Here is a 144,179-nt window from a genome sequence, read left to right as displayed (position 1 = left end):
GGAGCTGAGCGACAGCAATAGTTCAGGGCTCAGGTCCGTGGCGGTAGCTGAGCACACAGCAATAGTTCAGGGCTCAGGTCCTTGGCGGGAGCTGAGTGACAGCAATAGTTCAGGGCTCAGGTCCTTGGCGGGAGCTGAGCACACAGCAATAGTTCAGGGCTCAGGTCCTTGGCGGGAGCTGAGCACACAGCAATAGTTCAGGGCTCAGGTCCTTGGCTGGAGCTGAGCACACAGCAATAGTTCAGGGCTCAGGTCCTTGGCGGGAGCTGAGCACACAGCAATAGTTCAGGGCTCAGGTCCTTGGCGGGAGCTGAGCACACAGCAATAGTTCAGGTTCAGGTCCTTGGCGGGAGCTGAGCACACAGCAATAGTTCAGGGCTCAGGTCCTTGGCGGAGCTGAGCACACAGCAATAGTTCAGGGCTCAGGTCCTTGGCGGGAGCTGAGCACACAGCAATAGTTCAGGGCTCAGGTCCTTGGCGGGAGCTGAGCACACAGCAATAGTTCAGGGCTGAGGTCCTTGGCAGGAGCTGAGCACACAGCAATAGTTCAGGGCTCAGGTCCTTGGCGGGAGCAGAGCACACAGCAATAGTTCAGGGCTCAGGTCCTTGGGAGCTGAGCACACAGCAATAGTTCAGGGCTCAGGTCCTTGGCGGAGCTGAGCACACAGCAATAGTTCAGGGCTCAGGTCCTTGGCGGGAGCTGAGCACACAGCAATAGTTCAGGGCTTAGGTCCTTGGCGGGAGCTGAGCACACAGCAATAGTTCAGGGCTCAGGTCCTTGGCGGGAGCTGAGCACACAGCAATAGTTCAGGGCTCAGGTCCTTGGCGGGAGCTGAGCGACAGCAATAGTTCAGGGCTCAGGTCCTCGATGGGAGCTGAGCACACAGAAATAGTTCAGGGCTCAGGTCCTCGGCGGGAGCTGAGCACACAGCAATCGTTCAGGGCTCAGGTCCTCGGCGGGAGCTGAGCAGACAGCAATAGCTCAGAGCTCAGGTCCTTGGCGGGAGCTGAGCACACAGCAATAGTTCAAGGCTCAGGTCCTTGGCGGCAGCTGAGCACACAGCAATAGTTCAGGGCACAGGTCCTTGGCGGGAGCTGAGCACACAGCAATAGTTCAGGGCACAGGTCCTTGGCGGGAGCTGAGCACACAGCAATAGTTCAGGGCTCAGGTCCTTGGCGGGAGCTGAGCACACAGCAATAGTTCATGGCTCAGGTCCTTCGTGGGAGCTGAGCACACAGCAATAGTTCAGGGCTCAGGTCCTTGGCGGGAGCTGAGCACACAGCAATAGTTCAGGGCTCAGGTCCTTGGCGGGAGCTGAGCACACAGCAATAGTTCAGGGCTCAGGTGCTTGGCGGGAGCTGAGCACAGAGCAACAGTTCATGGCTCAGGTGCTTGGTGGGAGCTGAGCACACAGCAACAGTTCATGGCTCAGGTGCTTGGTGGGAGCTGAGCGACAGCAATAGTTCAGGGATCATGTCCTTGGTGGGAGCTGAGCACACAGCAATAGTTCAAGGCTCAGGTCCTTGGCGGGAGCTGAGCGACAGCAATAGTTCAGGGATCATGTCCTTGGCGGGAGCTGAGCACACAGCAATAGTTCAGGGCTCAGGTCCTTGGCGGGAGCTGAGCGACAGCAATAGTTCAGGGCTCAGGTCCTTGGCGGGAGCTGAGCGACAGCAATAGTTCAGGGCTCAGGTCCTTGGCGGGAGCTGAGCACACAGCAATAGTTCAGGGCTCAGGTCCTTGGCGGGAGCTGAGCGACAGCAGTAGTTCAGGGCTCAGGTCCTTGGCGGTAACTGAGCACACAGCAATAGTTCAGGTCTCAGGTCCTTGGCGGGAGCTGAGCAACAGCAATAGTTCAGGGCTCAGGTCCTTGGCGGGAGCTGAGCGACAGCAATAGTTCAGGGCACAGGTCCTTGGCGAGAGCTGACCACACAGCAATAGTTCAGGGCTCAGGTCCTTGGCGGGAGCTGAGCACACAGCAATAGTTCAGGGCACAGGTCCTTGGCGAGAGCTGAGCACACAGCAATAGTTCAGGGCTCAGGTCCTTGGCGGGAGCTGAGCACACAGCAATAGTTCAGGGCTCAGGTCCTTGGCGGGAGCTGAGCGACAGCAATAGTTTAGGGCTCAGGTCCTTGGCGGGAGCTGAGCGACAGCAATAGTTCAGGGCTCAGGTCCTTGACGGGAGCTGAGCACACAGCAATAGTTCAGGGCTCAGGTCCTTGGCGGGAGCTGAGCACACAGCAATAGTTCAGGGCTCAGGTCGTTGGCGGAGCTGAGCACAGCAATAGTTCAGGCTCAGGTCCTTGGCGGGAGCTGAGCGACAGCAATAGTTCAGGGCTCAGGTCCTTGGCGGAGCTGAGCACACAGCAATAGTTCAGGGCTCAGGTCCTTGGCGGAGCTGAGCACACAGCAATAGTTCAGGGCTCAGGTCCTTGGCGGAGCTGAGCACACAGCAATAGTACAGGGCTCAGGTCCTTGGCGGGCTGTGCACACAGCAATAGTTCAGGGCTCAGGTCCTTGGCGGGAGCTGAGCACACAGCAATAGTTCAGGGCTCAGGTCCTTGCTGGGAGCTGAGCACACAGCAGTAGTTCACGGTTCAGGTCCTTGGGTGGAGCTGAGCATACAGCAATAGTTCAGGGCTCAGGTCCTTGGCAGGAGTTGAGTGACAGCAATAGTTCAGGGCTCAGGTCCTTGGCGGGAGCTGAGCACACAGCAATAGTTCAGGGCTCAGGTCCTTGGCGGGAGATGAGCACACAGCAATAGTTCAGGGCTCAGGTCCTTGGCAGTAGCTGAGCACACAGCAATAGATCAGGGCTCAGGTCCTTGGCGGGAGCTGAGCACACAGCAATAGTTCAGGGCTCAGGTCCTTGGCGGGAGCTGAGCACACAGCAATAGATCAGGGCTCAGGTCCTTGGCGGGAGCTGAGCACACAGCAATAGTTCAGGGCTCAGGTCCTTGCTGGGAGCTGAGCACACAGCAGTAGTTCACGGTTCAGGTCCTTGGGTGGAGCTGAGCATACAGCAATAGTTCAGGGCTCAGGTCCTTGGCAGGAGTTGAGTGACAGCAATAGTTCAGGGCTCAGGTCCTTGGCGGGAGCTGAGCACACAGCAATAGTTCAGGGCTCAGGTCCTTGGCGGGAGATGAGCACACAGCAATAGTTCAGGGCTCAGGTCCTTGGCGGGAGCTGAGCAGACAGCAATTGTTCAGGGCTCTTGTCCTTGGCGGGAGATGAGCACAAAGCAATAGTTCAGGGCTCATGTCCTTGGAGGGAGCTGAGCACACAGCAATAGTTCAGGGCTCAGGTCCTTGGCAAGAGTTGAGTGACAGCAATAGTTCAGAGCTGAGGTCCTTGGCGGGAGCTGAGCACACAGCAATAGTTCAGGGCTCAGGTCCTTGGCGGGAGCTGAGCACACAGCAATAGTTCAGGGCTCAGGTCCTTGGCGGGAGCTGAGCACACAGCAATAGTTCAGGGCTCAGGTCCTTGGCATGAGCTGAGCACACAGCAATAGTTCAGGGCTCAGGTCCTTGGCGGGAGCTGAGCACACAGCAATAGTTCAGGGCTGAGGTCTTTGGCGGGAGCTGATCACACAGCAATAGTTCAGGGCTCAGGTCCTTGGCAGGAGCTGAGTGACAGCAATAGTTCAGAGCTCAGGTCCTTGGCGGGAGCTGAGCGACAGCAATAGTTCAGGGCTCAGGTCCTTGGCGGGAGCTGAGCACATAGCAATAGTTCAGGGCTCAGGTCCTTGGCGGGAGCTGAGCACACAGCAATAGTTCAGGGCTCAGGTCCTTGGCGGGAGCTGAGCACACAGCAATAGTTCAGGGCTCAGGTCCTTGGCGGGAGCTGAGCACACAGCAATAGTTCAGGGCTCAGGTCCTTGGCGGGAGCTGAGCACACAGCAATAGTTCAGGGCTCAGGTCCTTGCCGGGAGCTGAGCACACAGCAGTAGTTCACGGTTCAGGTCCTTGGGTGGAGCTGAGCATACAGCAATAGTTCAGGGCTCAGGTCCTTGGCGGGAGCTGAGCACACAGCAATAGTTCAGGGCTCAGGTCCTTGGTGGGAGCTGAGCACACAGCAATAGTTCAGGGCTCAGGTCCTTGGCGGGAGCTGAGCACACAGCAATAGTTCAGGGCTCAGGTCCTTGGAAGGAGCTGAGCAGACAGCAATTGTTCAGGGCTCAGGTCCTTGGCGGGAGATGAGCACAAAGCAATAGTTCAGGGCTCAGGTCCTTGGAGGGAGCTGAGCACACAGCAATAGTTCAGGGCTCAGGTCCTTGGCAGGAGTTGAGTGACAGCAATAGTTCAGAGCTGAGGTCCTTGGCGGGAGCTGAGCACACAGCAATAGTTCAGGGCTCAGGTCCTTGGCGGGAGCTGAGCACACAGCAATAGTTCAGGGCTCAGGTCCTTGGCGGGAGCTGAGCACACAGCAATAGTTCAGGGCTCAGGTCCTTGGCATGAGCTGAGCACACAGCAATAGTTCAGGGCTCAGGTCCTTGGCGGGAGCTGAGCACACAGCAATAGTTCAGGGTTCAGGTCCTTGACGGGAGCTGAGCACAAAGCAATAGTTCAGGGCTCAGGTCCTTGGCGGGAGCTGATCACACAGCAATAGTTCGGGGCTCAGGTCCTTGGCGGGAGCTGAGCACACAGCAGTAGTTCAAGGTTCAGGTCCTTGGGTGGAGCTGAGCATACAGCAATAGTTCAGGGCTCAGGTCCTTGGCGGGACCTGAGCACACAGAAATAGTTCAGGGCTTAGGTCCTTGGTGGGAGCTGAGCGACAGCAATAGTTCAGGGCTCAGGTCCTTGGCGGGAGCTGAGCACACAGCAATAGTTCAGGGCTCAGGTCCTTGGCGGGAGCTGAGCACACAGCAATAGTTCAGGGCTCAGGTCCTTGGCAGGAGCTGACCAGACAGCAATTGTTCAGGGCTCAGGTCCTTGGCGGGAGATGAGCACAAAGCAATAGTTCACGGCTCATGTCCTTGGAGGGAGCTGAGCACTCAGCAATAGTTCAGGGCTCAGGTCCTTGGCAGGAGCTGAGTGACAGCAATAGTTCAGAGCTGAGGTCCTTGGCGGGAGCTGAGCACACAGCAATAGTTCAGGGCTCAGGTCCTTGGCGGGAGCTGACCACACAGCAATAGTTCAGGGCTCAGGTCCTTGGCGGGAGCTGACCACACAGCAATAGTTCAGGACTCAGGTCCTTGGCGGGAGCTGAACACACAGCAATAGTTCAGGCCTCAGGTCCTTGGCGGGAGCTGAGCGACAGTAATAGTTCAGGGCTCAGGTCCTTGGCGGGAGCTGACCACACAGCAATAGTTCAGGGCTCAGGTCCTTGGCGGGAGCTGAGCACACAGCAATAGTTCAGAGCACAGGTCCTTGGCGGGAGCTGAGCGACATCAATAGTTCAGGGCTCAGGTCCTTGTCGGGAGCTAAGCACACAGCAATAGCTCAGGGCTTAGGTCCTTGGCGGGAGCTGAGCACACAGCAATAGTTCAGGGCTCAGGTCCTTGGCGGGAGATGAGCACAGAGCAATAGTTCAGGGCTCAGATCCTTGGCGGGAGCTGAGCACAGAGCAATAGTTCAGGGCTCAGGTCCTTGGCGGGAGCTGAGCACACAGCAATAGTTCAGGGCTCAGGTCCTTGGCGGGAGCTGAGCGACAGCAATAGTTTAGGGCTCAGGTCCTTGGCGGGAGCTGAGCACACAGCAATAGTTCAGGGCTCAGGTCCTTGGCGGGAGCTGAGTGACAGCAATAGTTCAGGGCTCAGATCCTTGGCGGGAGCTGAGCACACAGCAATAGTTCAGTGTTCAGGTCCTTGACGGGAGCTGACCACACAGCAATAGTTCAGGACTCAGGTCCTTGGCGGGAGCTGAGCACACAGCAATAGTTCAGGCCTCAGGTCCTTGGCGGGAGCTGAGCACACAGTAATAGTTCAGGGCTGAGGTCCTTGGCGGTAGCTGAGCACACAGCAATAGTTCAGGGCTCAGGTCCTTGGCAGGAGCTGAGCAGACAGCAATTGTTCAGGGCTCAGGTCCTTGGCGGGAGATGAGCACAAAGCAATAGTTCAGGGCTCAGGTCCTTGGAGGGAGCTGAGCACACAGCAATAGTTCAGGGCTCAGGTCCTTGGCAGGAGCTGAGTGACAGCAATAGTTCAGAGCTCAGGTCCTTGGCGGGAGCTGAGCACACAGCAATTGTTCAGGGCTCAGGTCCTTGGCGGTAACTGAGCACACAACAATAGTTCAGAGCTCAGGTCCTTGGCGGGAGCTGAGCACACAGCAATAGTTCGGGGCTCAGGTCCTTGGCGGGAGATGAGCACAAAGCAATAGTTCAGGGCTCAGGTCCTTGGCGGGAGCTGAGCACACAGCAATAGTTCAGGGTTCAGGTCCTTGACGGGAGCTGAGCACAAAGCAATAGTTCAGGGCTCAGGTCCTTGGCGGGAGCTGATCACACAGCAATAGTTCGGGGCTCAGGTCCTTGGCGGGAGCTGAGCACACAGCAGTAGTTCAAGGTTCAGGTCCTTGGGTGGAGCTGAGCATACAGCAATAGTTCAGGGCTCAGGTCCTTGGCGGGACCTGAGCACACAGAAATAGTTCAGGGCTTAGGTCCTTGGTGGGAGCTGAGCGACAGCAATAGTTCAGGGCTCAGGTCCTTGGCGGGAGCTGAGCACACAGCAATAGTTCAGGGCTCAGGTCCTTGGCGGGAGCTGAGCACACAGCAATAGTTCAGGGCTCAGGTCCTTGGCAGGAGCTGACCAGACAGCAATTGTTCAGGGCTCAGGTCCTTGGCGGGAGATGAGCACAAAGCAATAGTTCACGGCTCATGTCCTTGGAGGGAGCTGAGCACTCAGCAATAGTTCAGGGCTCAGGTCCTTGGCAGGAGCTGAGTGACAGCAATAGTTCAGAGCTGAGGTCCTTGGCGGGAGCTAAGCACACAGCAATAGTTCAGGGCTCAGGTCCTTGGCGGGAGCTGACCACACAGCAATAGTTCAGGACTCAGGTCCTTGGCGGGAGCTGAACACACAGCAATAGTTCAGGCCTCAGGTCCTTGGCGGGAGCTGAGCGACAGTAATAGTTCAGGGCTCAGGTCCTTGGCGGGAGCTGACCACACAGCAATAGTTCAGGGCTCAGGTCCTTGGCGGGAGCTGAGCACACAGCAATAGTTCAGAGCACAGGTCCTTGGCGGGAGCTGAGCGACATCAATAATTCAGGGCTCAGGTCCTTGTCGGGAGCTAAGCACACTGCAATAGCTCAGGGCTTAGGTCCTTGGCGTGAGCTGAGCACACAGCAATAGTTCAGGGCTCAGGTCCTTGGCGGGAGCTGAGCACACAGCAATAGTTCAGGGCTCAGGTCCTTGGCGTGAGCTGAGCGACAGCAATAGTTCAGGGCTCAGGTCCTTGGCGGGAGCTGAGCACACAGCAATAGTTCAGGGCACAGGTCCTTGGCGGGAGCTGAGCACACAGCAATAGTTCAGGGCTCAGGTCCTTGGCAGGAGCTGAGCACACAGCAATAGTTCAGGGCACAGGTCCTTGGCGGGAGCTGAGCGACAGCAATAGTTCAGGGCTCAGGTCCTTGGCGGGAGCTGAGCACACAGCAATAGCTCAGGGCTCAGGTCCTTGGCGGGAGCTGAGCATAGAGCAATAGTTCAGTGCTCAGGTCCTTGGTGGGAGCTGAGCACACAGCAATAGTTCAGGGCTCAGGTCCTTGGCGGGAGCTGAGCGACAGCAATAGTTCAGGGCTCAGGTCCTTGGCGGGAACTGAGCACACAGCAATAGTTCAGGGCTCAGGTCCTTGGCGGGAGCTGAGCGACAGCAATAGTTCAGGGCTCAGGTCCTTGGCGGGATCTGAGCACACAGCAATAGTTCAGGGCTCAGGGCCTTGGCGGGAGCTGAGCACACAGCAATAGTTCAGGGCTCAGGTCCTTGGCAGGAGCTGAGCAACCAGCTGGTAGGTCCAGACTTCTCTGTCTGACCGCTGGGGTGAGGGGGAGACTGCCACCCGTGAGTGGGGTGGCAGGGGGGACACAGGCCCACCCACTCCACTGTGTCCCAGCCCGGGGCCCTAACAGCAGCAGTTAGTCTGCTGCTGGGTCGGTGGGGTCCTGACCGCAACACACCGACATCGGCTCAACGTCTGCTGTAGCCAGACTGGGGTCAGCTACCCCCGGGCTACTTTCCATTTCCCCCTGCATGGATACCTGCTCAGTACCGGTGTCTGGCGCTGGGTCCCACACCATGGGCTCCTCCTCGTGCTGAGTGTCGGCTAGCTCGGGCTACTCCTCAGGACGTGGGTCCGGGTTACGCTCAGGTAGCTCCTCGGTGTACCGGGCCCGGGGAAGGCTCGGCCAGTCCTCCTCGGGGTACCTGGCTCAGGGCAGGCTCGGTCCAGCAGGAGCTTAGTCAGGAGCGTCTGTCCTCTCCGGCCGCCGGGCTGCAACTGAGCGCTGGGCCGGGGCTTTTATACTTCCTGTCCCACCCCTTGACTTCCGGGGGGCGGGGACAGGTGGCAATGGCTCCACCCACTGTGGTGGCTGTTCTGGCTCCTCCCTCTCAGGTGCGGCCGGGAGCCAGACCGCCTCACTACAGGCCTCTCTACTGCAGCCAGGTGTTGACTATGTGCAGGCACATCCGGAGCCAGAGTCCATACCTGCGCTGGAGGTCAAAGCTGGGTGGTCGAAATTGCCGGTGTCGGGGAAGATCAGGAGGAGGAGGAGGCAGGGCTGGAGCGGGTGGCTGGAGGGCCTGGAGCGAGGCTAGAGAAAGGCAAGGAGAATACCGAGCCGGGTTTCAGAACCCAAATCTGGAGCCAAGAAGGGTTACGCCAAAGTCATAGCCAGAGACCGGAGTCAAGAGTCCAGCCAGAGTCAATAGTGAGAAACCGGAGGGCAGGGCAGGGCAGGGGGTACATGCGGGCGGGAATGTGGATGACTTCCTGGAGCCTGGAGACCCCTCATCGAGGGACTCCCTTCCTAGCAATAACAGAAAGACAGCGGGATGACAAAGATGTCTCTGAGCCTGGGGTCCAAGCCAAGGGGAGCTCCCATCCAGGCTGTGTGCCAGGACCCCGACACCCTCCCTGTTCATTTCACACTCTCAGACCCCCTAGCCGGAGGGGAGAATAAAGGGGCAGAAGCGAAGGTGCCCCTGGGGGAAAGGCTCTTGGCCGGGACCCAGTCCACTTCCCAGATCTACACCCAGGATTGTGTGACCAGGCCCACAGCCCTTCCTCTGCATCTCAGTTCCCACCTGCCAGACGGGGAGGCTGCTCCCCTGCCCCAGGGTGTTCAGGGGGAGTTTCCTTCCTGCCTGGGAAGGTCTCAGATACCGGGTGGGTGGATTGGGCCCCGGCTGGGGGATGGTCGGATGGGCACAGGGTGTTACTAGTCCCCACCGCCCCAGTCCTCCTCCCTTTCCCCTGGGTCTCCCCTCACCTCCAAAGAGGGAGCCTTGAAACACAGGGCTCCCAGACCCCACGGAGGAGCTGCTGGACCCGCAGGAGAATACAGAGCTGGTGCTGTCACTGAACTCCTGCTCTGGGCTGGGAGGAGGCGCCACAAGTGCGAGGCTGGGGCTGGCGGGAGGCTTCTGAGTCGCCAGGCTGGGGCTGGCAGGAGGCTCCTCCGTGGCCAGGGTGGGGCTGGCGGGAGGCTCCTCCGTGGCCAGGGTGGTGCTGGCAGGAGGCTCTTCCGTGGCCAGGGTGGTGCCGGCGGGAGGCTCTTCTGTGGCCAGGGTGGTACCGGCGGGAGGCTTTTCCGGGGCCAGGGTGGTGCCGGCGGGAGGCTCCTCTGGGGCCAGGGTCGGGCTGGCGCAGGGCCCCTCAGCTGCCACGATGGTTGGCGGCTCCTGCTGGGCCCTGGGGCGCAGGTCCTGGATCCTTGGCTTCCTGAAAAGGAAGCCCCAGGGCTGCCGTCCCTGGCTCCTGCCCTCCCCTGGCTCTCTGCTCCACGGCTGAACCCGGGGCCACCTCCGTTTCGGCCCAGAAGGTGCCTCCGGGTCAGCTAGAGGAGCTGCTGTCTTCCGCCTCCTCCAGCAGGCGAAGCAGCTCCTCCCTTTCCCCTGGCCACGAGCCTCTTCCCCGCCTGCGGGGACAGAGGGGCCGCTCTCCACCTGGGCAGGCTGGCTGATGTCTTCTGGCTGTGGAGCCACCTGCCCGGCCTTCCTCCTGAGCATCTGCCTGATTCGCCTCATCCTGGAAGTGAGTGGGGAGCAGCCATGAGTCTGGCTTCAAAGCAGCCTCTCATTAACGAGCCTGCCTGCTCCTCTGCCCACCTCCCCTCTGCTGAGGCAATTTCTCCACCCGACACATCCCACCACAGGGCACAGGAACCCTTAACCTGGGGAACAAACCCTGACAAGGGACGGGCTGGGAGCCCTAGTGGTGGGATATTCCCACCACACTGGGGATGGCTCTGGAGAACTCCACTTACTTACTCTAGATCAGATGATGCTGAATGGCAGATGCTCGGGGTTGCTCCTCCCTTCACCCTCCTCGCTCTCCGCACCCAGGTGGCCGGCAACGGGTGCCGCTCAATGCCCTGCCAGCAGGGCAAGGGGTAGAAACCAGAGCTCTAAACTGGCTGTGAAAACAATACAATGCCACTAGTGGAACGCTCCTGGGACACTCCATAGCTGTACCGGGGCCACCTCCATTTGGGCCCAGAAGGTGCCTCAGGGTCAGCTAGGGGAGCTGGGGGCTTCCTCCTCCTCCAGAAAGCCAGAGCTGGCAGTGCCAGCAGGACTCGATTCCCAGTCTCCCTGGCTCCGAGTGTGACCTGTTGTTGTGACTGACGGATTTGCTCCTTGTCCCCCATCCAAAGCCAATAACACATCTCTGGGTTGGCAGTCATGAGTTAGACCTTCTCAGCACCCCTCTGTCTCCCGCAGCCCTCAGCTGTTCCTTGGACTGCGGTGGCTTGGACGGTAACAGGAGTGGATATTGTTACTGGCTCACTGGGTGGTTCTAGCCAATGAGCGTCTCAGTCTAGCCTCAGAGGCCCACACCCCCAGACACTACAGGTCAGGGTGGATTGATTTCATTCCAAATGTTTTGTAGTTGTATTTTTGAGTTATTTTCCTAATGAGAGATTGATTTTCATGAAATTCTTAGTGGTGGCCGATGACAGAACACGGAGCAACGGTCTCAAGTTGCACTGTGGAAGGCTTAGCTTGGCTATTAGGAAACACTAGTTCACTAGGAGGGTGGTGAAGCCCTGGAATGGGTTCCCTAGGGAGGTGGTGGAATCTCCATCCTTACAAGTTTTTAAAGGTCAGCTTGACAAAGCCCTGGCTGGGATGATGAAGTTGGGGTTGGTCCTGCCTGCAGCAGGTGGGTTGGACTAGATACCTCCTGAGGTCTGTTCCAGCCCTAGTCTTCTATGATGCTAGGAATAGGGATTCATTGAAACATGCTGACTTGCTGGTTTTGCAGGATACAGAAAAACAAAAAGGTTGACTGAACCATTTGTTTTCATTTCAAACAAACTGAGGTAAAGAAGTATCTCTAGTTCGTGCACTGAACTGATTGTTCCTGCTCATAACATCCTTCAAGATTTTAGAAGTAGTAGCTCACACCTCCTCCTCTCTAGCCTTTATTCATATTTTACAAGGGGAAAAGAAGCCTTCATCCTTTTTTAACTCCCAATCAGTTTCTTACATTTGAATGAAGTAGCTGCATCAACTGGAATGAAGAAAATATTCTTTCTGCACCCGCAGAAGAGGCTAGTGCTGCCAAAATCTGGCTGAGTGTTTCAATAACTTCTGGACCCCCAGGTGCTTAGGCAATGACTTCCAACAGTTCAGTGCTTTGACTTCCCCTGACACTTGGCAGCAAACATGGACTTCTTCATATATGTAGTTATTTAAATTACTTTAATAGGCTGGAGCAACTAGAGTCCTTAACATCACTTGTCATCATTTCAAATTTTATACTGGATAAGTTTAAAAGAAAGCTTTTTCAATATAAATTTAAAAAACCCAGTTTAAATAAAAATAAAATCTCTTTTTGGGGGGCGGGGGTTAGGTTGTGAAAAAGCCACTGACTGGTCTTGCCCTTGATTTTAGAAGAACTACTTCATTTGAGAGAATCAGAAACTGCTTGTATTCTAGTCAAGGAGAGGAGGCAGCAAAATTCATCCTAGCAGTAATTTGTTGGGCCTTATTTGCTCAGTCTCAAACAAACAAGTGTGCAAAACTCTAGGTAGTTTCTTTTATGTAGGCCCAGCTAAGAGGTGGTGGGAGGGGCAGGAATGCTGTCTCCATCCCAGATCCAGTAGCAATTGCACAGGATATTGCCACAAAACCTACATTTTACTGCCAAACTCTCTAAGCCAGTCCTCCCCTGCGCTTCCTGGTTTCTAAGTTTCAAATCCACAAAACCTTCCCCTTGACAGTCACTGCCCAGGTGGTGCAGCAGGCAGAGGAACCTGAGCAGTAACATTGTGACACCAGAGGTAACTCAGCCACCTGTCGCTCCCTGACTCCACTAACCCGGAGCGTAAACCCGAAGCCTGAGCCCTGCCTTAGGCATCGCTCCCACGGAAACCTGCAGGCTCATTTACTGACTTATGCAAATCACCTGTGGAGAGTTAGCACTGACTGGCTGAATTCATTCTCAAGTCACAATGCCCTTCAGCTTACAGCACGAATGGAAGGGGCACAGGGTGGAAATCAGGCTTTTCTGGTGGCCCGTTTTCCAATTGAGAAGAAGGGACAAGAGGGAAGCAAAATGGCCACATTCCAAATGCTCCCAGCGAGTCACAGATTAATTCCAAGCCCAGAGGAAACCACTGTCGTCTGACTTTCTCTTTCACTTAGGTCATAGAATGTGCCTCAAAATAATTCCCATAGGAATTAGAGCAGGTTTTTAGTAAAACACCCAAGCTTGATTTTAAAGGAGGCCAGTTGCGGAAAATCCAGCACAACCCTCAGTGAATTGCTCCAAACTCTAATGTTAAAAATGCTCCTCGCCTTCTTTCCAGTGTGTATTGGTCTAGCTTCAGCTTCCAGCCATTGTCTGCTCATAACCTTTCTCTGGTAAAGGGAAGATGGAGGCTTGCTGCAGCAAGGCTCCAGGGCTCTGCGAGGTTCCCCCTGCCCCTCATCCCTGTCCTGCCTGGCTGTTGGCAAGGGAGCTCTGTGAGGTCACAGACGTCTCACTCATAGAATCATAGACTATCAGGGTTGGAAGGGACCTCAGGAGGTGTCTAGTCCAACCCCCTGCTCAAAGCAGGACCAATTCCCAGCTAATTGTCTTTGCTCAATGGGCTGAGTTCCTGCCAAAAGCTTTTGTGAAGTCACTGCCACACCCACCTTTCCCTGGCAGGCCTGACCTTTGCCCCTGGCCAGCCCCGCTGGATGTTTGAGCTGCACCCCGGATCACCCCACTTGCTCATTATTGATTCTGGGGAGCAAGCAGGCTACCCAGTAAAACAGCAGAGTCTGTTCCGCACCCCACACTGAGTTTTTCATAGAGGCATCAGTTGTGAAACAATTCAGTCTCCTAATCTGGCCTCTATTTCACGGGCTATGAAATTTCACACTCTTAGCACCCTATTGAGCCCAATTGCTTGTAATTCACTAAAAGGCACCTTCCCAACCAGTTATGACGGTAGGACACCAGGAAACAGAGACTCCACCTCTCCCCTGGGTAATTTCTTCCAGTGGCTAGTCTCCCTCACTGTCATAATTATATTGGAAATTGACAACCTCTGATAAGGGCCCAATTTATGACAATCTTTTAAATAATTTAAATAGAAGAGAAAAAATAACATTCAGTAGAACATGTTCACTGCCAAGCTTTTCAGACAGTCGCACCACTGATGTGATAGCTAAGGCCCTGGAAGCAAAGCTAGCTGAAATGCTAACCCAGCTTCGGGCAGCAGTAGCTTCCTTGAAAGGTGCAGAAAATATTGTCTTCCTTTCAGTTTATTCAAATCGTTCATTTCAATCGACTAGTTTGCTGAAATTCAAGAAAGCCATTGGGAATTCACGAAACAGGCAAACTTGTTTTCCTCCCTCAATCTATGGATAAAAACTAAGGGGTAGATCTACTGGTTCATCAGTCTAGAAACATGTGGAGACTAGAATGTATCATTTCAGTTCACGAACCACACATCAAATTGCCTTTGTTTAAGAAATCGGTTAGTTTGAAATGCAAAACATTTTGATACAACTTCTTTCTTATGCTTCTCTTTCTAGCTCTGGCATGGCCTTGCTGTGTGACCAAAGAGAGGTCACTTCTTTTCTCTTTCCCTCGGTATCATGGGGGATGGAGAAAATTCTCTCAGCCCTAGCAGGAGAGAGATTTGAGCAAGTCAGGCGCGTTAGGGCCCTCGTGCTCTAAAGGACAATGGGCGATTATTGTTTGGGGTAAGAATCCCGACAGATTTGTTACTTGTCCCCCAACCAAAGCCAATAACACATCTCTGTATTTTCAGTCATGAGTTAGACATTCTCAGCACCCCTCTGTCTCCCGCAGCTCTCAGGTGTTCCTTGGATTAGGGAGGCTTGGATGCTAAGAGAACTGGAATTATTTTACTGTCTTCTTGGGTGTTACTAGCCCATGAGGGTCTCAGTCTGGCCCCCAAGGCCCGCACCGCAGACACTAAAGATCAGGAGGGGTTGATTTCACTCAAAGTGTTTTGTATTTGCATTTTTGAATTATTTTCCTAATGAAAGATTGATTCTCATGAAATCTTAGAGCTGGCAGATGACAGAACAAGGAGCAATGCTCTCAAGTTGCAGTGTGGAAGGCTCGGATATCAGGAAAAACTTTTCCCTAGGAGGGTGGTGATGCCTTTGAATCTGCTAGGATAGAGTCCCCTATCTTGTATCTATATCTAGAACCTATATTTTTTCTTACCTTCTACACAGATGACAACGTCTTTGAAACAAATGAATGTTTGGAATGAAAAACACATGCACTGAATCTCCTGCACACCAACGTCTCTTGGTCCTGAGTAAGAGACCGTGAGCTGGAGGCTTGCTGCAGCAAGGCTACAGGGCTCTCCGAGGTTCCCCCTGCCCCGCATCCCTGTCCTGCCTGGCTGTTGGCAAGGGAGCTCTGTGAGGTCACAGACGCCTCATCATCTTTGCCCAATAGGCTGAGTTCCTGCCAAAGGCCTTTGTGAAGTCACTGCCACACCCACCTTTCCCTGGCAGGCCTGATGTCTGCCCCTGGCCAGCCCAGCTGGATGTTTGAGCTGCACCCCAGATCACCCCACTTGCTCATTATTGATTCTGGGGAGCAAGCAGGCCACCCAGTAAAACAGCAGAGTCTGTTCCTCACTGAGCTTTTCATAGAGGTTATGAAACAATTTGATCTCCTAATCTGGCCTCTATTTCACAGGCTATGCAATTTCACACACTTTGCACCATATGAAGCCCAATTGCTTGTAAGTCACTAAAAGGCACCTTCCCAACCAGTTATGATGGTAGGACACCAGGAAACAGAGACTCCACCTCTCCCCTGGGTAATTTCTTCCAGTGGCTAGTCTCCCTCACTCTCAGAAATGTGTGCCTACGTCTCATTTGAATTCCTCGGGCTTCAGCTGGCAGCTGTTGGTTCTTGTTGTGCCTTTTTTGGCTAGATCGAATTAGCCCTGCCCCGTAAAATCCGATCTCCCCGTCCTGCTGGACCCCCCAGCCAGGAGAACCCAATAGGGGCCTCCTAGCTGTTTCTCTGCCCGGCTGGGGACAGGACTTCCTCTCCGTGGGGATATCAGACACACCTGCAGAGGAAATGCAGAAGTGAGCGCGCTGCATCAGCCTGGCGTTGGGCTCAGGGCTTTGGCCTTGGCAGCTTCTGCTCCACTCACGTCTCTGGGTGCCCTGACTCAGAGCTTCTGGCCCCCTGTGGCTGCAGCCAGTGCTGGGGCACCGGGCTCAGGACTTTCATTCCCCCCCCACTCCTGCCGGCGCTCTGGGTGCCTGGGCTCGGAGCTTCTGCCCGGCATCTGCAGCGGCGGCTCAGGGCTTCCCTTGCAGGTCCTTCTGGGGCTCAGGGGTCCATTTCTCTGGATGCCCCGAAAATGGTAGGAGCCGAGGTGCTCCCAAGTAGACGGTAGGAGCTGAGGTGCTCCCAACAGCAGGGACCCACCTGCACATCTGGGAACCTCCTCTAGCTTCAGAAAGGTTGCTGGCTGCTGCCCTTGGAGCCAGGTCTGAAGGCAGTACAGAAGTGAGGGTGGCAATGCTGTGACCCCCCCCACAAGAACCTCTGAACTCCCCCGTTCTCCCAGGTTGGTGGGGACCCCCATGGTTACAATACCAGGAAATGTCAGGTGGAAACATCGAAATGATGACGTTGGTCAATTTCAAGGCCAGAGGGTTTGTAAATTAGTCAAAGTGAGCCCTGAATTTGGTAGGGACCTGGCTATTATGGAGGTCCGAGCAGGTTTGCACTCCCAATTCTCTTGAAAGGCCATGGAGAATTACTGCTGCCTGAGAAACTTCCCAGAATAAGCTACCAGGACTGGGGGGAAACGAAGGAAACCAACCAAAGCCTGAGATAGGATGGAGAGCATTGATCCAAGCCGTGTTTGAACCCCTCCACCCCCCACCTGCCTGCCCGTGGTGAAACAGACAGGGGGCACTGATTTCTAGTCGTGAACTTGCTACAGACCGTGGGCTTCAGCACAAGCCGTACAGCCCATACTCTGAACTCTTGGATAAACAGCAAAGCTGGCTTTTCCGAAAGCTTTCCCCCCAGTGCCCTGCATCCACTTGGGATTGTGCCCAGCAGAGGCTGGTGGAGGGGAGGGGAAGGGAGAGGAGGCCATGCAAATGTTGTGGCGTCTGCACTACCCCCCAGATACACACTACAATGCAGGGCGTAATATCCAGGACAGTAAATTATTTGGCCATAACCTACCAAATCCTCAGTGTTGAAAGTCTAATTTCTCTAGAAAACAATGGGAGGGAGGGGTTAGAGAGCTGCAGTAACCACCTGGACTTCCAGTCTCTGGCCAGGCACATCCCTCTCTGCAGAGTTTTCACTGCTATCCGTCTCCAAACTGGTCCTCCTGATCTAATGTGAGGTCACATCCTGGCCTTTAGGGACATTGGCAGGATCTTCCCTGTTCTCAGCTGCAGCATCACCCTCGTTATCCTGCCTGATAAGGATCCCGCCAGGGCTCAGCTAAATGGCATGTGGCAGGACAGGCTCTTTGCTGGAGGCCCTTGGCAGCGCTCAATCGAGATCTGAATCGGACGGGCATGTGCAGCTGCATTTTCTGACTTTTTACTGGACTCCTGGACCTTCTCATGCCGCTGCTGCAAATGTTCCTTCTCGCTCAGCGCTGAGCAGCAGAATGCTCCTTGCCCTTTGGCTGAGCGACACACAGACGTCTAGTCCTGCTGCTCTGAAAGAAACCGTCTTCACAGCTTTAATCCTGGCAGATATTGATTAAAATCTTGCCGTGCTCCTCTAAGTGTATTTGTGATTGGATGTGCTTCTTGCTAGGGGGGATTTTTAGATACATGAACTGCATGAAACAGAGAGAAAGGCAAAGAGAAGCATCAACACGTCTAAGAACTTGAACAATATTTGAAGACCATATATTGGTGTATAACGACGCAACTGGTATTTTAATGAGACACATACCCCACCTGTGCCTGACCTGAGATTCAGTACCCTCAGGAGGAAAAGCTCAGTGGTTTAAGAATTGGCCTGTTAAATCCAGGCTTCTGAGTTCAATCCTTGAGGAGGCCATCAAGGGAATTGGGGTAAAATTCTGTTTGGGGATGGGTCCAGCCTTGAGCAAGGAGTTAGACTAGATACCTCCTGAGGTCCCTTCCAACCCTGCTATTCTGTCCTCTTGTGTTGGCAGAACAAATAAACCCCACCTCCAGTTACCCCTTATACAATCCATTTGAGTTCAAGAAAGAGAGATCTGTCTTGCAACAAGTATTAACATTACGAGGCAAAGACTAAGGTGAGTGGTCTCTTTTCCTTTCCGTTCTAATACCTGATGAAAGCTTCAAAATCCATTCTGTCGACCAAGAGAAAAGATTGTTTTTCTGCTCTCAAAGTGCTGATGCTTTTGACCCCAAAATGTTGTCTTCATTTTCTCTCACAAAATAACTTGCAGTGAAATGGGACCAACTGCCTAAACTATCCTGAATGCTGCATGTCAGAGTTTGGGAATATCAGGACATATCATCACCTGGCGTCAGTTGTCACGGATCCATCAGCGTCAGCAGAGCTACGGTGATTTATACCAAATGAGTGTCTGGTCCATTGTGCTGTACTGAGTTAAAAGATTTTATACGCTGTGCATATGGAGATGAAAATAGTCTGTTTAAAATTACCCCTTGGTTTCAAAGAATCTTGTTTAATGGATGTTTTTTTCTTTTTTTCCCCTAAAAATGTGCTTCATTTATTTGCATATCAAACATTTTCATTTAAAATTTCCCAGAGTGGGTTTTGTGCTGGTGAAATATTCCCAGTTGACAGCCCTGGAGAGAGAAGATTGTGAAAAAAGACAGTACAGTATGGAATGGGCTTCCCCAGTGCACCATTCTCGGCCCCCATGGAAGCTCTCATGGGTTCGGGGTGGATACACACCAACAATGGAATGACATCTCTCTTGCATAGTTGAGTTTTCTTCTTAGTTTGAAGCGGAAGAAGGAACAGGAACTTCTGGACCCACCTAGCTTCCAAGGGAAACATTTTTCTTGATGCTGTTTGACCTGCAATTCATTGTGGCCCATTAGGTGGAGATCAGTGGGTATTCTCTAGGAAGCTGCTTTATGACTCTGCTAAAGTAATATCTTCTAAGGACAGGCTGGTCCTCCCACTGCCTCCACTCACTCACGGTAAATTATAGAGATTTGTAGCCGTAGGTTGTACAGGATGATAAGATACTGCATGTGAGCACGGGAGAGAGGGAGATGTTTTACTTAGTATTCATTGGGGTCCTTTCCTTTGGAGGTGGAAGCTTTTCCAAACTCACTTGCTGCTTCTGCTTCCCCACTGCAGAACTCCAGTTGTAGGCTGTGCAATAAGCCAGAGCAGGCATGAGGGTTTCACCCATAGTTTTAATTCAGCTCTCGCTGCTTAACTTTGCTCTTCATTCATGTCTCCTCAGTTAATATACAGTGAACCAGTGTGAACGTAATCTTATTGATTTCAACAAGAATGCTGGTTATTGAACTTATCAGATTTTATTCCTAGTTTGTGGTTTTAATTGACTTCTTATAAATTGCATAGCTCCAGGTTTAGTTATGGAAAGGTGCTAGAGTGCTAATATGAGGCTTAAATCTACCACTCCAAGCACCCCCCGCCATAGATCAGGTAGCTGTGGTGACACTTGGCCTTTTAGTTTCATAAGAAGAAAATTATATTTGCAATTATTGACTTTGCATTGTTTGTGGTTGGCATTTCTAAAATGCTGACTTGAGGCGGGGGGGAAACATTTGCAATTGTCAATTGCTTCAAAGCAAGCAGCCTTTGGAAATTCCAAAATGCTCATCTCCTTCTTTTTAAAGTAATTCTTTTTCTCTGCCATTGTCATTCAGTTCACTTTCTCGAAATAGCTACAGTATTAGTGGGATTCACTTAGAGATTAAATATTTTAACTTTAATAGCAACTTTGGCTCTTTCTACCTGGAAATGATTCTTGAATTAATTTCTTTTCTATCCCACATTACATCACAGTTAGGAGGGAACACGACATTTGAAAGTGTTCTGGATATTGCTTTGTTACAACAAGGTAAGAGTTGGTGAAGTTTTAGGAGCAGTTCTGAAACCTGGAAATGATAACGGATATAATAATATATTAATATTCCATTTGGTGGAAAAAATCCTTTATTTTTCAATTGTCTGTTTAATATAATGTTTTTTTCTCTTGATGTTTTCTGATGGGTTCCTATTATGGTGAAACGTGATTAGTCCCAACAGGACAATTGAAACGTGTGTGCATGTGTATGTGCGTGCGCGCGCATGCGTTTTAATTTTTCACATTGATAAGGTAAAGAATTGTAGAAATCTAGTACCAAAATAGCCACCTTACTAGGAAATGGGGCTTCCAGATGAGTGTGACTTTATGCTTCCATTTCCATATGGAAATTTTGATTCCTATCTTTGGTGTTTCTTTGTCTCATGGAGAAATGCAAGAACTTTGTTACTGGAGACCTTGTTCATAACCATAGATGGGCAAATCTGAAAAAAAACTAGGAGCTGTAATAAAAAGCAGCCAGAGAAGACCAGTTTGTGCAGAAGATGCATATCTCAGGGAAATGACTGAATATTCATGCAAATATATTGTTCACCATGTTTTTATTTGCAAGACTTTAACCCAAAATGATCTCAAAGTATTAAAGTGCTTGAATGAAAAGTCCACCAGCTATTCCAGTTTATAGCAACTCAGGATCGGGCTCCATAACTTTACCTTTAAAAAGATTTCAGGTAGGCGCCCACGTGGAGTGGGCCTGGCTGTATTTTGCATTGGCTGAGTTGCCCAGTGGACTGGTCATGCCATTTTGTTATGGATGTTGTTTCATTAATGATCTGGAGGATGCTGTGGACTGCACCCTCAGCAAGTTTCCAGATGACACTAAACTGGGAGGAGTGGTAGATATGCTGAAGGGGAGGGATAGGATACAGAGGGACCTAGAGAAATTAGAGGATTGGGCCAAAAGAAACCTGATGAGATTCAACAAGGACAAGTGCAGAGTCCTGCACTTAGGATGGAAGAATCCCATTCACTGTTACAGACTAGGGACCGAATGGCTAGGAAGCAGTTCTGCAGAAAAGGACCTACAGGTTACAGTGGACGAGAAGCTGGATATGCATCAGCAGTGTGCCCTTGTTGCTAAGAAGCCTAATGGCATTTTGGGCTGTATAAGTAGGGGCATTGCCAGCAGATGGAGGGATGTGATCATTCCCCTCAATTCAACATTGGTGAGGCCTCATCTGGAGTACTGTGTCCAGTTTGGGGCCCCACACTACAAGAAGGATGTGGAAAAATTGGAAAGAGTCCAGTGGAGGGCAACAAAAATGATTAGGGGGCTGGAGCACATGAGTTATGAGGAGAGGCTGAGGGAACTGGGCTTGTTTAGTCTGCAGAAGAGAAGAATATGGGGGGGATTTGATAGCTGCTTTCAACTACCTGAAGGGAGGTTCCAAAGTCCATGGAGCTAGGCCGTTTTCAGTGGTAGCAGATGACAGAACAAGGAGTAATGGTTGCAAGTTGCAGTGGGGGAGGTTTAGGTTGGATATTAGGAAACACTATTTCACTAGGAGGATGGTGAAGCACTGGACTGGGTTCCCTAGGGAGGTGGTGAAATCTCCATCCTTAGAGGTTTTTAAGGTCAGGCTTGACAAAGCCCTGGCTGGGATAATTTAGTTGGGAAATGGTCCTGCTTTGAGCAGGGGGTTGGACTAGATACCTCCTGAGGTCCCTTCCAACCCTGATATTCTAGGATTCTACTAATCAATTAAAGGCAGGTAAAGCTGTCACAAACATCTTGGGAATTTAGACCCTGCTTTCAATTTCCTGATTTCAGGGCATTCAAAATCTCATACTGAATAGTTCAGTAAAAGAGGACGTGTTTTTTCCTCTCTGAGTTCATGTACATTTATAATTCGGTGTGAACTTTACTAATCTCTTTGCCTTGAAGATCTCCTGCATTAGGGAGTGCAGAAGGTTCAAATACACTGAGTGTTACCTTGCCTTGCTACTCACTCTGCTAGCTGGAAAGATGATAAAAACTGATATTAACAAACAACCTGACCCAAACCACAGTGAAAGAAATGGAAAAACTCCCCTTGGCGTCAATCTGTTTTGGATCAGACCCTCCTACAGTGAGTGGGAACACTATATTCCTAGGAAATGGATGAAAATTGACCTCCTCGCACAAAAACAAACAAATCTCTTTTGCATTGAACTTTTCCATGGAAATGTCAGCATTTTTACAACAAATAAAATAAAATAAAATCACAATAATCAATACAAATATTGTTACTCGGGAGTTCTAGCACTGTAGGGTGGAAGGGACCTCATGGAGTCAAGTCAGGCTCCCCATGCTGGGGCAAGACCAAGTAACACCAAGTAAACTTCCCGATGGGTGTTTCTCTGACCTGTTCTCAAACATCTTCAGCACTGAGCAGTCCACATGCTGATCTGTCCAGCTGAAGTTCCTCAGGCTTCCAGTCTCCTTTATAGGCCAGTCTTGTTGGTTTGGCTACATCTCCCAGTTGCTCCATTTCAAAACCAAAATACTTCAGATTTCACCCAAAATATACCAGCGCCAAAATCATTTGGATTTGGGGTTTTATTAATAAAAGCTCAACACTTTCCAAGGGGACACGTGGGAATTTTGACCAACTCGACATAAAAAGCCTCTCTTAACAGGGAGGGTAATTAACTCTTGGGATGATTTACCAAGGGTTGTGGTGGATACTCAGTTTACGGACGATTTTTAATTCAAGATTGGATGATTTTTTAAAAGACATGCTCTACTTTACAATGAAAACTATTGGAAAAAAATTATGACCTGTGTTATACCAGCAATTAGACTAGATTGGGGGTGTTGAATTTATCGTCTGCGAACACCTTGGGATCCACAGACTATACCTAAGGGGTCCTCCAAAGGTGGTTGTTACCATAGAACACTGCTTTTCAACCTGTCGGTCGTGGATTCCTAGGGGTCCACAGATTGTGTCTACAATTTCCACCTCCATTCAAAATTTTGGATTCATCCACAAATGAGAAAAAAATCCACTGGTCTAGATAATGAAAATGGGCTTTGGAATCTCTGACTAAATTGAATTTCCGTTGTTTCGGCATCCCTTAAGAGAGAACACGAGTCTCCACTGTACATCAGATTTATTGTTGTGGTACCCATTGCTTCTATCCCCTCCTCTGCCTCTTCTTTGACACAAAGCACAGTGACAGGAGAAATGGCTCCCGGAAACTGCCCCAGAGTGACTGGCTTCATTTTCCAGGGAATCACTGACAGTGTAAAGCTGCAAAACATCCTCTTTGTGTTCTTCTTTGCCATTTATTTCTGCAGGCTGGTGGGGAATGTCTGGGTGATTGTGCTGATTAGCATTGACTCCCAACTCCACAGCTCCATGTACTTTTTCCTCAGCAACTTGTCCCTCTTAGATGTTGTCTCCTCCTCTGTGATTGCCCCCAAGGCGATGCTCAGTTCCCTAGTGATGAGTAAAGACATTTCTTTCCCTGGGGGTGTGGTTCAGTTTTCCTCTTCTCCTTCTGTGCCAACAATGAGCTTTGCCTCCTGGCTGTGACGGCCTACGATCGCTTTGTGGCCATCTGCCACCCATTGCTTTATTATGTCATCCTGTCCAAGAGAGTCTGCTTCCAGCTGGTGGCTGGCTCTTCCCTAAGCGCCTGTGTCAATGCCACTGTGCATACGTGTACTGAATTCAGTCTGTCCTTCGGCCACTTCACTGTCCTCGATCATTTCTTCTGCAATATTCACCCACTCCAAGAAATCTCCTGCTCTGACTTTCGTATCAATAAGCGAGTGCATTTCATCTTTTCAGCCATAGAAACAATAAGCACCATTTTCACCATCCTCATCTCCTACACTTACATCATCTTTGCCATCCTGAGGATCCGCTCCATGGCAGGAAGGCACAAAGCCTTCTCCACCTGCGCCTCCCACCTGACTGTCGTTTCCATCTTATATGGGACCCTGATCTTTACATATTTACGACCCTCCTCTGGCAGCTCAGTGGACTGGGAGAAAATGGTGGCCGTGTCCGATACCCTTGTGATCCCCCTGCTGAACCCCTGATCTACAGCCTGAGGAACAAGGGGGTGAAGGATGCCCTGAGGAGGACAATACACCAGAAAATTATTCCTCACTGTATGTAAATGTAACCCTTCTGCCCCTCTGAGTTGGCAGCAACAAGGGCCGGGTTCAGTATCAAGGGGTTCCGTTTCAATAACACAAGGCAAAACTGGCTCGAGTCCGCACCCAGTGACCTGGGACAATTACATATCACCCCCCGGGCACCTCTAGGAGGCAATACTTTCCCACTCGCAAGCACAGAGTCCAAGTGTAGCAAAATCCTTTTAATAAAGGAGGGAACAATGCGGCATCATGTTGGAGAGACACCACAAACAGGACTATACACAAACCATAAGCAAAACCCACCTCCAAGTACATTTGGCACTGTCCTTTCCCCCTTAGGGTCTTAAGTCCAATCACCCCAAAGTCCAACAACCCAAAAGTCTCTGTCTCTGGTCAGTGCCACCCCAGAGTTCAAAAGTTTATCTGCAGAGTTTTACCCCCCCCTCAGCCTAAGTGGAAATGGGGGGGGGCGCACACACAGGGTGTTAAGGGGCACCTTACGTGGGCCAGGGCTGACTGCTCTGCCTCTCCATGCAGTTCTGCTGCAGCGTTCACCACGACTGGTTCCACTCCACCAGCTGTGCCACTCCTCCAGCCGACCTGTGAACCGCTCCACACTGCTCACTATTCCATGGGCTGCTCCAACGTGCTGCAGACTGCTCTGCTCTGCCAGCCGCTTCGCGATAGATCTTCAGGCTCCCCCACTAATTAACACAGCACTCAGTGATCTCAGCTCAGTAAGCTTAGCTCTTTTAGTGATTTCAGCTCTTAGCGGTTTCAGTTTGTAGTAGGGGAGCCCTGGTGCTGGTACACCATTGGCCCAACGTGAATTTGGGTCAGCAGTCTCTAGATGGACTCCTAAAGGATTCAAAATTAGCTCTGCTCTTCAACAGTGGAGAGAGGAGGATATGCAATTGGTGTTCCAGGCCCTCAAAAGGGGCCCATACCATCAAGTACACACACCAGTCCCCAACCTCTCTCCATTCACTGGGAGTTGGAACCCATGTCCCTTGTCTAGCAAGTACTATTTAATGTAGGTTGAGTCACTTCTGTCATAAAGCAGTCTCATAGTTCCTCATTCACATAATTAAGGTAACAGCCCCTTTTTTTCCTTCCTGCCCCAATAACAAAGAAATTGGGGATCCCACAGCTGTGAAAATAACCATCCCAGGCTGCTGTGTGTTATGCTAAGTGGAGTGGGTTTACCAATGCAAATGCACATTCTTGAAATTCCTTTGCCCACTCCTCATAATTTACCACTAGATGTCAGGGTACAGCTCATCCTGACTCTGCTTACATCAATATGGGGATTGTTTTTTCTGATCAGTACTGGAGTGCAGATATGAGCTAGTTCTCGCTCATTAAGTCATTGTGCAGAAATTTCTGCATAACATCATATGATTTACAGGAGAAAACAATATGGAAATGGAACTTGAGCCTGATAATGAAGGAAGGCACCATGTCCCTTGAAAAACAGTGTCCAGTAACTGTGTTACAGCTTCTCCTTTATGCACTGATATGTGATTTCTGCAATATAGACACCTCCCCCTGCTTGTTCCACTACCTTCTGAACTATGTTGGTTAACTTAGCAGATGATATAAAGAGGAGATGCTCAGACTGTAATTATTTCCGTTTGCCACCACTATTATCTCAGTTCCCACAGCCCCCACCTGAAATCCCTGTACAATTAAATAAAGGGAGGTGCACGTGGAGAGGTGTTTTTATAGCTAGATAGTCAGACAGATGGTTCTGTTTGGGGACAGACAGGTAGACACTAGACAGACGGATGTTTTGCTATGGGGCTAGATAGACAGAGACATGGTTATGTCTGGGGTTAAATAGACAGAAACACGTCATTAGACACACACAGGGGAAAGAAGGATGATCCAGAGGTTATCGCACTCGCCTAAGACTTGAGGGGTCTGAGTTTAAATTCCGCCCCTGCTGCAGACTTCCTTTGTGATCTTGAGCAAATCACTTTGGGCCAATTTTTTAAAGGGATTTCAGTTCCTAATTCCCATTGAAATCCATGGGATTTATGTGGCCTAAATACCTTTTAAACCCCTGGGTTTAGGCTTCCTTTGCCTCTGTTTGCTGCTTGTAATATGGAGGTAAGAGAAGGAGTGTTGTAAGCAGGCTTACCATCTCCTTATAAACTTGCTGCTGCAATGTACCAGTTCTGTGGGAGGCTTTGCTGGCTGCAAGTTGTGATCCCACAGTGTTCAACTTAGGCAACTTTTGTGGGCCGGGCCTGGCCTGCTTCATCATACCTGCTAGTGACTTTGCATCACAGCCATGACCTCTGTATTTTCACTTATGGTGACCCCTTCACACACCTCAAAGCTCTCGAGTGGGATATCCCTATGGCATTCAGGCCTCAGATCAGGAACAGGGGCTGTCTTACAATCCTCTGCACAGAATGGCATCTTGACAACAGCTTCACTGTTGTGATGCACTTTAAAGCTGTTTATATGCACAGTCCGAGGTGCGTCCCTGCTGCGGGGCCTGTGTACATTGCAGGTAACAGCGTGACCCCTCCCTACCACCTCAAAAAGCCCCTCCCATCAGTTTTGCAATCTGTACTTTTCCACAAGGAATAACACCAGCAGCAGATCCCCTGCATCAAACGATCGCTCACAAGCAGAGCAGAACCCCCTTTATCCCATCGAGTTGGGGCCAGAGCCAGATTGGTTAACCAAAACGTCAATAATCGGATGAATGGGAACGTGCCAGGCTGCAGCGCCATCTAGGGACCATAGGAGAGATTGCCCACTTCTGGACCTGTGCGCGCTGGTTGTTGGGTTAATACGGAGAACCGGATAATGGAGGGTTAGATAAACAGGGTTCTACTATATTGCGATCATCCCATTCTTTCCGAGCTGCTTGGCTTCTAATGAGGCTTTGCGTCGCTATTCCAATCATGGATTTAGGGAAACCTAATTTAGGCTCCTCCCTGTGAAAGGGGAAGGAAAAGTGAAGTGCTTCAGTAAGATCAACCTGACCAGAATGAAATGGTTCCAATTTTTGTTTCAAAGGGACATTTGGCTTCATAAGTGTATTTTATTTTGGATGAGATTGTGCCTTTCACGGTTTGTGGCACACAAGCAGACAAGTTAAAGAAAATATAAAATACTCTTGATGGATGTTCGCAAAGTCTTGCTAATTTGTTTCTTAGGAGCCAGAACAGCAACACGTAAGAACCCAAAACTCAGAGGAAGAGAACGCAGGCTACTGCCTATAACAGAGAGGCACAACTCACTGGGTACCTGCTGACTGGCAGCTGTTACACTCCGATTGTGTGCAGCCCTGTATATTGAGAGAGTTCTTTAAAGGGGTCAACAAACATGTGGACAAGGGGGATCCAGTGGACATAGTGTACTTAGATTTTCAGAAAGCCTTTGACAAGGTCCCTCACCAAAGGCTCTTACGTAAATTAAGCTGTCATGGGATAAAAGGGAAGGTCCTTTCATGGACTGATGTCTGGTTAAAGGACAGGGAACAAAGGGTAGGAATTAATGGTAAATTCTCAGAATGGAGAGGGGTAACTAGTGGTGTTCCCCAAGGGCCAGTCCTAGGACCAATCCTATCCAATTTATTCATAAATGATCTGGAGAAAGGGGTAAACAGTGAGGTGGCAAAGTTTGCAGATGATACTAAACTGCTCGAGATAGTTAAGACCAAAGCAGATTGTGAAGAACTTCAAGAAGATCTCACAAAACTAAGTGATTGGGCAACAAAATGGCAAATGAAATTTAATGTGGATAAATGTAAAGTAATGCACATTGGAAAACATAACCCCAACTATACATACAACATGATGAGGGCTAATTTAGCTACAACGAGTCAGGAAAAAGATCTTGGAGTCATCGTGGATAGTTCTCTGAAGATGTCCACGCAGTGTGCAGAGGCGGTCAAAAAAGCAAACAGGATGTTAGGAATCATTAAAAGGGATAGAGAATAAGACGGAGACTATCTTATTGCCCTTATATAAATCCATGGTACGCCCACACCTCGAATACTGTGTACAGATGTGGTCTCCTCACCTCAAAAAAGATATTCTAGCACTAGAAAAGGTTCAGAAAAGGGCAACTAAAATGATTAGGGGTTTAGAAAGGGTCCCATACGAGGAAAGATTAAAGAGGCTAGGACTCTTCAGCTTGGAAAAGAGGAGACTAAGGGGGGATACGATAGAGGTATATAAAATCATGAGTGATGTTGAGAAAGTGGATAAGGAAAAGTTATTTACTTATTCCCATAATACAAGAACTAGGGGTCACCAAATGAAATTAATGGGCAGCAGGTTTAAAACAAATAAAAGGAAGTTCTTCTTCACGCAGCGCACAGTCAACTTGTGGAACTCCTTACCTGAGGAGGTTGTGAAGGCTAGGACTATAACAATGTTTAAAAGGGGACTGGATAAATTCATGGTGGCTAAGTCCATAAATGGCTATTATCTAGGATGGGTAAGAATGGTGTCCCTAGCCTCTGTTTGTCAGAGGGTGGAGATGGATGGCAGGAGAGAGATCACTTGATCATTGCCTGTTAGGTTCACTCCCTCTGGGGCAGCTGGCATTGGCCACTGTTGGTAGACAGACACTAGGCTAGATGGACCTTTGGTCTGACCCGGTGCAGCCGTTCTTATGTTCTTATGCCCTACCGAGCTCCCTAGCATGCAAGCACGCCCAGGAACCCTGCCCAACATTTAAAGTTACAGTATTCAATTTTAACACAACCACAAATGCATCAGAGCATCAACATTTTCTGTTTAATGAGGTCTCTCCTTTTTTTGGAACCCTTGTTTCTAAACATGCCATGCGGGATTTGAATCAAATTTCAGCAACTAATTATCATGTGGGTGGAATCATCATTAATGTGTATTCTGGGTAGATATGTTGTTGGCTTCTTTAGGAAATGTTATAGCTGAGAACTTTCACTGACCCTGAAGTTGCATGAAATGAGTTTTGTTTTAATGCAGTTTAATTTAATGACTTTCAATACTCTGATCAGCACAGCACTGAGTGGTGAAACAGGGATTTTCACCAAGATAACAATGGCAATAAAATATAGACTGAACCAACGCATGAGTAAGAGCGTCCTTGTTTAAACAGCTTGTAGAGGTGCAGACTCACCCCTGCAGCGCCGCCTGCTGGTGACTTCTGGGAATTAGCTCATTCCAGCTCCAGAGCACCCTCTGCAGGCCAGTGATCCACCTGTCCTCTGGTCCCCGTGCCCCTCCCTGGACCCAGTGCCCCTTTAGCTGGGGTGCTGCCCCCCTGGCAGCAGGGGCAGCTCTAGGATTTCCGCTGCCCCATGTAGGGCGGCGCGCCGCGGGGGGCGCTCGGGCAGTCAGCGGTCCCGCGGCGCCGGTGGACCTCCTGCAGACGTGCCTGCGGAGGGGCCGCGGGTCCCACGGCCCCTCTGCAGGCACGTCTGCAGGAGGTCCACCGGCGCTGTGGGACCAGTGGACCTTCCGCAGGCATGCCTGCGGGAGGTCCACCGGAGCCGCCTGCCGCCCTCCCACGGGACCCTGCCCCAAGCGCGCGCTTGGCGCGCTGGGGTCTAGATTCGGCCCTGCCCGCAACCCTGCCGTCCCGCTCCCCCGGCGGAGCCCATGGTCCCGGCGGACCCGCTCTCCCAGCTGGAGCCCCGCAACCCCGCGGTACCGCTCCCCTGTCCGAGCGCTGCAAGTCCTGTGGCCCTGCTACCGCGGCCCGAGGCCCACAACCCTGCTCTTCCGGGCGGAGCCCCGCAACCCCCCAGTCACACTCTCCCGCCCGAGCGCCGCAACTCCTGCTGTCCCGCTACCCCAGCCAGAACCCCGCAACCCGGTGGTCCCACTCCCCCAGTCAAACGCGGCAACACTCGCTGCCCCGCTCTTGCGGCCGGACCCCCGCAACCCCGCAGCCCAGCTCTCTCGGCCAGAGCCCCGCAACCCGCCGTCCCGCTTCCCCTGGCCGGAGCCCAGAGACCCCATGGTCCCTCTCCCTTGGCCGGAGCACCTCAACCCCGCGGTCTCGCTCTCCCAGCCGGAGCCCTGTAACCCTGTGGTCGCGCTTCCCCGGCCGAGCGCGGCAACTCCCGCAGCCCTGCCACCTCGGCCGGAGCCCTGCAGCCCCGCTTTTCCAGCTGGAGCCCCGCAACCCCACCCTCCCGCTTCCCCGGCCGGAGTCCAGGGACCCCGCAGTCCCGCTCCCCACGCTGGAGCGCCACATGTCCCACGACCCTGCTACTCCGGACGAAGCCCTGCAACCCCGCAGTCCCCCTCTCTCGGCCGGAGCACTGCAACCCCGCGGTCCCATTTCCCCGGCGGAGCGCGTCAAGTCCTGTGCCCCCGCTACCTCGGCTGGAACCCTGCAACCCCTCATTCCTGCTCCTTCGGCTGGAGCCTCGCAGCCAGGGCCGGCTCCAGATCCCAGCGCGCCAAGCAGGCGCGTGGGGCGGCATTGTCCTGGCAGGGTGGCATTTGGCTCCGGCGGATCTTCCGCAGTCATGCCTGCGGGAGGTCCACCGGAGCCCCGGGACAAGCGGACCTGCCGCAGGCATGACTGCGGAGGGTCCCCTCTTCCTGCAGCTCCGCTTGAGCTCCCGCAGGCATGACTGCGGTGGGTGCGCTGGTCCCGTGGCTCAGACGGAGCTCCCGCAGGCATGCCTGCGGATGCTCCACCGGAGCCGCGGGACCACGGGACTGTCCGCAGGCACTTCTGCCCCTGCTGCGGGACCGGGGAAGGGTGGTGCGAGCGGGGCAGCGCGCCGCCCTGCTTGGGGCGGCAGAATTTCTAGAGCCGCCCCTGCTCGCAACCCCTCGGCCCCGCTACCACCGCCGGAGCGGGGAAATTCGAAGTGCCACCCAGAGAGTACATGCCCCAAGAATGGGGCCCCGCACTGGCTTAAGCCCACCCTGACTGCAAAACTCCCATTCATGGCCGGCTCCAGGCACCAGCAAAACAAGCAGGTGCTTGGGGCGGCACATTTCTAGAGGTGGCATTCTGGCACTGGCCATCATAGGTGCCGACTCTGGGGCATGGGGAAAAAGTGCCCCCGCCGCCCCCACTTGCTGCCCCAGCTCGCCTCCACTGGCTCCCCTGAGCGGCCGGCTGCCACTTCTCTTCTCCTCCCTCCCTCCCAGGCTTGCTGTGCGCGAAACAGCTGTTTTGCGCAGCAAGTCTGGGAGGGAGGAGAAGCTGAGCGACAGGCACTTGGGGGAGGTGGCAGTGGTGGAGCGGAGGTGAGCTGGAGTGGGGAATGGTTCCTCTACCCCTCCTTACTTCCTGTGCCCCCCCACCCTAGCTCACCTCTGCTCCGCCTGCTCCCCTGAATGCGCCGCTGCTCCACTTCTCCGCCCTCCCTTGCCTGAGAGAGAGAGGGAGAAGCGGAGCAGCGGCACACCGGGGGGAGCAGGCGGAGCAGAGGTGAGCTAGGGTGTGAGGTCGTGGGGGCCCCCAGGAAGCAATGGGGAGGGAAATGCTGCACACCCAGGGGAGGAGGTGAGGCTGGGGATTTGGGGAAGGGGTTCAGAAGGGGTGGAGTTGGTGAAGGGCTGGGGGACATGAGAAAAAGGGCGGGGTGGCCAAAATTTTTTTTGCTTGGGGCGGTAAAAATCCTAGAGCCGGCCCTGCTCCCATTGACTTCAGTGGCGCATGAATCGGCTTTATGGGTCTGCTCCAAAGCCCACTGAATCAAAGGGAATCTTTCCCTGGGCTTTGGATTCAGCTTTATGTGGGAAAGTGACCTCTAGAGTAATCACCACGTCACACCAGCATTGGTCCTTTTTTTTTTTTTTTAATGTGACTGGTCTGATTTGGAGCTTATGTTGGAGAGAGATTTTTCCCCTCACGCTAAGACTATGCCCCCATTTGCATCACTTACTCATGACCAAAAACCCACCTATGCGTTGATGGAAACAGGTATAATACTGTGTACATGCATAGCCCTGTGGCCACACTGCCACTGTAAGTACACAGCAATAGCCCTGCCACTTCAGGGGTGGTTTCTCAGGGCTCTCTGTGTCACAGGAAGACACTACAAGAACCGCTTTGCTGTGAGGTATTGCTATTGTCCTCCACCTTCACATGCTTGCCTGTGGCAGTTCTTGATCATGTCACTCTCTGATTGTCACTCCCCACAGAACTGGGTAGAAGACATGGAGCAATTGGATGATGATCTGGTTCGTCTCCTATTCCTTACTGAGGGATAAATGGTTATGCAGTGAAGTGGGTGCTCAGCAAGCTGCTGGATGGAATTCTGCCCCAGCATTTTCTGACACACTGAAGATGGCTGACCCTGTGGGGCACTGATAAGTCAATTCTGCCCACACGGTAGAGTTATGTGAATGCCTGTATTGTCACGGTGCGTCCTTCTAGTGACTGTCACATCTGGTGAAGGAGAACCAGCACCCTATGGTAGGGTGTAAGTTGTGTGCCGAATGAGGCAATAGACCTACATGGAGCTCTGTGATGAGCTTGTGCCAACTCTCCAGCGCCAGAACTCTTGATTCAGGGAAGCCGCACCAGTTCAGAAGTGGGTGGCTATTACCTTGTGTAAAAGCAGCAAAGAATCCTGTGGCACCTTATAGACTAACAGACGTTTTGCAGCATGAGCTTTCGTGGGTGAATACCCACTTCGTCGGATACCCACGAAAGCTCATGCTGCAAAACGTCTGTTAGTCTATAAGGTGCCACAGGATTCTTTGCTGCTCTTACAGATCCAGACTAACACGGCTACCCCTCTGATACTATTACCTTGTGGACGCTGGCTGCACCAGACAGCTATAGGTCCATTGTAAACCACTTTGGGGTTGACCCATCCACTGTCAGGGTTGTGGCTGTGCAGGTTTGTGAGGCAGTGAACACTGATGTACCCACAGGTGGGTGTTGTAAGAAAAGTTCCAGCACTACTAATTGGTTTTCAGAGAATGGGGTTTCCGAACTGTGAAGGGCCATCGATGGCACCCATAGCCCAATACTTTGTCCCTCGCGCTGGGCAGGTGAGTCAGTGAACTGAAAAGTTTACTAGCCAATTGTCCTGCAAGGCCCAGTGGATCACATACTGCTGAATGGAGGGATTTGGTCATCTATGAAGGTGGAGGAAGCAGATTTGCACTGCCGGTGACCCTGAAGAACCAGCTGGAGTTTTTGCTGCAATAGGGAGGAAAAGTCAGCGCACAGTATTTTAAATGCCCTGGATCTTAAAACTGAGAATTAAGCACCAGAGCAAGAAGTGATATTGGTGAGGAGGCATTGTAGCTGACAAGCCTCAGATTCTGGTTCCTGACACAGCTCGGGGAGGTCTTCCTCAGTTCGTCATGGGGGGGCTTCTTCAACCTGCTCCTGCAGGTACAGGTGTAGAATCACATTCTCCTCGTCCTCTGAGGCTTCTGGGGTGTCCTCCACAGTCTCTGCTGCCTTCTCACCCTGGCCCCAATCAGTGTCCTCTTGGCAGGCAACAGCGCTCCCAGCGCGTGCCTGGGGCGGCAAGCCACTGGGGCGCCCTGCCGGTCCTGCAAGGGCGGCATGCCTGTGGGAGGTGCACCGGTCCCGCGGATTCGGCTGCGTGACCGGTGGACCTCCCGCACACATGCCGCCAGATCTGCGGGACTGGGACCTCCCACAGACAAGCTGCTGAAGGCAGCCTGCCTGCGTGCTTGGGGTGGCTGAAATGCTAGAGCCGCCTCTGGCTCTTGGAGAATGAGGCCAGTGTGGTTGAGCAGGGGATTGTGAGCCCTGGAAAGAACCTGGTCCAGCTTCTTGTAGAAGGAGTATGTACGACGAGCCCTCCTGGAAGAACTGCTTAAGTCTTTGGCAGCCTGTACAGGAGCCTCAAGTGCTTCATGGGGATGGAATTTGCTGAAAGCCTCCTGTTCCATCCTCCGTGAAATTTCCAGATACAGAGAAATGTTCTTGGTGCTCGTGGCACACAGTGTACTGCACCCATGCATTGATCAGCAGCCGGGTTTGCTTGGTGGGCCAAGCTGCTGCTCTCAGTGCAGGATCCATTTTCACCTCTAAGGCGAGCAGTGGAAAGCCAGGCTGCCTTCTGTGGCCAGTCAGTGCCACACACTACCACCAGTGCTCAGGGGGCAGGGACCTAGACTGGGAAGGGTCAGGAAGAAAAGGGTCATTGTGGGAATGAGGGTGGAGGACTAATGAATCTCAAGAGCTGGCACATTCCCCCTGTTCACACTGCAAACTGGCCCCTGGGTCTGGCCCCATGCCACAGATAAGGCATGTGCTTACCCATGGCCCTGAGGCTTGCTAGCTCCCTCACCCTCTGCCTGCCTTGAGACAGGTGCTGCTGGAGTTTAAGTGTGGACAGTAGGGGGTTATAGCACAAGCCTGAGCATACACGTATGTGGAGTCACCAGCGTAGCTGTACCCTAGAGCAGAAGTCAGGGTGAGTTGGGGGGTGACAATCTCATTCTCTGGCTGTGTTAGAACATCCCCATCGCCAGGGTGTCCCGTGTTCTGTGCAGTCTGGCAGGCTGAGGGCACCTCTTCCAAACTGCAGTCAAAGAGCATCTGGTGGCACCTGAACATGGGAGACCCAAGCTGCACTTTGCAAAGGATAGAGAGTGTGCCCTGCTGCATGGCTGTCCTGCTCCCTGTGCCCCTGCTGAGACCTGTGTCCCTTTTCATGCTCCCCTCCCTCCCTGCCTTTTCTGTACACGATAATTGCCTGGCACATAGTCCATGGCAATCCCAATCTCTCTGCTTTGTGCAATATAGAGGATCATCCCCACACACCATGTTTGATTGCAGGCAGCAAGTGACACTCAATGAGGACTGGTGTAGGAAGAAGATGGGAGAGGGATCAAAAAGTGGCTAAAAAGTGAGCCCCCCCCCAGATCACAGCCAATGCTTGTTAGGAGAGAGGGGGCAAGATCTTTGCATGCTAAAATGTGGGTTCTGTGCTGGTGCAGATCCAGGGGAGAAGCATGCTCCATGCACCCATTCATTTTCCACCCATTCATTCAGGGACATCACACATCACCCCTCCATGTCATACCCTGTCATTCTGTGCACATATCCCAGCACCTCAAACAGTAGCCTCCACTGAGCCAGCCCACAAGTTACACAAGGGAGGGAAATCACAGTCACAGGCCCAATCCTTCATAGGTAGAGGCCAGGGCAAGGACAGGGCTTCCGTGTGTTCAGGGGATGTCCCATCCTACCCAATAAACAACCTAGGCCCATGGTTCCCTGCCCCTAGCTCTGTCTCCCATTTTCCTGGGAAAGAAACTGCCCCACCCTTAGACCCCCACAGGGCATGGGCTTTCCCCAATATCTGGTTTCACAGTTCACAGACGTAAGGCAGAAAGGGCTGTTGTGACAATCTAGTCTTACCTCATGCAGAAGGCAACACAACATCCCTGAATTAATTCCTGCTTTAAATCTAATAGCTGTGCTTGATCTAGAGCAAGACTTTTAGAAAAATAGCCACTCCTCATTTTAAACGTGCCTGTGATGGAGAATCCAGTGCAATTCTGGGTCAGTTGTTCCAGTGGTTAATTACCCTCCCTGTTAAAACTGTGTGCCTTATTTCCAGTGCAAATTTATCTAGCCTCAACTTCCAGCCATTGGATCCTCTTACACATTTGTCTGCTATATTGAAGACACCTCTGTTATCAAACTTCTGTTCCCCATGGAGGTACCTATAAACTGATCAAGCCACCCCTTAACCTTCTCTATGACAGTATGTTTTCCACAGTTTTCCAGTGCCACATACAGAGGACTATGTAACTCTCTGACTGGATTAGCTCTGCTCTGCGCACTGGTGCTCTGCACAGAGTCATTAAAGGGTTTTTTGCAGACTGACTGGTTAAACACGAGCACTTGTGACTCTGGCAGTTAAATGCTCGATCACCAATGATTTGGGAGTTTTCACTATAAACAATAAATAGCTTTGTAACTCTGTGGTGTGAAGATGCCTTCAAAAGGTAAATCAATCACTAGAGCTGGGAGTTTGTGGTTTCTGCTAAAAATCATTGGTTGATATTTTCATTGGTTGAGGACATCAGAGCTGTGTCTAAGGGCCCATCTCCATTAAGACATTCACTCAGAGATCATCTACATTAGTGACACCAGGGTGAGTCCTCAGAGCAGATGCTGCCCCAGTGCAAAGTGAGGGTCACGTGGGGGCAGCACAATCCATAACTCCTGGAGGAGGAGGGGAGAGGAAGTTTACAATCCTGGGAAGCTGAGGGGACAGAGGAGAATTGCTGGGGTAGAGTTTGTGGGGGCTGCTTAGAGAAGGAGGGTGGGAAATCTTTGTGGGGACATTCAGGAAGAAAGATGAGGAACTGTCAACCTGCAATAACAAAGGAGGAAGTGTTGCAGCAAATTGATAAATTGATGAGCAGCAAATTCCCAAAACCAGGTGATACACCCTGGGTGTGTTTAGGTAAATACAGTTTGCTCCTGCTTTGTTTAGATTTGCTAGATATTCAGCTGATGGACCAGTGTTTTGCTCATTGTAATTGACTTAGCTGGTGTTGGGTCACAAATTATTTTAGCCCTGAATGCAGGGGTAGTGAAATATGATTCCCAATGTTTGTAATTATTGTGGGAATACAGAAAAGAAGGACTGTGCTTAACCTGTCCCAAAGGAGCTAGTCACTTTCAGTTTAAAGAACCTTGGTAAAAAAAAGGGCTCAAATGTCTGAGCCTTGTAAAAATATGAGGGTGTGTGTGTGCACCAATGGCTGCATACCCTCAAGGGGTGTTGGATCAATGGAAAGGAACCCCTAGATATTCAACCTGGCTCCACCTAGTGGAAGGGTTACATTTTGGGGGGGCTCGTAAGCACCTGATGAGTGAATCACTAAGTTAGGAACACAATTGTGTTTATATTTGAGGGAAGTACTCTGTATAATAGCTGATAAGTCAGGTTTGTTGGGCCCTGACTCAGCAGCTCCTAGCTTGGGGGCTGCAGCCTTGGCCGATGATTGGGGAAAAGCACTGGGGCAAGCATTGGAAAAGGTTGTGCTGTTCCATGCTACATCAAGCTCCTATCTTTAAGTTAAGGTTATTTTCTGGGGGTCCCATTGCAATACCTGGGGAAGAGGAGTGTGAACCCTGGTTGGAACATACCATTGAAATGCTGCAGAAGTGGGCCATACCAGGCACAGAAAAGTGAAGATGTCTAGTAGAGAGCCTCAGGGGCCCAGCTTTAGATGTGATTTGCACCCTGAAGCTCACTATCCCTGGGGTCGGTGTGAAGGACTGCCGAGAGCGGGGTGGGAAAACTACAGCCGCAGGCCAGATCTGGCCCACCAGCCATTAAGCCGGATTAAGGCTGTTGAGCTCCCACTGGGGAGCGGGATCTAGGGCTTGCCCCACTCCAGCACTCCAGCCGGGAAGCTGAATCGGGGGCCACTCCGTGCAGCTCCCAGAAGCAGCAGCATGGCCCCCCTCTGGCTCCTACATGTGGGGGCAGCTAGGGGGCACTGCTCTGCATGCTGCCCCTGCCCCAAGCACTGCCCGCGCAGCTCCTATTGGCCGGGAACCATGGCCAATGGGAGCTACAGGGATGGCACCTGCAGACAGGGCAGCGTCCCGAGCCACTTGGCTGCACCTCTGCTTCCAGGGGCCGCTTGAGGTAAGCACCACCTGGAGCCTGCACCCTTGAGCCTCTCCTCACACCCCAACCCCTGCCCCAGCCCTGAACCCCTTCCCACCCTCTGGACCCCTCTATCTCAGCCCAGAGCACCCTTCTGCACCCAAACCCCTCATCCCCAGCCCCACCCCAGAGCCTGCACCCCCAGCCAGAGCCTGCGCCCCATCCCATACCCCAATCCCCTGCCCCAGCCCTGATCCCCCTCCCTCCCTCATAACCCCTCTTTCTCAATCCTTCTACCAACAGATGTTTAGGCACCTGCCTATACAGCCACTGACCGGCCTTGGCCTGTGTGGCCTTGTAGTAGTAAAATCTTAGGTTTGTATTTTGTATAATTTAAAATAAAAAATAAAGACTGGTAATGTAGCATGTATTAAATGTATTAATGTATAATATAATTGAACAATATTCTGCCAGCCACCATGTCTGAAAGCAGAAAGGAATGGCCTAACAGGCCTTTGGTAAAAATTGCATCAGCCAGAATCTTGTGTCTAAAGCTAATTTCAAGGCAGTAATAGACCTTTGGGGTCACCACTTTGTTGTAGGTTTAAAATTAGCATTTTAAAATTAATAAAAGAATGCAATAATGGTTTTCTCCTGCATTGCAATTTAATGTTCCTGTTCAAATGTTCTGTGTAAATCAATCCTGTTTTGTGTGTAAATAAAAAATGTGTATGTAAAAAAATAACTGTCAAGGCCATTATCAAAGCAAATGTTCCAACCCCCCACCCTCCCAAAACAACGTAAAGATACCAAAAAATTGCCACATGCCCCTATTAAAATGTCAAAAAAGGACAAATTAACAACTCTAAAAAATAAGGCAGTTACCTATCAACCGGGACAAAATAACTAATCAAAACCAGCATGGGGTAACTCCCCAAAAAACTAATAAAAAACAAAATAAAAAATAAAAAAAAATTAAAAAACAAGCCCTTGTCAAACGGCAATTAATTACAGCATAATGGTGAAAAACTCATTGGTCTCAATAAAACAAAAATCTCTATATAAACAGGGTTCTTTGCCATAACATTATGGGTTCATCCTGCCAAGACTTCCCCAGAGCATCGTGTCGTGACCTACAGAACCTGGGTCCTCCCTACTCATAACCAACCTAGCTGGCCACTAGACTGAGACAGCCTCTGAACTGGTAACAGTAACACTGACTAGCGGGACAGTGTGTCTATGTGTGTAATTAAATGCATATGCTAATTGTTGTATCTCCAATATCCGCGGCGTATTGCCTTTTCCCCTAAAAAAAAATCCCGTGTGCTTCTTCTAAGCATAACATTTGTTGGTGGAGAATTGCAAAAGGGGGAGGACATGCACCGTGATTGTTGAAAATACTGCTAAAGGGTATATCATATGTATAAAGTGATCAATCATTCAGTTGTGCACACCCCTGGTCATAGAGATACTGGGCAATAGGGAGAAGATTAGAGTCCTCGGTGCTCCTACCCATCTGTCGGAAAACAAACAAAATATATATATATATATATATATATTGGATAGGTGAATATACCCTTGGTCATAGCAGGATCAAGCCCAAAAGGTAGGAGGGTTAGTGTTTACCCCTCCTGCTCTGTCAGTCAGGGTTTTTTTAGCGTGTACAGACTTTTTGTGTTTTATAAGTCCCAGCACAAGTGTGGGCATTATCTTAAATGTCTTGTTTTTCCCTTTTTTCTATTTTTGCCTTGGTTTTGTTAACTGGGAGATGTCCCAGCCCTTTTTATTCTCTAATCTGATGGTGTGAGAGCCTGGGTTTGTACATACATGCAGCATGTGCGTATGAGCACCAGTAGAATCCACACCAGGAAGGCGCCTTAAAGAAAGTTCCCTGGATAGAAGTAGCCCTAAAACAGTCTAAAAGACATTTGCTGAAGTATGTTCTGTCTGTGTGTGTTTGAGGCCTGAGAAACAAAGCTGTCAGCTGTAAATTGCTAAATAAGAGATGTCAAACTGCTGCTTAGCAGAGTGTGTTTTTTTAAAGCCTGCACTGTAATAGCTCTGGGTGAGGGGAGGAAAGTGTTCACCAGCACACACTGAAATGTCAGGAGAAAGCTTTGTAATTGGCTCTGAGCTTGTGGTTCGGACATTAAATAATAAACTCCTTACAGTATTAAGAGAGTGACCCAGCACCAAGTTATAGATTTGGTTGATTGGGTAAAATTCTTTAGCTGGGATTCATAACCCAAACAGTCACCTTCTTAGATCCTTTTTAGGATTAATACAACAAATAATCAGTTCTTATAATCTGATGAGGTAACTAATTTGGTGACATAGTTTTGATTTAACACTGAGACTAATTTAATTGGGGTTTGATTTTGTTTGGATAGTTGCATTGCTCTGTGCTTCATTTAGTTTTGTAGTACGGTTAGTAGCTTCACTTTGGTGATACAGTTTGTTGGTGTAATAGTTTTAATACAATTTATAAAACTGAAACCAAACATTTCTTTCAATAAGCAACAGGGGTCTACAATCTTGAGGATGTGGGCAGATATCAGTGGGTGAACCTAAAAAGCCTAACCAGCTCCACATAATAAGCCTTTGGTTCTCACAGCCCTGACAGTCTCTTCCAGTCCTGCGCCTGTGGAGGCTGAATGTGTAAATTCAACAAGCTCACAAAACGGGAGCGTATTTTCCCCATAGTGTGAGGTTCTCACTCTTAACACCAGCAGGAGAATATACATCTGGAGTCCTTGGTGATGCCAGAGATGCCTTAAAAGAGGCAGGTCCTGTCCCTAGCTGCTGTCCCAGCTAGCAAGACGACAGCCAGGCCAGAGCAGTGTCAGTGCAATGGCTCCTGTTCTCCAATTTTTCCATATACATATGACCATATCAGGTTTCCTCTTTCTCACAGCATCTAGCTCTCTCTGTGTGTCTTCATTTACATTGACACTGCTCAAGCTGTGGGGGAAAACAAGTCAAGAAAAAGTGTTAGACATAATGCCCGAGAACACAGTCCCTTTGAAGCAGAGTTAGCCGCACACCATTGGTTTCAGTGAAATCATCTCCGGAATGGACACAAAAGACTATTGCAATGAATGTTCAGACATAACTATCTGGGCCCATCTTCTTTCCCCATCCCACACATTTTTGGTCCACCCCGGCAGTCACCATCTGCACTGGATTCCCTTTGGAGTCTGACCAGGCCCGTCCTTGCCTGCTGAAGAGGCTGCTGTTGAGTGACGTGTGGAACTCTCGGCCCACTTAGAGGGAGGGAGATGCCAGCATGTGACATTTATAGTAAGCGAGAAAACTGACTTCAGCGAACTTATTTGTTTCTGAATTGTTATTAATCTATAAAGTTATTGTTCTAAATCTAAATAATTTTGAAAGCTGCTATCATGTGTTTTGGTTGTAACATCCCAGAACCAAAGGCTGTGTGGGGGATGTCTAGGACTGTATAGAAATCTGGACGTTGTTTAAATGTATTTGCTATCTCAATGCTCCACAGAACTTACTTCCATTTTTTAATTCCCATCAGTCTTTTATCTTCCTTTATTTCTGGTCCTTTTAGTTCTCTCTCTTTTATAGATTTGCCTTTTCCCCTTCAGGCCAGTGGTATGGAAATTTCAAAACATTCTCTTGTAGCTGTCCAGCTGTCCGGCAGTGCTGGATTTAAATGCTGCTTAAGCTGAAACTCTGGTAGCTTTTATGAACTAAGATGATCTTAAAAACAGTTTTAAACTGCCTGACATTGTTCTGGAGGAAAAGGCAGATGTCAGTTGCCTAAGGAGCCGGCTGGACTTTCCAATCCTACCAATATCTATATGAGCTGATGACTAGACAGACAACCAAGATGAGGAGGAGAGGAGTGAAGAAACGGGATTGCCATCATAGACAGAAAAAGAAATAAAACAAAAACAATTAGGTGTCGACTTTGTATCCTTCCCCTCTTTTCCTTTTTCTTTTTCTCTTTGTCTGTTTGGCTTTGTCCCAGAATTATTTGTTGAAATGGTGGTAAATTATCACTGGCATGGAGAGTTATTTTAATTCAATTGTGAAACACCCCAGACTCATATTCTCAGTCCTGCTTACTGAGTAAAATAACTGAGATTCTAACTAGGGTGATCAGATGTCCCGATTTTTGGCTCTTTTTCTTATATAGGCTCCTATTACCCCCCACTCCCTGTCCCAATTTTTCACATTTGCTGTCTGGTCACCCTAATTCGAACACAAAACTACGCTGCCTTTGAAGTGCTCAAACAGCCACTTTATTATCCCATGTTTAAGCTAGTCAAGCTGCATGACTAATACATTTTTCAGGTTGGTGGCTGAACTGAAAAAAAAAAACAAAAGAAAAGGTTCATTTTGAACCAAACCCTCAATTTTCAGGGTTTTTATTGTTGTTGTTGTTGTTAAAAGAAATCAAACAAACAATTTTTTTGGTGCCAAATGAAAATTTATTTGAGCTGAAAAAAATTCGGGTCTTTTTGTGGCTTTCTTTAGTTTCTTTTTAAGTGTTTTTCACCCTCAAAAAACCAATTAATCAAATTAGCTACATTTCTAAACAAAACATTGTTTCAAAGTGACAAGACAAATCTTTTGTTTGAAAAAAGTCAGCTTTTTATTCTGCCAAAATTATTCATCAGATGCAACATCCATTTGCAAATATTTTCATCTTGAAACTGCATTTTTCTGCAAATTTACTATTTGAGCAAAAAATGTCACCCAGCTCTACTGTTATCACAGCAGTGGATCTCTCTTCCTTTCTCTGCAGGAGGAGACTAGGTGCCTGTTCTTGGGTGCCTGGACAATAACACTGACCCCAGGAGAAAGAGCTTAAATCACATCACTATGTGCCAGATTTTCCAAAGAACTCAGCACCCACAACTGGGGCTGGATGTTCGAGGGGACTGAAGTCCCATTTACCCAGGGTCCTGCTGGCTTTTCTGAAAATCTGACCATAGAAGTCACAAGCTACTGCATGCTGAGCACTTTCGAAAGCCTGGCCCCATGTGAAAGGAACACTCGTGAAAGGAGCCCACTGGTAACTTACCCCAGTTTCTGCAGTTTGCAGTTTGGGTGTTTCAGTCCTTCACATAACTGTTTCACACCTGAGTTGTCCATTGTTTTCTCTCCCAGGATCAGCTCTGTCAGCGTCTGGTTGGTGCTGAGAGCAGAAGCGAGATCCTTACAACAAGCAGCTGTGAAATGGCAACCACTCAGTCTGCAGGAGCCAGAGAGATACAAAGATTTGTGACTGCTTATTTTTGCCCCATTCGCTGGCATCAGCAGTCTTCATTCTAGGCATGCACAGTAAACCACAGTGCTCTGAGAGGAGCCTTTGGGATTAGTCATAAATTCCAAGGCCAGAAGGGCCCACTGTGATCTGGTCTGACCTGCAGTACAGGACGTCCGCCAAACAATTCCTGTTTGAACTAGAGCAGAGCTTGTCGACAAAAATATTCCATCTTGATTTTAAAATTGCCAGTGACAGAGAATTCACCACAACCCTTGGTAAATTGTCCCAGTGGTTAGCTGCCCTCACGGAACCTTATTTCCAGTCTGAATTTATCTAGCTTCAACTTCCAGCCATTGGATCCTGTTACACTGTCCTCTGCTAGACTGAAGAGCCTGTTATCAAATATTTGTTCCCCTTGTATGTACTTGTACACTGTGATCATGTCACCCCTTAGCCTTCTCTTTCTTAAGCTAAGTAGATCGAAGTCTGTCACTATAAGGCAGGTTTTCCAATCCTTGTGTTATTCTCATGGCTCTTCTCAGGACCCTCTCCAATTTATCAACATCCTTCTTGGACTGTGGGCACCAGAACTAGACACAATATTCCAGCAGCCGTCACACCAGTGCCAAATACAGAGGTAAAATAACATCAACTCCTACTCGAGATTCTTCTCTTTATACATCCATTAGCCCTTTTGGCCACAGCAACACACTGGGAGCTCATGCTTAGCTGATTATCCACCGTACCCCCTCAAGTCTTTTTCAGAGTCACTGCTTCCCAAGATAGGATTCCCTATCCTGTAAGTATGGCCTAAATTATTTGTTCCTAGATGTACACATTTCTATTGGTCTGTATTAAAATGTACATATTGTTCGCTTGCACCCAATTTCCCAAGCAACACAGATCGCTCTGTAGCAGTAACTTGTGTTCTACATTATTTCCCCTTTTGCAATTTTTGTGTTATCTGCAAACTTTATCAGTGATACTATGCTGTCTGCCAGGTCATTGATAAAAATGTTACAAAGCATAGGGCCAACTGATCCCTGTGGGATCCCCATAGAAACATACCCTCTTCTCTTAAACACTACAAGGCCTGGAGGGAATACTTCACCATGTGCAGGTCTTGTGTCAGTTACTATGTGTTCTATATGCGATTGTTCAGATGAGTTGAAGGGACAGGCAGATTGAGGTGTGTGATACAGGAGGGCCTGGGAGCAGGGGTAGAGTGGTAGCCTCAGGCTAATTAAGGTGTGGTTCCCTGTAGACTAGGGAGGGTTGCTACAGGTTAATTGTAGCACCTGTAGTCAATTAAGGCCCCATCAGGAACCTAACGAATCCCCCTGCTTCAGACAGTCAGGGGAAGAGGAGGAAGGAGAGAGGACTAGAGCTTGGAGGTGTGTTGTGAGATTTGAAAGATCAGAGAACCAAAGTAAGGGAGACTCCCTCCCCCAACATCTAAGGACTGAGGATAACCCCACCCAAGGGGGAAGAGGGTAAGAAACCCGCAGAGGTTGAGAGGGACTCAGAGTGAGGAGAAAACCTAGACCCCTTCCCCGCTTCCCTCCTCTACCACCTTCCCGGGCCACTAGTGGGGCCCTTGGCACCCAAGAGCAGGGTCAAGGGGTAGTGTCTTAGCCCCTCCCAAGAAAAGCGCAGGACCCACCATACAAACATTGGCCATCTTGTTACAGGTGCTATTTCTAATGGGTGGGATAGTCCTAACAATACACTGTAATGACCTGCTGGTTCCCTACTGGGTACCCCCCATCTAGAATGGTAGGAAGAGAAAGGACTAAACCAGTGGTCCCCAAAGTGGTGCCCGTGGGTGCCATGGCACCCGCCAGGGCATTTATGTGTGCCCGCCTAGTGCCCAGCAGGGGACCTGCCGGGGACAGAGAACTCAGGCTGCGGGCACGGTGTTCTCGGTCCCCGGCAGGTGCGGGGCCTGCCTAGTTCCCAGCAGAGAAGAGAATCTGGGGCCCTGCGCCTGCTGGGGACAGAGTACTCCAGGTACTGCGGGCACCGGTGTTCTCTGTCCTTGTGGCTTTTCTCCGGCTTCTCTCTGGATTCATATATTATGTAATATTAAATATGTTTTTTTTGTATTATTTAATGTACAAATACAAAATAAGCCTTCTGAAAACATGAATATGCTACTGGTCACAAAAAGGTTGGGGACCACTGGGCTAGGTTATTCTGGTAGAGGAAGAACCTAGATTAGCATCTCACCAGTAGGGGGCGCTGTGTTAATCAGAATGAGGAGGAAAGAGACGTGACATCCTGTGGACAGAAGGAATCAGGCTGGGAGAGCGAGAGGGCCAGTGTGTGTGGGGTGAGGAGAAGGCTGTAGGCAGCGAGGACAGAAAGCCTGGCAGTGGTATCCTGAGAGCCAGGGCAAGGAGGCAGGTGGGAAGGGGAGAGCTGATCAGAGAAGCAGGCTGTGGCTGGCGGGCTGGGAGCAGCAGCACCAGGACATGGGGGGTGGAGCAGCCTGCAAGCAGGAGGCGAGAGGCAATTGCTAAGGCTTGGTGACACAGGAGGACAATGCACAGGGATGCTGAGGAGACCAGAGATGACAGGGCTGAGCTCTGGCCAGTGGGGTTGCAGACCAGCCCTGAATTAGCTGCCATGAGAAGGATGGGCCAGAAAAGGCACTGGGTGCCAGCCGGTTCTCAGCGATACACTTTCTGGCTGGGCTGTGTTATCAGTAGCTGGGGTGACAATGCAGATTTGGCCATGCACTGCTACAGGCTGGGGACTGACTGGCTAAGCAGCAGTTCTGCAGAAAAAGATCTGGGGATTACAGTGGATGGGAAGCTGGATATGAGTCAGCAGTGTGCCCTTGTTGCCAAGAAGGCCAATGGTATATTGGGCTGCATTAGTAGGAGCATTGCAAGCAGATCAAGGGAAGTGATTATTCCCTTCTCTTCAGCACTGGTGAGGCCATATCTGGAGTATTGCATCGAGTTTTGGATCCCCCACTACAGAAGGGATGTGGATAAATTGGAGAGAGTCCAAAGGACGGCAACAAAAATGATTAGGAGGCTGGGGCACATGACTTATGAGGAGAGGCTGAGGGAATTGGGATTATTTAGTCTGCAGAAGAGAAACGCGAGGGGGGGTTTGATAGCAGCCTTCAAATACCTGAAGGGGGGTTCCAAAGAAGATGGAGTTGGGCTGTTCTCAGTGGCGGCAGATAACAGAACAAGAAGCAATGGTCTCAAGTTGCAGTGGGGGAGGTCTAAATTGGATATTAAGAAAAATATTTCAGTAGGAGAGTGGGGAAGCACTGGAATGGGTTATCTAGGGCGGTGGTGGAATCTCCATCCTTAGAGGTTTTTAAGGTCTGGCTTGAAAAAGCCCTGGCTGGGATGATTTAGTTGGGGATTGGTCCTGCTTTGAGCAGGGGGTTAGACTAGATCAGTGGTCCCCAATATGGAGCCTGCGGGCACCATGGCGCCCGCCCAGGCATTTATATGCACCCGCTTAGTGCCCAGCAGGGGACCTGCCGGGGACAGAGAACTCAGGCTGCGGGCGCGGTGTTCTCTGTTCCCGGCAGGTGCAGGGCCTGCCTAGTTCCCAGCAGGGGAGAGAAGCCGCGGCCCTACGCCTGCCAGGGACAGAGAACTCTGGGGCTGCAGGCTGCGGGCACCGATGTTCTCGGTCCCTGGCAGGTGCGGGGCCGCAGCTTAAGCCGGAGAGAAGCCGCGGCCCCGCGCCTGCCAGGGACAGAGAACTCTGGAGCTGTAGGCGCTGGTGTTCTCGGTCCCCGGCAGGTGCGAGGCCCACCTAATGCCCAGCAGAGAAGAGAATCTGGGGCCCTGCGCCTGCTGGGGACAGAGTACTCCAGGGCTGCAGGCATCGGTGTTCTCTGTCCTTGTGGCTTTTCTCCGGCTTCTCTCTGGATTCATATATTATGTAATATTAAATATGTTTTTTTTGTATTATTTAATGTACAAATACAAAATAAGCCTTGAAAAATTGTTGGCGCCTGCCACGCTCTTCTGAAAACATGAATGTGCTACTGGTCAGAAAATGGTTGGGGACCACTGGACTAGATGACCTCCTGAGGTCCCTTCCAATCCTAATCTTCTATGATTCTGTGAAATGATGGGTAATGATCAGAGGGGAGTCCCAGCCCCTTTGTGGGAAACACATTAATGTTGATATTTATTCACATTTACTCTTTACAGCCCTTTGGGGAGAACAGAGCCATGTTCAATTTCCTTTTCTTTCCAGCCCTTTTGGGAGAGCAGGAGTGACAGCTCCAGTTCAGGGCAGTGTGCACACATGTGGGGTTGTTACTGCCTTAGTGAGTAAAGTCATTGTTTTCTAATGTCAAAATATGCTGCATTTGTGGTTTCCTAAAAGCCACCGGATTCTGTCCTCGGCTGCACCAAGTTCACATCTGGCACTGCTGAGAGACTTCGAGGAGAAGATATTGGCTGTAACCCACCTTCCTACTGCACTGATCCTGGGCCAGGTGGGGGCCAAAACAGCCTCTGGAATAACTTAGAGGAATCTCAGGGCTGCTCTAAGTTACTCCAGCTGCTGTGCCAGGCTAGGATCCGGTAAAGTGTCATTGCACTCCACCCTGCCCCTCCTAACCTCTCTGCCCTTCCTATGCTGAGGCAGGAGGGATGCTGTGGAAGGGTGCCAAAAATGTGGTTAGACCTGCTTTGCACCACCTAAGGATTACCCTGTATTGAGGGACCTTTGGCTGCCCCTTTAGGACAATTACCCAGCTACTTTGCCTGCTGAACAGGGCCCAGGGACTGAGCCCACTGCAGTACTCAGAACTCCTGCATCTTGGTGGGAGTTAGAGCAGGTGATCATTGTGGCCCCTTCTAGCCCTATGTTCTGCAGTTCTCTCATTATTCACTTGTTTAACTAGCAGAATGTGACCAATGAAGATATCAGTGAGTCTCTGTTCTTTGCCTTGGGAGCAGAGTGGGGCTGGTCCATGGCTGGGTTCTATGCAGGTTATTGTGACCTTGATAAACAGAGTGTAACTCACCAACTACAGTGTTAACAGGCACAGACTAAAGGGAACCATCTGGTACTTACTGCAGTGTCTGTAATTTGCAGTTTGGATGTTTTAATCCTTCACACAGCAGCTGCACTCCTGAATCTCCTAGGTTGTTCCACCTTATGCCGAGCTCTGTCAGGGTCTGGCTGGTGCTGAGAACAGAGGACAGATCCCCACAACAAGCAACTGTGAGATCACAATACCCCAGTCTGTAGGATATGAAGATATACAGAGAGCAAAATGATGACTTGTTTATGCCTCTTCCTCTGCATTTCCCCTTCTTGATACCTGTGTGTAACTCTAAAGCAGGGGTAGGCAACCTATGGCATGTGTGCCGAAGGCAGCATGTGAGCTGATTTTCAGCGGCACTCTCACTGCCCAGGTCCTGGCCACTAGTCTGTGGGGCTCTGCATTTTTCTTTAATTTTAAATGAAGCTTTTAAAAGGTTTTAAAAAACTTATTTACTTTACATACAACAATAGTTTAGTTATATATTATAGACTTATAGAAAGAGACCTTCTTAAAACACTAAAAGGTATTACTGGCACGTGAAACCTTAAATTAGAGTGAATAAATGAAGACTTGGCACCCCACTTCTGAAAGGTTGCTGACCCCTGTTCTAAAGTGATTCTTAATTTGGAGGCAATAGAGAAATCATTTCACTTTGATTCAGATTACAAAAAGACTCCTACATGAGGCTCTAGACCAGGGGTGGGCAAACTACAGCCCGCAGGCCATTTTAAGCCGGCCCTCAAGCTCCTACTGGGGAGTGGGGTCTGGGATTTGCCCTGCTCTGGTGCTCTGGTGCTGCAGCCAGGGAACAGGGTTGGGGCTGTTCCACACGGCTGCCGAAAGCAGCCACGTGGCCCCGCTCTGGCACTCCAGCTGGGGAGCAGGGTTGTGGGCCACTCCATGTGGCTCCCGGAAGCAGCGGCATAGCCCCGCTCCGGCTCCTATGCACTCCAATGTCCTCCTCCGGTGCTCCAATGTGAGCTGCAATGGTGGTGCCTGCAGATGGGGCAACGTGCAGAGCTGCCTGGTTGCGCCTCTGTGTAGGAGCTGGAGAAGGGACATGCTGCTGCTTCTGGGAGCCATTTGAGGTAAGCACCACCTGGAGCCTGCACCCCTGAGCTTCTCCCCACACCCCAACCCCCTGCCCCAGCCCTGATCCCCCTCCTGCCCTCTGAATCCCTCCATTCTAGCCCAGAGCACTCTCCTGCATGCCAAACCCCTCATCCTCAGCCCCACTCCAGAACCTGCACCCCCAGCCTGCACCCCTTCCCGCACCTCAATCCCCTGCCACAGCTTTGAGTCCCCTCCCGCCCTCCAAACCCCTCAATCCCAGCCCAGAGCACTCTCCTATACCCCAAACTCCGCATCCCCCAGCACCACCCCAGAGGCCGCAACCTCAGCCGGAGCCCTCACTCCCCTGCACCCCACTCCCCACTGCAGCTCACAGTCCCCTCCTGCACCCTGAACTCCTCATTTCTGGCCCCACCCCAGAACCCGCTCCCCCAACCACAGCCCTCACCCCTTCCCACACCCCAACCCCAATTTTGTGAGCATTCATGGCCCACCATACAATTTCTATTCCCAGATGTGGCCCTCAGGCCAAAAAGTTTGCCCACCCCTGCTCTAGACCTCTAACACACAATTAGAGCTACAACCAAAACCCCAGTAGCATTAATTATTCTAATAGGAACTTATCCATTCAGCTACAGAAAACACCTTCTCAATCCTCTTTAAAACCCCAGTCAAACAGAGGCTCATTGCAGCATGCCCAGAAGGTCCGTAAATGTGGGGGATTTTGGACTGCGGGAAAGGGAAAGTCCCAGAGCCCTCACAGAGGCCAACCATCCCTTCTCTTTTATAACAAAGGGGGAATCAGCTCAGGTGCCTGTGCTGACTGCAGTTGGGGCAGACACAATCCCTCAGGTAGGCCAGTCCCAGGTCATTTAGGGCTTTATAGATCAGAACCAGCCTCTTAAACTCCACCCAGAGACCAATGGGCAACCAGTGCAGATCCTGGAGCCATGTGCTCCCAGCAGGATGCCATGCTCAGTAAGTGACCTAGCACTGTCTACACTGGGGCTTAGGTCGGCTTAACTAAGTCTCTCGGTGGTGTGAATTTTTCATGCCCCTGAGTGACGTAGCTGGGTCAACCTAACTTTCTAGTGTGGACCAAACCTTAGTGAGTAAAATAAACAGAGGACCTACAGAAAATATCTACAGGGCATGAAGAGGCTCTGTGTGACCCAACTTCTGTCTAGTAAAATACAAGAAATCTACAGTGTGGTGGGGTCTCTCAGCTGTACGCAGGAGGAGAGTAGGTGTTTTTGGGTGATCATTAGATGAACCATTTGGGATTTTTTCAGTGACATAGTTTTTCCATCAGAAAATGCAGATTACTCACACACTTTTTGTGGGAACGTCGTGGTGTTGATGGAAGTCCTGTCAGAAAGGTCTTTCTTAGCCAGGCTGGACTTTCAGGGCAAAACTACAGAGAGAGCAAGCCTAGAATAGCCAGTAGCCCTGTGGTTGGGGCATTCACCTGGCCTGTGTGAGGCCCAGCTTCGTCTCCTCCCAAATCAGGCAGAGCAGTGACTTTAACCTGTGCCCCCCACACCTCAGGTGAGTGCCCTGACCAGTGGGATCACAATGCAGAACGGGGGAAATATTAAGTTTTCTCAGGATAGAAAACAGTTTTCCACAGCTGCCAGGAGTACGGATGCCTCAGTAGACAAAGCTCAGGTCACTGTTAATAAGCACAGACTGCAGGAAACCAGCTGTTACTTACACTAGTTTCTGCAGTTTGCAGTCTGTGTGTTTCAGTCCCTCACACAGCAGCCGCACGCCTGAATCCCCCAGTTTGTTATCCACCAGTTCCAGCTCTGTCAGGCTCTGGCTGGTGCTGAGAATAGTGGAGAGATCCCCACAGCAAGCAGCTGTGAGGCTGCAACTCCCCAACCTACAAGAGACAAATACACAGAGAGAGAAGTGATCATTTGTTTCTTCCCTGTTGGCTGTGGTTCCCTCACTGGTGTCGGTGTCTGTCTGGAGAGGGTTTCATTTCCATTCTGGAGGGAGGGAAGGATGGCTCTTGCCACATGTGCCACTAGCCAAATTCTTAGGGGCTAGGGACATCCCAGGTCCTCAGCGAGTAAGGGAGGTGAGTGTCCCATTCTACTCATCACCGGTGAGGCCTCAGCTGGAGAACTGTGTCCAGTTTGGGGCATCACAGTTCAAGAAAGATGTTGATGAATTAGAGTCCAGATGAGAGCAACAAAAGTGAAAAGAGGTTTAGAGAACAAGCTCCACAAGAAAAGGGTGAAAGACTTGGGCATGTTTAGTCTACAGAAGAGAAGGCTGAGGGGCAACATAACAGTCTTCAACTATGTGAATGGTTGTTATAAAGAGAATGGTGATCCATTGTTCTCCAGGTCCACCAAGGGTAGGACAAGAAGTAATCAGCTGAATCAGCAGCAAGGGAGATTTAGGTTGGATATTAGGAAACACTTTCAAACTATAAGGAGAGTAAAGTCCTGGAACAAGTTACCTAGGGAGACTGTGGAATCCCTGTCCTTGGAGGTTTTTAAGAACAGGTGAGACAAACACCTGTCAGGGATGGCCTACGTTTACTTAATTCTGCCTCTGCACTGTGGGATGAACTTGATGGCTTCTCAAGGTCCCTTTCAGCCATATATTTCTATGGAATGGAAGGTGCAGGGCCTGGGGCTGGTGGGAGCACAAGCATTACAGTTCTGGAAACCCAGCAGCCAGAGCTACCATGCTAGCAGGCACAAACGGGAGGAGACCAGCCGGTACTTACAGTATTTTCTGCAGTTTGCAGTTGGGATGTCTCAGTCCCTCACACAACACCTGCACGCTTGAATCTCCCAGCTTCATCCCCCAAAGGTTCAGCTCTGTCAGGGCCTGGCTGGTGCTGAGAGCAGAGGAGAGAAACCCACAACATACAGCTGAGAGTCTGCACCCCTCCAACCTGCATGAAATGAAGAGAGAATGGAAAACAATTCATTTCTGACCCATGCACTGTGTTCCCCTCACAGATGTCCATGTAAGTCTAGAAAGATTTGTTATTGTGGGAGTGCAGGGAGAGATGACAGCGCTGTGGGAAGAGGCCAGGGGGAATAAAAACACAGAAGGCCGTTAGTGTGGATTTCTTCCATGCACGCCTGTCAGGCAGGGTTTAGCTCTCATTTATGTTGGTGTAACTCTGGAGCATCCCTTGCAGTCAATAAAGGCAGACTTGCAAATACAGAGCAGCTGAGAGCACAGTCTGGCTCATTATGTTGGTTACCCAGCATTCCACAAGTGACTGTTCACTTGAAGTGAAGGGAGGGGGCAGGTTGTGGGGTCACTTTTAGTGGGTTGGGAGGGGGAAGGTCATGGCTGGAAAATAGTTCAAACGTTTTCATTGCTAGCGCTCTGGATCCCTTCTGGTCTAAGCAGATGGAGCCAGTATAAGCTCTCCAGCCCAAAATGTTCCCTAGGGCTGTTTTGGGGCAGATTTTCGAGACAAAAGCACCAGCAAAGTGAATGTCAAAATCAGCCTTCTGTTACTGCAGCTGCTGTCTATCACTGGAGGTTTAGGGTTAATGCCACCAACTCCTAATCCAGGGACCCCCACTCTTTCCCCAGAACATCAGACCCATGGCTGGAGGGCTGAGCTGCTTCTGTCCCCATCTCAAAGCTCTGCCTGTCAGTATGTAGGTGGACAGGACTCATCTCAAAGCTCTTTGTTTTTTCTCCACCATCAGTGACGACTGGCCTCTCTTCCCCCACAGCCCTGCAGAGAGTGATGGTGGCACCTCTCCCTGGTGGCAACTGCCCCATCTCTCCCTCACAGCTCGGTGGAGGGTGGGGAACGAGTAACTCACTGAGAGTGATATGGGGTGGGGGGGCGGGAGGGAAGATACACAACTGAAGTGTGTCTGCTTCACTGCTGTGCTGCTCTGACAGATCTACTGGAATAGTCCATGGAATAGTCTCCCTCCGGAAGGGGTGGAAGCTCCATGACTTGGGCCATCATCACAGTAGACTAGACAACTCATGGGGAGATACACTGTAGGGAGCAGGGCACAAGGTGAAATAATGGCCTTGTGAATCTGGTGCAGTGCCCAGCCCCCACCAGTTTTGGATCTAATGTGCTGCAGAGAAGGGGTCTCTGGAAGTTGTGTTAGTGACAGATCACTCCTACATCACCACCCACCACACTCTGATTGACAGCTGCCTCAGAAGGAGGCAGCTTGTGCCACTCACTGGGCTGGGGTATGTGCACTCAGCTGCTTTGACGCCATGGAAGGCTTTAAATCTGTGCAGAAAAATGTCACAAGTTTTAAAGTTAATATATAAAGGTGTCAAAGTCATTAAAGTTATCTTTAAAATGGGCTGTTAGTGGAAGGGTAAGAGAGTGCTCTTTTTTTAAAAAAAGCCCAATATTAAAGAATTGGTTTAAAAAAAATAAAATATTTATTCACTGGGACCGTGTTACCAGCTGTCTGCTGTGGGCCCACCTTTGCTTAATATTTCCATTTTCCAAACAGGGCAGGCTGGGTGCATGTTGTGAGCCATTGACAATGGTGCTGGAGAGACACTGAACTCTCAGTTTTTCCATATACCTACAGGGGGCAGACACCAGCTACAGCCCCTGTGAAGCACTTTACATAGATGTCATCAGAAAATACACAGAGGAGACCAAATATTACTTACCCCAGCATCTGTAATTTGCAGTTTGGATGTTTCAGTCCCTCACACAGCAGTTGAACTCCAGCCTCTCCCAGAGAAAAATTATAACTGAGGTCAAGATCTGTCAGGCTCTGGCTCATGCTGAGAACGGTGGAGAGATCCCCACAGCAAGCGCCTGTGAGACCGCAAAATCTCAACCTGCAAGAGAGACAAATGCAGAGCAGATCCATCAGAAAATGAATGAGGCTCATCACAGCCGTTCTGACAAGTGGCCCACCCAGCATCTCCTTTCCCTGACCAATCAGTATCAGGAATGAGCCACAAAACCATCCCTAGACTCTGTCCTAAGACCCATCCCTTGACCAATGAGAACCCAGAACCAGGTTTGGGTGTGACTTCCTGCATTTGCCCCACTGCTTGCACTATAAAGAGAGAGAGAGAAAGTGAAGTTTCAAGGAAGGCTCTAGGAAAGGGTCAGGAGGAGGAAAATGGGGAAGATGGATGGAGAAGTTTAGAGGGTGGAAAATATCAGAAGAGAGAAGTTAATTGGAGGGTAAAACAGACAGTACAAAACAATGAGGAAAAAAGAGTCAGAGAAAAGGAGAGAAGAAAACTTTCAAGCAGAGAAAAACTAAAAATAGTAAAGGGGAGATCTAGTGGCACTCTGTTACATTATTTTATATCAAGTTTGATGCCACAACATTGCAATAAAATATACTCATGACATGTGGCCAACCCCAAAAATTTCCAAAATCATGAGTCAGGCTCCAAAAAGTCACGATATCGGCTTAGATTTCATGGGATTATTTTTTACAAATACATTTTGGGTTCTTCTTCTTTGTCTTCTGGTTTTTGAGACTTTAGGGTTTGTGTTTTCAGGCTCTATCTGTAACCACAAGGGCTAGAAACTTAGCCTTCGTTTTTAAAAAGTGAGGGGCTCACTTATTCACATGACTCCAGGAGCTGTGACTTTAAGAAAAACCATCAAATATCAAAATTTGTGATACAATTATGAGATGGCAACAATATTATATATCAGACAAAGTGACTTCATAGGACAATGGGGTCTCTGTAGCCTGGTTAGGAATGGTAGGTGGGCATGGGAGTCCATTTGACCAGAGCTTAGAGGAGGGAATAACCTGATTTTTGTTTACCTCAAAAACTTTACTGTAAAATAATGGGTTTTCAGTCCTCCTTTAATTGCAAATCTGAATGCAAACTTAATTATAGAATTGCTAGCACTGCCTCCACAAGTTTTTCCCCAATGCTAGTGCTAGGTTTTAGAATATTTCATGCTTGCATCTACCTGAAATAATCATATATATTTAGGGGTCCTGTGGTTTTGATGCACATCTGGTTTCACAGTACGTTACCTGATGCACTAGCAAGTTATCCTAGCACAGAAGTCCAGATGAACAGCGGCTGTGCTCGTATTATTGATTATTTTATTATATTATTTTTATTGCACAACATTCTGACTTTGAAACATATGAAAAGCTTCTAAAATACAGGAAATTGCACCTAACTTTTCAAAAATGTCTGGGTGGCAGTGGCTAGTTCATGCCGCTGCTCACCGCTGCCCGTGCTACCGCGGCTACGCTACTATTTTTAGTGCACTAGCTAAGATCAGCACTAGCATTAATGTGTGTACGTGAGCTGGGAATCACACACCCCCGGTTCCAACTGCAGACAGAGCCTAAGGCTTCAAGGGCAGAGAGCTACTTATCAATGGATAGATACTAGGAGTAGTGATGAGGGGTCCAAGCACAGTATCTGATCTGAGGAACCGTGTTCAGGAAATTCAGGAAGCTGACTACCCAGGGCCTGGAGCTACCCAAGCAAAAATGCAAAAGCCACGAACTGTGGGGAGGCAAACTCCTACCCCCCGCCTCCGGATACATACTTGGAACAGCTAGCTCATGCCACTGCTCACACTACCGTAGCTACATCACTATATTTAGCACGCTGGGTCGATGAGAGCTAGAGCGAGTGTATCTAGTCACTCTGGGAATCACATTCCCAGCTCCGAGTGCAGATGTAGCCTTCATGTGAGCAAAAGACTGTGGGAGTGTCTCATGGGTATGAGACTTTTCCACTCCAATCCAAGATTTACATGGAAGCAGGGCCGGTGCAAGGAAGATTCGCCTAGGGCATGAAACTTCCACCTTGCGTCACCTTCCCACCCAGCTAACTCCCCCCGCCCCTGCAGCTACCCCTGCCCGGGGGGAAACCCCCCCCGACATGGAAGCTAACTCTGCCCGCAGATACCCCGCCCACACATGTGGAAGCTAACCCCGCCCGGAGAGACTCCCCCACCCCGCGCAGAAGCTAACCCTGCCTGGGGAGCCCCCTCCTGCAGCAGCTAATCCCACCTGGGGAGCCCGCCCCAGCTCACCTCGGCTCTGCCTCCTCTGCTGAGCACGCCGGCATCGCTCTAATTCTCCTCCCCTCCCAGGCTTGCGGCGCCGATTGGAGGAGACTTAGAGCGGAGGCTGCATGCTCAGCAGAGGAGGCAGAGTGGAGGTGATCTGGGGTGGGGAGCGGTTCCCCTGTGCGCCCCCGCCTGTTACTGCGGGCAGCCCTCCCCACGCCCCTGCCCCAGCTCACCTCCACTCCATCGCCTCGCCTGAGTGGGCTTTTAGGTGACCTAAGCGGCCGCCTAGTTTGCCTAAATGGTTGCACCGGCCCTGCATGGAAGACACACAAGAAATACAAGCCAGCCTCTGGAAAGTATTACTCTAGGCACCAGCCACCAATCCAGTGCAAATGAGTTTCAGCCACTGCACACAAAATTACTACAGACACAGGCACACCTCAGGATCAAAGCTTGTGTTGAACAAAGCAAGGTTAGTGGCTGAAAAGCCTTTTATCAGCTTGGATTAGATCCCTGACCTGGTCTGCAACCCCAGAGCCTGGCTATCTGACACAGCAGGCTGGGAGCGGGATCATTTCATCCTTCCAGCTGACACTGTGCCCTACAGACCCAGACCAATTTTATTGCCACCCAGCTTCAAATGCAAAAGAAGATCCTTTATAACAAAATCCCTTGAGTACATCTACTTAATCTGAGAGACCAATGACAAGCCCAATAAGACATTCCAATAGCACAGATCTATTACCTACAGAGAGTTCAAGTTTTCTGGAGGAGCTGACAGAGACACTGGCTGACATGGTGATGCAGTTCCTGAGGCTCCTCATTCTTGGAGGCTTAATGATTCACACTGACAATACACCAGATCCAATGCACAAAACTTTCTATTTTCCCTGTTCACCTTTGGATTCTCACAGGCAGTCTCTAGGCCTTAAACACACACACAGCTGGTCACATCCTGACCTTTATAATGAACGTGGATCAATCCCTGATACCAGTCAGATTGCCACCTTCAAAAGAAAAAGAACATAAGAATGGCCATACTCCATCTAGCCCAGTATCCTGTCTTGTGACAGGTGCCCCAGAACGAATGAACAGAACAGGTCACCATCAAGTGCTCCATCCCCTGTCGCCCATTCCCAGCTTCTGGTCAACAGAGACTAGGGACACCATCCCTGCCCATCCTGGCTAATAATCAGTGGTGGACCTATCTTCTACGAATGTATCTAGTTCTTTTTTTAACCGTGTTATAGTCTTGGTCTTCACAACATCCTCTGGCAAGGAGTTCCACAAGTTGATTGTGCGTTGTGTGAAAAAAATATGTCCTTGTGTTTGTTTTAAATCTGCTGCCTATTAATTAATTTTTTTTCTTAACATCATGGTCCATCCTAGATTGCTCACTGATCCAGTTAGACCCACAAAGCACTGATGCCCTAGCCCAGCAGCCAAGGACTAGAAGAACCAGTGAGACATCACAGTCACTGACTGACCACAGCCATGAATACTTTGTTTCTGAAGCACTTCCTTCCCATATGGCCCTCACAGAGCTTTGTGGTTTCTTCTTCCTGTGACAGATGATGCAAGGAGGCAAGAAAACCCAAGCGTCAGTGTTGAGAACTCTCAAGAAGAAACTGATTTCTGAACAACAAATTCTTCTTTGCCTGCTCCTTGGCCCTGGAGGAGACCAAGAGATCCTCCTTCTCCTCTTCCATAGCAACCACCAAGGCTACATTGATGCAGTTGGACTATGGGGGTGTGAATTGCAACAGCACAGCATTTTGGTGCACACAGCACCCCAATGTGGATGGTCCTAGTGCAAACTAAGAGGTACCTAGCTTGTGTTAACATAGTCCTCTTCAAACAGGACTATGTTAGCACGAACTAGGTACCTTTTTGTTTGCACCTGCATTGTCTATATGGGGGAGTTACAGCACAGCAGTTTGGTGCATGCTGCACTTCATACCCCTGTAGTCTGAACTGCAGGGCTGAGTAGACAAGCCCCAAGTCACACCCCACTGAACTATTTTGGATTGTCAATAACATTGCTAACTTAGATGCCTCCTAGCTCCAGAGCCCAGCACCACTCAGCGTGAGGAACTGTACCCACTTCACAGAGAAGATCTTCCACATCCAGGATGGCCTCTATGGCCATCAGTGACAACACAAAACCCTCCTCAGAATTCTGTTCATTCACAAAACAGGAATCCTAGACAATGCTAGATGAAATCTGAGCCTCTGCCTATGACTCTGATCCTTGATCTCTGTGGCTAGTGCAGGCCAGTAAGAGCAGGGCCATCCCTAGGGGGGTGCGGGGCCCGGGGTGAATGTGATGAATACATCACTTCCGTGACTGACCCGTCACTTCTGGGAGCGACTGCGCTGGCCAATTGCTCTGGCCCGCAGGGCCCCCAAAGGCGGAGCCGGAGGGGTCGTCCTGATTCACCATACCCTAGGAACGGCTCTGAGCAAGAGCATCTAGAACCCCTACTAACAAATACTGTCATCATTTGCTTTTGAGGACAGACATCTGCTCCCCCAACCTGGAGCATGCAGTAACCTGGCCAGGACTTAAGAATTCATTGCTTGATACAACCAGCCTTACATGTGAATGCCCGGTATCATCAAGTCTCTTGTTTCTGAGCAATCTAGTCAAGCAGTAACTGAACAGTTGCAACCAACTTCACCTGTCCATTGGCAATATCCAGCTGGGTTTTAAGCCTAGACACAGAACAGACATGGCACTGCCAAGGCTGATGGAGAACCTCCTCCTGTCCACAGGCAAGAGGATTTTTGAAGCTTTTTATTGTCAGGGTTTGCAGAATGGTGACAAATCCTGTTCTTGTTGAAGTCAACAGTAAAACTTGGAGATGGGGTGGGGGAGCACCTTAGTATTCGGATGTTGTGTGCAGCAAAAATTGCTTTCATCCAGCTCAACGATGACGGGAGGACATGGGATGGAGAACCGAGAAGATTCAATGGCAGCCTGGGTGTAGGTGAGGGGACGTGAGGAAGTAAAAATCAACAGGGAGGTCACAAACCTGGATGGTGGGGCAGGGTCAGGGACAGAGGGAGAATCAGGAGGGGATCAAGGCAGCAGGAACTGACTTAAATGAATCTTATATTATTTTGTCTCCAGTTGGCTCAATGGGGTGGGAGGTGAATTCCCTCAGCTCTGTAAGTGCTTTGAGATCCTCAGCTAGACGGTGCTCTAGGAGGGCATGTCATTTGGCTTCAGGAATAGAGACTGTTCCTGTCCCTCCCACCACCTACCCTACAGAGCAGGGGAGAGGGATGAGAAGTGGATGCGGGGGTGACTGGACATGAGGAGAAATAGTTAACAGAGGGATCAGAGCTGTCCTGGTTTGCAAGTGGTGATTTTTATTCACTGCAAGGGTCCTCCTGGGTAGTGGCTCCTTATTGCTCTCAGATGTTGGGGGGTGGGGAGAAGGTATCCCCAACTGAGGCATTAATAGGAGAGACTCAGATTTTAACCTCACCACGTATCTGCAGGAAGTTTATTGTACCCCATCCACGCCTCCTGCCAAGATCTTTACATAGAGGAAACTGGTCAATACTTACACTAGTCTCTGCAGTTTGCAATTTGGCTGTTTCAGTCCTTCACACAGCAGCTGCACTCCCAGAGCTCCCAGTTGATTATCACTCAGGTCCAGATCTGTCAGCAACTGGTTGTTGCTGAGAGCGGAAGAGAGCTCCCCACAACAAGCAGCTGAGAGTTTACAAGCCTTCAATCTGAAAGAGATAGATGCACAGATTAGAGAATGAGCATGTCTGTCCATCCAGTCCTCTCCTCTCAATTGAAATTCCAGCATGGAAAGCCAAGAAGCATTTACCATAGTCCCCATGACCCTTAATCTAAGGATTTGCAACATATCAATAAACAAATGCATAGAGACTGGTGTGAAAAATGAAGAATAAGGGAATTATATAGGAAGCCAGTTGTACATTAGAGTTTCTCTTTCTTGTAGACTAAAAGTCTCAGTGCTTTAGAAAGAAATATCACCCAGATCAAGGAGACTATGACCAAAATAGACAAACTGAAGATATATTGTCCTCTTTTCTCAATCTAGCTGCATTTACACCAGGGGTTGAATTTTTAATTTATTTTTATTTTAATTGACTTTTCCACACCTATGAGCCTTGTAGCTATGTTGACCTAAATTTTAAGTGTAGATCAGGCCTTAAACATGATGGCTAGATACTGAGGGCTTGTCTATACAAGGACATCGAGCAGAATAGCTCCCTGTGTGGACACTCTTCCAGAATCAGAATAACTTTTCCCTTAGAACAATTACTCTGCTTTGCCAGCTATTGGGATTCTCATCTGTTGCAAGCTGCAGAGTTGTCCATTAGCAGCCTGGGGATCTCAGAGCAGCTCTAGTTTACACTAGGGAACTATTCGAATACCTGGAGCAGCCCTGAATCTGGGAGGCGTAAAGGTGGTTTAAATCCACTTAGCTCCACTCTCTCTCTGGAATGTGAGATTGTTGCTGCGCCTCTTAGCAATGAAGCTCAGCAATGAATCTTAACCTTGGTGTTGGCAGAAGTGGGATTGTAAAAGAGAAGTTTACACTGGGGTCCTTCTATGGGCATCTGTTATGTCCATTAGCCTGTGTTCCACAAGTGTGCGTTCAGCTAAGCTGAAGATGAGGGTAGTGGGTGGCTGCATTTTCAGTGGGCTGGTGAATCCCAAAATGCGGCTGTGAAACCATTCAAAACTTTTTCTCTGTGAGCTTGGAGGGGCCATGGGAAGTGCCTAGCTTCTATTTACCACAACAAACTGACATGGGCTCTGGCAGTGCTAGGGTCAGCTGCCCCCAGGCTACTTCCAGACTCTCCCTCGGGTAGTACCTGGGTCAGGGTGGTGTCCTCCGGGGGGTCCAGCACCATGGGTTCCTCGGGGCCGTGGGCGGTCGGCAGGCCCGGCCCCTCCTCCGGGTAGCGAGCGCAGGGCAGGTCCGGCACCTCCTCTGGGTAGCGAGCGCAGGGCAAGGCAGAGCAAGTCAGGCCAGTCCTGGAGTGCACCTTGATCCGCGGGGTTTTCCCAGTCGTGGGCTAGGCTGGAGACGTCTGGCCTGCCCGGCGGTTGGCTCCCTAGTGAGCTCTGAGGACGAGCCTTTATACTTCCAGGTCACCACCTGACCCTCTGAGGGGAGGGTTCCGAGCTCCCTAGCTCCGCCCACTCCGATCTCCGGATGGGCTCGTCCCGCTCCAGGGTGGAGGGGAGCCACACCCCCTCACTACACAGCTATTTTTAGTCCTGTAGTATAAACCTGGATCAGTTGAGCCAGGATCTGAGAATTCACTGCTGTGGGTCTTTTTTGCAATGTAGACACCCCCTTCATGTACCTGCAGGGAGCCACCGTCTTGCACCATCCTCACACTCCATGGAGTCTTTTACGGAAAAAAAAAAGGTAAATACACACCTCAGTTTCTGCAGTTTGCAGTTCACATGCTTCAGTCCCTCACACAGCAGCTTCACTCCTAATTCTCCCAGGCTGTTTCCTGCCAGGTGCAACTCGACCAAGGTCTGTTTGGTACCAAGAATAGAGGAGAGATCCTCACAGCAAGCAGCTGTCAAACGGCAATCACAAAACCTGCAGGAGATAAGCAGAGAGGAAAATGAGAACTTCTGTCTGTCCAGTCCCACCGTGGGTTTCTAGAAAGATTCTTTTATTTGGGAATGGGAGTGGGGAGGGGGAAATCACAGAGCTGTAGTAATGAATGGTGGGGATCACATGGTTATGTGTGGATTTCAATCCACGTGCATCTGTAGCTCTCACTGATCCTGTATTCCCATATGAGTGTTTTCCATCTCTGAGCAGACACACACTTGGGCATCTGCTAATAAGAAGTTTTGTGGATGGGAGGAGCCTTTTCTTCTTTCTTGCTGCATCTTGTCAATTGAGGACTCAGCAAATAAGCCACCATCTATGGAAGACTTAGTATTGAACATTCAGGATTCAGGGGTGGCTCCAATTTGCCACGTCTCAAGTCTCACCCCACCCCACCCCCATCTCTCTCGACCATATATTAGAAAAGGCTGGAATTTCCCTAGAGAGCCCAGTCTCAAAGGGCACGAGAGAGAGGGAGGTCTCTCTTTGCCACATCCCTGAACAAGAACCTACCAGCCTTCTGCTGATAGCCTGGAGAATAGATAATGTTAGCAAAGGGGGCTCTCTCTACCTCCGTGAGAAGAATGCTCCTGTTGACCTTGGTACCAGCTCCTGGTGACACAGGCACTGGTGCATCTCAGAAGAGACAAGGATTCTATAATCTTCATAGACTCCTACTGGCTAGGCCACATGCAGCTGTCCAAAGCCAACTCCATTGGGCTGAATCTGGTCTTGGTTGCTAACACAGAACAAAGGCACCTTGCTTCATCTCAGGAGCCCTCTTCCTGACAGCTTGGCTCCTGACAGGGCACAGGCCATATGCAGGAGCCTCATGTCTTCCTAGAATCATATCATAGAATATCAGGGTCGGAAGGACCTCAGGAGATCATCTAATCCAACCCCTGCTCAAAGCAGGACCAATCCCCAGACAGATTTTTACCCCAAATCCCTAAATGGCCCCCTCAAGGACTGAACTCACAACGCTGGATTTAAGCAAGACAAAGTTCAAACCACTGAGCTATCCTTCCCCATCTACCAGTAGAAAGGGGTTCTGGCAGGGTGCAAGCAGGTCCACATGGTGCTCTCTATTATCTCCACAGAAAAGCAGTTTGACTGACTCCTTCATCCGAGTCTATCCTAAAGACTGATGCCACACAGAGGCATTTAGCAGCTATTCCAGCCTCTCAGGAAGTAGACAAAGTGTCCCGTCCCTGCAGCCCTTATTATCCGCTTCATATAGGGCTTGACACTTTTGAAATCCTGTGTCAGAGAGGGGTGTGTGCGTGCGTGCGTGCGTGTGTGTGTGTGACTGTACAAAATTACAAAGCCCATTTTGTATTAGCTGTTGAACACATGTCTGAACTTGCCCAGGACAAACCCATTGAACAGCATTTCCTGAGCAGGAAAAGTGCCTGGCAGGCAGTTGAAGGACACAGGCAGGGCAAGCATGACTAGGAGAGAGTGCTGGGGCAACCCAGTGGGTCACATGGCAAGGGGACAGAGTCCCCAGAGCTGCCCTGTGCAGGGGATGGGTATGACCATCATGACATGTAAGCAGGATGTACAGTAGCGAGAGAGGGCAAGAGGGACTCTGCCCAGCCTGAAACCCTGACATGCCTCGGACTCGTGGGAAGGGCCCAATAAGACTCAGGGAGGCGGGATCTCAGGACTTCTGTTGTTTTTCAAAGATCTGTAACTCCTGAGTGCTTTGAAGACAAAGTCTCTGATTAATAAGCCCCTGTGCCAAGCCTGTGTTCCTTGCTTTCCTGCCACATTATCCCTGAAGGTGACAAGCTAGAAGCCCAGAGAGCCCACAACCAAGGTGGAGCGCTGGAGCAGGGTGAGAGTCTGACTGGAGGTGGGACTTGGGAGATCTCAGACACTGATTTCAGGGCCTAGGGCAATGGGAAGGCAGCGCCTCACATTCCAAGGAGGGACATCAGACAAGAGGGATGAGGAATGACCCCAAAGATCCAGACCTGGAAACAAGGACTAGACCACACCCAAGCTCACCTGGCTTAGAAGCAGGTGTCACCCAGTGATTGGGTCCCACTCACAACAGCCTGGCAATCCTACAGAGTGGTACTGGGCCAAGTTGTAAAACCTCCATTCCCCGGTGTCATGGGATAAAGCCGATGAAACCTCCTTTTGAATCACTTGGTTAATGGAGCTTAATTTCTGTACCTGGAAAGTCATTTTCCTACCGACAGTGATTCTGGCTCAGAGCAAGTGAGCTTCAGGCTCACATGACTGGTCCACCGTATCACATTTTACAAAGCTAAGGTGATAGTATAGACTCCTCTGAGATTCCTCCCCAGTGTGTTTTGAACTTACTAGTCTATCCATCCTGACAATTTTTTCCCTCATGCCTGTGTGCCCATCTGAGTGGGGCCCTTCCCCAGGGACTCAGTGTTCTATTTGGGACAAATTAAACATTTGGAAATACCAACCAACTTTTTAGGAAAAAAAACTTTGATTCATTTGACACCAATTTGACACATTAGCTCTTCAAAAGGCCAGGAGGAAGTGGTCCCATTTTTACAGTTAGTTCTCATTAAAACAGTAGAACCTTGGAGTTATGAACACGTTGAGAATGGAAGTTGTTCATAATTCTGAAATGTTTATGACTCTGATCAAAACGTTAGGGTTGTTCTTTCAAAAGTTTACCACTGAATACTGACTGAATACTTTACTATGAGTGAACAACTGACTCTGAAACTGTACTATGCAGAAGAAAAATGCTGCTTTTAACCATTTTAATTTAAATGAAAGAAGCACAGAAACTGTTTCCTTACTTTGTCAATTTTTTTAAACTTTCCCTTTATTTTTTTAGTAGATTATATTTAACAGTCACATAATGTATTTATTGCTGCTTCTTTTTTTCCCCTCTGCTTCTGCCTGATAGCCTACTTCTGGTTTCAAATGAGTTGTGTGGTTGACCGGTCAGTTCATACCTCCGGTGTTTGTAACTCTGAGGTTCTATTATAGTTTATTTTTATACAGTTTTTCCATTCCCTTTACTTCGCAGTGAGAAATCAGTGCATATTCCATTGGTTACCCTCAGTCTGCTGTGGAAAAGGGCAGTGCATTTGCCTAGCTTCACAGATCACATTGGGATTGGTGTCGGCAAGAATTTGCTCTGTGGATAAAGGTGGCTGTGATGCCCCGTACATGTGCTGTTGTTGGCAAAGTTTGAGGTTTCAGTATTTGGGCTTCCATTGTGTAGCAAACTCTTCCTTCACAGCCAACATGTAAACAGTTCCCAGACAGAAGGCTTTGTCATACTGACATTGAAGTTACTGTGACCTGCCCCCAACCTTGTAGAAAGAGATTAAAAAATGCTGGACTGGATGCCTTTCTGGAAGATGCTTTAGTTAAATCCAAGTTACTGGGCTCAGTGCAGGGGTAACTGGGTGAAATTTAATGATCTTTGGTATACATGAGGTCAGACTAGATGATGTAATGGTACCGTCTGGCCTTACAATCTATGAGTCCATGAATTTCTGTAGTGGATTTATAACCTCCTCCCTTTTGGAGACCACCATATTCCCCCCCAACATTGAATTACTTTAGGCCATCGGGGCCTGGAAACAGCAAAATGATGTTCCATTTAATTCTTTTCTGCACTTCTATTCCCTAGCCCTTCGCCACTGTCGTCCATGGCTTTGTCACCGTTCTGTTGGACTGCCACAACTCACTCTCTCTCGGTGTGGTATAGGCATCCCATTCACCTGGCAGCAGATCGCTCCTTAAGCTACAAAGGCCAAAGTGAGCATATCACTTTGGTGCACTATGTCCACAAACAGCACACTCTGCAAATGCTGCAGGCCTGTGGCTTGTTGCATCTGACCCACACTTCTTAATACAGCTCCCTGAACTAGGAGCATAATGTCCATGGCTTACAGTGTATGTTCTCTCTTAATATTTTTAGTTTGCTGCATTGCCTCCTTTAAATGGTTCTGTCCTGCCCTAAAATATGCACATAGGTTGTGAATAGCAACATCCTCTCACTTGCAGAAGATGTGATGGGGTCAGCAGCTCCCACTGCCCTCTGCCAAGCTGCTTGTGGGCCTGCTGGGCCAGGATATATCATGAAGAGCACCAGCAGCTGTGGGTGTCTGTGCTTGTGAGGGGCTGGATTTTAGTCATTTGTTCAGTTGTTTTGTTATGTTTTCAGATCTCGTTTTGTGGTTAGTTTTGGCACTGAACGAGCCGTTCCTTTGCAAGTAGCTCTTTGGGAGCTTGAGATGACCGTGCTCTGGGCTCAGAGGGAGAATATCATTCAGGGCCCCTCCTCCATGCAGCCCAGAGACTTTGGAGTTCTCCCCCACCTCCTGTTGTGGAGTCCTTGGGGCATGTGCAGCTTGCCGGGGAGGATGGGAGCAATGAGAACCATGGGAAAGTAAATGGAGTTACTTGGAGGTGTGGGAGTGCAGAGGGTAGTGCTCGTCTGGTTGTTAATTCATTAGTTAATTATCCTGCTCTGTGTTCTTATTTGCAGATCTCAGCAGTATGGAAGTTGCTGTTGAGGCAGTGAACACTCCGTGCAATGTGTGCGAATGTACGTGCAGACGCACCAGGACAATGTTCACAAGCTGTTGCTTGTCTGATTTTCAGAAGAATTCTCAAGGGGCCAAATAAAAACAAGATTTCTGTTTTCAAGTTGAAATTCAGATGTCGTCACCTGAGGGTTGGGTGTTTAGGGACAGACATGGGGCTGGCATGTAGAACTGGCTGGAAATTGGAAGCAATTTTCTGATAATTTTGTATCACCTTTGTTCATTTTTTCATCCAAATTATGAAATCTTCTGTCTAGCTTCAGTGAGTGGCTTATCACGACAGCACCAGTACACTGAGCTGTCATGGAAGGCTGGGCAGGGGCATTGTCGGATTGAGTGGGAAGTATTTATTGCCCCACTGCAGCTGCTCTGCCAGTGTTTGTGCTGAATCAGTGCAGAGGGACATGGTAGGAGACAATATGTCATTGCATTTGATTAAAATCCAAAGGTGATATGGTGCCTTGTGCATTGCTGAAGTATGTATGTGGCTGTGCAGTGATACAGGTATATTGCTGTTGCTGCTGGTAAGCTCAAAGTTCTCTAGCACAGATGTCGTCTCAAACCGCTCGATCCACCAGCACCCTGCAGAACAGCTGTACTCACAGGGACAATCCAGCTATAGGAGCCCAGGCTCAGACTCTTGGGCATTGGGGCAGAGAACTCTCAACAGCTAGAGCCCTGCTGTAGAACTCCTTGTCAGAGGGGATCAGACTGAGTCCTGGCCTAGCCATGGTCAAAGCAAAATGCAAGATCACCTCTTTGCTAAAGACTTTCCCAGGAACAACTCCAGGATCACCACAGAATCCCAGAAGTGTGGACTGGAGGTACCTCAATAAGTCATTTAGTCCAGTCCCCCACACTCAAAGCAGGACTAAGTAATAACTAGACCAGGGGTCAGCAACCTATAGCACACATGCCAAAGGTGGCATGCAAGTTGATTTTCAGTGGCACTTTGCTGCTGGTCTGGGGTTCCATCTGCCAGCCCGCTCAGCCCGCTGCCTGCCTGGGGAAATTGGAAAACTCAGCAAGGAAAAGCAAGGGCAAGGATCACAACTAAACGGATAAGATCTACATTTTAATTTAATTTTAAATGAAGCTTCTTAAACATTTTAAAAACCTTATTTACTTTACATATAACAGTAGTTTAGTTATATAATATAGAAAGACACCTTCTAAAAACATTAACATGTGTTACTGGCACACGAAACCTTAAATTAGAGTGAATAAATGAGGGCTTGGCACACCACTTCCGAAAGGTTGCTGACCCCTGAACTAGACCAACTTGCATGAGATGGAGCTGGTGTAGTAGGAAGAAAATAAAGAAGCCAGGAGAGAGTTGAGGGGTGGAGCAGAGAAAGAGAAAGAAATAAATCAATCCCCTCCCAAAAAACCACACCTGTGAGTCAGGGAGAAATGAAATCCAGTGAAGATACATAGATGTTAAATAAATAGATATGTTCAGGGCTTAGATACCCTGGTGACAGGTAGGGCTGGGTGAATAATTGGTTATTTGGTTCAGTGCCTGAACCCAATAATAAGAAAGTATTTTATTTGGGTTCACTTGAAACAGAAAAGACAATTTTTCCCAACAAAATGAAAAAAAACTGTAAAACAAATGGTTTGGGATCAAATGAAATGTTTTGTGCTCCCCTAAACAAAATGCTTAGTTTTCAGGTTTTTTGTTTAACTCTATTTTTTTAATTAAACTGAGCTAAAATTTCCTAACAAAACATCATTTTGTCACAGACTTTGAAATTTTGTTTCAAAAATGTCAAAACTAAATATTTTGACTTTTTTGGAAACGTTCTCCCCATTTTTATTCAGTTTAAACTATTCATCAGATTTGACCTGAATTCATGAACAGTCAACTCTAAACTGCATTATTTGCCAAATCAGCTATTCACCAAGTAAATTTCACCGAGCTCTAGTGACAAGCACCTCAGAAATATCTAAGATTAAAATGCCTAAGTTTGTATCTTCCACTTCCTGAATCTTTCCTGATCTCAAAGAATTCCCCCTGGCCTTCTGACCCCTGTCTCTCAGGCTCATCTGTGGGTAAGGTAATTGGGTTAACTGTCATTACAGCACTAGGCCGACTAAGCCAACCCCACATGTTTTAACTGAAAATTTAAACTCAATCCTCAGAAGTTACACAATTCTATGTGGTCACTATACCAACCATGGTGAAGAGCTGCACTGCTGTAGAATTTCTGGGATAGCAGCAGTAATAAGGGGATTTTAAAAAGAAAGAATAGTTACTTACTCTAGTTTCTTTAATTTACAGTTTGGATCCTTCAGTGCTTGACAGAGCAGGTAAATAGGTGAATGCTTTGGCTTATCCTGACGGTTTTTCCTTAAAAAAAGGAGAAAATAGAAATTTTCTTTGTTGTTCTCTGAAGGCAGATTTTAATTCTATTTCCTGAACATTGAAATAGCCTCTTGGACAGTGTGATACAGTGCATATAGGTTATTCTGCAGGCAGTTAGTTGTTGTAAGTCCCCCAATTCAAAACTACATCTACTACTTTGATATGTGTTTTAAGTATACGGAGTCAAATAGAATACATGCGACTAAGTTTAATCCATTCATTTTATGAATTTGTGGTACTCTGATTCTCTGAATATTAAAACCAGTTCTAACTACTCACACAAATGGGAATGTCTCCAGAGGTTTTATGCTTGTGTGTCAGGCAGTAACTGCAGTATCATTTCTGGAGATACAGTAGAAATTATTGTGTTTATTTAACTAGGAATGTTGTCTTTAATTTGCCCACAAAGCTAAAAACCAAATATAAGTATTTGCTTAAAATTGTAATTATGACAACTGTTACTCAATAGTGTATAATTGGGGTCACACTTAGTAAATTACATCCCTAGGAGGAACCAGAAATGGAGCTGATTGTTTCCTGACAGCAGAATGTGTAAAATGGTAAGTTAATTTTAAAGCAGCATCTGTATAAGAAATAGTGCTGGATGAATAATTAAACAACTAAAATTCAAGAATATTCTGATGAATTTTAAAGTGAATTTATTTCCACTGTGTTCACACATCTTTATTGTGCACTTTCCAAATATTCTAGCAAAGGGAATTTGCAGACAGGAATGTTGTTGAAGCAATGCGTTTAAATCACTATTACAGAATATTCCCGTGAAAGCAAAATTTGTATTTATAATCCTGAGCATTCATACTAGAAATCTGGTTCTCATATTTATGTTCATCGAATCACAGAAATGAAATATCTATGACCTGTGTGTCCAATCAAAATGAATAATTTAGAAAAATTAATATTTAAAAAAATAAAATTGATTGGGTAACTTGTGAAAAAGGCAACATTCATTGAATGAATTATTAATTATTATCTGCCCAGCTCTAATAATCAGGTCTTTCTTAAACAGCAGTTGTAGAGTACTCAGGGAGACAGGGGATAGTTGGAGAGACAAGTGGGGGTCACGGGAAGGGCTTTTTATCATGGGGGCAGGGCCAGCTCCAGGCACCAGCTGAGCAAGCTCATGCTTGGGGCGGCAGATTCTAGGGAGTGGCTTCTGCCCAATATTAGGGCGGCACGACCGCTTTTTTTTTTTTCCTGCTGATCTGGCCGCCCTGTAAGGGGTGCAGGAGGGGAGCACCCTGCAGCAAACTTGGCAGGGCAGCCAGCGTCCTTCCCTCCCAGCCGACCGGAGCAGCACGGAGCCCTCCCGGCAGGCAGTGCGGCGGTTGGGGCCGCGGGAAGAAAGCCCCGCTGAAGCCCTAGCTGCCCCCCTTCTCTCTCTCCCCCCCCCACCACTAGACCAGGCGCGCACTCTCCAGCACAGGGAGTCCCCCTGCACACTGGCTCCAGCCGCCCTGTAGGGTTTTTTTGTTTTGTTTTTCCCCTGCTTTGCCAGCCTCGCCATTCCCGCCCCTCCCCCGCTTTGCCGCTCCGTGTTTTTGTTTTGTTCCCCCCCAACACTTTGCTGCGCCGTGTCCCCTCCCCCGGCTTTGCCGCTCCAGCCACACCGCAGGTTTTTTTTTTCCCACCTGCTTTGCTGCTCCAGCCGTGCCTTTTTTTTGTTTTTTTTGTTCCCCCTGCCCCGCTTTACTGCTCCCCCCCTTTTTTTTTTTGCTTGGGGCGGCTAAAAAGCCAGAGCCGGCCCTGCATGGGGGCAAATAAATCACACATATGTTGCCAAAGAAATGGACCAGAGTTTGAGGGGGGGGAAACATGAGGAATGGAAGGGCATTAGGGACAAGGTAGATCAGAAGATAGGATGGGATGGTTGATGGTGTCACTGAGGCAGATGGTGGGTAAAAGGAGAGCAGGCCAAATCCCTGTCTTTTGTCACCCTGTCCAGTCTGGCTTCCTCACCACTGAAGCTTCCATCTTAGTTTTTATTAACCTCACCCTAGCCAGAGTTCAGGTTCTGTACTCGGTCCTCTCCCTCCTCAACCTCTCCACTGCCTTTAACACCTTTTCCTACTCTCCTCCTCTTGAAACCTCTTCTTCCCTCAACTTTCAGGAGTCTATTCTCTCCTGCTTCTCCTCCTACCTCTCTCGTCAGCATTTCATGTGCTGCATCCTCCCACCCCCCTCCATCTTTCACTGGCACCCCACAGGGCTCCTTCCTTGGCCCCTCCTTTTCTCCACCTACACCTTGACACTGGGCAATTTCATTCAAAATGTGGCTTTGACGGTCAAATTTATGCTGAAGACTCAGATTATTGTAAGGTCATCCGACACTATGGTGTCCCAGTGCCTTCCACAAGACATCTCCCCTCCATCAGGAAAGAGCGTGGGTATCACTGGGGTTATTTTTAAAAAACATGTGTAATGTGATGGTGCTGGTGAGAGCTGGTTCTTGTGGGAAAACTCAGTCAGAGATGTAGAGTTTGTATTTAGTTTTGAGGCAGTGTGGGTGGGTGGGTGCAGGGGGTTCATTCTTATTTCATTTAGCAGTGAGTTCCACCTTGTGACCCCACACCTGGGACAACTGAATCTCCTGCAGAGACGAGCCTTTCCTTCCTTGTCAACTGATTGTTTTTTCTTGTGGAACAAAGCCACCAGGCCAATTCGTTGTCTTGGAGGGACTGTAGCTTTCTCTCTCTATCTCAGATCTAGGGCCAGCACCATGCAGTGCTTTGAAAAGAGTCAGTACAACCTTATTTAACTTGACTCGGGCCAATAGGGAGCCAGGGCAGGCAGCACCGTTTTGGGGAGATGTGTTCCTGGTAACCTAGCCACCCCTCTCCACTGAATCGAACACAAGTTACCATTTAGCCCTTTATGGCTTAGCCTTTCCCTGTCTGTTACTGTAGCACATTATCAAGATGTCAACCTCTGCTTCTACTCTGCCGACCAAGCCAGCTTTCATTACTCATTAGTCCATAATATTTTCATGCTTCCTCCCTTGCCATCCCCTATGCCTGGGAGGAACACATCATAACTCCACTAAGGAGTAAGGAATGGTGTCCCTAGCCTCTGTTTGTCAGAGGGTGGAGATGGGTGGCAGGAGTGAGATCAGTTGATCATTACCTGTTAGGTTCACTCCCTCTGGGGCACTTGGCATTGGCCACTGTCAGCAGACAGGATACTGAGCTGGATGGACCTTTGGTCTGACTCAGTATGGCCATTCTTATGTTCTTATTACTCCTTTGCAATAGCCTTTTTCAAATCCCTCCTTAAAACTTACCTCTGCTGTGAATCCTGCAAAAAGGGGCGGCTCCAGGCACCAGCACTCCAAGCACGTGCCTGGGGCGGCAAGCCACTGGGGGCACTCTGCCAGTCGCTGCAAGGGTGGCAGGCAGGCTGCCTTCGGTGGCTTGCCTGCGGAGGGTCTGCTGGTCCCGCAGCTTCGGTGTACCTCCCGCAGGCATGCCTGCGGAGGGTCCACCGAAGCCACGGGTCCGGAGGGTCTGCCGAAGCTGCGGGACCAGCGGACCCTCCGTGCTTGGGGTAGCAAAATGTCTAGAGCCTCCCCTGCCTGCAAAACACTTGACAATGGCCGGGCAGCTGGTGCACATGACTCCTGCTTACTAACTTCTGCCCATTAGACTAAACGTGATCATTTACTAGTTAGTGTAACACATGGTGGTGAGTTTGTGAGGTGGGAGCTGGTACTGACCAATCTCAATTCATTCTGGGGCCACCAACATCCTATTAGCGGGGAATGGTGTTTAATCCCTAGCACTAGGCTGTTGGGTTTCAGGATTGTTAGGCTGGGTTCTCTTCCTTGCTCTGGGAGGAATCTAAGATCTGCTGGTTAGAGACAGCAGAGCCATTGCAACAACCCTCCTGCTTGGGTTGTCTTCAGTTAGAAAATGTTCAACAAACATTCCTTAATACCTCTGGAGAGAGGAAGAGAGAGAGAGCTCTCATCTCAGAATAGCAAATAACCCCATGGGTAGTGTTTTTCTCTCTGTTGGAGCTATTCCACTTTGTGCAGATCCTTAAATATTAATTGGGCCAGAGAGAGCGAGACTGATTCTGTAACTGGGTAGTTAGGACACTGATCTGAAATGTGAGAGACCAGGGTCAGATCTGTTCCCTGCCTGATTTGGCCAGCGCTGATCTGCAGGGAGTGGTCCTGGGCTCTCAACCTCAAAAGAGGAGCATCTGTCACTTGATTTATAGGACCACTCCCATGAGTACAGGGGCTATTAGAGATCCATGAACCGCTTGCTGTACGATCTAGTCACTAGACAGGAATAAAGAGCCACTCTGTCTGAATGTGGATTACACAGAGATATTTTGGCTCTTTTCACCTTATAGGCAGGGTGGCAAAATGGATGAGGCTTAGATCCATGCTATTAGAGGCCTGGGTTCTATCCTCGGCTCTGTTGATGTGAACTTGCCAATCGCTCTGTTATCTCGGCTGTAAAATGGGTGGGTGATAGTTATACCTCCCCTAAGGCAGGGTTTTGAGGCCTATGTTAAGAAGGGATGAAAAAAGCAGAGAAATATCAAGAGCAGTCAAGAAAACAACTGGGATTAGAACTCACAGCCCTTTAGCTGGTACGTCAATGCACCATCTGCTAAGCTACTGGGTAGAGGGACCAGATGTCTCCATTTTATTGAGACAGTCCTGATTTTTGGAGCTTTTTCTTACATAGGGAGCCAGGGCAGGCAGCACCTGCTGTCCCAATTTTTTACACTTGCTATCTGGTCACTCTACCACTGGGTATTGTGGCATCTTCGCTCACCCAGAAAAAACAAAAAAACTCCACACTCCCATTCAACTAGTTATGTGGAAACATGTGACAGTTTTGCAAGATGTGCAAGATGTGGTAGGTTGGGTTAGGATTGCTTTTGGAGACCTGCCAAGCAGTTGTTAATACCGACAAGCCTGGGAGGCGGGAGAAATGAAGCGGTCATGGCATGCTCAGGGAGGAGGCGGGGCAGGGGTAAGCTGGGGCGGAGTTCCCCTGCGTGCTGCCCCCTTACTTGCTGCAGGCAGCCCTCCCCGCACCCCCCTGCCCCAGCTCCCTCCGCCTAAATGTTGGCGGCAACCGGGGTGGCCAAAGATCCAGCTGCTGAGGTTGCTGCCGAAGAAATTGGCGCCCCCCAAATCCTAGCACCCTAGGCAACCGCCTAGGTTGCCTAAATGGTTGCACCGGCCCTGGATAACTGTATCATTAGCTTACAGTAACAGTAGAATTGTTCTCAGGTGGGTCATTCAGCCAATTAGTAGTTATCAAGACATAGGAAAAACAACATTTGATCTGTTAAAGAAACTACAGATTTTTCAGCTCAGATAATACTTACTGATGTAGCCACTTTTGTCGTCTTGGGAGTTCTTCCTCATGGTCTTCTAAGCTAAATGTACAGTCACACATACAAAGTGAATCCAGACTACGACAATGCTTTACACAGAATGAAAGAGCCCATTGATCCATCTGGGTAAATTTATTTTGATTTAATTTCAGTTCAGTGAAGTGATCCAATGCATTAACTGCAAAATCTTCTTCATGCATCTCATACACACAGTGAAACAACTCAAGCTGATAACTTTGATAAATCCCCTCATGAACACAGGGCAAGGTTAAATCTGTTTGTTGGTTTGCTTGAACCCACTTCAGTAAATCTGCCTTAATTTTAGGTGAAAGTTTACACCCAAATTTTTCCTGCAGGTCCTTCATTCTTTCTTCATTTAAGAACCCAAACAGGAATCGCACTGTTAACATTAAATAATTTTTAGACTTTCTATAGTTTTCTAACAACGTTTTCACATCTTTCTTGGGAATCCCTGAATCTGTTGTTTCACCTTCCTCCAGGACATATAACAAAGCTGCAAAAAACTCTTGAAAACTTAAGTGAATGAAGCTGTAGAGACATTCGCAGTCAGTTTCTTTTTGAAAAATATTCTCATTCAAAAAGAGGGGGAGAGAGTTCTCTTGATCTAAGCCAAACTTCTTGATTTCTTCTTCCTCAAACAGTATCTTTTGTTTCCAGACTCCATCAGCAGCCAAAGAGCAAAGTCCCTTCAGATTTCCATGTAAGTGTTGCTTTGTATTGTTGCTGAGAGGCTTGACTAAACAGGAAAGGTAGAGCATATACACTCCAGTGACTGTTTTTGAAGTTTGTGTGAGATTCTCACCTTTTTCAAGCTGTTGTTTCAGAACCATGCAGATGATCCAACATACGAAGGGGACAAAGCACATGGTGAAAAGAATTTCATTTGCTTTCACAAATCGTAAAGCTTGTCTTGCTTGGTTTTCATTTCCAAAGAACTTGTGGAAATATTCTTCCCGCTCAGCTTCGGAAAACCCCAGGATCTCTGCATAACGTGAACACTCCAAACATTGCCCGAGTTTCTCCAGAGCAGCTGGTCTTGTAGTGATCATCAGGTAGGATTCAGGAAGAACTGTTCTCCTAAATAAACTGCTCAGGAGGATTTCCATTGGCTTCTTCTCCCAGGGGTCAGTGCACAGATTATCTTTAGGCTGATCAAAGGAAAATCTCAATTCATCAAACCCATCTATTATGAACAGGAGTTTTTCTGGATTCACTAGAATGTGGTTAACTGGTGCATTTGTATTAAGCCAACTTTTAAAAATCATGTCAGCCACACTTCCCTGCTCATTAAGAAGGTTCATTTCCCTGCAGTTTATGTAGAAAACATAATCAAACTTTTTCTTATAGAGTTCCCCAGCTGCCCAATCGTACATGATCTTTCTTGCAGTCATTGTTTCCCAATCCCAGCAGCTCCCAGCAGCACAACGACTTGTGGTGTTTGTCCATCTTTATCAGGTTTATAGAGAGTGGCCAGTGTAACTGCAGAACTAGCTCGTTCAGTCATGATTTCTGCATGTCTCCATCCCATGGCCATTATTTCATGTTCTCTCTCCTTTGCCTGACGAGGTCTGTCTACAATAGTGAGGTTTGTGTATCTTCTGTTTAGAATCATATTGTCACCAAAACGACTGTTCATGTCTTTTATTAGCTTGTATTTCTTTTTAATATCTTCTTTATACTTCTTATTGTAACCTGTATCAGCAACATGAAACATTAGAAATATTGAACTGAAAGTTCAGAAAACAGACAGACTAATCTCAGACTAATGTCTTAAAATAGTTCTACTGGAACAACAATAATGGTTCTTCACATTTATAATGAAACCTTCTTCAAAAAGGATCCTGAAATCATTTAAATATGGGTGAGATCCTGCAGCCCTTATTCAAACATGGTCGCCTCAATGAAATTATTCATTTAAGTAAAGATTGTAGGCATCACCTCATCCCCTGGTGAAACCTGGCTACTGTCTACGCAACAAGGTAGGTAACAAGTGGAGGAGAATATCATATGCAGTTGAAACAATACTGGGAATGTAGGTGGAAAGAATGTAACTTCATAAACTAGAATTTGTCAGGACACATGGGTTTACAAGAGAGAGCATCACGGGATCTTTAATTACCACAATTGAGTACTTCCAGTTACCTTCCTCACTTAAGAGATGGTGCCACTACACAGGGGCGGCTCTTGACATTTCGCCGCCCCAAGCAGGGCGGCATGCCGCGGGAGGCGCTCTGCCGGTTGCTGGTCCCGCGGCTCTGGTGGACCTCCTGCAGGCGTGCCTGTGGAGGGTGTGCTGGCTGCCGCGCGGGACCAGCGGACCCTCCGCAGGCACGCCTGCGGGAGGTCCATCGGAGCTGCCTGCCGCCTTCCCAGTGACCGGCAGGGCGCCCCCCGCAGCATGCCGCCCCAAGCATGCGCTTGCCGTGCTGGGGTCTGGAGCCGCCCCTGCCCCTACAGCAGAGTGTCCTCCAGCATGAGGCTAGTACATTCACTCAGTACTGACCCAGAGGGACATTTTGCACATATCTGTATTGGAAGTTGCCCAAGGTAACAAAAGTCCCACTCAGCCCATTATAGAAAATTGTTTGTAAAACAACTGATACGAACTGGATCATTTACTCTAGAAAAGCAGTACTGAGGGGTCTGCAAGGCTCCTGGTAAAGTCATAGGTTGGCATGACAATGAGCCTAGAGATTCTAGAAATAGGAAAAATGTTTATAATTGAAATCACCAAGTATTTTGATTGGTTCATTGTAATGGCATGAAGCTGCCGCTCCATTTTGTACACAGTTTGTCTGCGGGTCGCTAAATGGAACAGAAGAGCACATGAAACGGAAGGAGCGAACTTTCCATCATGGCTGGGATTCCCATCACCTCCTGGGATCCACCATGACACAAAGAGTGGAAAGACAGACAAATTGCTTAGGATGACAACAAAAGGATTGCACAGAGATGTAGGGACAAAATCAGAAAGGCTAAGGGACAAAATGAATTACACCTAGTGAAGGACATAGAAAACAATAAAAGGCTCTATAAATACAACAGGAGCAAGAGAAGGACAAAGAAAAGCACAGGTCCACTGCTTAGCAGGGAAGGAGATCTAATAATGGATGATACCTAGAAGGCTGAGGTGTTTAATGCCTATTTTGCTTCAGTGTTCACTAAATATGTTAATTGTGACCAGATGCTAAGACAATTCTTATTAATAACAAAAGGGAAAACCCAAAAGCCAGAATAGGGAGAGAGCAGGGTAAAGACTACTTAGATAAGTTAGATGCACTCATGTCAGCAGGGCCTGAAAATTCAACTTACGATACTTAAGGAACTAGATGAGGCCATCTCTGAATCACTCTCTCTGAGAACTCATAGAGGATGGATGAGGTCCCAGTGGGCTGGAGAAGGGCAAATATCTTTTTTATGATGGAACAAAGACAACCTAGGGAATTAAAGACCAAGCAGCCTAACTTCAATGGATGGAAAGATACTGGAACAAATTATTAAACACTCAATATGTCAGCACTTAGAGCATAATAGGGTAAAAAGTAATAGCCAATGTGGATTTTTCAAGAACAAATCATGCCAAACCAACCTAATTTCCTTCTTTGACAGGATTATTAGCCTACAGGATTGAGGGAGTCATAAATATCACTTGTCTTGATTTTAATAAGGCTTGAGACACAGTCCCACAAGACATTCTTATAAGCAAACTAGGGAAATGTGGTCAATTGAATTACTATAAGGTGAGTGCACAGTAGATTGAAAAAAAAGTATTCAAAGAGTAGTTATCAATAGATTGCTGTCAAAATGGCAGGGCATTCTAATGGGGTCTCAATGATGGATCTCGGTCTAGTACTATTCATATTTTCATTAATAACTTTGATGAGTGGAGAATACACTTATACAATTTGTGGATGACACCAAGCTGGGAGGGGTTACAAGCACTTTGGAGGACAGGTTTAGAATTCAAAAGGACCTTTATAAATTGGAAAACTTGTAAGAAATCAACAACATGAACTTCAATAAAGAGAAGTGCAAAGTACTACACTTATGAAGGAAAAATCAAATGCACAAATACAAAATGCGGAATAACTGGCTAGGCAGTCATATTGCTGAAAAGATCTAGGGGTTATAGTGTACCACAAATTGAACATGAGTCAACCATGTGATGCTGTTGTGAAAAAGGCTAATATTCTGGGGTGTATTAACAGGATTGTCATATGTAAGTAACAGGAGGCAACTGTCCTGCTCTACTCAGCACTGGTGAGGCCTCAGCAGGAGTCCTGTGTCCAATTCTGGGTGCCATGCTTTAAGACAGATGTGGAAACACTGGCGAGTGCCCAGAGGACCAACAAAAAGGATAAAAAGTTTAGAAAATCTGACCTATGAGGAAAGGTTAAAAAACCTGGATATGCTTAGTCCTGAGAAAAGATGATGAAGGGGGCCTGATAACAGTGTTAAAATATGTTAAGGACTGTTATAAAGAGGATGGTGATCAATTGTTCTCCATGTCCACTGAAGGTAGGACAAGAAGTAATGGGCGTAATCTACAGCAAGGGAGATTTAGGTTAGATATTAGGGAAAACTTTCTAACTATTCTTATAGGTGAGCTCTGGAATAGGCTTCCCAGGAAGGTGGTGGAGTCTCTATCATTGGAGGGTTTTATGAAGACAAACACCGGTCAGGGACGGGGTAGGTTTACTTGGTCTTGGCTCAGTGCAGGGGAGTGAACAAGATAACCACTCAAGGTCCCTTCCAGTTCTACTTTTCTGTTATTCTATGACAATGTTGGGCCTTCATCATCTTGATCCTGAAAGACTTTCTGACCAGCCTGAGGGAACCAAATGGCGAAATCCTGGACACTACCCAGGATGTGAGCCTGAGGCTTCTGATGTCACCCCGCATGCCCTCCCCCCACACACACCATGTCATTTGCCTTCCCCGCCATGTTTCTTTTTTCTTTTTCTATCTAAGGAAAGTCTGGCTCAGCTGGCCAAGACGACTCCATCTGTCCCAGCACTGCTGTTGGCCTGACCACAGAGTCAGATAAAAGTCATGCCTTAGTCTGACATTGGTAAAAGTTTGCTGGGTCTCAGGGTGGCTGATCAACACACCTGCTGCACTGGTAACTCAACAGCAGGGAAGCTGCACGGGAACGTCAGCATCAGAGACCAGCAGCATTTTCTCTTTGCTATTCGTCTCTCCCCTTTGTGAAAGGAAACAGGATTGGACCTCAGCGGCACCACCGCCACAAAGGCATTTCCTGGGGATTGACGTTGGCTGCTGCACATTAAAACCTAGGGAATGATCCTCACCTGCAGGGCCATTGCCACAGTCACCATCAACATCTTTACAGTGCTGCCTTTGGTAGCGTTACTGCAGTTTCACAGTGTTCCCTTTTCTGGAGAATTGCCAGGGAACCCTGTGCTAATGGTGTCACCTGGAAAGGCACTTCCTGGGTAGCCATCACATACCTTTTGCTGACAACTCTGATGGGTTTTGACTCTGGTGAAACTCTGAAAGGGAAATTACATTTAAATAACAGTGAAAGAATGTAGAGTGTAGTTCAATGCAAGTGCATTTCTGTTCTGTATGGAGGCAACAAGTGACTGATAATCCAATTGCATCCTCTGATAATGAAGTAATCACCAAGGAGAGCACTGTTACCAGCCATCAGTGTATGAAGTTCAGTTTGGGGAATACTGTTTCTCAGACGTCCCCCTGCCTGGTTCCACTGATGACTAGTCTGCACTTTACATGATGAGCCGGCCACGTGGTCAGAGAAACACAGAACAACTGGCACTGGGACAAACAGTCAATTCGGGAGTGTTTGTGGGGAGAGGGAATCATGTGAGTGTCTCTAGGGCAGCGGTTATCATGTTCACTCTATGTGCAGGGCGGATACAAGCAAATGCAGCCCTCTGTAAAGGCAGCTGGGGAAGAAGAGCCCCTCCCTTGGCCCAGCCCTGCCGGAGCTGCCGTGGTGGGGGAGAGGCACCTCTCCCCTGACCCTGAGTTTCTGCAATGAGAGAAGGCTGGTGAGAGTCCTCTCCCCGCACCAGAGCCCCGGGAGAGCCTGCACCCCAACCCCCCATCCCTGGCCCCACCACAGAGCCCGCACCCCAACCCTCTGCCCCAGCCCTGAGCCCCCTCCTGCACCCCAAGCCCACTCCAAAGCCCACTTCAGAGCCCACACCCACAGCCAAAGCCCTCATCCCCCAACACACCAACCCTCTTCCCCAGCCCTGAGCCCCCTCCCATACTCTGAACCCCTCTGTCCCACTCCCACCACACAAATTTTATTATGTGCACCAATAGGAAGGTGATGTGTCACACATCTCCTCCATATTGGTGCACATAACAAAATTCATTCCACACATGGATGTAAAAAATTAGCGGGAACACTGGTTGCAACGTGGCAGCTTTGGCAGTGCCTTGCCAACTGCTGACAAAAATGTGCCATCTTAACACAACAGAAAAACCAACAAAAACCTCCAACATTCCCTCTGTAAGCTGCAGCGGCCATGTAACAATCATGTAACTTCTGGAGTGCATCCATCACATGGCTGGGTGGGGAGCAAGGCTGGCGTGGCACCTGGGTTGGGTCTGTGTGCTCGGCCCTCAACTTGCCAAAGCCGCAGTGGCTCCTCTCAGGACCAGGAAATGGGATGGATGTGAGGCTTGCCAGCAGGGAGAGGTAAAAGGGTAAGAACTGGGGGGAAGGGCTCCTGGCAGGAGATGGTAGGGGACTCCATCGAGGGCTGAGGCTCCTGGGGGTGGGAGATGGATGTAGAGGCTCATGGGAAGTAAGAGGCAAAAGTGGACTTGAACTTCCCCCAGCCTCCCACCTGCACTTCCCTCTGCCTGGGGGTGGGGGTGTCGTCAGGCTGCTGGTAGGACAGGGGCACCTAAGAGGAGAAGAGGAGGGTCAGGGGAGTGGTGGGAGTAGTGGCCAGTTTTGCTGCATCTCGTAGATGGCAACCCTATTTCTCTGGTGCTCTCACTATCGAATCTGAGGCTACATCTACAGTACAAATGAAGAGTGTGATTCCTCTGCTCATGTGCACACACTTGTGCTAGTTCTCACTGAGCTCGTACGAGCATTAATAGCAGTGTAGCTGTGACAGCACATGTAGTGGGAGCAGGGGCACAGCTCAGCTGTGCCAAGTACGTACCCACCAGTTGATTTGCCAACTCCAAACTGGTTGGCCACAGACCTGTAGCAGTCTGGGATAGCCAGGTTCCAGTAGCTATAGCACCCCACTTCTGGTCTGGCCTGCCCCCCCCCAATACGTGTTGGGACACTGGATGGTCCAGGCAAGCTGACCCCACAGCTCCAGGAACATCCGCTTCTTCATGCAAAAGTTCCGCAGTCACTGCTGGTCGTCCCAGGCCCACCTGACAATGTCATCCCATCAGTCTGTGCTTCTTGTCCTGCTACAGAAGCACCAGTTGACATGGGGGAATCCATGGTTATGGAACCAGGCATGAGCAGCCTCAGCTGGGTTGTGACTGGAACATCAATACCCCTCTCAGAGACAGGTACCTTCAGCAGGTCAAATACCACCACTGAAACATCCACCAGCATCTTGCAGATGCTCTGTCTGACTCGCGAAAGAGGACTGACAGCATGAGCTGGAGAAGTTCTTCCACTCCATGCGGACGACTCCAGCTCCTGGGAGCATGCAGACCCAAAATAGCTTGGTTGGTTATATTGGCAGGCTCCAACCACATCCGGTCAAGCCATACATATTGGACAGAAAAGTTCTCCCACAATCCACTATGAACCAAGACTAGAGCAGCTACGATTGACAAGGGTGCTAGAAACCCTGGGATATGCCCCCAGAAGCGGAATGTTTGATTCAGATCTGCATAGCGCCATATGCATGCATCAGCACAGTCATGAGGCCTGGGTTTACAGTGCAGTATGGAAGCTCAAGCATGGGCTTGTAAACACTGAGTCTGCAGGTGCGGGTCCCACAGGCCCGGGGTTACTATGCAGTGTAGACATAGCCATGGAGACCAGGCGAGAGGGTTGGGTGTCTGTTTCCACATCTTTCACACAAGGGTTTTGAACAGCACAGGAAGTTTCACATTTTTGTAGCATTCAACATTTTCCAGTTTTTCTTTGAAGTGAAAAGAATTATTTCAGTTCAAGTCAAGATGAACATTTTGGAGGCTTTCTGATCTGTAATTTCCTGCATCCCTCCTCGCACAGTTCTTTAAAGATGGTTGCAAGAATTGCTACCCTCCAGCCCTGCAGATATTATGAGAATTTATTTTGGTTAGTTGCTCAGCTGCTTCAATCTCCACTTCACAGTCTAAGACTGGAGACTAGTTGCTCTTATTTTTTTCCAATATGTTCCAGCACTTCCTCCTTAGACACCCCAGTTTGACAGTCCCTCATTCTCCTTTCTTTAGGTTCCCACAGAGATTTTCCTCTCTTATTCCCTGAACCACTCCGCACAAATTTTCTTCTCCCTGAAGTTCTCCTCTCCTCTGAAATGCAGGATTCTCCCTCTCCCCTCACAGGAGTTATGGATTACACTGCTGCAGGGAGACCCTCACTTTGCACTGGTGCAGCATGTGATCTGGGAACTCGCACCAGTGTCACTCACATAGTCACACCAGAACAGATTTCCTTAGTGGAGAAGAGGCCTTAGATATGGCTTCTACCTCCTCTAGACTACTCTGAAAACGTCAACCTAGGATTTTAGGAGAAACCATGACAAGCTGTCAACTCTAGTGATCGGTTCATCCTCTGAAGGGATCTTCACACCAAAAAGGGTTAAAGATTTTTTTGGTTTCATAGAATCATAGAATATCAGGGTTGGAAGGGACCTCGGGAGGTCATCTAGCCCAACCCCCTGCTCAAAGCAGGACCTAAATCCCAACTAAATCATCCCAGCCAGGGCTCTGTCAACCCTAATCTTAAAACCTCTAAGGATGGAGATTCCACCACCTCCCTAGGTAACCCATTCCAGTGCTTCACCATCCTCCTAATGAAAAAGTTTTTCCTAATATCCTCTGATTTGTCTAGGTCCCTCTGTATCCTTCCCTATGCTGCAGTGTATCTACCACTCCTCCCAGTTTAGTGTCATCTGCAAACTTGCTGAAGGTGGAATCCACGCCATCCTCCAAATCATTAATGAAGATATTGAACAAAACCGGCCGCAGGACTGACCCTTGGGGCTCTTCGTTTGATACCGGCTGCCAACTAGACATGGAGCCGTTGATCACTACCCATTAAGCCTGATGATCTAGCCAGCTTTCTATCCACCTTATAATCCATTCATCCAGCCCATACTTCTTTAACTTGCTGGCAAGAATACTGTGGGAGACCGTATCAAAAGCTTTGCTAAAGTCAAGGAATAACAAGTCTACTGCTTTCCCCTCATCCACAGACCCAGTTATCTCATCATAGAAGGCAATAAGGTTAGTCAGGCATGACTTGCCCTTGGTGAATCCCTGCTGACTGTTCCTGATCACTTTCCTCTCCTCGAAGTGCTTCAAAATTGATTCCTTGAGGACCTGCTCCATGAGTTTTCCAGGGACTGAGGTGAGGCTGACTGGCCTGTAGTTCCCCAGATCCTCCTCCTTCTGAGGTTTAAACGTCTCAGATTAGTTTTTTATATTGAAACCATTAGTCATTAGTGATAGGACATTTCATCGCTAGAGTCACAGGTGCTCTTATTTAATCAACCAGTTTGCAAGAAACCCTTTAACGACGTTGTAGAGAGCAGCAGTGCACAGAGCAGGGCTAATCCAGGCAGAGGGGGCACAGCAGCACCCATAGCTCTCTAGTCGCTGTCAGATGCAAAGATGTTGGGGAAGCAGGAAGATGCAGCATGTTACAGAATTCAGACCAAAGATTCTTCTTTACTGCAGACAGACATTTGTGATGACAAAGGCCAGGCAGGACGAGCTAATTCCCCACTGACCCGTACAAAGCTGTACTGAGTTGAGTTACAGGAACACAGAGCGTGATGCACTTACTGTGAGACAGGGAGAGTCCGGAGAGAACTTGGGAGCCAGCTTCCTTTCTCTGCCTCCATTTTCTCACTATTTAGACCCACAACTACAAAGACAAGAAAAGCCCAGGAACCAGAACCAGCAGCGCTGGCTCCCTCTCTCCTCACCCTGCAGAGTCTGCATTAGAGAGACGGTTGCCAACTTTCACGCAGTAAATAAGCACCCTGACTTTCACAATAAGCCAAAAATCAAGCTGATCCCGTTTCAAAACAAGGGCAAAACAAGCCAATCCCTAAGAACCCCAACACTCTATGTGACTAGATCCCCCCGGTGTGCAGTCTGGGACTGTGGTGGGCCTGCTGTGCCCCCTGACTCTCTTCCCCCCTTGGCACTGCTTGTCCTTTGCCTCTGCTTGCCCCTGCTTGCTGGGAGCCAATCAAAAAAAAAAAAGAAGAAGAAGAAGCTACAAGCACAAACTAGCCCTTTTCCTGGGTTTGTTTCCCTGGGTTTGGCATGTCTGGTTAGAGAGTGAGAATAACTCCGCCCGTGAAAGTGAAACTCAGAGCAACTCACTTACAGTGTTAACCCTTTACTCACCTCAGCACAGTCCCATCCTCTTGGACTCAGTTGTGCCTGGATCTTGCACAGCGGAGAGCCCACAAGGAGCTTCCCCGGAACTTGCACAACCTGTGTAAGGGCCAGGAAGAATTGCAGTCCCCAGGGCCGGTGGAATGACCAAAACAGCTACGCTGCCCTGCCGAGTTTGCTGCAGGGCGCTGCCCTCCTCCGCCCCCTACAGGGCGGCCAGAGCAGCAGCAGCAAAAAAAAAAAGGTGCCATGCCGCCTAGGATTGGGCGAAAGCCGCCCCCTAGAATCTGCTGCCCCAAGCACGAGCTTGCTCTGCTGGTGCCTGGAGCCGGCCCTGGCAGTCCCTGTGCTCAGGGTAGCCCGAGGATTTCTCCCTCTGCATCACCTCACAGGGGCAGGAAGGGTGGAGAGGTGGGGCTGTGGCACCAGCCCACAGTGAGGGACTGGCACACACAGGGTGTATAGCACCTTGAGGGGGCAGCAGAAGCACATGAGCTGTCACAGGTAAATGGAGGGGGCCGGGCAGAGGTACCCAGGGGGCAGCAGAAACACATGGGAGGACTGAGGGGTCAGAGGCACATGGCAGGAGCTGCGGGTCGTGAGGCCCCTGGCAGTCACCTTGGGGAGGGATTAATGGCTCCAAGGGCTTCTTTGGCAAAGTTCAGAAGAGAGCTGCCACCTGAGAGAGGGAGCTGTTCAGGTGGAGTGCAGATGTGGGTGCTGGGGACCTGGGGGATCCAGGCTGAGCCAACCCCTTGGCTGGGGAATAGAATAGGGAGATGGGGGGTGGGTTTTCCTTACCAGTGAAAGGGGATCCAGGCATTACAATTGGGAGGCAGATATGGAGGAAGCTGGCAGTGTGGGGACTAGGGCGGTGTCAGTTTCTTGCCCACATAAAGGGGAAACTATGGGTCTGGGGTGCTCACTGGGCAGGCAGGGACTTCCCCATAACACATGGGAACCCCATCCTTGCCTTGGGCTCTGCCTGGGAAGGGTGGGGCCCGTGGCTGGGTTTTCCTTCCCTTGTGCAGCTTGGGGGCTGGTGCGGTGGAGGCACCTGCTCAGCTGCCCCAGAGGGGGATGGGACCTACCTCTAGAAGGGATGTGTGCAGAGAGACTGGGTACCTGTAAGACAGGTGGGCGGGTGCAGAGTGAGAGGCTCTGTCTGTATCCAAGGGTCGGCGGTGCAGTAAGTTGTGTCTGTGGAATGAGCGTTTGTGTGGAATAGGCATGTGGGCAGAAAAACAGGATGGCGTGAAAGTGGGAGTGCTGGGTGAGACAGCTGGAATGGATGCACCCGCTGGCTGTGAGTAGGACAGACAGACTATTGATACATATTTAAGCACATATCTATAAATAGAATCTACTGGTTCTCTGCTTGCAGATGTTGACAAATCCACCTAGTATCTGAGCAACTCACAATATTTTTTAATTTGTTTCTCATCCAACACCCCTGTGAGGTAGAACTATCACATGGAGACAAGCCCCTAAATTCTGCTGGAGAATCAGGATGGCGCTCCCCTCTGTTCATTCTCTGCCGCAGGTGCAGAAGGAAGAGATGTTATAATCCCTGAACCGAGGACCCTGTTACTGCTACATAGGGAACATGAGAGTGAGAGGGATCTGCTGGCTTCAAGCAAGAACCAGCCCAAGCAGTTCCTAAGACAAATGCTGAAGAAATAGGCAGGGGAAATGTCTCTCTCTGCAAAAGCTTTCACTGCCGTGGTACATGCAGTGGAAAATTCCTAGATCTGCACCAGTGCAGTATTCACATTGTGCCTTGCAAAGATCTCACCCGCCTCCTGAGAAGCCCTGGATGGCATTTGAGGGGCCCCACTTCACCAGTTAATCCTTTGGCCATGCTTTATTCTCTCCATGTCTCCTGTCGGCACCACTCACCGATTGTCACAAGCTGCCTGCAATCAAACATGATCTTGGGATGACCTGCCATATCACACAAAGGCAAGGATGTTCCCATTGCCATGACCACATGCTGGGCAATAATCTTTCACAAAAAATGGCCATTGGGAGGGGAGCACATAAAGGGACACAGATCTCAGCAGGGTGCATGGGGAGAGGGACAGCCATGGAGCAGGGGGCACTCTCTACCCATTCCAAAATGCAGCCGGGGTCTCCCATCTTCTGGTGTTGCCAGATGCTCTGTGGCTGCAGCTTGGAAGAGGAACCATCCTGACTGCATAGAACATGGGACACCCTGGGGATGGGGATGTTCTAACAGCCCGAGAACAAGACCATCACACCCCGACTCAACTTGGCTTCTGCTTTAGAGTCTGGGGAAACCACCATCTTCAGAATAAGCACACAACCAGCCCAGTCACATCCTACGAAGAGACCGATGCAGGTATGACGTGGAGGTTACTTCTGAGTTACCTTTGTCACATATGGCTGAATCCAGCTCCTATTAACATCAATGGAAAGACTCCTTTTGACGGCTTTGGATCAGGCCTACAAAGCCTGGGTGACCCTGTTGCTCCAGGGCTTGCTACAGAGCACTGTTGGGTCCCTAGTCAGCTCTGTGTTTGGCTGTTACATGAGGAGGGGCACCTGCAGCCTGCTCAGCACCCACAGGCAAGTCACTGGTAACAATCGAACACTAGCCCCACAGGAGGCCTCCCTTCCCTCAGCGAGGCTCTGGCAGGCAGCTGTCTCTAGTCAGGTCCTGGCCCCAGCCAGACATCTCTCACTCTGGGAGCAAGGGGTCTAGACTCCGTCCCAGCCACCTCAGCTGGGCAATCCCCCTTTAACCCTTCCCTCCAAGCCTCACCCCCTCTGCAGGTGTAGCACGGCAGGGCTAATCAAGCCCACAGTTACCCTTTCCTGACCAGTGTGAGGTTTGCATCCCCTGTCACAGTCCATTCCTGCCCCTCTGCAGTCAACGGGAGTGTTGGAGTGACTGCAATGGCAGCAGTACCAGGCCTAGAGTGGATGAAATTCCCTAATGAGGTTTAATACGCTCTTCACACCAGCTTTGCTCAGACACAGCTGTCTGAACATGGGGCTGTGCGGGGGAGAATCACCCAGAGTGTGTTAGGGGCAAATTCCACCTTGAGTTACCCCCTGTGCAGCCCCTTTGGCTTCTGCAGGAACCACCCTGTGCTACGAGGAAGATCCTGGGTCTTGTCTTGTCCATGTGTAACTTCTGTGGTTCAGGGGAGCTGCACGGATGTAACTGAGTGCAGAATTTGGCCCTTGTGATCCCCCCAATCTATTAAGTACATCCTAGTTCTGTAAGAGAGGAATTAACATGTCAAACTATCCAGGGTTAGCAGGATAAACTACGCATGGCCTGCTCCAATTGCACACACATTGAAACACAAACACACACATTGAAAAATCCAATTCATGGCTCCTGAACTAAGCAGCCCTGATATGGAGGGAAACAAATATTTGCTTCTTCAGAGGCAGAAACATTTTATATTCAAAAGTAAGACGCACTTCACATTTCCCAGAGAGATGAGGAGCATTTAGAAATGGGCAGGTGATACTTTCTCTGCACTCATTGTTAGGGCTTGTGCACACTAGCACTTATGTCAGTAGAACTTATGTCCCTCAGAGGTGTAAAAAAGCCACCGCCGCCCCCCCGAGTGACACCAGTCACACCAACCTAAGCACTGGTGTGGACAGTGCTATGCTGGTGGGAGAGCTTCTCCTGCTGACATATCTACCGCCTCTCACGGAGGTGTTTTTATTGTGCCGACGGGGGCTCTATCTCCCACACAGAACATCTTCACTAGCCGGGCTACAGCCGCGCAGCTGCATCAGGGCAGCTATAGCACCTCTAGTGCAGACTAGCCCCATGTCACACCTCAGCCAGGCATTACTAGTCACTCCACGCCCCTGGAGGCAGACAGGGTCTATCAAAATTCACCACCACGTGCATAGGAAGCTCAAATTTATGTCCAATAACTTCTCCAGTAGTCCTGGGGTTCCCCCTAAAACATCTCACCCCCCTGTATTATTTTCAAGAATTTCCTCTCTTTTTATAAGACTGTATCATATGAGAAAACTGTACAAGCACCACTCAGAGTATAATGGATCTTCATCTATAGTCAGTGCGTTATCTAGTTTAGGACTCTCCCTAAGGCCACCTTTCGATTATGGGGTGGGGTTCTGTTGCAGTTGCAGAACAGCTGAGTTTTCAAAGTGCTTTAAAATCCACTTGTGTAAATAGCAAAGCCTGAAAATTGCTAGGCTGGTAGAAGGTCCAGGGTAGAGTTTGTGGTTTAAATTTGGACTTATTTGGTCAAGTGGTTCCCACGTTACATCATCCCCCATTCACCACAAGAACAACCTTCTTTTAAAATGCAATAATTAACACTTTTTAGCACAGAGCTAGGGAAAGTCCAGTCCTCCTCCTGCCCAGGTCCAGCCCACAAACAAATACACACCCTCTTTGTCTCACTGAAACCCAAACTCTGTGTGTTTGGGGGTATTTTAATTGTTGTATCTGTGTGAACAAGTCAGTGGCCCTGAGCAGAGTGAGTTTTCTCCAGCCTCCTCAGTTAGTTGTGCAACAACTTTAACGGGAGAAGCAGCATCTGTTTGGGCACATGAAACTCCTGTTAGAGCCTTTGAAAATGCCAGGTGATCAGCCATGTCATTAACAATTTCTCTGTCCTGCTCCTTTGTTTGTCACTTACACCTGCACATTCAGGGCCAGTTGGTGCTCACCCACACCACCTTTCTGAAAAAGCCATGAGCTTCCAGAAAGGTGTAAAAAGGCTGTCATTTCTGACTGCATTAGCTTCTGCAAGTGTTGACTATAATGGATAAGAAACTGGGACCATGAAAAGATGTCTGGGAACAATCAGAGAACTCTCCTGCCCCTGAAGCATGGGAGAATTCTTGGGCATTAGCACAGACTATAACAAGAAACAAACTCTAAAGTGCAGCGTTATTTCTTGGTTCATGATATTTATTGAACTCATCAAAACTGAAACGTACATCCAGGAAAAACAAATGTTGGACCCAGATACAAAAAATGCCAATTTCATAAATATGGGTTGGGGTCCAAATGAAAGAACTGTTGGAAAGAAAGAAAATTCCCCTCCGGATTCAAGGATGGTTCTTGAGTCTCTCCCCTGCACCGACAGACACTGAAAGGGGATGGCTACCAGACTCCTCCATCTCACAATCTCACATCTGTTCCTCCCCTAGGCCCTGACCCCCTTCATCCCTCCTTCCTTCCCACCCCAACCCATTAACTCCTCCAAGGTCAGTCCAAGCACAGATCAAACCCAGCTCCTACTCCTGAGTCTCTTGCCCCCAGGCAGTAGGGTTGGCCCAGACAATCTTTACCCAGCCCCCTGTCATAGATGCTAAAATATGCTGCTGGAGACACTGGAGGTTGCAGGGGTCCCTCTAAAAAGAGGCAGATCCCCACACTGCCTGGCTGCTGTCCCAGCTAGTGGCAGGGCAGCCAGGCCAGAGTTGCACTGGCTTCCACTCAAACCCTACCATATCTCTATGACCAGATCAGGTTTTATCACTTTCACAGCATACAGCTCTGGTCTTGTTTCTTCATTAACACTGTGCTGGGACAAGCTGCAGGGGAAACAAGGAAAGAGGGGGACATGTTAATTCTCTGCAGGTCCAACGTCTGATTCCTCCAGCGTCTGAGGCCCAAAGCACTGCCCACCACTCGGTTTAGTATTATTACTCCTTGTATTGTGGTGGTGCCTAGGAGCCCCCATCATGGGCCAGGATCCCATTGTGCTGGGCGCTGCACAACCACAGAACACAAAGACGGTCCCAGCCCCAAAGAGCTCACAGTACCAGCTGCCTGCCAAAGCCCCCGGATCTGTGTCACTGTCACTCCTCTGCCTGCTGGGCTAACTGCCAGCGGGTGCCTCTCACTTGTGGGAGGGGAGGAGAAGCGCTAGTGCAGTCTGTAGCCTGGCCTGCTCCCCCACACCCCACTCACCCTGTGAGCTCTGGGCAGGGACAGCAATGTCCTTTCTGCACATAAAGGGTTGGATTGTGCAGCCCTTGCTCAGGGCAGTGAGCAGCCCTTGCTCTGGCCTGACTGACACGGACAGTCCCATTGATCGCTGTGGGGTACACAGTGGAGCCCGCAGCCATACACATGACACACCATAGCAACAGCTCCTGTGGCTCTGGTCCTGTGGGGCTGGCTGGGCTTGGCTCCCGGTCCAGGCGTTGTGACCTCAGTGGTTGCAGCGCTGCTCAGGTTTGGCCCTGACCAGGGGTGGGGGAGGCCCGGAGGCAGTAGCCAGGCGAAATGTGTGTCAGTGGTGCTGCAACCCCCTGCACCAGGTCACACAGTCACTCACACAAATTTGGCCTGGCCGAGCCCATCATCACGATGGAGGAGTGGCTGGGCCAAGCCTGAATGGGGGTGCGACCCCAGAGGTTGCAACACCAGGAGAAAGGAGCCAACCCCAGCCAGCTCCATGGGACCAGAGCTGCTGGAGCTGCCACTGCAGGGTGAGTGTGGGGTGGGCTCTGCCACTCCCTTAGGGCAGCACCCAACGCTTCCCAGTGCCCACCCCCCTTGGGGGCAGCACCAACCCCCCCTCCCCAAGGGCCTCCCATGGAAATATTTCTGTAGGTGCCCCTGGAGCTACTCAGCGCTCACAGGGAGCAGGGGCTGAAAAATCCAGCTCACAGAATCTTGCCATGGAAGCAGCAAGATCTCAGCTCTCAGTGCTGCCCAGGCTCCTCACACCCTCTCCCCATAGGGCTTCAGTAACAGAGTCCTTGAAGGGGGAGAGTTTTCAGCAGGGATGCAGACTTGTGGGGCTGCAGAGTTGGCCTGACACTGCTGAAATGCAGGTGGGAGCTCAAAAATTCACCATTTACTAAGCACATTTGCAATCCCAAAGCTCCACAGAACTTGCTTCTATTTCCTCCCATCTGACTTTCATCTCCCCTAGTCGTCTTTTCTCTTTTCTCCTCCTCAGTCTCTATGAATTTTTTTAAACAGTTTCCCATTTCCCTCTCGGGCTTATGGCCTAGTGACTTTACCCCCTTCACTTCTAGCTGTAGATTTAAAACACTTGGCTGGGTGGTTGTTTGGGTGCTTAACCTAATGCTCTTCTGTGTGCCCTTCCACTCTTCCTTTCTGTTTCTCTATCTGTCTGTTAGTTTTTGTCCCAGGGTTACCTATGACAAGGGCGGTGAATGTGAATGAAGAAGGTTCCTTTAATTAAATTGTGGAAGGATCCTAAACTAGTGCTCTCAGTCTTGTTTACTGAATAAAATACCAGGAGGTTCTGATATAAAAGTAGCTGCCTTCAGAGGGCACTAAAAGCCGCTACATCAGAGGTTCTCAACCTTTTTCTTTCTGAGCCCCCCAACATGCTATAAAAAACTTCACAGCCCACCTGTGCCACAATAACTGGTTTTCTGCATATAAAAGCCAGGGCCAGCATCTGGGGGTAGCAAGCAGGGCAACTGCTGGGGGCCCCATGCCACAAGGCCCCCCACGAAGCTACATTGCTCAGGCTTCTGCCCCAGGTGGTGGGGCTCAAGGACCTGGACTTCAGCCCCATGCAGTAGGGGGTTGGCTTTCTGCCCTGGGCCCCAGTGAGTCTAATACTGGCTCTGCTTGTAGGCCCTCCTGAAACCTGCTCACGGCCCCCTAGGGGCCCCGGACACCTGGTCGAGAACTACGGCACTACATTACCCAACTTTTAAACTTGTAACATGAAACCAATCAGCACAGCAGCGGGAGAAGAATGAGAACCGGTTCTTGGTTGGGGCTTGGACGGTAACACTGTGATTCTAGTGAAAACAGCTTCATCACAATATAATTAAAAGGAATCCAGCTGTAACTTACCACAGTTTCTGCAGTTTGCAGGTGGGATGTTTCAGTCCCTCACACAGCAGCTTCATGCCAAAGTCTCCCATTTTTTTCTCCTGCAGATTCAGCTCCCTCAGGGTCTGGTTGGTGCTGAGAGCAGAGGAGAGCTCCCTGCAACAAGCAGCTGTAAAATCGCAGTCCCCCAATCTGCAGAGGCCAGAGATACAAAGAGGAAACCATGCATATTTTTGCCCCAAACACTGATGTCAGTGGGTCTAAAAGGAGATTCTTCACTCTGGACATGCACAGGTAGATCCCATTGGCTCTACAGGTCCCGGAGGGTATTCTTTTCCATGTGCACCTGTTGTATCAGTTACTGTTACTCCTGGGGAAATTCTGCGCATCTGCAGATGTTCAGAATTAATTTGTCTTGAATAATTTTGTATTTTCCCTCATAAAAAACATTTTGGGTAAAAAGTGCTGCAGTTCCACCTTTTGCCCACCAGAGGCCGCTCTGGCGCCAGAACAGCCAGCTGCATTCATGCTCTAGCTCCACAGCGGCCTCTGGTGGGCAGAAGGTGGGACTGCAGCACTTAGGCAAAATGTATTTTATGCAGGAAAATACAAAATTCTATGCCCAGTGCTGCAGAAATCCCCCAGGAGTAGAAGTTTATCACAGCACCCTGCCCATGGAGCCAGGTTAGGACAGAGTGAGGCACACAGGGCTGCTGGGGGGGGGGGTGTCACAGACTGGGTTCAGAATGGCTAGTGTGGTGGAGGGACAGACTAGAGCACGGGCTCAGGATCTAGTGGGGTGACAGCGCTGAGCCTGGGGACAGGGGAGGGGGCTGCAGGGACCCATGAGGATGAAGGGTGTGAGGATAGGGGCAGATGTGCCTGACTGAATGGGAAAGGCTTGGGGTCAGCCAGGGTCTGTATGGGGGAGACTTCTCAACACCCGAACAATTCCCCTAACCCACCCCAAAGAAAAACCTCCCATCCACACCCAACACCTGCCAGGTTCACTCCTAGGTTCCTTCCCTCTCCCTCAGCTCCTCCATTACCCCTGGCTCCCCCAAACCTTTGCACTGCTTCTGGCAGTTGCAGTAAATACAGTTCTGTATTGTCATTTAAATGAATTACACAAAGTTCTGTATTAATTTGCCTGGTAAGGAATCTATTTGTAATAAATAAATAAATAAATAAATATGCCAGAATCTTTTTTGGGGGGAGTCTGTTTGTTACAGAGATACTTGCTGACAGGTATTTTGAAATAAATTAAAATAATTGTTACTGGCATGATTGTATGGTGTTATTTTGACAGGATATGCAGAATTTTGCAGAATTTTTAATTTTTTGGTGCAGAATTTCCCCAGAAGATAGTGTGTATTTCCCTAAGGAATGATCAGCATAGTTGAAGGGAAAAGTATACTGAAGGGAAAAGTATACTATTTCTAATCAATTGGGAGTCCTAACAATATCCTATAACAAACTGCTGGTTCTGTTCTGGGCACTCCACCACCTAGAATGGGATGAAAGGAAAGGACAGCTTTGGGGTTGGTCCTGCTTTGAGCAGGGAGTTGGACTGGATGACCTCCTGAGGTCGCTTCTAACCCTAATCTTCTATGAATCTATGACTGGGCCCCAGGTTAACCTGAGAGAGGAAGGAACCCCGAATGACAAGGAAAGAGAAGTGACATCGTGGGCACAGAGGGGATCAGACTGATAGTGCTGGCCAGTGTGGGTGAGGGTGAGCAGCAGGCTGCAGGCAGCAAGGGGAGAAGGCTGAGTAGCAGCATCCTGAGAGCCAGGACAAAGAGGCAGGTGGGAAGGTGAGAGCTGATCAGGGAAGCGGGCTGTGGCTGGCAGGGGCTGGGAGCAGCCTGCAAGCAGGAGGCAAGAGGCAATTGCTAAGGCTGGGTGATAGGAAGAAAATGCAGAGGGACCATGAGGAGATCAGAGATGACAGGGCTGATCTCTGGCCAGTGGGGCCACCGACCAGCCCTGAATTATCTGCCATGAGAAGGATGGGCCGGAAGGGCACCCCACAGCCAGCTCTCAGTGACACTTGCTGGCTGAGCTGTGTTATCAGTAGCTGGGTGACACTGCAGGTTTAGCCTGAAATGCCAGGTGAGGAGCAGAGGGGATCCCAGCCCCTTTGTGGTAAGACATTAATACTGATGTTATTTATTCCTATGCGTTGTTTACAGCTAAGGGAGAACAGATACGTGTTTAATTTTCTTCTCTTCCCAGCCCTTTTGGGAAAGCTGGAGAGATGGCTCCAGGCTGGGGGAGGGGAGAATGTTGTTACTGGGTTTCTAACATCAAAATATGCTGCATTTAGGGTTTGCTAAAAGCCACTGGACTGTGTCCTCAGCTGCACCATGTTCACCCTCAACACAACTGACTAGACTTGTGGATGAGGAAACCGGCTCTAAGTCACCTTTCCACTCTCCTGATCCTGGGTCGGATACAGAATCATAGGACTGGAAGGGACCTCAATAGGTCAGCTAGTTCAGTCCCCTGCCCTCAAGGCAGGACTATTATCTAGACCATCCCTGACAGGTGTTTGTCTAAGCTGCTCTTAAAAATCTCCAATGATGGAGATTCCACAGCCTCCCTAGGCAATTTATTCCAGTGGTTAACCACCCTGGCAGTTAGGAAGTGTTTTCTAATGTCCAAATCTAAACCTCTCTTGCTGCAATTTAAGCCCATTGCTTCTTGTCCTATCTGCAGAGGTTAAGGAGAATATTTTTTCTCTCTTCTCCTTGTAACAACCTTTATGTACTTGAAAACTGCTATCATGTCCCCTCTCAGTCTTTTCTTCTCCAGGCTAAACAAACCCAGTTTTTTCAATCTTCCCCCATAGGTCATGATTTTTAGACCTTTCATCATTTTTGTTGCTCTTCTCTGGACTTTCTCCAATTTGTCCACATCTTCCCTGATATGTGGCTCCCAGAACTGGACACAATACTCCAGGTGAGGTAAAGTAGAGCGGGAGAACTACTTCTTGTGTCTTGCTTACAACATTCCTGCTAATACATCCCAGAATGATGTTTGCTTTTCCTGCAACAGTGTTACATTATTGACTCATATTTAGCTTGTGATCCACTATGACCCTCACCTTCTCTCGTCGACATAGCAACTTCCTCTCCCTACGTTGATGGGAGAAACCCTCCTGTCAGCGTAGATAGTGTCTCCACTGAAGTGCGACAGCGGTGCTCCTGCAGCATTTTAAGTGTCAACCTGGCCTTAGAGGAACCTCAGATTTCTGTGTTACCCCAGTGGCTGTGCCACCTAGGATCTGACACAGCACCATGAACTCTGCCCCGCCCCCTCCTGCCCCAACATACGTCTCCATGACCCTCCATACACACTGTGCTGAGGCAGGGGGATGGGGAGAGGGGTGGTGTAGAGTTGGCCACACATGGTTAACACTACCTAAGAATTACCCTGTGCCAGGGAGATCCTTGGCTACCCCTTGAGGGCAGCTGCCCCCCAGCTGCTTTGCCCTGATGAATACGGCCCAAGGATTGAGGGTTTATTTGATTGTTAATTAGTAAAATAAAACCAATGAACACGAGTGGGTCTCTGTCTTTTCCTCAAGAGCAGTGTGGGGCTGCTCCGTGAGTGGGTTCCATGCACTGTAGGATATTGTGATCCTGGTAAAGAGAGCAACACACAACACCACCGTGTTAACAGGCACAGACTAAAGGGAACCAGCTGTTACTTACGATAGTTTCTCCAGTTTGCAATTTGGATGTTTCAGTCCCTCACACAGCAGCTGCCCTCCGGAATCCCCCAGGCTGATCTTCCACAGGATCAGCTCTGTCAGGCTCTGGCTGATGCCGAGGGCAGAGGAGAGATGCCCACAACAAGCAGCCGTGAGAGCACAATCGGACAACCTTCAGGAGACAGACATACAGAGAGGGAAATGATCATTTGTTTATGTTCCATTAGCTTACAAAAAGTAAAATGGTGTAAGTCAAATTAGCCCTCCCCTTACCTGAGCTTACACATTTTTGCACCTTCTTCTGGCTCCTTGGTTTTAAGCGATCAGCTCAGACTCCCTTACACAATTGGGCACTAGGTGTAAATAGGTGCTGAGGAGTCTAAATTAGGTCTGGTCTACACTACAGTCAGGTCGATGAAAGGCAGCTTAGGTCAACCTAACTATGGAAGTGTCTACACTTAAATTTTGCCCCCACTGATGTAACTGCCCAGTTACACTGACTTAATAACTCCTCCTCCATGAGCAGTGTAGAGTCAAGATTAGCTAGGTCAATGCAATGTCAGTGTAGACGCTGCCTTACTTATGTCATCTGTTCCTGGCTTTCAGGAGCCTTCCCACAATGCCCCACACCGATAGTACAATCGATACAAGCACTCCTGGTGAGAACGCGCATGGCTGACACACAGAGCAAAGTGCAGACACACACAAGCGGTATAATCACTGTGGCAGTTGTATGCAGACATAAGTTAGGTCAACTTAATTCTGTATTGCAGACAGGACCTTAGTCTAGGGCATTCTGAGTGTGAGCGACTGATTGAGAGCAGCACAGGCCCTAAGGCTTTCCTAGCTGGACTATTGTAATATCCTCTGTGTGAAAAATACCTCCATGGCAGTAGTGGGATTGTATCTCTCTGGGGGAAACATCAAAATGTATTTTATTTGCTTTTTACAGCAGTTTCTGGAGAACAACATTATTTGTTTCTTCCCAGCATGTTTGAGTTAGTGGAAGCCAGTCTCCAGGGCTGGGGATGCTGCAATTCTAAAGGAAGGGACATGGCCGCCATGTTTGTGTCAAGCACCAAAGAAAAAACTTTTATAACAATTCAGGAACAAGTGATTTCCTAGTCTACAATGGTAAAGTGCTAAACTCCAAACAACTGAAAAGCTGCCTGTATGGGACCCTATTACTGATTGCTCGAGAAGAGATATTCCCCCACCCCTACTTACGGCTCCCTGCTGACCTTTATGAGGGAATCAGGTGACCTCTGCTCAGGTGTGCCTAACTAGGCTTGGCTGGCCCAGGTCTCTAGCCCTTAAGGGGAAAGCCACCTTGTTAAACTAGCCCAAAATACCACAGAACTCACTTCCATTCACTCACATCCATCTCATCTTCCCTCCTCTCACTTTGTTTCTTTTCCTTTCCATTCTCCATTGATGAGGAAGCCAGGCTGCAGCCCATTCTCTCAGAGTGGTGGATTTAAACCCTGAGCCAGCTGTCTGTGCTGGACTGAAATAGCACCTAACCTCATACTCTAGGGGTTTTATCAACTAAAGAGCTTCACAATCATTTACAGCTGCCTGGGATTGTTCCTGACCAGCCAACTAGACCTGCAGAGCTAACTGGACCTGCCAGTGCTGCCAACACCTGTGAGAGCTGCTGCCTGGAGTGACGGGCAGGCTGAGGAATAGAGGGGTGAAGCACGAAGTACTTACCAACAGATATCTGCCCCTAGAGGTAGTTCCTGGCTGAATCACTCTCTTTTTGCCCTTTCCTTTTTTTCCTCCCTCTTTCTGTTTCTTTGTCTCTGTGTTAGGTATTTCCCAGGATTAGCTCTTGTGATGGTGGTAAAGGATTTGAATGGAAGAGGGTTATTTTAATCGAATTAGGAAAGTCAGCTATAACTGTGTTCTCCTTCACACTTAGTGAGTAAAATAACCTGAGTTTTTACACTAACTTGTACTGCATTTCCAGTATCTGAAGAGCCACTGTGTGATCTAACTTCTTATCTAGTATAATATGATCCATTTACATGGCAGGGGGTTTTCTTTCCCACTCCTTTGGAAGATGGTAGGACCCAGATTTTTAAAGGTATTTAGACGTTTCATCTTCAGAGCCTAAATCCCACTGACAGTCAATTAGACATTACAACACTGAGTGCCGCAATGCCGAAATACCTTTAAAAATCTGGGCCATGGTGCTTTTCAAAGGTTGTTGGTGCATTCACACTGATACTGTGATCTCAGGAGGAAGAGCTGAAAACACAATAGTATAACGTTAACAGGCTCAGTCTAAACGAAATCAGCTCTTACTGTATTTTCTGCAGTTTGCAGTGTGGATGTTTCAGTCCCTCACACAGCAGCTGCACTCCTGAATCTCCCAGCTTGTTTTTCCACAGGTTCAGATCTGTCAGAGTCTGGCTGGTGCTGAGAACGGAGGAGAGAGCCCCACAGCAGGCAGCTGTGAGATCACAGTCAGACAACCTGCAGAAGACAGAAACATACAGAGAGGGAAATTACTATTTATTTATGCCCCATTCTTTACAGAAGAGTAAACAGTGTAAATCAAAGTAGCCCTCCCTTATCTGAACAGACACATTCTTACAGCTTCTTCTGACTCCTTTGCTTTAACAGATAAGCTCAGACTCCCTTATACAACTGAGGATTAGGTGAAAATGGGTCTAGAAGAGTCTAAAATTAGTCTAAGGAATTCTGAGTGTAAACCTGAGGGCAGCAGCGCCACACAAGCTCTGGAGCTTTCCTACCCGGAGTACTGCAATACCATTTTTGTGTTTCATCCAGGACCCACCAACTTTGTCATTTTCACTCCTGTTTTGATGACACTTGGGGAATTTTTTTTTATCCATGGCTTCAATAAATGGTGGGGGTTGGGAAGCAGTAGTGCAGTGTAAGAGCCTTTTCCTTCACCTCCTGCTCCAAAGATACCAGTCTGAACCCAGGTCAGTGATTAGTTATTTCCTGGTTTTATGTGAGAAATATCTCCATGGTAGCAGCAGGACTGTATCTCTCAGTGCTCCGACCAAGGTTCTACTACACATGCTTCTTATGCTGCTCCCCTACCAAGCTCTCAGTAACAGATTCCTTGAAGGGCCTGAGTTTCTCAGCTGTGGTGGTGATGCAGGTTTGGCCTGAAGCTCCCTCTGAGAGCAGGTGAGGAAGTCAAGACCTTCGGGTGGTAAACATTAACATTATATCTGCTCATTTATTTATTTTTATAGCTGGTTCTGGTTCTTTTCTTCCTGGCCTGTTTGGGAGAGCTGGAACCAGTGCTGCCGATGCTGATGTTCTAAGGAAAGGGCCAGGGCAACCATGTTATCTTACTGTCAAGCACCAAAGAACAGACTTTGGGAAAAAATTCAATCCTAACTGTGTTTAATCTGCAAAGCTAAGAGGTTCCAGTACAAATAACTGCGGACCCTCACCTTGATGTGTGTCTGAAGGGAACCTATTATTGTCTCACAGAACCCAAATCTGGGTGAGGTATCTAAGACAGTGTAAACAGCTGGATGTTTTGGAAACATATCACCAGCCCCCCAAAATTCCATAGAACTCACTTTCATTCACCTGTATCCATCTCTCATCTTCCCTCCTCTCATTTTGTTTCTTTTCCTTCCCATTCTCTGTTGGTAAAGGAGACGGGCTTGCAGCCCAGAGACTTAGCAACATTCTGTTGGAGTTGTGGCTTTAGACACTGAGCCAGGTGTCTGTGCTGGATTTAAATGGCACTTAATTTAATACTCTGGGATTTTTATCTGCTAAAGAGTGTGATTAATTCTTGAGATGGTGACTAGTGGTTCTAATCAAACTGCACATCTATCATTGATTCTCATTCACATTAAATGAGTAAAATAACCCAAGTACCTCCATTAAAATATACTACATTTACAGTGTGTTAAAAATAACTGTGTGACCCAACTTTTATCTAGCAAAATTTGACAAATCTGCACAGTAGTGGGTCCTTTTCCCACTCTTTGGGAAGACAATAGGTGCTTTTCAAAGACTGTTGCTGCATTCGCAGCAGTGAATCCCAGGAGAACAAGCAGAAACCACAATATTACAATGTTAACAGGCACAGACTAAAGGAAACCAGCTGTTACTTACCCTAGTTTCTGCAGTTTGCAGTTTAGATATTTCAGTCCCTCACACAGCAGCTGCACTCCGGAATCTCCCAGTTTGTTTTCTCCCAGGTCCAGCTCTGTCAGAGTCTGGTTGATTCTAAGAGCAGAGGAGAGATCGCCACAACAAACAGCTGTGAGATCACAATCTGACAACCTGAAGGAGACACATATATAGAGAGGAAAATGACTATTACTTTATGCCCCATAGTCTGTGTTGTAGGGGGGCAGAGAGAGAGTCTCAGACACCCTCAGAAGGGTTGGGGCCCTCCAGATCCCATCCCAGCTTATAAGGGAGATAAGGATGTGGGGCTGACAGATGTTCCCCACTCCTAACCCTTCCCACTTCCCCTGACATGTCACCTCCCAGTGTCCCATTCTACCTCTCCTGTCCCACTCCCAGTCTAATCCCTTCCCCTCCCACCCATCCACATTTATCTCCCTCCTCATAATCCTCCTTCCACTTGCTGCAGCCCCCAAACTCTCTCTCCCTATTCACCCCACTCCTCCACTCCCTGGTCCCAACAAGCATTTGCAGCTGTGATTTTTTTCTTTTTCAAAAAGAGTTTGAGCACTTGGAATTTTCTGCTGTACTCAGATTACATTTCCTCAAAATTAAAAAAAACAACTCACCCTTTGACAGAGACAGATTGAAGCCACTTCCTACTTCTGCCCAAGGGTGAATTTGAACTTATAACACCTGGGTGTTTCTCCACTTCAATGGCCATAATAGAGGCCTTTAAGCTATTCAGGTCCTGTGTATAGTACCTCCCTAAAATGCCTCTTCGGCTCTGTGTCTGCACACGCACAGTGTAATCAATTTGACATGATAATATTTGGAATGTCACTAGCTAGAGAACTAAACTCTTTCTTAAATAGTATTTTCATTCTGCTCCTCCAAAGAGGCAATGAGTGGTGTATGCACTAGCTAGGGTATGGGTCAAACTATTCAGATCATGTGGCCATGATCAGAGCCACGGTTTGATCCCTAGAACTGCACACAAAAAAGTTTGCAGAATTCTTCAGTTTTATGAACACTTTTTTTTTCCTGTGGGGCCCCTTACTCAACCCCTTACTCAAATGACTCCAGATTTGGATCAGTAACCTAGCTCCATGTCCCCATGAAGCACACCACATTTCAAGGGAATGCAAATAATCATGTGGCATTTAGAGCACTTAGACCTTTAAATAGACAGGCGATCTCACTCTTAACTACAACGGAGCTGGCACGCTGTTATAATATTCATAGAATCATACAAGTGTAGGACTGGAAGGGACCTCAATAGGTCATCTAGTCCAGTCCCCAGCACTCAAGGTGGGACTAAGTAATAACTAGACCTGATGAATATATATTAATATAATAACTAATATTTTGTTTTGAACAAGTCACTGTGTTCTCACTGGCCACAGCTCCTGAAGGGAAATCTAACAGATGTCGAACACAGTAAATCTACTAAGTAATAATGGATGGTAAACAGGGGTGCTGCAACCTTGACCCCCAGTCTAAAAGTGGAGGAATCAACAATGTTCCATTCTGAGAGAAATGAATGTGCCGGGCCTCTTACTGGGAAGGGTGCACTCAGAGAGACAGAGGGGTCAAAGATGCAGCAAGCCTTGAACTGTGACAGCTAGTGTTTGTTGTAGGGTTAGTTCTTGTAATGGAGGTAAAGGATTTGAATGAAGGATGGTTATTCTAACCAAATTGTGAAAGGATCTTGTAACTGTGTTTTCATTAATGGTTTGTGAGTAAAATAAGCTGAGTACCTACATTAAACTATAACACATGTACAGTGCATGAAAGTCATTGTGTGATCCAACTTCTTATGGCTTTTTCAAACAGTTTTCCTTTCCCCCAGTGGCTTAGATACCTTACAACATTCACTTCTACCTGTAGATTTAAAAACAACTGGCTGTATTTCTGCGATGGTAAACAGTACTTTCCTTTGTGTCCTTTCACTCTGCCTTTTTCTCTGCTTGTCTCAGGATTAATTGTGATAATGGTGGTAAATTAGTTGAGTGAATGAGGGTTCCTTTAATTAAATTGGGAAAGGATCCTAGACCTGTGTTCTCAATCTCGCTTACTGAATAAAAACTTGAGATTCTAACATGCAAACGTGTTGCATTTAGAACGTACTGTGAGACGTATTATCTTACTTTTTAACAAGAAAATGCAAACTATCAGCACAGCAGTGGGAGAAGAATGAGGGCCAGTTCTTGGGTTGGGGGATGGACAGAAACACTGTGATTCTTGTGAAAAGAGCTTAATTGTGACTCTGTGTTAACAAATACAGATTAAAGTGACTCATCTGTAACTCACCCTAACTTCTGCAGTTTGCAGTCTGGATGTTTCAGTCCCTCACACAGCAGCTGCATTCCGGAATCTCCCAGTTCATTCCCCCACAGTTCCACCTCTATCAGGGTCTGGCTGGTGCTGAGAACAGAAGAGAGATTCCCACAACAAGCAGCTGTGAGACTGCAAATCCTCAACCTACAGAGACAAAAACATATGGGAGAGAAAAGTTTATTACTTGATTCCTCCCTGTTCGCTGTGATTCTCTCATTGATGTTAGTGTCTGCCTCAAAAGGGAACCATACTTGTTCATTCAGAAGAGAGCAGTCACAGAGCTCTAGCAGGAAGCTGTAGGATGGTCTGTGTGGATTCCATCCACGTGCCCCTAGCTCTGTCAGTCATCCCCAGCTCCACAAGGGAACATTGATGAACTGAAGGGAGGGCAGCAGACTGCAGGGGTATTTGTAATGGGATGGAAAATCCTAACAATAGGCACTGAGGAACAGTTCAAACCCTTTCCCAGTGCTGGTACTCTGGTTCCTTTCTGCGTAAGCAAATGAAATCTAAAGCTGCTATGTAAGCTCCCCTTGTTACCCTGGATTTGAGGGGGGGGTGTACCCCAGAATTTGATCTAGCCAACTGCAACCATACTATGTCCATTCAGCCATCGTGAGTTAATAAAATAGAACACCACATAGTATAGGGTTAATCTGAAAGCAGGGCTTTTGAAGGCAAGATCAAAACTAGCTGGCAGTTTCTGCTAAGCAAAATGGGAGGAGGGGAGAGAAAAGTAAATAACTGAGACTGAAAGAAGGGGATGAAACACCTTGAGCCTGAGCGCCTCTGATATTAGACGTTTATTGAAAGTTAGGAAAAGTGATGATTTTGTAGAGGTGGTTATGACCTATGTGTTTTGTGGAAGTTAGTTATAAAAGACTAGGTAATATAGTGTATTTTAGAGCAGTCCTCTGAAGCCACCTTGAGAGACATTTTTTCCTGACACCTTTTCTCCCCGATGAGTGAGTAACTGGCCACTGTGAACCTGCTGTTAATAACTCAATACCGCTCCAGATGTCAGGTAAATATCTGGGATGTTCTAAACCTATTGCTTATGTCTGTGTTTGCTTAAATCTAATAAACTGCTGTTTTAGATATAGAGCATGTTTACTTGCATTAATCTTTTATCAGACGGATTTGCTGTGCTCCCATTGATTTATTCCTGGCACCGCTGGGAGTGAAATAGTTATGTTACCACTGCTGTGGGTTCTGAAAACCCTAGGCAGGGCCGGCACTTCCATTTAGGCGACCTAGGCAGTCGCCTAGGGCGCCAGGATTTGGCGGGGGTGGCATTTTGCTGGGAGGGCGGCAGGCGGCTCTGGTGGACTTCCCGCAGGCGTGCCTGCGGAGGGTCCGCTGGTCCCGCGGCTCCAGTGGAGTATCCGCAGGCACGCCTGCGGCAGGTCCACCGGAGCTGCGGGACCAGTGGATCCTCCGCAGGGACCCCTGCGGGAGGTCCACTGGAGCCGCGGGACCAGCGGGGAAATGGGTAGAGCCGGCCTTGCGCCTAGGGCGCCAAAAACCCTGGCGCCGCCCCTGACCCTGGGTAACACCCTGCCTTCCCCAAAACATTCCTCAGTGCCTAAAAACTAATCAGTCATGTCCGTGGAAGCCAAAACCCTTCCAAATTGGATGACAAGTTACATTATTTTTCTCCCAGCCAGACTCCCAGCTACCTATACTGCAGATGAAAGCCTACCACCACCACCACCCCCGCTCATCTGTTTAACACAACTGGATTCCTTACTCCCAGGGGGACTTTCTAGGATTAGGAGAGAAATTACCTTCCTCTCCCCCCTGTATCAGACCCACTTACAAAAGGCTAAAGGTGGGGTTTACAGTGCTTGTGAAACTAAGGGATTCACAGTGCATCCAAGCAAGTGCTCCTTTTAATAAGTTTCTTAACTAGGACACATGATCTCAGGGTCCAAGTTAACCCTCAGATAAACTGCATGCTGCTGTTTTTGTAAAGGGACCATTCAGCCTTACAAGAATAACATTTTAGTCACAGAACTGCAGGTTGGGGAATCTACTACTTTATTCAATTGCATCTCACCAAACTAAGTGTTGGGGGAAACTTTCCCTCCCAAAACAGGAAGTGAGGGAAGGCTGGAGTATGGCTCCATTGTCTAGTACTCTGGATAACTCGGTTAACTCTATGATGACCATTTCACTGCAAATTTGCAGGCTCCACAATCAAAAACACCTATGACGAGAGGGTATTCCTTGGACTATTGAACTATGGGAAGTTTGTAGTTAACCTCCATGCTTAACCCATTATTAAACTGCTACCTATGAAAGAAATCTGGGTCTGGACCACAGAATGTGACATCTTGGAAAACACAATTAAAATCTCTGCCCCTCACCTTCTCCTACTACTAGAATGAGGGCAATAACACTGACCAACCTCAAAGGAGTGGTGAGGGGATTGCACTAAATTAGGTTTATTAAGTGCCACCTAAGTGCAAAGTGTTGTTAAGGCCAGTCACTGGGAGAACGGGGCACAGACGGCAGGAATTCATGGCTCCTGGCCCTGTGTGTATTCCTCTGCTCCATATTGTCTGTAAATATAGGTACAACATTTACTAATCTCCATCCCTGTGGCCTAGTATCTGGTTTTAAAGACAGAGCATTATAGTGGGGCAGTAGCATTCCTAGTCTAGGTTAAGAATCTTCCTGTGCTGCAGGGCCTCTTCCCCGTGGGATAGCCTGCAAAGTGAAGTAGGGAGGCAGGGACTCCCCTTCATTCCCTTGCTGCCTCCAGCCAGTAGACGTGCTCCTCACAGCCCATCGGTACCAACTTCCTTCCTCACAATGGCCCCACCAACCCTACTGGTGGCATGAAGAGAGCAGGAAGAGACCAAAGCTGGTAGCTGAGTGGCACTGAGGTGTTCCTAGGAAGCCTCCTTGAGGCCCCCCACACATGCAGGTGCCCCACAATCATGCCATTCTCCCTACCAGCACTTCCTCAAAAGACAAGGGAAATTCACTGCCCAAAAACGTCATTAACGTAGTTAAGTTTGACTGATCATAGCAGAATGCTAAATGCAGGGCCGGCTCCAGGCACCAGCTGAGCAAGCTGGTGCTTGGGGCGGCAGATTCTAGGGGGCGGCTTTCGCCCAATCCTAGGGTGGCACGGCCGCTTTTTGTTTTTGTTTGTTTGCTGCTCTGGCCGCCCTGTAGGGGGCGGAGGAGGGGAGCGCCCTGCAGCAAACTCGGCAGGGCAGCCCGCGTCCTTCCCTCCCCGCCGACCGGAGCAGCGCGGAGCCCTCCTGCAGGCGGCGCAGTGGTCGGGGCCATGGGATGAGTGCCCCGCTGAAGCGCTGGCCACCCCCCCCCCCCCGTCTAGCCCCCTCCCCCCCACTAGACCAGGCGCGCACTCTGCAGCACAGGGAGTCCCCCTGCACCCTGGCTCCGGCCGCCCTGTGGGGTTTTTTGTTTTTGTTTTTCCCCTGCTTTGCCAGCCGTGCCGTTGTCCCTCCCCCTACCCCCACTTTGCTGCTCGAGCCACGCCATGTTTTTGTTTTGTGTCCCCCCACGCCTTTGCCTCGTCGCAGGTTTTTTTTTTTCCTCCTGCTTTGCCGCTCCAGCCATGCTATGTTTTTTTGTTTCCCCCACCCAGGCTTTACCGCTCCTGCTGTGCTGCAGGTTTCCCCCCCACCCCGCTTTGCCGTTCCAGCTGTGCCCTTTTTTTGTTCCTCCCACCCTGCTTTGCCGCTTTAGCTGTACCATGGTTTTTTTTCTTTTTTTTTCACCTGCTTTGCTGCTCCAGCCGCACCATTTTTTTTGTTTTTGTTGCTCCCCCTTCCCCCTGCTTTACTGCTCCGGCCGCACGGTGCTTTTTTGTTGTTGTTGTTGTCCCCCGCTTTACAGTTCCAGCCACGCCGTTTTTTGTTCCCCCCATCCCACTTTGCCGCGCTGTGTGGTTTTTTTGTTTGTTTTTTTTGCTTGGGGCGGCAAAAAAGCCAGAGCCGGCCCTGGCTAAATGCACTTTTACGTAACTCTCTGATATCCCAGAAATACACAGGTAATGTCCACAGAAACTCTGCCCTGCAACCTTAACTCTGCACCCCCTGAAGCTGCAATAGTCACTGGGGATATACTGTGAGTAGGTTGCAGACAGGGCTGCCCCATAACAAGCAGACCTGAAGAATGATGAACAAAATCTGCCATTGTGCATTGTGTCCAACAGAATTATATTCACTCATTCCCCTGCATGCACTACCCATCCCTGTGTTATGTGTAGCTGTATTGGATGAGGAACGATTCACTGCAGCCGGTGCCACAGCTCACACTGTCATACAAGGATGGTGTAGATGTGTCAAGAGGACCAGGGATCTCTTGTCTCTGTGCTGAGGTGTGCTGGTTGTCTGAGCAGAGGGCCACAATGGTATATGGTTGCCATAGGGATTTGTAGCATTTTGGTTCAGGACATCACAGGACTCGCTAAGGGGTAGATGAAAGTCATGTCCGAGAGGGAATCCTTAGGTAAAGGGTGAAGGGGCGGTAATTCCTGGAAACTAAGGTGGTTTGTGCAGATTAGGCTAAGTGGTTGAGTGCAGGCCAGGCCCAGCTACCTGTTTTTCACTGAGGCCAACCTAAACCTGGCTGTTGCCTTGAGGAAGATATAATATAATAGTTTCTCCTTTAGTACTGATGAGCTCTGTCCCCACTGTGGTCCATGTCTTCTGGAAGGATAGCTGTCATAAACAGATAGTTAAGGGTTAATGCCTCTTTTACCTGTAAAGGGTTAAGAAGTTCATCTAGCCTGGCTGACACCTGACCAGAGGAACCAATGGGGGAACAAGATGTTTCAAAAGGAAGGAGGGAAGTTTCCTTTGTTTAGAGTCAGTTTCAGTTTTCAGCCAGAGTGAAAAAGATCGAGGAAGCAGCCTCTTATCAGAGTAGTAAGTTTTGGAAAGGGATAAATAGGTTTATGTTTATTTTCTTTGTAACTTGTCTTGGTACCATTAAGGGAATTATCAAAATTTGGATATTCTTGTGTGTATTAAGATTTTTGCCCAGGGGAACATCCTCTGTGTTTCGAATCTGTTGTCTGTGAGAGTAGCTGGTATGCTAATCTCTCCCAGAGGGTTTTCTTTTACCTTTCTTTTCTTTAATTAAAAGCCTTTTTCTTAATACCTGATTGATTTTTTCCTTGTTTTTTAGATCCAAGGGGGTTGGATCTGGATCCACCAGGAGTTGGTGGGAGAAAGGAGGGGGATGGTTAATTTCTCCTTGTTTTAAGATCCAAGGGGTTTGGATCTGTGTTCACCAGGGAATTGGTGAAGAGTCTCTCAAGGCTATCCAGGGAAGGGAATTAGTGCTTGGGAGTGGTGGCAGCGATACCAAATCTAAGCTGGTAATTAAGCTTAGAAGTGTCCATGCAGGTCCCCACATCTGTACCCTAAAGTTCAGAGTGGGGAAGGAACCTTGACAATAGCATGCTATGATTAATGATTCGGGGTGGATTGGTGCTCAAAGTGGACAGTGTTAAGGTTGTGGAATGAGCTTACCTCTTCATTTCCCAATTTTCAGGGGTTAAGTATAGATGCACTTGACATTCTAGAAGGGTACAAGGTACTGCCAGTCAACCTTAACTCTGTGTTCACAGGGTGTTGGGGCAAATGATATTATTGCAAGCAGCTCACCTACTGCATTCTTAAATTCAAATGGCAGTGGGTCAAAGCCCACTACAAAGCTTTTAGAGTGTGGCAGCAGGTTCCATGCAACCAGTTAGCGTGCACCAGGCTAGTTCACTGTACAGTCACACCCTGGCTTGCCGCACACTAAGTCGCAATGCAGACAAGCCCTGGGGCAAGTCAGGAGGTGACCTCCCTTATACAGGCTGAGACAATGACTTCATCCTCATGCAAACATACTCAGTCACCCCACAACGGACATGGCTTTTCAAGGCAGTTCCATAGCTTGATGCCCGAGGTGCTGTATCCCACAAGAGGCCTTCAAAGAGAAATGGATGATCTCCTCATTAATTCACCAGTCCTGACCCAAATCCTCAACACGGCAGACTCCTGAGTGCACACTTTGCACTGGGCCTGATTCCATACAAGGACTTCAAAAATCCTCTTACCATATCAGGAAGAGATCGCAACTAACTAATCAGTAATTTCCAAATCCAGTTGGTGGATCCATCCTCTGAGGTTTTATCAGGGGTTCCTATTGTTGGGACCAGCAAGGCTAGCGATTGCTACAGATGCCAGCCTGCATGGCTGGGGGCATAGGGAATGTGGTCTGACTCGGAAAAGATGTATAAGCTGATCAGAACTAAGGGCAATCAGGTGAGCCCTCCTTCATACCCAGCAGTCAGTATCATGTTCTTAGCATCATCTACAAAACAACTGATGGGGCAAAGTGGGGACAGGTGTGCAGGACTGGAACTATGAGAATAGCAGGTGGGGTAGCAAACTTATGCAGTCAAGTTGTATGAATGGCAGGGTAGAGATTTTTTTCTGGTAACTTGTTTTGCTTTATGCCTAGAAAGATTAGGGGGTGCTGAAATATCCTTGCTCTCTTATCGTGGTAGCATCATGATCCTAGCATGCCTATTTACACTACCTTCTGCAGTCTCAATAAGACAATCACTGGGGGAACTGAGGTTTCAGCAGCTTTGCTGGTTCAGCAACTTTGGGCTAAACCTACCCCTGAAATGTGAATGAGAGCTGAATGTGCAGGAATCATTAATGTTTGTTTATCTCGTACAGCCAGTTGAGAACAGTTCCCAGGGTGAAGGGTTTCCCCTAGACTCAGAAGAGTGTGGGCATCCTCCACCACATAGCATGAGGAGAGCAAGGTCTGGTCCTGGGTTGTCTGGTGCAGCTGTGTTTGATTGCTGTAAAACCATTTCAGTGTTACCGTTCTGATAGGCATAAGCTAAAGGAACCAGCTGTTGCTTACTGTAGTTTCTGCAGTTTGCAGTTAGGATGTTTCAGTCCCTCACACAGCAGCCTCACTCCACTATCTTCCAGTTTGTTCCTCCACAGGTCCAGCTCTGTCAGGGTCTTGTTGGCTCTGAGAGCAGAGGAGAGAGCCCCACAACAAGCAGCTGTGAGTCCGCAGTCCACCAACCTGGATTTAGAGATAGAGAACAGTGGCTTATCTTTGATATCATAGGTGCTGAGTTTTCTTTTTCCCTGAGGGTTCTCCACCACTGCTCTGCCCCAAGGCCCTACCTCCTCCCGAAAGAACCTTCCTCATTCCACCTCTTCCTGGCCCCACTACACCCATTCCCCTGAGGCCCCGCCCTCACTCTGCCTCTTCCTACCCCACTCTAACCTCTCCACTGAGGCCCCATCCACCCGCCACTCACTGCTCTCCACTCTCCCCCAAGAGCCTCACCTAGCCGCCAAACAGCTGATCAGCAACTGCCGCCAAACAGCTGTGGCTGGTGGCCGCTGAGCACCCACTATTTTTTTTTCAATGGCTGCTCCAGCCCTGGAACACATGGAGTCGGCGCCTATGGGTGCTCCAGCCCCAAAGCACCCACAGAGTTGGTGCCTATGTTTGACATAATCACTATATTGTGGGAGTGCAGGGAGAGATTGCAGCAATGAGCATTGGGAACAAAAATTTGAAAGGCCGGTTGTGAGGATTCACTGGTGTAACTCTAGAGCTAATCCACTGCCATTAATAGAGACACACTTGAAAGTACAGAACTGAGGACCCCTTATGTCAGTTACCCTGTATTGCACCAGTGAATGTTCTGTTGAACTGAAGGGACTGGGTACACTGTGGGTGTCTTTTCAGTAGGTTGGGGTAATCTGAACAAAATGCAGATGGGTGTATCTGGGAAATAGTTCACTGTGCTTCGTGGATAGCACTCTGGTTCCCTTCTGATTACCGGTAAGCAGATGGAGCTGTTATTTCGGTATAAGCTCTCCTGCCCCAAAATATTCCTCAGGGGTAAAGACCATTTATTAACTATCCCTAGTGTGAACAGAAACCTTTCAACCCAGAAGCCAGACTGCCTGATTGTTCTGACACCAAACACCCATATTGTTGATGATCCGGGACCTTTGCATCCTCTCTGCCTACCAAAGAGGGACTGGAATCCCTTGTCCCAAACCACCTTCCAGACCTCTCAATATCTGTGGTAACACATCTCAGTGATAACTCATTCAAGCAAGAGGGCATTGTCACCTGCCCCATGTCAGCTAGCAGGAGGCTGTGTTGTCACATCAATGGAAAACTTTTCCAAGTCAATGGAAAACCAACAAAGACCATGACAAATGATCAAAACCACTCGGAGGTGAAAAGGACCATTACAGCAGGCATGGGATTGCCCTGGCTATGAATAAAGACAAACCACTGTTTTCAGTATAACAGAGTGTAGGGATGGGGTTGCATTCATGAATGTTTGGATCTTAGTTCTTGGAAACCAGCTAGTTCTGCAATTCACTCAAGCTGGGGTAAAGTCAACTTTATGAGATAGGAAAGGTAACTATTAATTAGTGTACATCCAGGTTTGCATTTTATGATTTTGTTTTATATTGTAACTATTTGTTTCCACTGCTCTCTATTATTTCTCTATCCTCTCTTAAATAAATCTTCTCTTTTTTTATTATAAATGGTCACAAGCGCTGTGTGGTTTTACAGGGTTTAAGCTGAAACTGGTAAATTGGGGTACACTGCACCTTCGGGTGCAGAGGATCTGGAATTTCTGTTACCACAGGCTGGATATTAGAGGGGAACAATTCAAAGGGACACCAGGGGTGGGGTTAGGGTTAGGATACAGCTTGTGTGGAAGTGGAAGTTAACATGAAGTTAGGATTAGGAGACAGCTTGAGTGGCTGAAGGGCTGGCAGTGTCAGTGAACTGAGACCCAGCCACCACCAGCAAGGCCACCTCTCATTAGGGGTGGAGGGTAACAAGTCCTGGGTATCCTGAGAATTGCCACAAACCTCCAAACCAGGTGATGAATGACAGAAGCAACTGACATGTGACAAGGGCTGGAGAGTAGACTACCTGTTATGTTACATCATGATTGAACAGATCAATGATTTTTAACTATAAAATCTGTTTTTAAGGATGTTTTCTCCCTGCATGAATTAAATAAAACAGGGCTTTAAAAAGAAAACTAGAAGAACAAGGAGTGATCCTGTGTAACCACAAGGAGCCCTTCCTGAGGCAGGAGCAAGAGTTGGGTCAGAAATTTTCAGATCCACTGAAATGGATCAATACTTACCGCAGTCTCTGCAGCTTGCAATTTGGATGCTTCAGACCTTCACACAGCAGCTGCGCTCCTGTGTCTCCCAGTTCATTATCACTCAGTTCCAGGTCTGTCAGGAACGGGTTGGCACTGAGCACAGAGGAGAGGTCCCCACAACAAGCACCTGCAAGTTCACAACACCTCAATCTGCAGGAGACAGGTGCACAGATTAGAAAATTAGCATGTCTGGCTAAATCCTTTTGCTGCTGTCAGTGGGTTCCTAGAAACATTGTTTTAGAAGATGTCATTCTAGAGGAGGGGTAGTAGGTGCTGAGAACCTAAACATGCTGAAGAGACAGATTTTTAACAGATGTTAGGATGCATAAAGAATGGGACAGGAAATATCACTGAAAATATTATAGTACTGTGATGGGGTGTCTACCCCACACAGGATGGGAAAGGGTTACAGTGGCCAGGTAGGACTATTAACTCCACAGGCTGCACCTGGAGGGAGAGCCAGGGAGCAGGGAATTCATGGCTAGCAGGCTCAGCTGGCAGGAATAGGTGGGGCCTCCAAAGCCAAGGAGCTGGTAACAGACAGCTGCTGGGAAAGGGCAGTCGCTCCCTGGGAAGAAGGAGGAGGGTTTGGAGCTGGCACACCGAGTAAGGAGGGGAACCAGAAGTTGCAGGAAGCAGTCCATGGAAGAAGCAGTGAGGGCTGGAAGAGGAAAGCCCAGAACTTTTGGGATGAGGGTCTCTGGACTGGAACCCGGAGTAGTGGGTGGGCCCGGGTTCCGCTACCAGCCACTGAGGGCGTGGCATAGACTGGCAGGGCAGTGAACAGGAAGACTGCCTGGGTCACCATGGGAGTGACAGAGAATTGAAGGATTGTATCCCAAAAGCAGGAGTGCTGAGTGACCTGGCCAGAGGGCTGAGTCACAAAGAGGACACTGCAGTTCCTGGGACAAGAGAGGAGCTGCAAAGATGGTGTAACGGTGAGCAAACCACAGAAGGGGGCGTCCACCTTAACAGCTAATCCCTGGGGTGAGCAGGAGGAGGTGCCACACAAGCGGTGAATGGTGCACCCCATGACAGGAACACTGCGTGCAGAACTGGAGGGGGTTCCAAGAAGAGTGGTGAGAATGACCAAGCCCCTGAGGTCCCTTCCAACCCTAATATTCTATGAAAATATCCTGTAAAACTTGAACAGAAGTTATGGAATTGAGATAAAGGTTATTGAATTAAGTTAAACATCACTGAATTTGGGGTAACCTCTTTGCAGTTCACTGTATTTCAAATGCAAAATGTTTATGTGCTACTGTGAGATTGTATGGAACTTCTTTAGCAGAAAGACAAGATTAATGCAATCTCTGGAAGGTATGAGGAAATTCATGTGTATTCATCCAAAAAGACCACTGAAGTGGATTTCCTTAGGAAATACCTTGAGGTGAGGGGAATACAAATTCTCCTCCTCTGAAAGCCAACCTTTTGAAGATATGGCCTGGGGAGAGAGACCCTTTTGTATACTAACTACTTGCTTCTGGAAATTCTAGTTCAAAGACCCCTGAACTGTAGGAAAAGGGAACTGAGCATGTTATGAGCATGCTTGTTCTGAACTGAAGCTCTAATGAACTTGTAAACACAATGAGACCTGGAGGAGGGGTATTAAAAGACTGCACTTGCCAGAGGCCCTGTGAGAGTTGGGATGAACTCTGCTAAGCTTATTAGCAGGCATGTTGGTTCTTTTATAGTTTTAAAGTTTTCTCTCTAATGCTTTGTACCTTAGGAATAAAGTAGGCTTGCTTAGAAAGAATTGTGTGGTAACTTATATCTGTAGCAATTATACTCTTATCCATCTCTGAAGAGAAGGCAGGTGTTCTACGGCAACCTATCTGTGCTGGGAATGACACAGTAAAGTCAGCGAACTGTCCAGCCTGGGAATACCCTAGTCAGAAGGAAGAGAGACCTGTGTCTCAGTCCAAGAGCGGTAACAGCTGAGGAGCTGAAAGCCAAGAGTGGGTGCCCTTAAAGACCCGCTGAGGGGAAACACCGATGCAGTCGCCCTGCCCTGCGACAGGACCGAGCACCTCAGCACTGAGATCTGTAGGTTGTGTCAGTGGCGATGAATAAGAGTTTCTTTTTGCCACAGGGGTTGTCAGCAGTCTGGAGGCACAGGTGACAGAGTAGTTGCCAGGGTTCAGCCAGGGGCACATGGAGGCAATGGCTCAGAAGGGATCCAAAGGACAAGGAGTTGCATATGTCCCCTTTCTTTCACTGTTCATGAACATTTTTGAACGGTCTTGGTTTTCTCCTAAGGCAGAATGGGAAAGTTTCTGAAGTTTCAAACATTTTTGTGGGACAGGGAAACTGTTTCCCAGCCAGCCAGCATCAGGTTAACAGGTGTTAGTTACAGAAACCAGCTGTTATTTACCTTATTTTGTGCAGTTTGCATTTGGGATGTGTCAGTCCTTCGCACAGCAGCTGCACTCCTGGATCTCTCAGTTTATTGTGTCCCAGGTCTAGCTCTATAAGACTCTGGTTAGTTCTGAGAGCAGAAGAGAGATCCCTGCAACCATCAGCTGTGATATGACAATACCACAACCTGTAGGAGAAAGATACATACAGAGAGTCAAATGACTGGTTGTTTATCCTCCCCTCCCTGTTAGTTGGAGTCTAGAAAAGGATTGTTTAATTTGGAACTGTAGTGTTACAGTCGGAGTTTAAAGGGGGTAACATTTAACTTTAAAAAGAGGAACTACACAAGAATGAGGATAAGGGGATCAATGGCTAATATTTCCTCATAACTTTTGAATGGGAAAGTAAAGGCTGCCCCTAATAACCATGGCTTCTACATCCTGTTGCCTCCCATGATACTGAAGACAGGCTATCCCTGGGGAATATTACCATCCCCTGGTCTCCACGGATAGGAAACTGGACAGGAAACTAAAAACAACCCAAGGTGATGTGGGGAGCAAAAAGAAAACACAGTGCGAATAAAGTGAGACACAGGAGGTAGCAGTCAGAAAATGAGGGGGGCATGGGAAGGGGGGTAACCAGGTCAAGGGCTGGAATGGTGCGATGGGGCTCTAAAAGCCCCAGGCCTGGTGGGGGGAGAAACCTGATGACCCTCCCACAATCCCTGACACAGGAGGCTTGTTCTGGGGTGGGGCTAAAGGGCTGGAGGAGAGTGGCCTTAGCCTGTGCCATCAGCCAGGGCTTTCCACTGCTACAGAGCAGCCCCTGGCAGGGGGAGCTGTAAATCAAAGCAGCCCTCAGAACTGTCTAGTTTTACACTGGGGCCATTCAGCCCCCAGAGCAGCTCAGAACCTAGGATTTGTATAGGCATCTTAAAGCCATGTTAGCCCAGTGCATCGCCCCTCCTCCAGACACAACAATAAATCTCATTCTCGGGGTTGTCCGTATTGGGAGTGTGAACCTGGAAGGCACCATTGTGTGAATTTCCATGTGTATCTGTTATGGCCCTTATCCTGCACCCCACAAGGGGCATGTGTGGAAAGCTGAAGGAAAGCAGGGGGTTGAGCGTGGCTGCATTTCCAATGGGCCAGGGAACCTCGGCTTTAGAGAGAAACATGTCGCTGGGCTATAGTCAGGCTCACTCTCCTTCTCTGGCCCAATGACTATTTAAATATTTACACAAAGAGGAATGGCTCCAACAGGAGAGACCGAGCGCTCCACATAACAAATATCCTGTAGCCCAGTGGTTAGAGCAGCCTCTTGAGAGCTAGGAGACCCCTGTCCAAATCCTTTCAGACTGAGGGGGAATTAAACCTGAGTCTCCCACATCCCAGGTGAGTGGTCTAACCACTGGGCTAAAAATTATAAGGGAAGTAGTAGCACTACCACCAACACCACATTGTATCAGGCCCCCCAGGGATGACAGACCAGCAAATGCTTATCTTCCCTTAGATTGTGAATCGTGCTGGGGCTTAGACCTGAGACAGGCATCCACGCACCTAGAGTGAGGCTGCAGGACACATGTCCAGAGGCAGAAACTTGGCTGTAGAAACTTTTCTTGTAGAAATGTAGGTGCCAAGTGAGTTTAGGCACCTATAGGGTTAGGTGACAGCCAAGTGGGCAGTTTGTGGATTGCAGTGGGGCCTAAATCTGGGGTTTAGGTGCCTAATTCTCTTTGCAGATCTGGGCCTGTGTGAAGCTGTTCCTTCCCTGAGGCCTAAGGGAAAGGGGAAAGCCAGCCTGCCTTCGAGAACATGGAGGGAACTAAGAATTGTTACGAACAAGGGCCATTTGGAGGCCTTCTTAAAGGGCCCACGCTTTTGTGCTTGGGTTTGGTCTTCCCCTTCTCAGCTCCTGTATAGGGTTGTATTTAAAAGGATGAGATTATGCTTCAGCTTTCATTGTAATAATAATATTTAATTTCTTTATTAAGATAAATACTTATTCCTCAAGTTCAGAGGAGTTTGGAAGTCGTACTCCAGTTTAGGGCCCTCTTTAGATATAACTTCCATATTCAAAACATTAGGGGCCATCAAGGTGTTGGTAGCCACTGACACTTCCGGTCTTGGAGGGACACTTAGTTTTCATCCTCTCCACAAACCTGCAGGGAGCTCACATCATACACCATCCCCACACCCTGCTGAGTTCTTTACAGAAAGGAAACTAATCAATACTTGCCGCAGTTTCTGCAGGTTGCAGGCTGGATGTTTCAGTCCCTCGCACAACAGCCTCAGTCCAGAATCTCCCAGGTTGTTCCCCTCCAGGTTCAACTCTGTCAGGGTTGGTTTGGTACTGAGAACAGAGGAGAGATCCCTGCAACAAGCTGCTGTGAGACCACAACTCTCCAAGCTGCAGGAGACAGAGATAAACAGGGAAGAAAATGAGCACTTCTCTCTGCCCAGTTCCTTCAGTGAGGACCAATGGGAATAAAGATTCCTTTATTCTGGGAATAAAATCACAGATCTGGAGTAGTGGATGCTGAGGACCACATGACCATGTGGTGTTTTTGAATCCATGGGCATCTGTAGTTCTCATTGATCCTGTGTTCCATATACAAATGTTATTCTAAGATAAAGTTCCCAAATTCCATCCCCTTTCCCAGGGAAGATCAGACTGATCCTGGGACTGTCCATGATCAGATCTAAATGCCAGACCAGCCTCTCTGATCTCTGATGATAACCTTTGTTCAGGCAGCTCTGACTGCTGCGCAGTATGTAGCCTTTGAACATATGGAAGGGCACAAGCTCATACTCACATTTCAGAAAACCAGGAACTACTCAGCTAAGATTCCTGTGCCCCATTTGGAACTGGACAGGCAACCCCCAAATGTCAGAAATCCCATACATTTCCCCAAGGAAAAGGAACGCATTTTTTAAACAGCACATACACAAGGCTTACACTTCATACCCTGGCACAGAGGCCCTGCAAGTACACCCGTAAGAGTTAATATGGCACAATTATTTTCCTTGCACCCTGCTTCCAAAATATGAGCACAAAGCCTTCTTGATCCTGGGTCCTTGGATGACAGAGGCACTTGTCAGAAGCATCTTCTCTGGCTGTTCAAAACAAGCTGAAAATCTGTCTCCTTTGCCTCCCACCTAGCAGCAAGGTTCTCACACACTGGGAAAAGTTCAACAAGCGCTTCTTATTACACGAAAAAGGGGTGAGTTTCTAAAGATCTGAGCATCATGGACCTTGCCTTGACACCCCAAATTAATGTTAGTGAACCTGCCAAACTGGATCACCAGGCTGTGCAGGATCATGAAGAGAAAGTTGAAAATTTGGTGATGGGAAGCAAATTAAATAGACACCTAAATCCTATCCATGGCCCCAATACAATTTGGGAAACATAAGTGTTTAGATCTATCAGTTACTTCCTGCACGTGGACCAACCTTATGACCCAGGCAGCAAAAACCCTTCGAATAGCCACACGCACATCAATTAGAACAGCTCCACCTGTGCATTTTCCAGCATCACATTGGTGAGCCACACACTGGTAGCAATTGGAGGTGGTAGGCTTCCAGATGGTGATTGTCACGTGCTTCTCCACACTAAAGGGCAGAGTCATACCGTCTCTGATGCTGCAGCTCCAATGTGAACTCTGCACAGACTTACAGCAAAGTGGTCTTCTGAATCCTGAAGTTCTGAAGCCACCGCTGATCACCCTGGGCCTGAAGCCCTATCCTGTCCCACCAGTTCTGGCATACACATATGCTGTATTTTACTCCCAAAGTAAACATTTGTTTTGGATTTTAAAAAATCCGCAAAAGTTTCAAAAGTCTTTTGCAAAAATGAATTTAAAAAGGAATCAGGAGAGAGGAATTAAAAAAAAAAAAACAGTTAAACCGTCTCAGACAGGAGAGAATTCTACCAAGCAATCAGGACCATGCCAATGCTTAAATGTATACAGGAACAATTCCAAAGGACTGGAAGTATTTCTGATTATTTGGAGGGGAACAGCACTCTCTATTTCGTGTCTTGCCTTCTAGGCCAGTATTGTTCATGTTCACAAAACGACTGGTGATAATTATGGGCTATCTGCACTGTCCACTTACTTGAACACTTGGCTGATCAAGGACATAGTTGTGGAGGGTATCAAAATCACTTGGGTTCACACTAAATTGCCCCAAATCTCCACTTGTCCCCAGAAGACAATTAGAGTGGGTAGGAACTTTGCAAGACATGGCTCAACTCAAAGCCTTCCTGTTACATGCCAATATTCAAGACACCACCGGTCCAGAAGAGAGGATGAAAAAAAGCCAACAGGTGACTTGCTAGAAATGTTGGGTCTGAAGCCTGCAATGGAATCTATAGTACCCAGGGCACATCTCCACATGAGATAACCTCACTAGCTCTTCAAATCTCTGTGCAAGCAAATGGTTCAGGCACTCTCTCATCACATCCGGGTAACAGACAAGCTGTGGACTTCTCTGGTTTGGTGCCCATCTAGGGACAAAGGGGACAATCGGGAATGGATTTCCAAAACCCTCCTGTCCAAATCACAGTGACCAGAGAAACATCCAGCCGGGGACAGGGAGCCGATATAGAAGGACTCCAAACCCAGGAAGCTTGGTTTGTCCAAGAACAACTGCTCATAGATGTTCTCGAGATGCAAACAGTCCTCTAACCACTAAGGACCTTCAAAGACCTGGGTTGAAATCCTGGCCCCATGGAAGTCAGTGGCAAAACCTTCATGAACATAAGTGAATCCAGGGTTTAATCCCTTAGTATCCCCAAAGGGGGTCCTGATTCCAATGGAGATACAAGCAGGAGGCACCTGACAGCGAGTCATGCGCTGGGAAGCCCTGCAGGAGTGAGAGCAGGCTCTGCCCCACCAGGCATTCTTAGCCATCACATACATGGCAGGGAAGGAGAACACAATCATAGATAGAGCAAGCCAATACATGATAAATCCTCAAGAGTGGTCTGTGACCAGGGAATGACAGATCAGAAATACCTGTAATGTTCAGTGGAAAGGGTTTCTGGAGTATGAGCAAACAGGTTCACATGGACCCTTTATTTGCCCCCCACAAAAACAGCCTGACTAATTTCTTCACCTGGGTCTATCCTAAAGACTAACTCCATCCAGGAGCATTCAGAAACTATTTCTGCCTGTCATGACCTACGCAGCCCCTTATCATCCAGTTCATATGGGGTTTGACACTTTTGAACCCTCCCAGGGGCTGCTAACAGGGAGTTTCACAAGGGAGTTCTCCAGGTGAAGGAGGAGCTAATACAGCATCTGTGGGGTAAGTGACTGTCTGTAGTGTGTGTTTGTGTTTGGGGGTTACTTGCTGTGTGCTGAGCTTGTGTTTGTCAGTCTGTTTGTTTGTTTGGTTGTTTGAGGGACCATGTGCTCTGGCTGGCAGTTGGAGGCAGGTTTGAAAGCTCGAAGCCTCTGGTAATTGGCTGAGCCTTAATCAGTGGGCGGGGCATTCACTCAGGCCAGGGCTTTATAAAGCCGCGCACAAGCGACCAGGGGCTGCTAACAGGGAGTTTCGCAAGGGAGTTCAGAAGGGGAGTGGGAAGGGAGTGGGAGCCCCTCGCCGGCCGTAACCCCTTCCCCGTGCCCCCCCCCTAAAACCTATAAACCTAACCACATTCCAAAACCCCTTCCTGTAAACCACCCTTCCACTAACTAGGAGACAATGCAGGCAGAAGCCCAGCAGCAGAGTGGGGGCTATCCAGTTTATTGCACTGAGTGTTGCATGTATGATTACCTGCCCTGTGGGCGGGTGGCGTATGTGTGCAGTCGGTGCAAGGAGCTCCTGGCCCTCAGAGACCATGTATGGACTTTGGAGGCCAGGGTGGCGGAACTGGAGGAGCTAAGAGAGGCAGAGAGGTATGTTGATGAGGCTTTCCGGGACACTGTAGAATTGTCCCACCTCCGCTCAGACAGCTCCTGTGCTGTTGAGGAGGAAGAACGGCCCAGGGAAGTAGAGCAGTCAATGGGAGCAGAGGGAAACCTTCCCGTAGTTGGGACCCTCCTTCCAGATGGTGCTGGGGTTGCCTCTCGCACTGAGGTTGCCTCTCCGGGAGAGGGAACTCCAGTTTCTAGGAAAAGGCAGGTGTTAGTAATGGGAGATTCGATCATTAGAAATGTAGATAGCTGGGTCTGTGATGACCGGGAGAACCGTATGGTGACTTGCCTGCCTGGTGCGAAGGTTGCGGATCTCTCGAGGCATCTAGATAGACTTATGTGTAGTGCTGGGGAGGAGCCGGTGGTCGTGGTACATGTAGGTACCAATGACATAGGGAAGGGTAGGAGAGATGTCCTGGAAGCCAAATTTAGGCTGCTAGGGAAGAGACTGAAATCCAGGACCTCTATGGTGGCATTTTCAGAAATGCTCCCAGTTACACGCACAGGGCCAGGTAGGCAGGCAGAGCTTCAGAGTCTCAATGCGTGGATGAGACGATGGTATAGAGAGGAGGGGTTCACGTTCATTAGGAACTGGGGAAACTTCTGGGATGGGAGGAGCCTATACAGGAGAGATGGGCTCCACCTAAACCAAAGTGGAACCAGACTGCTGGCACTAAACATTAAAAAGGTTGTAGAGCAGTTTTTAAACTAGGAGATGGGGGAAAGCTGACTGCTGCAGAGGAGCGTGTGGATCGGACACAGACTTCTCTTAGGGGAGAGTCTGATGATAGAGAATCTCCAGGTTATAGTCAGGAGCAGAGGACTGAGAAGTATAATGTAAGGGCCGGATCAGATGATAAACAGTCACATAAAAAAGAATCTGGCACATCAAAAAAGGCAGGCTAATAAACAGGGACAAGTTTTTAAAGTGCTTGTACACAAATGCCAGAAGTCTAAATAATAAGATGGGTGAACTAGAGTGCCTTGTGATAAAGGAGGATATAGATATAATAGGCATCACAGAAACTTGGTGGACTGAGAGCAATCAATGGGACACAATAATTCCGGGGTACAAAATATATCGGAAGGACAGAACAGGCCGTGCAGGGGGAGGGGTGGCACTATATGTGAAAGAAAGTGTAGATTCAAATGAAGTAAAAATCTTAAGCGAATCCACATGTTCCATAGAGTCTCTACGGATAGAAATTTCATGCTCTAGTAAAAATATAACATTAGGGATCTATTATCGACCACCTGACCAGGACAGTAATAGTGATGATGAAATGCTAAGGGAAATTAGAGAGGCTATCAAAATTAAGAACCCAATAATAGTGGGGGATTTCAATTATCCCCATATTGACTGGGAACATTTCACTTCAGGACGAAATGACTGCTTCATGGAGCTGCTGGTACGGGAACCCACAAGGGGAGAGGCAACTCTACATTTAATCCTGAGTGGAGCGCAGGAGCTGGTCCAAGAGGTAACTATAGCAGGGCCGCTTGGAAATAGTGACCATAATACAATAGCATTCAACATCCCTGTGGTGGGAAGAACACCTCAACTGCCCAACACTGTGGCATTTAATTTCAAAAGGGGGAACTATACAAAAATGAGGGGGTTAGTTAGACAAAACTTAAAAGGTACAGTGACTAAAGTGAAATCCCTGCAAGTTGCATGGGCCCTTTTTAAAGACACCATAATAGAGGCCCAACTTCAATGTATACCCCAAATTAAGAAAAACAGTAAAAGAACTAAAAAAGAGCCACCGTGGCTTAACAACCATGTAAAAGAAGCAGTGTGAGATAAAAAGACTTCCTTTAAAAAGTGGAAGTCAAATCCTAGTGAGGCAAATAGAAAGGAGCACAAACACTGCCAGCTTAAGTGCAAGAGTGTAATAAGAAAAGCCAAAGAGGAGTTTGAAGAATGGCTAGCCAAAAACTCCAAAGGTATTAACAAAATGTTTTTTAAGTACATCAGAAGCAGGAAGCCTGCTAAACAACCAGTGGGGCCCCTTGACGATCGAAATACAAAAGGAGCGCTTAAAGACGATAAAGTCATTGTGGAGAAACTAAATGGATTCTTTGCTTCAGTCTTCACGGCTGAGGATGTTAGGGAGATTCCCAAACTTGAGCTGGCTTTTGTAGGTGACAAATCTGAGGAACTGTCACAGATTGAAGTGTCACTAGAGGAGGTTTTGGAATTAATTGATAAACTCAACATTAACAAGTCACCGGGACCAAATGGCATTCACCCAAGAGTTCTGAAAGAACTCAAATGTGAAGTTGCAGAACTATTAACTAAGGTTTGTAACCTATCCTTTAAATTGGCTTAGGTACCCAATGACTGGAAGTTAGCTAATGTAACGCCAATATTTAAAAAGGGCTCTAGAGGTGATCCCGGCAATTACAGACTGGTAAGTCTAACGTCGGTACCGGGCAAATTAGTCGAAAAAATAGTTAAGAATAAAATTGTCAGACACATAGAAAAACATAAACTGTTGAGCAATAGTCAACATGGTTTCTGTAAAGGGAAATCATGTCTTACTAACATATTAGAGTTCTTTGAAGGGGTCAACAAACATGTGGACAAGGGGGATCCGGTGGACATAGTGTACTTAGATTTCCAGAAAGCCTTTGACAAGGTCCCTCACCAAAGGCTCTTACATAAATTAAGCTGTCATGGGATAAAAGGGAAGGTCCTTTCATGAATCGAGAACTGGTTAAAGGACAGGGAACAAAGGGTAGGAATTAATGGTAAATTCTCAGAATGGAGAGGGGTAACTAGTGGTGTTCCCCAAGGGTCAGTCCTAGGACCAATCCTATTCAATTTATTCATAAATGATCTGGAGAAAGGGGTAAATAGTGAGGTGGCAAAGTTTGCAGATGATACTAAACTACTCAAGATAGTTAAGACCAAAGCAGATTGTGAAGAACTTCAAAAAGATCTCTCAAAACTAAGTGATTGGGCAACAAAATGGCAAATGAAATTGAATGTGGATAAATGTAAAGTAATGCACATTGGAAAAAATAACCCCAACTATACATACAACATGACGGGGGCTAATTTAGCTACAACGAGTCAGGAAAAAGATCTTGGCGTCATCGTGGATAGTTCTCTAAAGATGTCCACGCAGTGTGCAGAGGCGGTCAAAAAAACAAACAGGATGTTAGAAATCATTAAAAAGGGGATAGAAAATAAGAATGAGAATTATTTATTGCCCTTATATAAATCCATGGTACGCCCACATCTCGAATACTGTGTACAGATGTGGTCTCCTCACCTCAAAAAAGATATTCTAGCACTAGAAAAGGTTCAGAAAAGGGCAACTAAAATGATTAGGGGTTTAGAGAGGGTCCCATACGAGGAAAGATTAAAGAGGCTAGGACTCTTCAGCTTGGAAAAGAGAAGACTAAGGGGGGACATGATAGAGGTATATAAAATCATGAGTGATGTTGAGAAAGTGGATAAGGAAAAGTTATTTACTTATTCCCATAATACAAGAACTGGGGTCACCAAATGAAATTAATAGGCAGCAGGTTTAAAACAAATAAAAGGAAGTTCTTCTTCACGCAGCGCACAGTCAACTTGTGGAACTCCTTACCTGAGGAGGTTGTGAAGGCTAGGACTATAACAATGTTTAAAAGGGGACTGGATAAATTCATGGTGGCTAAGTCCATAAATGGCTATTAGCCAGGATGGGTAAGAATGGTGTCCCTAGCCTCTGTTCGTCAGAGGATGGAGATGGATGGCAGGAGAGAGATCACTTGATCATTGCCTGTTAGGTTCATTCCCTCTGGGGCACCTGGCATTGGCCACTGTCGGTAGACAGATACTGGGCTAGATGGACCTTTGGTCTGACCCGGTACGGCCTTTCTTATGTTCTTATGTTCATTAAGTAGCTTCCTGCATTAGCTCCAGGCTGTAGCGACTGACCCACCTTACCCCATATTGCAAAGCTATGGTGACAATACATACTGAGATTCCTCCCGTGGGGGGTCTTGAACTTCTACCTTTATGAGCCACATTATGCTTGGTAAAGACAGATGATGTGGAACCAGAAATTAGTGCATCAAAATTGGTGTGTTGGGTATTAGGCCTAGTTGGTGGACAAAATAATGAGGGAATGGGCTACTCCACTCATCACTCCCTTTTTGGTTCCTTAAAGAAAGAGACTTTGGGGGGAAAAATGAATAGAAGAACAGATGGAGGCTATTGGAGTGAGTTTCACCATCATGGCTGACATGCCCACCATCTCCCGGAACCCTGGACCTTCTTTGTCCTAATCCCGAGGGATAGTCTGACCAGCCTGGGCCAGACAGAGGGGTCCCAATGACATCACCAGCCAGACAAGCTCCAGCTGAATGCCAGACACCACTTGCAATAAAATGGAATTGGACTTTAACAACAACAGCTCCAGCCCATCTCCGCTAACTTCTCTTTTCCCCAGAGGACAGTTATTACCATCTTTGATACCATCTAAGAGACTGTCGAACAAGAGTTCTTTTCCTTCTAAAAACTCTCTCCAATTAAAGGGAAAGGGGAAAAGGGATGTTGCTAAAATGAAAGTCTGATTTAATACTTTACACCTCCAATGTTTTAACTATTTTCCTCTCTTCTTTATCTTTAATAAAAGGCTAAAAGGAAATTTAATGGTGTGTTGCCATGGTACTAAGCAGGCTAAGGTGCCCACATACCAAATCCCAGGCCTTGTTCAACTCTGTTTAGTGTTGGACAGTGACTAGGTTGTGTTAATACTTTTGGCCCATATATTTCATCTAAATTAACAGAACAGCTGCTTGCCTGTCATATGACTCATCTGGAAGAATGTGGTAAATCCTCTTTTCAAGGCTAAGAGACAAGGGGGGCCCTATCCTGGGAAGGAGCGATGCTGAGAAGGACTTTGGCATCATGTTGAATAATCAGCTGAACATAAGCTCCCAGTGCAATGAAGTGGCCAAAAGGGCATTACTTATCACCCTTCCATGCCAGTTATAATGCTTCTGATACTGTACCCACAGCAGTTATAGTGAGGAGAGCCTCATGACATTCAGGCTGTCTCCCTACCCAAGACTGAAACTCACCTGTGCTCAGCAGGGGCTCACTTAACCAATCAAGGGGAAGTGAAAAGGTTAGGTAAGAATCATGCATATAGGCCTGCTTTGTTATTTTAATCCAGTTTCTCTGCATACTGTATTCCTTGTAAATATTAATGTGGTTTTAAAAGGCTAAGCAGCGTCACCGCATTCACCTTCTGGTTAACAAAGCTCCCAAGAGGGCAAGTCTCTGGAGGCAGGGAGCCTAAGCCCATTTGGACCTGCTAAGGGAGCCATGGTGAAAAACAGGGCTACTGAAATCCAGAGACACAGTCTCAGGGCATGTCTATACTTGCCATTTAAAGTGGAAAAAGTCCCTTTATTGTGCAAAAAACTGGGAGCATCTACACTTGCCAAAGACGTTTTTCAGTGAAACTCAGAAATTTCACTGCAAAAAGAAAAGCACCTCCACGAGAGGCATACAGCTCTTACTGGTTATGCTTTTGCAGTGATGTGTAAGTGAAGACACGTTCTTCCTGTATAACAGCTTGCAGCCTCCTCAGGATATCCCAGAGTGCCTACCTGACCACTCTAGCCAGCACTTCCGCTGCTTTGATGCCAGGTAAACAGATGTCCGCCTCCCTTTGTAAAGCCCCAGGAACTTTGAAACTCCCCTTCCTTTTTTATGTCCAGGTGACAATGCCTGCTCCAGAGAGCAAAGGATCCCGATTGCAGCAATGCTGAGCTACTGGAGCTGACTAGTGTTTGAGGAAAGGGGGGTGTACAGGGACCCAAGATGCCCTGCAATCACCCCTCCCACCTTTCCTGGAGAGCTGCACTGTGGGATAGCTGCCCTCAGGGCGCTGCTCTCATCAGTGATGAAGTTCTGACACCTGTGACCCTAAGTTAATACACAAACCAGCGCTTTTCTTTAACCGTTTCCCTATCACTGGTGAAACTGACAGCACAAAAACTGCAAATGTAGACATAGCCTCAGAGTGTGCCCTGTGATCTATTACATCACTCCTTTACTAAAGCCACTCCCAGGGTCCTCATGAGATGGAGATGGTGAAGATGAGAGTGCATTAAAAGAGGAAAGAGAATGAAAAAGAGAAAAGATGACAGAGAGGTGGGTAGGAGAGAGAGAGAAAAAAAGAGAGTAAACAACTCCCCTTCCCACCCAAATCAGGGAGAAATTAGATTAATTGAGGATACATGAACAAGTACTTTAGAAATATCCAAGATAGTCTCTCTAGGCTCCTCTTTGCAGACCGCACACAATTCCCTCATGCCATACTCCTGTGAGCCTGGTGCCAAACATATTTGTGGGCCCCCATGAGTGAAGTGGCGCATGGCACGGGGAGGTTGGTCCCCAGAGCGAGGGCATGGTATGACAGGGCACTATTTACAAACCAGCAGTTGCCAGACGCATAGTGGCCTGCCAGCATGCTCCTTCCCCTCAGGGGCAGGCCATGCCATGCCACACATCCCCCCTGCCCAATACTGGAACCCCCCATTCCCTAAGACCAGAGCCCCCCAGACCCTCTATGCCCATCACCCCCCCGATCCTGCCACAAATGCCCAGTGCCCCCCTCCCCACAGCCCACAACTGCCCAGCACCCCACACAGAACCCCCACTCCCTACTGCCCCAACACACACAGATCTTCCCCATCCCCTAACTCTCCAGAGACCCCCTCCCTGCCTCCCAGCTGCACTCACTGGCCCCCTGGAAGGCGACTGCACCTGCCGGGCTGGGGAATTACTCCAGCCCCTCGGGAGTGGTGCAATCAGCCAGACCAGGGCCTGTCCCAGACGGGATCCCTCAGGACCCACTTGCCTGGAGGGGCCCATCCAAGCCCCCCACACTGTCCCCACCCTCACAACCAGCCAAGACTGGCCAGGCTTCTGCACCAGTCCCAGGCGGCTCAGCTCCAAGGAGACAGGTAGGGCCCCGCAGGTGACGGAAAGCAGAGACTGCCCCGAGCCAGAGGTACACTGGGGTCTGGCCAGGTGGCAGAGAGGACCCGGCGGGTGGGGCCAGAGGGTGAAGAGGCGGGCAGGCCGAGAGGAGCGGGGCTGGTGGGGTCTCAGGGCACAGTGCAAGCAGAGCAGGTCGGGGCCCTTTCTGAGAAATGGGCCTGGCTCCATGGAGCCACTGTAAACCCGGCACTGCTTACCCCTGTCTCTTCACCTCACTTATTGATATGGTAATTGGCTTAAGTGGCATTGAACTACTAGGCTGACATTAAGCCAACTCCACACATACTAACTAGAAATTTAAACAAATTCTTAAGCACCAGATGAAGCTATACAGTTGCTACAGCAGCCATGGCAAGGAGAGCTGCACTGATGTAGAGATTCTCAGATAACAGCAATAGCAAAGGAATTTTTAAAAGAGAGGAATTGTTTCTTACTGTAGTCTCTTTAATTTACAGTTTGGATCCTTCAGCGCTTGACAGAGCAGGTAAATAGAAGAATACTTCAGAACATCCTGATGCTGTTCCCTAAAAACAAAAGAATAGAAATTGTCTATGTTGTTCTCTGGAAACAGATTTTATTTCTATTTCCAGAACATTTAAGTAGCCTCCTAGCTGGTGTAATCATACACGATTTATGAATTACGCTGCAGTTTCTATTAATTGTAAATCCTCCACAAACAAAAATAAAGCGGATACCAAAAGATGTTCCTTAAATGCACATAGTCAAATAGGACAGGTGCAACTAAGTAACCCATTCTTTTTTTTTTTGAACTAGTGGAACTCTGGTGCTTTGAGCATTCAAATACAATTCTAAGCGTTCACACAAATGCCAGTGTCTCTAGTGGTTACATGCTTTTGTACTGGTCAATAGTTGTTTTTATCATTTCTGGAGATGATCATTTTTTACCAAGATTGTTGATTTTAATTTACCTGCAAAGATAAACACTGATAATATGAGCATTGGCTTAATGTTTTTACTATGAAAACTAACATTCAGTATTGTATAATTGGTGTTTCACTTTCTGAAATGACATCCCCACATGTAACCAGAAATGATGGCTTATTAGTTTCTGACACCAAAAGGTATAAGAGGGGAAGTTAATTTTAAGGCAAGAATATTTTGTTTTTATCTGATACTGACAGATATTTTAGATCATATGTAGCAATGAATGCTTTTAAAACACTAACTTTAGCTTTAACCATATTTTACTGCATGTGGGTAAGAGGTTTCCAGTGAGAACACTTCTTCTTTATTATTTTAACATGCTACATTATGGTGGGGTACTATTGACACTGGGCTTAAGGCAGAATCCCTGATACTGTAGAGTTCATTTAAGCATTAAACTTTAATTTTTAAGAAATGTCTTAAAACTGGCAATAAGCAAAACATAGAAATTAAGACTGACACAGTATTTTGGATTTATCTGACTCATGCTGTAATGCAAAACCTTATCTGTGACCTCAGCAACCATGGTGTGTGTGAATGAAGCAGCTAGAGTCAAGGTTGCTGGAAGAGATGTGAAAAAATCTCTAAGGGGGAAGCACAAGGCAGGAGTTGAGGGTCTGCATTACAGCATTAATCAATGAATGTGGGGAGTGCGGTGTGCGTCTGTAACTCCTTGAAGAATGTGGGGAGTGCGGTGTGTGTCTCCTCTTCTCTCTGATGGGTGTCAATGTCTCATTGGTAGTGAATAATTGGAGCTGTGTGCTGCAATGTGGGGTAGACCTTCCCTTTAACTGGGTATTCCCTGTCTCTTAAGGTTTTGGGTTGGTGGTAGCAATGTGCCTTTGAGCAACATCACCTCTTTTTAATGACGTTTGCCATTTTAATTTTATTTTAATACCAAAGAACTATTAAAGCAAACAGATTTCCACATTTTGCAGCACTGCAGAACTACATGCTGATTTTTATTTAAGCCTGGTCTACACAGATTTTGTACTAACATAACCATTTTGGCTAGGGATGTAATTTTTTTTTTTAACCAAACTACTTATGCTGGTAGTGGTACAAACCCTTGTGAGAATGCTGGTACAGTAATGTAAAGGTGCCTTATACAGGTGTACCTTATTCTCTTTTTCTTATGGGAATAAACTCTATTGATATAGGTATCTTTATACCAGTATAACTGCATCCAGACTAGGTGGGTTAGCTCACTACCTGTCCACACTGGCAAGGCACGTAGAGCGCTCTGACTCCGCAGCTAGAGCAATCCTGGTAATCCACCTTGGCGAGTGGAGTAACATTTGATGCGCACCGGCTGAAATGCCCAGGCATCAGTGTGAACGAGGTATTGCATTACTGCGCTCTGATCAGCCTCCGGAAATGTCCCATAATCCCCTTATGTCAAGTGGCCACTCTTGTCTTTGTTTTGGAATCGCTGCAAGAATGCGGATATGCGAATATGCCCTTTCAAAGCTCCGTTTCTGACAGCTGGCACGCTTATATGCTCCAGGAGCGAGGCAGGGAGAGGGGGATCTGCTGCTGTGTGAACTCACAAGACAGCATGCTGACATGCTCTCAGCCACCCAAAAACCCACTCTCTCTCTCCCCACATACGCACAACACACTCCCTGTCACACTCCACACACACACTCATTTGAAAAGCATGTTGCAACCACTTGCATGCTGGGATAGCTACCACAATGCACTGCTCTCTGTGGCCATTGCAAGAGCTGCTAATGTGGCCACACCGGTGCACTTGCAGCTGTCAGTGTGGACAGACTGCAGCGCTTTCCCTACTGCGCTCTACGAAGGCTGGTTTAACTCAAACCGCTCTACATCTGCAAGTGTAGCAAAGCCCTCAGAACCATTAGCAATTATCTTTCAGAACTCTGGGAGGACACGTGAGGTCCCAGAAGACTGGAGAAGGGCAAATACAGTACTTATCTTTAAAAAGGGGAAGAAAGAGGACCCAGGGAATTATAGACTAGTCAGCCTAACTTTGATACCTGGAAAAATACTGGATCAAATTATAAAACTATCAGTTTATAAGTACTTTGAGGAGAATAAGGTGATAAATAATGCATAATGTGGATTGGTCAAGAACAAGTCATGCTAAACCAATCTAATTTACTTCTTTGATGGGGTAACCAGCCCAGTGGTGGGGAAAGCAGTAAATGTGATATATTGGGACTTCACTAAGGCTTCTGACACAGTCCCACATGATATTCTGATTAGCAAACTAGGGAAATGTGGTCTAGATTAAATTACGATAAGATGAAAAACGTACTAAAATGGAAGTTATCAATAGTTTGCTGTCAAATTGGGAGGCTATCTCAAGTGAAAATCTCAAGTGAGGTTCCACAGGGAGTATGGTGCTATTCAATATTTTTATTAATCACTTGAATGATGGAGTGGAAAGTATGCTTATAAAATCCGTGGATGACATCACACTGGGAGGGGCTGCAAGCACTTCAGAGAACAGGATTAGAATTCGAAATAACCTTGATAAATTGTAGGTTTGAAATCAATACAAATGACATTCAGTACATACAAGTGCAAAATACTGCACTTAGGAAGGAAAAAAATCAAACAGACAACAACAAAATGGAGAACAACTGGGTAAGCAGTAGAACTGCAGAAAAGGACCTGGGGTTGTAGTGGATCACAAACTGAATATGAGTCAACTGTGTGATGCTGTTGTGAAAAATGCTATTATCATTCTGGGATGTATTAACAGGAGTGTTATATGTAAGACATTGGATGTAACTATTCTGCTCTATTTAGCACTGGTGAGACCTCAGCTGGAGTACTGTGTCCAGTTCTGGGCGCCACACTCTAAGAAAGATGTGGACAAGTTGGAGACAGTACAGAGAAAAACAACAAAAATGATAAGAAGTTTAAAAAACCTGACCTATGAGGAAAGGTTGAAAGAATTGGGCATGTTTAGCCTAGAAAAGAGGAGGCTGAAGGGGACATGATAACAGTCTTCAAATATTTAAAAAATTGTTGTTAAGGGGACAGTGATCAGTTGTTCTCTATGCCCACCAAGGGTAGGACAAGAAGTAATAGGCTTAGTTTGCAGCAAGGAAGATTTAGATTGGATATTAGGAAAAAATGTCAGCTAAAGATAGATAAGCACTGGATCAGGTTACCTAGAGAAGTTGTGGTTTCCCTTTTTTTGGAGGTTTTTAAGATCTGTCAGGGATGGTTTCGGTTTACTTGGTCCTGTCTCAGCATGGGAGGATGGACTAGATGACCTCTTGAGGTGCCTTCTAGCCCTACAATTTCTATGATTCTATGTAAAAAGGCATCAGTCACATCTGTTGTGTTTTACAAGGGAAACATTGTTTCTCTGCCATTCACTGAGTATAGGTGGCACTTTCTATCTTTTACATTCAGTGAGTTCAGTGAAATTAAGAATGAGAAGATAGTTTGAGTTAGGCTAAAGAGAATGTGAAAAAGCCCACGAGTTATTTTTGCTCCCTTTATTGAGAAGTTTTTACATTGAGGATGTGGAAGCAGGTTCTGTATCCTTGTGATTTGCTGGCTCCCTGATGAAGGGCTTTGAAAAGTCAAGCAAGGTAAGGATACAGAACCTGCTTCCACATCCTCAATGAGGAGCTCTCTAACTTCCTTTTTCAATTGCTGACACAAAGCACATTCCCCTCCCCTGAATTCTTTAGTCTCAGCTGCTTCCCCATTCCTGTCTCATACACATAAAATGACAGAAAACTTTCCAGTAATGGAGAGAACAGAGAAGACCAAGCAATCATTATAATTATTATAAGAGATAATATCCTGGTAGTTTGAACCTGAGGAAGCTCCATAACTATTTCATTAGCTTGCTGAAATATTAGAATTGCTTTGTGGTGGGTGATTCAACCATATATTAGTTATCAAGATGTACGGGAAAATAACATTTATTCTATTAAAGAAATTGAAAAATGTTGAGCTCTGGTAATACTTACTGATATAACCCATTTGTTGGTGTTGGAAGTTCTTCCTCGTGGTCTTCAAACATAAATTCACAGCAATTCACATAAAGTGACTCCAGCTTATGACAATTCTTTATACAAAATGAAAGAACCATTTGATCCATTTGGGTAAATTTATTTCGATTTAACTTTACTTCAGTGAAATCCAGTGCACTTTTCACAAACTTTTGTTCTTGGATCTCATACAAACAGTGAAACACGTCATGCTCGTACATCTCCACATCATACTCAGTGGGACTAAAAGGGAATAAATCCGTTTGTTGTTTTGCTTGAACCCACTTCAGTAAATCTGGTTTAATTTTAGGTGAAATTTTACAGCCAATTATTTTCTCTGTGTCCTTCATTCTTTCTTCATTTAAGAGCCCAAACAGGAATCGCACAGTTAACATTAAATAATTTCTAGAGTTTCCATAGTTTTCTAATAATGTTTTTACATCTTTCTTGGGAGTCCCTGAATCATTTCTTGTTTCTTCATCCTTCTCCAAGACATAAAATAAAGCTGCAAAAAACTCCTGAAAACTTAAGTGAATGAAGCTATAGACACGCACACAATCAATGTCTTTTTGAAATACGTTCTCATTCAAAAGAGGGGAAGAGAGTCTCTCTGATCTAAGCCATAGTTCTTGATTTCTTCTTCCTCAAACAGTATCTTTTGTTTCCAGATTCCATCAGCAGCCAAGGAGCAAAGTCCCCTCAGATTAGCTTGCATCTGTTGCTTCATATTGCTTCTTAGAGGTTTTACTAAACTGGAAAGGTAGAGTATATACACTCCAGTGGTTGTTTTTGAAGTCTGTGCAAGATCCTCACCTTTTTCTAGCTGCTGTTTCACAACAGTGCAGATGATCCAACATACGATGGGGACAAAGCACATGGTGAAGAGAATTTCATTTCCTCTCACAAATCGTAAAGCTTGTCTTGCTTGGTTTTCATTTTGAAAGAACTTGTGGAAATATTCTCTCCTTTCAGCTTCAGAAAATCCCAGGATCTCTGCATACCGGGACCACTCCAAACACTGTCCCAGTTTCTCCAGGGCAATTGGCCTTGTAGTGATTATCAAATAACTTTCAGGAAGAACTGTTTTCCTAAATAAACTGCTCAGTATGATATCCACTGGCTTCTTCTCCCAGGGGTCAGAGCACAGGTTATCTTCTGACTGGTCAAAAGGAAATCTCAGTTCATCAAAACCATCAATTAAGAACAGAAGTTTTTCTGGCTTCACCAAAATCTTTCTAATCGGTGCATTTGTATTAGAACAATTTTTAAAAATCAGGTCAGCCACACTTCCCTGCTCAGTAAGTAGGTTCATTTCCCGACAATTTATGTAGAAAACAAAGTCAAACATTTCCTTATAGAGTTCTCCAGCTGCCCAATCGCACATGATCTTTCTTGCTGTCATTGTTTTTCCAATCCCTGCAGCTCCCAGCAGCACAACAATTTGTGGTGTTTGTCCTTCTTTATCAGGTTTAAATAGGGTGTCTATAGTAATTACAGAACTAGCTTGTTTAGTCATGATTTTTGCATGTCTCCGCCCCATGGCCATTATTTCATGTTCCTTCTCATTTTCATGACGAGGTTTGTCTAGAATAGTCAGCTTTGTGTATCTTGTGTTTAGAATCACATTCTCACCAAGACGACTGTTCATGTCTTTTATTACTCTGTACTTCTTAAAAACATCTTCTTTATACTTCTTCCTATAACCTGAACCAGTAACATGGGACATTAGAAATATTGAACTGAAAGTTAAGAAAAAAGGTTTATTAATCTGTTACAACAAAATTACTACAATAGTAAAGGTACCCAGCACTGATGTTGCACCTTTACCTATAAATTGGATCCTGAAATCACTTGATTATGTGCCTGGCCCTGAACCCTTACAGGGGTGGGGAACCTTTTTTCTATCAGGGGCCACTGACCCACAGAAAAAATCAGCCATGGGCCACCCACAGCCCTGTGGGGAGTGGGGGAGGGGAAGGCATGGAGGCTCGGGGCTTCACCTAGGCCGCGCCCGCAGGTGCCACCTCCGCAACTCCCATTGGCTACAGTTCTCAGTCAATGTGAGCTGTGGAGCCAGCACTAGGAGTGGGGGCAGGGCAGGAAGCTTTCCTGATCACCTAGGGGCCACAGGGACATGCTGGTCACTGCCAGGAGCTGCGTGAAGCCAACCAGACTTCTGGCAACCCAGTGGCTTCTGGCCCATAGTGCGGAGACTTGCCACGGGCCAGATTAAATGAAGCAGCAGCCTGGATCTGGCCCACAGACCATAGGTTCCCCGCCCTGCCTTGCTCAAATAATTCATCCCACTAAAATTATTCATGTGCATAGACTGTAGGCATCACTTCACCCCTCACACAAATGCAATCACCACTTGGGGGAAACCTGGCAACCATTTATCAATTCACAGCAACACTATACAAGTTATGACACAAAGTGGAAGAGACTGTCATATGCAACTGAAACAATTCTGAGAATTTAGGTGGAACGAATGTAACTTCACAAATTAGAATGTGCCTAGGGCATTTAAGTTGGAAAGAGAAACTGTCATAGGATTCTTAATGATCAAAGTTGAGTACTTCTAGTTATCTTCCTATTTAATTCTGAGCTGAAATAATGCTCCTCGTAGTAGTGTCCTCCAGGGAGATGTTGTACACACATATGTTATAAGTTGCCCGAGGTAACAAAAGTCCCACTCGGCCCATTACATAACATTATTTGTAAAAGTCACCAAGATTTAAAACAGAGTGACTGGTTCAAAGGGTCTACAAGGCTCCTGGTAAAGTCATGGGTAGGCATGACAATGGGCTGAGAGAGTCTAAAAATGGGAGGAAACGTTTATAGTCAAAAACACCAAAATGCATTTTGATTGGTTAATTTTGATGGAATGAGGTAGACAGCCTGTTTGGACACAATTTGTGTGGTAGGAGTCACTCAACAGAAGAGCAGGACATGTGGATTGTAAGTTGAGAGCTTTACCATTATGGCCACCATCCCCACCATCACCTGGGATCCACCATGACACTGTTGGGCCTTCATCCTCCTGATCCTGAAAGATGTTCTGACCAGAATGAGTCCCAGACAGGTATCCAAATGACATCACCATCTCCACTGGCTTTTGCCAATTCATGAACTTCACCTGGGATGTGAACTGAGACCCACCCTCTCATAGGATTTCAGAGCCTGGGATCCAGCCCAAGCCCAAACTCCTACACTGCAGTTTTTAGCCCTGCATCCTGAGACCCACAAGCCTGAGTCAGCTGACATGCGCCAGTATAGACACACCCTCTGAGACCACAGAGGCAGCTAAACACAATGTCTTAAACAGCCAGACACTGGTAAGAGTTTGCTGGATCTCAGAGTGGGTGATCAGACCATGTGCTGGACCTGTGATCCCCAGCAGAGAGGCTGCCAGGGAAAGTCAGCACCAGAGAGAGAGGGGCTGCATTTTCTCTTTGCTCCGCTTTTCCCTCCATTGGTCTGAGTGGAAACAAGACTGGACATCAGCAATTACAGCTGCACCACCATAAGGGCATTTCCTGGGGACTGATGCCAGCGGCTGCCCACTACAAACTAGGGAATTTTCTTTGGCTAGAGTGCTATTGCCGTTGTCACTATTACAGTCTTCACTTTGTTGCCTTTGGGAACCGGTAACATTAGTGTCGTATATCTGGAAAGGCGTTTGTAAAGGCTATGTTAAGACAGGTCAGTTTCTGTGTTTCACAGGGACAGTTCCAGGAAAGCATCCAACCAAATAAGCACAAGGCCACCACACCGGGGTAACTTCCCATGCAGATATCACATACCTTTAGCCGACAACTCTGATGTTTTTTTTATTTGGACGCCAATCTGAAAGGGAAAGTACTTGTAAATAACACAGTAAGAATGTTTTGTGCATTCCAAGACAAGTGCATTTATATTCTATATAGACCCACCCAAGGACTGAATGATACCATTGCATCTCACGCTAAATGTAATCGCTGAGGAGAGCACGGCTACCAGCAGTCATTTTACTCAGTGCAGTTTTTGAAATATAGTAAAGGACGCTCTATTTCTCTGATTGTGATGGAGTGTTCACTCCACACTTGCACTGAAAGGGTTAGTGCAGTGAGAACAGGGCTAATTAGCCCAACAAGTCACAGCTGAGGGGAATCAGGTGGCCAAGCAATCCCCTGACTGAAAGAGGGAGCCCAGCTGGAGAGGAAGTAGCTGTGCTGGGACTATAAAGACAGGAAATTGGAAACAGGAGAGCTGCGTGAGCCGAGGGACGTGCTGGCCACCACTTCCCGCAGCCCCCATTGGCCTGGAGCGGCGAACCGCAGCCAGTGGGAGCTGCGATCGGCCTAACCTGCGGATGCGGCAGGTAAACAAACTGGCCCAGACCGCTGGGGGCTTTCCCTGAACAAGCAGTGGACCGGCTTTGAGAAGCACTGAACTATATGATTTTTTTTTAAAGTTCTATAGGCAACCCAGAATAGCTTGCATAAAATAGCCACTGCCATTGTCAAGTATCTGTTAATAAACTAAGTTAGGAACAAAGTAGCCTCTTTCCACCCCTCAAATATAGACTTACTATTGTGTGTGTTCTGGTAGGATCTAGAGCCCCAATCAGTGAGCAGGGCCCCACTGTACTAGGTCCTGTGCTCACATATAACAAGACCATCTCTGCCTGACAGAGCTCACAGTCTAAAGCAAGTAACTGCCCCCTGCATTGCGCTCTGGAGGCTTCTAAACTCTCCCCCTGGGGGACTGTCCAGGGCACTGAATTTCAAAGGCCTCTAGGGAGAGCCCCACTGCCAGCCCTGGAGCTTCCGTCCCAGGGACTCTGGGCAGAACCAGCCCAGCTGAGCTCCACTGTCACCGTGGGGTACAGGGGAGAGGAACAGGAATGACTGAAGCTACATCTGCACTGGAAAGTTCAAAGTGCTGCCCAGGGCTGGCTACAGGCACCAGCTCAGCAAGCAGGTGCTTGGGGCGGACAAGGGGAAGGGGCGATACGTCGGGCTCTTCGGCAACAATTTGGCGGCGGGTCCCTCAGTCCCTCTCAGAGGAAAGGACTTGCCACTGAATAGCTGCTGAAGAAGAAAGAGGCACAGTGGAGTTGCCTCCGATCATGATCATGGCTTCCCACCCCCCACCGCTTGGGGCGGCAAAAACCCTGGAGCCGGCCCTGGTGCTGGCGCGGGAGTGCTCCCATGCCAGTGATTTGAAGTGTGAATGTGGTCACGTGTGAGCTCTCCCAGCGCTCCTGGTAATCCACCTCCACAAGGGGATTAGCTCCGAGCGCTCCGAGCCAGTCTATGCTAATGCTTTAAAGCGCTCCAACTTGCTGCGCTCGGTGGGCAGGGGGGTGATTTTTCACACCCGAGCCAGCAAGTTAGAGCGCTATAAAATGTCAGTGTAGACAAGCATGGGTGCCAACTTATATGGGCTCTTGGAGCTAAAGCCCCAGGAATATTCATAATCAGGGGCTCTGCTCCACCAATATTTGGAAATATTAGATTTTCCCCCCTTCCCAGAGTTTCCCTGCCTGAATGTAAAGAGAGCCCACAGTTGCTGCTGCTGCCGGTAGCCTAAGGGCTGCAGCATTAGCATAAGAGGAATGTGCTAAGCTACACCACCATTTTGGGCCCCACCAAAAATTATACGAACCTGCCGCCTATGTAGACAAGCCCTAACAGGGTTTGAGTTCAGCTCCACCACAGAGCACATGGATTCTAACACTGCTCCACTAAAGCAGGGATTCTCAACCTTTTTCCTTCTGAGCACCTTCCCCCTCCCCGCCCCTGCCCCGACACCATGGTATAAAAACTCCAAGGCCCACCTGTGCTACAACAACTGTTTTTCTGCATATAGAAGGCAGGGCCGGCATTAGGAGGTAGCAAGCAGGGCAATTGCCCAGTGCTCCATACCACAGGGGGCCCCACAAAGCAAAGCTCAGGATTCAACATCAGCCCCAGTTGGAGGGGCTCAGGGCCCGAGGCTTCAGCCTTGCGATACGGCTTCAGCTTTCTGTCCTGGGCACCAGCAAGTCTAATGCCAACCCTGCTTGGCAGCCCCCCTGAAACCTGCTCACAGCCCCCCAGGAGGCCCCGGACTCCTGGTTGAGAACCACTGCACTAAATAGTGGCTCTCCAATGGCACTGGCTCTTACGCTGTTGTGGGACACTGAAAGGCAAGCTGGGGCCTTTGGAACTGCAGCTCTCCAGGTTTGCAAGCTATTTGACTGTATTTTACTGAATTTGTCTTTAATTAAAAAATATTCTTGATGATAAAGTTTGTTCCCACAACCCCAGAAATGTCTCATGGGGCCAAGCAGCTGTTTGGTGATAATATACTGGGTCAGGTTCTCTTCTGTAATCAGTTTCTAATTACAGATCTTTAATTCTCTTCCCCAGGCCCTGCATAGGTTAGAGCAGCCTGGGGGCAGTTCTAACTTACGCCAACTGCCAGTGATTCCCAGGGATTGGGCCACCAGCTGGGTATGCACCCCAGTCACTCCTCCTCCCCACCTCTCTGTCCAGGACACTTCTTCTGCACCACCAGGTTATGTCTACACACACTGGGGACTTCCCCACACTAGGCATCTTCTCAGATGGAGAGTTACAGGCTGACTGGCTCCCCTTGTGCCATCTGAGTGGTGAAAAGGGGGTGGAGCAGGTCAGAGAAACTGCCCCACTCTTGGCATCTCTGCTGAGGCCCCCTAACTTCCTGCTGGGATTTAGAATTTGTCATTCCTGCCATCAGCCTGTTTCTCCTTCTGCTGCTGCTGCCGCTGCCTTCGGGCAGATTCTGGGGGGAAACCTGCAAGTTTTACAGTAACTTCCTTACCTTTTCCTCCTCCTTCTCTGAGTTTAGAAGCAGAATCTCTGAGATTGATCTGTGTGAAAATGTCCATAGTTATATCTACTGCAGCCTCTCCACCATAGAATGCCATCAGGAGGTTCTTGGTATCTATCCTGTCGGCATTCTCCAGCCGACCTCGGGGGATGTTACCTTTCCCCTCAAAGTCAGAGTGCAAGAGTTTGTCTTTAAATCTTTTGAAATTTTCATGAGAGAGGTTGTCGAGGGCATGCACGAGCAGCTCACTAATTCTGCTGCTTCTATTTTCCATCACTGGGTACCAGGAAATGAAACTTATATACAATGCAAACTCCCATTAACATGATATAATATTTTTCCCAAGTAGAAAAGGAAAGAAGTGTAGTCTGGAGGTGGCAGTAGGTCAATGAGGTTCATAACTCCTTGATGCTTTTCCTCACACGACTCACTCGACAGTTCATGTTGTGTCTCCATGCCTCAGTTTCTCCATCTGTAAAATAGGGATAATCCTACTCATCTCATACCCAGGCAGTTACATTAGCTGTGAAATAAGAGATTTGGACATCATGATGCATCCGTAGTAAAACCTCAGTCAAACTTTTGTTACTGTAGCCAAATTGTTCTATGCATTCAGGGCCAAATTCTGCCATCTTTACTCATGTTGGTTTCAGTGGAATTACTTCTAGATAAGACATACTCAAGGTGAGTAGGCAGGGTGGAATTCAGACCTAACAAAGTAAACCAAATTTTGGTGAACGATTCATCCCAAATCTCTAAACTTCTTCCTACATTTGTGGACAAAGGAAAGTTTGACAGATCCCTGAAAAGCCACTGACAGAAAGTATGACATGCTTAACTCAATAAAAATTATCCCCATGCACCTAATTACAACTAGAGACTTGGGATCACAGATGTAAAAACAGCCTCCAGTTTTCTACCTGCAGCCAGCGACAGATGCAATTCTGAGTGTGCAAATCACTGTGGCCACAACAGATGTCAGGCTCTGAGCCTGCAAAGGGAAGGATGGGTCAACTCTTGCACCCACACAGATTCATTGGTGGGATGGTGGCCTCGGAAGATTTACTAACTGATGGTGCCTGCAAATCAGAAAGACTTCTAAATGCCAACACTGGAGTCCAGGATTATTTGATGTCTCAATACAGAGCCTCCAATGGATTAGGGGGGCAAAGCTGGAAGTCTGTTTTAAAAAAATGCCCTTAAATAGAATTTTCAGCAGAGTTGCAAAAGAATCATTAATTTAGTCACCAATAACTAGAAGCCATAATAAAAATGAAAAGAAAAAAACAAAAATTGTTTAACAACCAAAAATTAAGATGCTAAAATGGGGGAAACACTGTACTCCGCAACCCGGTGAGATTGACAGCACTTTCACTTTCTACATCCGGGCTCCGCATTTACTCTTTAAAATCAGCCCTCCCCCTTTCCCAGTGAAAAAAAGGTGTTCTTAAACTGGAATTAAGGTTTCAAATACGCATTAATACATATTAGTAGAACACTTTCCAATTTTTTCCCTTTTAGAACCACAAAAGGGAAAGTTACATTTAAGAGAGAATTCCGGGCACATCCTGCAGCAGGGAGATGCACAAGCACCCGAACGGGGTCGCTGAGCTGCACCCTTCCAGCACTAACCCACTGCAGAGACTGGGAGGACCCAGGCCACACACCCCGCCCGCACTGCCCCACACGCAGCATAGGAATCGATGTACCCACTGATGCAAGTGGGCCCGGGCCGCCCCGCCCCGCGGCGATATGTAGCGGGTGCGTGGCAGCGCACAGTCCCCCGCCCCCCCCAGAGCTGCCGCGGCTCCGCGCACACGGCGGGGCTGGGAGCGCGGCGGCCGCCGGAGGAAGCTGCTGCTGCTGCTGTTCTGCCCCTTTCCCCCAGCCCCGCACGCAGGCGCGGCAGCTCCCGTGGAGGGGGGCGGGGCTGGGGGTTCTGCTCCTTTCCCCGCCGGGGGGGCACGGCCAGGGGGAAAGGAGCAGAACATCCGCAGCTCCCTCCGGCTGCCCTAGCGCTCCCAGCCCCACCCCCAGGTAACATGGGGAGGGGAAGAGAGTGGGGGGTCCTGGGCCGCGAGGGGGGTGGAGTCACGTGGGGAAGTCACGTGCCCCCTAGCTGGTGTGCCCGCCCCCTCGCATACTGGTTAGAACTTTTGTTTACCTACATCCCTATGTGTATCATCCATCCACACACCAGGGGAGGCTCCAGGCCCCAGCACGCCAAGCGCGTGCTTGGGGCGGTATGCCATGGGGGGGGCACTCTGCCAGTCGCCGGGAGGGCGGCAGGCGGCTCTGGTGGACCTCTCGCAGGTGTGCCTGTGGGAGGTCCACTGGAACAGCGACATGCCCCCCTGCTTGGGGCAGTGAAATGTCTAGAGCCGCCCCTGCCTCCCCCCCCCCAGATATACACACACACACACAGTGTCTGTGCGTCTAGTCAGTGCCCTCCAACTGCCCTTCTGTCCCCAACAGCAAAACTGACAGGCTGCATCATATACCAGGGATACACACATTGATGGATGCTACAAAGACCTATCAATTAACATCCCACCTATCTGTAAACTTGGGGGGGAATAGCTTAGTGGTTTGAGCATTGGCCTGCTAAATCCAACTGTGAGTTCAATTCTTGAGGGGGCCACTTAAGGAACTGGGGTAAAAAACAAACTCAAAAAACTGTCTGGGGATTTGCCCTGCTTTGAGCAGGGGATTAGATTAGATGATCTCCTGAGGTCCCTTCCAACCCTAATATTCATTGCCAGACACTGACAACTGTACAGCCCATTCAACCCTTTACTATCTACTTTGGGCAGTGACTCCCTGGAACTGTGGCAATATTCAATCACCTTCAATTTATGGTCAGGTTTTGAACACTCTGCTAGATTGAACAGTGGGATACTGTTTAATTAATTCTATACTGGCCTGGACTTGGGTTAGAACACACACATGAAACTAGCTTATTCAATTTTTCCTATTTTTAACTCTCATTGGGCCAGAAACCCTCTACCTGAACTCACCAGCCCTCCATAAACAAATTGAAGATTATTCCTGCACCCCACCCCTGGGGGTGTATACCCCCTGAATTTCCCCAACACCCCCCACCCATTTTTGTGAACTAGTTACATGCCAATTTAGTGATTGTTTGGAAATCTGAATTAAAATTGAAACATTAATACACACTTTAAAAGCATATACCGTGTATAAGATATGAGTGTCTGAAAAAGTATAGTAGATTTGAAAAGTATGAACATAGACTAGTTTCCTTATACAGCTGTTGTTTTTTATGACAACGTCAGTGCATTAATTTTGGTGATGTTGGCCAACCTAATAATTTCACATTATGATTTGTAAGCAAAGTCAAAATGAGCTCTCCCTGACAGCTAGTGATGAGCTGGGGGAAAGGCTTCAGGACCAGATAGTATTTACATTCACATCTAATCTACCTAGGTATCGAGCAAACAGCTGTGTTGCCCAAGTGATAGATTTTGGCTGGGGTTGGGTTACAAATTATTTGAATGCGGGGGCAGGGCAGAATGAACTGTTCTTATTGTATGACTAAAGAGCAGTAGAACTGTACTTAACCTGTACTGATTGCGGGCATCAAGAGGGAGGGTGGGGACAGGTGTTTTGCTTGATGGTCTGTCTGAGTCATAAGTACTATTTGACCTGCCCCTCTGCACTGTTTAAAGACGGAGCTGATTAGGCTCCATAGATAGTCTTTTGTTTTGTTAAGTGACCACTACAGCTGAAATCACTGATAATCAGGTCTAAGTGTTTAGTCCTGCTGTGGGGACAGTGTTCCTGTGGGTACAGTGTTTTTGTGTAAGAGATGGCCCAGACTGCACTAGGAGTGACGTTTCCCCACTAAGAGCTCAGCTGAAATCACTGAGAGCTGGATGGAACCTCAAAAGACCAACTCACAGAGGTCACAATGGCAGGTGGCGGCAGAAGGTGACGGCGCAGGGCCATTGGCAACAGAGTGATGGAGTGAACGGTGGCACAACAAACAACAGTGGCCAGAGCGAACAGTGAACAGCTGGAGGAACAAGCAAGGTGCCTTCTTGTCACTCACCTGGGAGGTGTATTCACGTGAAATTACCTCTGAACTCTGAGTCTCCACTGACCAAGGACAACACCAATGAGTGGGGTGAGGTGGAGGGAAAAATGAGGGGCACGTTAAATAAACATTTGTTTGTTGGACTATATTTCAGTGACTTTGCTCCAAGATGCTAGATTTGTGACTGGGAATGGAAATTTATATAAATGCCTTTCCTAGTAGGCCAAGATTTTTAAAATGCATTATTTGCCAAGGTTGTTATCTCACATCGTTGCTATCTTGAGAGGTCATTATTTGGGGAGTTTCTGCACTAAACATTATTTTTATTATAATTAATTTTTACATAAGAATGGTCATACTGGGTCAGATCAGTGGTCCATATAGCCTGGGTATCCCGTCTCCCGACTGTGGTCAAGGCCAGGTCCTTCAGAGGGAATGAACAGAACAGGTAATCAAGTGATCCATCCTCTGTTGCCCATTCCAAGCTTCTGGCAACAGGCTAGGAACACTCAGAGCATGGTATTGCATCCCTCCCCATCCCGGCTAATAGCTACTGATGGACATATTCTCCAGGAATTTATCTGGTTCTTTTTTTAATCCTGTTATAGTTTTAGTCTTCACTCCATCCCCTGGCAAAGAGTTCCACAGGTTGACTTTATGTTGTGTGAAGAAATACTTCCTTTTATTTTTTTAAAACCTGCTGCCTATTAATTTCATTGGGTGACTGCTAGTTCTTGTGTTATTTGAAGGATTAAATAACATTTCCTTATTCACTTTCTTCACACCAGTCAAGATTTTATAGCCTCCCTGTCATAATCCCCCCTTAGTCATCTCTTTTCTAAACTGAAAATTCCCGGTCATTTTAACCTCTCCTCCTGTTTCATACCCCTAATCATTTTAATTGCCCATCTCTGTACCTTTTCCAATTCCAATATATCTTTTTTGGGATAGGGTGACCAGATCTGCACACAGTATTCAAGGTGTGCACGTAGTATGGATTTATATAGAGGCAATATGATATTTTCTGTCTTATTATCTATCCCTTTCTTAATGATTCCCAGCATTCCGTTTGCTTTGTTGACTGCCGCTGCACACTGAGTGGTTATTTTCAGAGAACCATCCACAATGACTCCAACATCTCTTTCTTGATTGTTAACAGCTAATTTAGACTCCATCATTTTGTATGTAAAATTGAGATTATGTTTTTCAATGTGCATTATGTTGCATTTATTAACATTTAATTTCATCTGCCATTTTGTTGCCCAGTTTTGTGAGATCCCTTTGTAACTCTTCACAGTCTGCTTTGGACTTAACTATCTTCAATAGTTTTGTATTGTCTGCAAATGTTGCCACCTCACGGTTTACCCATTTTTCCAGATCACTTGTGAATATGTTGAACAGTAATGGTCCCGACCCCTCAAGTATACCACTATTTATCTCTCTCCATTCTGAAAACTGATAATTTATTCCTACCCTTTGTATCCCATCTTTTAACCAGTTACTGATCCATGAGAGGACTTCTCTCTTATCCCCTGATGGCTTACTTTTCAAAAGTCAGTTTAAATTAAATACATTTTTCTTTAAATTATATTTTTTGGACTGTGCA

At 48.2% G+C, this 144,179-nt stretch overlaps 1 protein-coding gene and 2 pseudogenes across 1 annotated transcript; 1 reads left to right on the top strand and 2 right to left on the bottom strand.

Moving 5' to 3' along the window:
* Positions 1 to 22,889: 22,889 nt before the first annotated feature.
* Positions 22,890 to 23,752, top strand: LOC120394567 (olfactory receptor 1009-like). Its single transcript, XM_039518785.1, has 2 exons — positions 22,890 to 23,129; positions 23,222 to 23,752. The coding sequence occupies exons 1-2, from the start codon at positions 22,890 to 22,892 to the stop codon at positions 23,750 to 23,752; spliced, it is 771 nt and encodes a 256-aa protein (XP_039374719.1).
* A 16,124-nt stretch (positions 23,753 to 39,876) lies between these two features.
* On the bottom strand, positions 39,877 to 81,260 carry LOC120394566 (annotated as a pseudogene).
* Positions 81,261 to 89,169: 7,909 nt separating this feature from the next.
* LOC120394564 lies at positions 89,170 to 140,219 on the bottom strand (annotated as a pseudogene).
* Between the last annotated feature and the right edge of the window lie 3,960 nt (positions 140,220 to 144,179).

The sequence above is a fragment of the Mauremys reevesii genome, unplaced genomic scaffold (genome assembly GCF_016161935.1).
Source record: "Mauremys reevesii isolate NIE-2019 unplaced genomic scaffold, ASM1616193v1 Contig66, whole genome shotgun sequence".
Lineage (NCBI taxonomy): Eukaryota > Metazoa > Chordata > Testudines > Geoemydidae > Mauremys > Mauremys reevesii.
Note: the sequence above shows the minus strand (reverse complement) of the source record. Positions and strands in the feature narration are given on the sequence as shown.

What these genes read in the sequence shown, in the direction of transcription:
- LOC120394567 (XM_039518785.1), top strand. Translation starts at nt 22,890, where the DNA reads ATGGCTCCCGGAAACTGCCCCAGAGTGACTGGCTTCATTTTCCAGGGA. An exon ending in CCTCTGTGATTGCCCCCAAG is followed by an intron (nt 23,130 to 23,221) that starts GCGATGCTCAGT and finishes GCCAACAATGAG; the next exon opens with CTTTGCCTCCTGGCTGTGAC.